Source organism: Talpa occidentalis, unplaced genomic scaffold (genome assembly GCF_014898055.3).
Source record: "Talpa occidentalis isolate TD23 unplaced genomic scaffold, MPIMG_talOcc4v2.1 talOcc4.12, whole genome shotgun sequence".
Classification (NCBI taxonomy): Eukaryota; Metazoa; Chordata; class Mammalia; order Eulipotyphla; family Talpidae; genus Talpa; species Talpa occidentalis.
The window spans coordinates 82,915,916-83,043,463 of NW_023601212.1; the positions used below are offsets into that span (position 1 = coordinate 82,915,916).

At 50.6% G+C, this 127,548-nt stretch overlaps 4 protein-coding genes across 12 annotated transcripts; 1 reads left to right on the plus strand and 3 right to left on the minus strand.

Moving 5' to 3' along the window:
• The first annotated feature begins 843 nt into the window (after positions 1 to 843).
• AP5Z1 (adaptor related protein complex 5 subunit zeta 1) lies at positions 844 to 13,568 on the plus strand. Its single transcript, XM_037507058.2, has 17 exons — positions 844 to 923; positions 3,848 to 3,985; positions 4,255 to 4,441; positions 6,455 to 6,596; positions 6,795 to 6,904; positions 7,354 to 7,522; positions 7,896 to 8,036; positions 8,351 to 8,388; positions 8,470 to 8,632; positions 9,331 to 9,509; positions 10,193 to 10,335; positions 10,719 to 10,862; positions 10,960 to 11,071; positions 11,342 to 11,439; positions 12,022 to 12,154; positions 12,228 to 12,442; positions 12,682 to 13,568. Exons 1-17 carry the CDS (start codon positions 883 to 885, stop codon positions 12,983 to 12,985), a joined length of 2,457 nt encoding a protein of 818 aa, XP_037362955.1. The 5' UTR covers positions 844 to 882; the 3' UTR covers positions 12,986 to 13,568.
• A 1,331-nt stretch (positions 13,569 to 14,899) lies between these two features.
• Positions 14,900 to 76,876, minus strand: RADIL (Rap associating with DIL domain). Of its 8 annotated transcripts, none has more exons than XM_037507059.1 (16): positions 76,836 to 76,876; positions 74,905 to 75,023; positions 72,217 to 72,814; positions 39,895 to 40,142; positions 38,163 to 38,792; positions 36,160 to 36,197; positions 29,922 to 30,082; positions 25,945 to 26,057; positions 24,400 to 24,637; positions 23,582 to 23,754; positions 18,763 to 18,913; positions 17,486 to 17,673; positions 16,975 to 17,272; positions 16,146 to 16,285; positions 15,660 to 15,799; positions 14,900 to 15,192 (listed from the first exon to the last, which is right to left on the minus strand). In XM_037507059.1, exons 3-16 carry the CDS (start codon positions 72,749 to 72,751, stop codon positions 15,087 to 15,089), a joined length of 3,159 nt encoding a protein of 1,052 aa, XP_037362956.1. In that variant the 5' UTR covers positions 72,752 to 72,814; positions 74,905 to 75,023; positions 76,836 to 76,876; the 3' UTR covers positions 14,900 to 15,086. The 8 variants fall into 8 exon arrangements, with proteins under 8 accessions (XP_037362956.1, XP_037362960.1, XP_037362959.1 ...); XM_037507063.1 differs by lacking the exon at positions 76,836 to 76,876 and adding an exon at positions 76,605 to 76,625; XM_037507062.1 differs by lacking the exon at positions 76,836 to 76,876 and adding an exon at positions 76,521 to 76,593.
• On the minus strand, positions 56,028 to 61,126 carry PAPOLB (poly(A) polymerase beta). The gene has a single exon (XM_037507066.2). The coding sequence runs from the start codon at positions 60,932 to 60,934 to the stop codon at positions 59,006 to 59,008; it is 1,929 nt and encodes a 642-aa protein (XP_037362963.1). The 5' UTR covers positions 60,935 to 61,126; the 3' UTR covers positions 56,028 to 59,005.
• A 9,112-nt stretch (positions 76,877 to 85,988) lies between the features above and the next one.
• MMD2 (monocyte to macrophage differentiation associated 2) lies at positions 85,989 to 117,309 on the minus strand. Of its 2 annotated transcripts, XM_037507067.2 has the most exons (7): positions 117,163 to 117,309; positions 99,653 to 99,734; positions 95,499 to 95,659; positions 93,927 to 94,001; positions 91,783 to 91,884; positions 91,011 to 91,080; positions 85,989 to 89,934 (listed from the first exon to the last, which is right to left on the minus strand). In XM_037507067.2, exons 1-7 carry the CDS (start codon positions 117,207 to 117,209, stop codon positions 89,731 to 89,733), a joined length of 741 nt encoding a protein of 246 aa, XP_037362964.1. In that variant the 5' UTR covers positions 117,210 to 117,309; the 3' UTR covers positions 85,989 to 89,730. The 2 variants fall into 2 exon arrangements, with proteins under 2 accessions (XP_037362964.1, XP_054549650.1); XM_054693675.1 differs by lacking the exon at positions 93,927 to 94,001.
• Positions 117,310 to 127,548: the final 10,239 nt, after the last annotated feature.

Sequence of the window (127,548 nt, forward strand, 5' to 3'; positions counted from 1 at the left end):
TTGTCCTGGGGGCACACACAGTCTGCAGGGTGAAATACCGTGGCCAGTCACAACCTGAGCACTAACACACCTTTCAGGATGAACAGAAACTGACTTCCCTCTCTGCTCGCGTTGCCCCAACTCTGCGATACCGTTAACCTGCAGTTAACCTGCCGCTTTGGAAGCAGCAAGCATAGCCTACAGCAGCCGGCGCTAATAAATGGGAGCTTTACCCATGTCAAGCAGAATAACCTTTAGCATAAAAGAAGAGAAAAAAGGGGGAAAATATTATATCAAAGGTTCTAAAATAAATATTTTTCAACTCGGAGTTAAAAAAAAAAAACAACCAACAAGCCACCTCGCAGCTATTCATTTGAAACTGGGGACGCGCGTGCAGCCCACAAGTCACAGGGCTGGACAGGGCTGGTGCAGTATTTTCGGGTCGTGCGGAGAACTGGACCCGCCCCGCACGGAGCGGACTGTGTTTCCGAAACGGAACCTGCCGAGCGGGGGCGAGGAGGCCGGGACGGGACCTCCGTCTCCCAGGGGCGCCAGCGCACAGCCGCAGCGCGGAGGTTCCGGGTTCGGGGCGCCGAGGCTCCGGGGTCCGGAGGTGCCGGGGTCGGCCTGGGGCCCGGGCCCGGAAGCCAAGGTGCCGGGGTGCCCAGGCTCGGCCGCCGAGGGCGACTCCGGCCCCGCCGGGATCCGCGGCCCCGCGCTGACGGCCCCGCCCCCGCCCCGCCCCGCCCCGCCCCCGCCCGGAGACGCTGTGCCGAAGCTCATTGGTCAGCGACCTGCCGCTCTGGTCACGTGACGCGGCCATGTGACGCCACCCGGAAGTCGGCGGGACTGTGGCCCTCGAGGGCGAGCGGCGGGAGCCCGCGGGCGTCGTCTCCCCGCGCGATGTTCTCGGCAGGAGCGGAGAGTCTGCTCCACCAGGCCAGGTCCTCCGCGCCTTTCCTTGGGGGCCCCGATGGGGGGCGTTTCTGAGCGGCACGCGGGGCGGCACGCGGGCCAGGTTTGGGGTTAGATGGTCCGGGGACGGTCGAACTGGTCCCCGGAGGAGGGGGCGCCTGAGCAGCGTTTTGAATGGGAATGACGTTGAGTGGAAGTGAAATGGGGTGGGAGCCCGCGCCTTGTTTCTCCCAAGAACCGCGTATCCGGCAGGGAGCGGGTGGACAGAAGCTGTGGGTTGCTCCAGGGTTTGAGCGCACAAAACCACAGAGAGGCGGGGGAGGCTGTTAGGGATGAAGTCATGGAGAGTTCATGGAGTGAGCCAAGCCCATGCAAAGGGCTTTGGGGAGCCAGGGGAGGATTTTGTGATTTAAAAAGTGGGGAGTACATTGGATTGAGAATTTACCCACTGTTTTCTGGCCCTCTGTTCTGGGTCTGAAGCCCCAGTAATTGGTAGCCCTTTCCTCACCAGCTAACCTATCAGGGAAGAAAGAAAAATGTAGGTTAGGACTAAATCCCTCAGTCCATAAGGCAGTCTAAGACTTGATGCTTCTTATTTAACAGAAGAAAATGCAGGGCCTCCCCGGTGGCGCAGCGGTTGAGCGCTGGGTTGCGAAGCTGCCCGCAGCCTCTGCGGCGCCGGTTCGATCCCCGGCTGCTCCCCGGCCACCAGAGGAGGGTCCCACGTGGCGCGCAGACCTCTCCTGCCGCCCGCTGCTCCCCTCAGCAGTGTACTTCAGTCCTTCTGCCTGCTCTGCTCCCTGCTCTGTCACTGGTGAATTCTCTCACCCTCCTGTGCTTCTGACTGTACCCAGTGCTTGTATAAATAAATAAATAAATCTTTAAAAAAAAAAAAAAAGAAGAAGAAGAAGAAGAAAATGCAGCCAGAACCACAAGTCTATGGCAAACTTAAAACGAAAAACAGTGAAGCAAGATTTTGCCTGCAGATTAGGTTCCCGAATTAGTGAACAGGGCAAGAAGCTTCTGTGGTCAAAACAATAATCCTTGGAAATCTGTAGGAATGTGCGCTGCGAATTTGTTGCACTGCATCCTAGTGAGTCTAGCACAGTTTGTCTTTCCTTCATTTGGGGCAGATAGACCAATGTTTGAGTTCTAATATTCCAATTTAAGTTCTCTTGAACTTGAGGACTGGATTGAATGAAAACACAGTATCTTTAAAAACTTGTCTCTCAACATGTGACAGGTTCACCCTAAGTTCTTCCCAAGAGACACTAAGACCCACTCAGAATTTCACTGCCTTGTACTTACGATCATAAATTCATGGAAGGAAAGGCAGAATGAACAACCCTTATTTCTGTCTTAGGTGGATGGGTGAATTTAGGGTAGCATATGGTTAAATATCCTTAAATAAAATGTGTGAGTTATACAATTCCTCTCTGTTAGGATTTAAAGAAATTTAATAACTATCAGTTCCTATTAGTTTTCACTGTACATTTCAATTTCATTATGCTTGTGATTTGGGGGAGCTCTTGGAAATAGATTTCTATGGTTTGGAAGTTAGTTTTTGGAGTAAGTTTTAGTTTTTCTAAATTTTTCAGAAGTTGAAAGCAAGGGTGGGAAAGTTATCAGAACTATCTCTTGTAAGCTGAAGAATAAAGGAAGAAAATAGGACATGAATAAGCAGGATGGGTGGAGCAAGGTTGGGGAGGTTTCCAGAAGGATGAGACAAATCAGAAGCCAGCCTTCTGCTAATCACTGTGGTTGTGGTGGGAGTTGAATAAGATGTTTTTAAGGCAACACATAAACCCTATGACAGGTGCTAAGTAAGTAGAAACATATGAAGGAACTTGCAGAAGAAAACAAGTGGCAAGCTAACCTTAGGGGGAGAAGTCAAGATAACTTGGGCAGTGGTTCTGGGTGAAGGGAAGGAGCAAGAGAAACAGGATTTGAAGGCTGTCAGGAAAGGAAGGAGGGTCAGGAGTCATGTTAGCAACTGTAGGAGTTTGGATTTGACGGGTGTGGGCAACTATTGAAGGGTTTGAGTGCATCGGCCTTTCAGAAAGAATCCTGTGATTTGGAGAATATATTGGAAAGGAATAATTGGGGGTGAGGGAAAAACCACCAGTCTGGGAAAGAGTCTCCATTAAAAGTGCTAGGCAATCTGGTCGCTTCTGGTTTGGCATGTATAGTTCAACGTCATCAGCCCAGTAGGATCCTGCATGGGGTTAGTGGACTGCGGCCATTGCTTGGGGGAGATGGGGAGGGACAGCCTATAGGGGGCTTTCTCCAAAACACCACCTCCCCGCAACCCCGAGTCATCCCTGGTACGGTAACTTGCTGGTATATTACCCTTTTTTTGCTGTTGGGACTGGAATAGACGCCTAAAAAAGGCTTCCATTTTCATACTTTACTCAATATCTTATCTATTATCAGTGCACAGTAGACATATTTTCCATTAAGCAAATTAACTTTTAGAGGAAGAAATTATAATAGGTTATCCTGCCAATGTGTCATAATATTTACCCTTTAATATATATGAGTTAACTCTTGTTTCCAGCAGTTAAAGGCTGATTGAAGGAATCTTTTGAATATCGACTTCTTTTAGATTGAATTTCCTGGCTTTTTAAATAGGACTCCTAGACTCAATCAGCTTTAGTTCTATGGCTCCCAGAACAAGAAAACTGGAATGCAGGGAGTGTCCATTGCTGAGTTTTGTTGTAGTAGATCACTGGAGTGATGGTCCCCCAACATCCCTGCCTTGTGGTCTCCGAGTCCCAGGGACAGGAGCCAGTTGGGGTGACTGGTCAGGAAGTTTATCCCAAGATGCATGTGGATGGTGGGGTCCTTTCCTTCAGCCACACTTGAGTCATTCTGTTGCTGCTCAGGGCAGCACTTCTGAGTCCTTGAGCAGGTCCCTCCATGCCAGAGTGCCCACTGTCTCTTCTTTGTTTAGGGAGATCCAGGATGAGGAGCTGAGGAAGTTCTCTTCCCGGATCAGTAAACTGCTGCAGAAGGAGGACTGGAGGCCCGAAGCCATTGATGGCCTGCGGAGGCTCTTCCTCATCATCTCTGCCACAAAATACCCCAGGAAGTAAGTGTCTTATCTTTGGGCACTGCAGCCTGGTCCTTGCTCCCAATTCAGGTGAACCCAATGTGTGCAGCAGCTGGCACCCATATTCCTTTGGCATTTGAGCCTTACACCCACCTAAACCAGTGCCAAAGGTTCTCAGTTAGCAAAATTTCTTGCCACCTGTCAAAGGGACTGGACAACTCCTTGGGGGTAACAGGGAACAACAGGGAGCTAGGCCCTCAGTTGGGGTGTGGTCCTGCCTACCTGCCCACCATGGTCTTGCCTGGCAGGCTGGAGAAGACGTGTGTGGACCTGCTGCAGGCTGGCCTCTGCTCACCCACCTGCCCTGAGCAGCACCAGGTTCTGTGCGCTGCCATCCTGAGAGAGATGTCGCCCTCCGGCAGCCTGAGCCTGTCCTGTGAAAACATCCGGAACACCCAGCAGCTGAGCCTCGTGGCCTCTGTGCTCCTGGCCCAGGTACCTGCGTGGGCAGCTCAGCTTGGGGTCCCCTCCAGTCAGCGATTTTAACACAGCTTCAGGTGCCAGTACCGCCAACACTTTGGTTATCTCTAGAACACCTGACTCCCCCCCCCCCAGCCACACACACACACACACACACACACACCTGCTTCTTCGCCTGGCGGGAGGGAGTCAGGGCTCTGGGAAGGCTGATTCAGGCTGCAGGGCCAGGGCCCATGTAACATCCTTGATGCCTGTAAGAGGAGGAATCATGGTATCAGCTAGGCATGTTGCAGCGACTCAGAACCTGACAGTCCCCTTTCCAGACGTTTCCAGATGTTTCAAACCACCTGTGAGGAGCTCGGTAGAGGAGTAGACTGGCTTACAAAAATGTTCTTGATAAAGTGAGCCAGAGAGAAAAGCTGGGCTTCTGGTGGGCGCTGCGCACTGTGTTGCAGGACGTTCTAGAAGCACTGGATGTCACTGACGATGCCAGGCCCAAGGATGTGCACATTGATGGCAGCAGCCATGTCATGGCCAGCAGCCACGTATCAGCCCCCACTGCATTCAGAAGTGCATGAAAGTAGAGAGTAGGGGACCCCTCATTTCTGTTTCCAACATAGCTAGGGCCAGTGTCATTTCGGCTCTGCTCCCTCCACTGGCTCCATCCCCTTTTATTTTGATACGAATTCCAGATATGGTGACATCTGTGCTGCTCAGTGTCCTCCTATGGGGAGGACTAGCCATCCTTCCTGCAGGGACTCAAAGAGACAGTGGCCTCTCCATATGGACCCAGTGAGCTGCTTCCCAGGTGGGGTCCTTCTGTCTCCCCAGGCTCCCCAGACTGCTAATCTCAGAAACTCAGTCAGGTCCTGGCTGGGGTTGTTGCCAAGCTGCCACCCAGGGGTCTACATCCTTCCGTGGGAGTCTTCACCCTCTCTCTGTGGCTCCAGAAGCTCTGAATGTGGGGTCCAGCTTGTGACCTCAGGAAGGGTTGGTCCAGTGGCCTTATTATTCCCTCACCTTCTCCGCTCACTGAAGCGATGCCTCTTTCAGAGAAGTGCCCCCATCACTGCTCTCCTGGTCCCCGCAGTGCCATGCATGCAGGAGGCACCAGATCCCTGGATTTTTGTCCCTCTGTTTCCAATTTTCAGAGAAATGCTGGTTCCCTGACACCCCTATGGGTGCTCAGAAACAGTGGTTGCCTCTTGGCAATAGGCAGGGATGGATGCAGACAGTTGGGGTGTCACGATCCACTGCCTTTATTGGAATCCACGTAGCACCTCCACCTTAATCAGTGATGCCTCCCAAGTCCCCCAAGCTCCCCCGGGAAAACTGTGATCGAGAGAGACTCAGGCTCCCTTGTTCTTGTCCTGTCCAGCCCCTTCTCTTTAGGGACTCCGGATGGTTCAGAACCACCCAGGCGCCAGCAGTGTGTTGCTACACGGATACTCGTCATTCCTGGAATGGTTTCTGTCCTTAGATGCAGCCCAGCCTGTGGCCACTGAGGCTTCAGAGTCAAATTCCTGATCAGCCAGCGTGCCCCTGCCCTCTGCCACCCCCACCACCGCCTTTATGTCCTTCCCCGCACCCGACTGGGTCACAGGCAGACCCCGCCCCGGGCGCCCAGCATCCTCCATCCCAACTTCGCTGGTGGTGCGGCTCCCGTGGGGGTTCCCTGAGGCTGCGAACGAAACCTTTAAGCACCTGGCTTCGTGGAGAAACAGGCAGCAGCGTCACGGCTGATGCGTCACCCTGTTGCTGGACTGCCAGTCACACTCAACTTTAAGAACCTGCCCCAGATGTAGAACTAAATTCCCCCGGCCACATGGCGCTGCCAGGCTGCTCTTGCTTTCAGCCACCCCTCTCTGCCGCGGTGGGCAGGGACTGCACTGGCCTGTGCTCGCCCACCCTGGTGTGCCTGCTGTGGCAGCCATCCTGGACCAGCCCAGGAGCTTTTTCAGACAAGACAGGAAGTGCTCAGAAGCCTGGGCAGGCAGTGCTTCACTGCCACCTGTGCTCGGCCTGCAGGGTGCCAGCGAGCAGGTCAGAGGCGTGGGCCAGCGCGTCTTCAAAGTCCTGGAGAGCCGGCAGCCCGAGGGCTCCAGTCTGAGGCACCTCCTCCCAGTCCTGTGGAAAGTCACCGGCCTGGCCCCAGGCACCTTCCATGAAGGTACCTGCACCCCTGCTTGAGAGACCTGTGCCGTGCACCGTCCCCCGGGCAGTGGGGGAGCTGGTGTCACGCAGGCCTGAGGGCGGGGGCCTCTGTAGGGGCAGCTGCTTGAGCTCTAGGACTTCAGGCCTGGGGCCAGTCCCCGCAGTCTCAGTCTGTGGAATTTGCAGGTTCCTCAGTGTTCTCCCTTCTCCCCAGACCAGGTCAACCTGCTCAACAAGAGGCTGGTGGACTGGCTCCGCTATGCCAGTGTCCAGCAGGGGGTGGCACACTCCTCTGGAGGCTTCTTCACACCCAGAGCGCGGCAGGTGAGGCTGGAGAGATTCTCGGAACCTCGCTGACCTCGGGTGTCCCTGAACCCCCCCCCCCCCACCACCACCACCAGCCTTGCCTGAAAGATTCCTTCTACTCCTCCTCTCTGTCCTTCCATCTGCCCTGGTTCCAGAATGATCCCTTTCCTGCCACCCCCTTTGTAGTGGGGCTTTGGGTCACAGCCCCCCCAGCCCATGGCGCTCGGTGGCCTCTTGAGGCCTGGGGCCTAAGGACAAGGAGCACGTGTCTGAAGGAGGCCCATATTCTTAACTCAAGTCCCAGCATTTGTGTGTCTCATAAAGGGTGGGTGCTCCTTGTTCTAGAAGCATAAACAACCACACTCGGTGTGGACAAGCAAGGCAGCGGCTCTTCATGAGAAGCTGTGAGCCCGCTGCCCCTCCCAGCCGGGGTCCTGCAGTGTGTCTGTCCTTCCTTGCCTCTGCAGCCTGGCCCCATCACTGAGGTGGATGGGGCGGTGGCCACAGATTTCTTCACGGTGCTGTCTACGGGCCAGCACTTCACGGAGGACCAGTGGCTGAACGTGCAGGCCTTCTCCATGCTGCGGGCCTGGCTTCTGCACAGCGACCCCGAGGGCCCTGGTGCCCCAGATGCAGGTAGGATGAGGGCACAAGGCAACGGGAGGGACCCCGTGTGCTCCCAGATGACACTGGCTGCTTGGCTGAGCCTGGTTGGTTCCAGGAGTTTCTTCCCAGACTCATTGGAGAAATCGATGGTCCGTTAGTGCAGATGTCAGCAGATACCCGACAGTTCCCCTGAACTCCTCTGCCCTCCAGCTAGAATTTAATGGTGGGGATGCACAGGAAAGAAACCACTCCACTGGGGCCTGGCGAGGGCAAGGGCAGCCGGGAGGGGCATCAGCCCCCACACCCTGCGCTCTGAGATGGCGGCTGTCCCTTCCCCTGCAAAAGAGCCGCTCTGCGTGTTGGAGCAGCGCCCGTCCCTGACCGCCGTCGGCTCTCTTCACAGACGACAGGTCGGAGCTGGAGGGCTCCACCCTGTCTGTGCTCTCTGCTGCCTCCACCGCCAGCAGCCTGCTCCCCCCCCAGGAGCGACTCCGGGAGAAGGCCCTCGAGTACTGCCAGCGCCTCATTGAGCAGAGCAACCGGCGTGAGTCTGCGCCTGCCCCTCGCAGAGGGTCACCTTGGGCTGGTCACAGGAGGCTGGAGGCCCCGCAGCACTTTGTCTTGGAGTGTTTTGTTTCCACACCTCTAGGCCAGGGAGCTGGTCGTGTCAGGGAGCCTGTCTGGGCAACCCAGGGCTGTGCCCCCCAGCCCAGCAGGCCTTAGCCCCACCTCACCTTGTCCCTGGGGGGTGACTCCGCCTTCCGGTCCCTCTGCTCCTGCTTCCAGAGCACAGCGTGCTCTCTGCTTTGTCAGCCGGATGCTGACACAGAGACAGTGCATTCTCTTCCTCTCCCCCAGGAGCCCTGAGGAAGGCGGACTCCGACCTGCAGAAGGCTGTGAGTCCCCCACGGGCGGTGGGCTGGGTGGAGCCGGCGGGCAGGCTGAGAGGCACCTTCTGAGGACCCCGTCCCCTGCAGTGCCTGGTGGAAGCCGTGCTGGTGCTGGACGTGCTCTGCAGGCAGGACCCCTCCCTCCTCTACCGCACCCTCCCCTGCCTGAAGGCCCTGCACACCCGGCTGTGTGGGGACCCTCCCTGCGTGCGGGCGCTGCTGCCTGTCGCCCAGTTCTTCCTGAACCACGGTGAGGCCCCTCCCCTGCCTGAGCTCCGGGGGCCGCCACTGCTCAGGGCAGAGGTGGCATTTCTCTGCAGGCCGGGCTCCTTCCCTACATTTAAAACTTTAGTGCTTTTGGTGGGCTGTGAGCACCAGATGGTGGTCTTTTTTTTTTTTTTTTAAATGCATTCATTCAATAGATCTTTTTTCTAAAAGATTTATTTATATATTTATACAAGCACTGGGTACAGTCAGAAGCGCGGGAGGGTGAGAGAATTCACCAGAGCCAGAGCGGGGAGCAGAGCAGGCAGAGGGACCGAAGTACACTGCTGAGGGGAGCAGCGGGCGGCAGGAGAGGTCTGCGCGCCATGTGGGACCCCCCTCCAGTGGCCGGGGAGCAGCCGGGGATCGAACCGGCGCTGCAGAGGCTGCGGGCAGCTTCGCAACCCAGCGCTCAACTGCTGCGCCACCGGGGAGGCCCGGTGGTCATTTTTAAACGGGTTTACGTAGCGAATTAAAACGTCATCGACTCAGTGTTGGTCTCAGGACTCTGCCATGGGTTTCATGAGCCTTGAAGGTGGGTGCCTTGAGACCAGGGCCTCAAAGGATGTTTCAGGTGGTTTCCACTTGGGTTGGCGAGGGCCCCTGACTGCCACAGAGATGCTCTGGTGCCTAGGTGAGGACGCCCTGTCTGGCGTCCCACCCTGATGTGCCTGCACCTTCCAGGGGAGGCCGCGGCCATGGACTCGGAAGCCATCTGCCAGCACCTGTTCACCAGGATACCTTCTGAACTCTTCCACAGCCCGGTGCTGGCCTTTGAATTCATCCAGTTCTGCAGGGACAACCTTCACCTGTTTGGCAGAAACCTGGGCATTCTCAGATCAAGCTTCCCCAACCTCTTTAAGGTACAGTCGGCTGTCCCCAGGCCAGAGAGGGTGCTGGGTGCTGGGGCAGGCTGCATTCCCCGGGGCCCCCTCCACTAGGGGGCTCTGCAGAAGTGCTGGCTGTGACCACAGGGCCTGGTCTCTCCCAGACTGGGGTCGGCAGGAGTAGAGGGGAAACCCAGGGAGACTGAGATGCCCTTATAGGACATATAACAGCATCACTGGCAGGGAAGACTCATGCCAGCCTCTTGGGAAGGCCTGACTTTGTAGTTTTGTTCTAGAATGTGTACAGATGTTATCACCTGGGGGCCTTGCCTGGCATGTTCGGTCCTTTGGTGGCATTGGCTTTTGATGTGTCTTTTGCGGCTTGTCTGGGCAGCCTGTTCAGTCAGCTGGAGATTAATTCCCTTCGTTAGAGGAAAAAACATCAGTGGCAGGTGGAAGTGACTGATTTAATTGTTGGTACAAAAGTGGACGTAGAAACCAAAAGAATTGTGAAAGAAAAAAGAAAAAACAGGAGTGATTTCAGACTCCCGGGCCCCAGCGAGGTGAGAGGCTAGGCAGAGAGCCCTGCCGGATGCGGGTCTCGGGCCATGACAGGGTGGCAGGCACCCGCCTGGGCGTTCTGTGGACGTTCTGCTTCCACACTGCCCGCTGCTGGGCTTCTCCTCCTGGGCCGCCTGAGCGCTGTCCTGTTACTGCAGTTCCTGGCCTGGAACAGTCCGCCCCTCACCTCCGAGTTTGTGGCCCTGCTGCCGTCACTGGTGGACGCGAGCACGGCCCTGGAGATGCTCCACGCGCTGTTGGACCTGCCCTGTCTGACTGCGGCCTTAGACCTGCAGCTCAGGTAAGCCTGAGTGCCCCCGCTGACCCCTCGCCCCAGTTCCAGCTTCGATCTACTCCTTCCCCTGCCCACCGGCCCACTATTCCCCTGGCTGTTCTGGGTCTGGAACACGATCCACCACCCCACAGAGGGCCTCCCTGTGGCTCATGCCAGCCTGCTGGTCACAGCCCTAGGTCGTGGGCCCCGCTCAGGCTCTGACCCACCTTGCAGGCCCAGGGCCTTCAGGCCCATGGCTGGGTCATGGTGCTGCAATGTTCAGGTGACATCAGCCCCTGGCTCTCTTTGACCCTTGTTGCACCTGTGAAGGCAGGAAGCCCAAGTCAGCCTCCCTGACCGGCGCCTGGAGCCTGCGCTTGAGCTGGCCTTAGGCAGCTGTCTGCTCACAGGTCGTTGCCAACTGTGTCGGCGGAGAGGCCGCTCTGGGACACCTCCCTTAGGGTCCCCAGCTGCCTGGAGGCCTTCCGGGACCCACAGTTCCAGGGTCTCTTCCAGCACCTGCTGCGAGCCAAGGCCAGTGGGACCACAGAGAGGTAGGGGCCACTGGGGCCTGGGACCGCCAGCATGGGCACCATGAGGTTGCATGTCTGGGTATGGCGGGGCACTCAGTGGGCTGTGCTGTGACCCCAGGTTGGCGCCCCTCCACCACCTGCTGCAGCCCATGGCCAGCTGTGCCCGAGTGGTCCAGTGCGCCGAGGCTGTGCCCATCCTGCTCCAGGTGTTCTTCTCGGCGGTTACGCAGGTGAGCCAGCTTCCAGGGCCTCACACACCCATGATAGTGGGGCCCTGGCACGGCCCTTGACCTTGGCAGGGCTTCAGTTTCCCGCTGGCAAAAGGGCCACCTCTTCAGGGGTCAGCGTAGTCACACACCAACCCCGGCCAAGGTCCTGGCCTTCCTGCCCGCCATCCTCACCCCAGAACAAGCACGTGAGTGGCCCCCAGGCCAGCAGAGACAACAGAAGGTGGTGCTCAGGAGGTGGGGCTGAACCTGTCTCTCGCTCTTGGCTCCCAGTTCGCTGACGGGGCCCTGATCAACCAGCTGGCACTGCTGCTACTAGAGAGAAGTGACTCGCTCTACCAGGTGCCCCAGTACGAGGCTCACGTGCACAGGTAGGTGCCCTGCCAGCCCCAGGAGGCTTCATTCCTCCTGTAGCTCAAGCGCCCCAGCACCCCACGTTCCATGACCCCTCACACGTGGCTGTCATGGCTTCAGTTACACACTTTGTCCTTTGTCACCATAGCGCCACCCTCCAGGCGGGGCCCTCAGCAGTTTACATCCTCCCACCCCCAAGGTCATTCCCCCCAGCCCAGCCTGGCACTTCTGGGTCACTCCTCAGACTCCAGCCCAGAATGTTCCATGTCCTTCCCTCCTCCCCTAAGTCTGTTGTCTTCAGCTCTGGCCCAGATCCCTCTTCCACAGAGCCTTCCAGACCATCTGCCCTCTTGCTGAAGGCCTGATACATAGGGACTTGCTGATCCGCTCTCACCCTTGGGTCCAGGACGGAGGGCAGTCCCAGCCCAGCCTCCTCCCCCGCGGGGCACTAGGTTCCTTTAGGGCCGGAACTATCTTTCCCTCCCTGAAGGGAGCAGCCTCTGCTGGTGCTTCCCACTCGCACCTGGGCCCTTGCCCCGGCCGAGGGGGCCGTGCTCTGACCCGGCCACAGGACCGAGCCCCACGTCTTCTCTGGGCAGGGTACTGAGCTCCCAATTCCTGGCCCTGTGTAAGCGGCAGCCCTCCCTGGTGGTGGAGCTGGCAAAAGAGCTGCTGGAGTTCGTGGGCAGTGCGAGCGGCGTCCGCAGCAGAGGGAGCATGCTCACCTGTGTGGTAAGGCCAGGCCCGTGCCCATCCCTCCCCTGGGAGGAGGCCTGGGCGTGGACTGAGGCCTGTCCCTGACCAGGTGTGGGCAATCGGCGAGTACCTGTCAGTGTCCTGGGACCGGCGATGTACCGTGGAGCAGATCAACAAGTTCTTTGAAGCCCTGGAGGCGCTGCTGTTTGAGGTCACCCAGTCCCGCCCCTCTGCCACCCTCCCCAAGTGTCCACCACAGGTCATCACCGTGCTCATGACCACACTGACCAAGCTGGCCTCCCGGAGTCAGGACCTAATCCCTCGGTACTGGTTAGGGGTGGGAAGAGGGAAGCAGCGGCGATTCCCCAGAGAAAAGGAAGAGGGGTCCCGTCCCAGGCGAGGGGACACCGTGTCAGCAGCACAGGGTCTGCTCGGGTGGCTGGGCTGTGCGGGCACCCCCGAGCCACTCTCCTCCCCACCAGGGCCACGCTAGCAGGGGCTCTGGGCAGCCGGGCCCTCCACGCAGAGAAGTGCGTCTCTGACTGCTCGTCCTTCTTCGCCAGGGTCTCTCTGTTCTTGTCCAAAATGAGGACCCTGGCCCAGAGCCCGGCCCTGAGCTCCATGCACAGTGAGGCGGACGCAGCGGCCATCTGCACGCGGGCCACCGAACTGCTGAACCTGCTGAAGATGCCCAGCGTGGCCCAGTTTGTGCTCACGCCCAGCGTGGAGGTGTCCCACCCCCGCTACCACCGTGACAGCAACACGGCGCTGCCCCTGGCCCTGCGCACCGTCAGCCGGTTGGTGGAGAAGGAGGCTGTCTCCTGCCAGGGCGAGGGGGTGGGGACGCCAGTGAGGGGCCTGGTGTGAGGGCCGTGCCAGCTCAGTGATGAGCGAAGGGGAAGCAGGAGCGTCGGGGCGGACCCAGCTCCCTCCGTGCTGGGAGTGCTGACAACTCTCACTCGCAACCTGCTGAGCTGTGTCCTGCGACAGCCCTGGTTTGTGGCCTTCGCCCCTCTGGGCGCTGGACTGGAGTTGCTTGGTCTGGCCTGTTCGCGTTCTGGAGAGAAGCAGAGGTCCATAGTGAAATGAAACCTCCCTTTTAAAGTAGCTGAACATGGCCTGTCTCTTCGCTTTCCTTCCCTCCACCCAGTGGCAGCTCCCATAGCTGCAGCAAGTCCAGGGGCGCCACCCGGTGCTGCCAGGCCCGGAGAGCCAACCCTGGGGACCAACAGCCAGGCACCTGGTGCTGTACCTCCCTTCTCAGTGCCGACGTGCAGGGGCTGAACCCACTCGACCCCTGTGTCCTAGATGTCCCACAAATAACATCATCAACACAGGCAGGCAGGCAGCAGTGTGAGCCCCCAGAGGTGATAACTGCCACTGGGCAGTGCCCGTCAGGGGCCACCTTCTTGTGCTTCTGAAGTCTGGGTTCCCGACTGCCTGGGCTGGAGGTGCTGTCCCTTTGCAGACCTGGAGCTTCCTGCGCTTGGGAGGAGGGCAGGGCTCCCAGCGGCCCAGACCCAGCCTCCTGCAGCCTTCTCTGAACAAACTCCCTTCACTTTGTTACTGGAGACAGCTGGGCGTGGTAGGGCAAGGAAGCCCCAATTCCACCCCGCCCCAGGGTGCCTGGGCAGCTTCCGCTGAGTTGGCTGCCGCTGGGTTTTGACTAAAGCCTGTGGCTGAGTCCAGGCTGCACCCTTGCTCCGCCTGGTGCGGGGATGGGCCTGGGCCAGCAGGTGGTGCTGTTGCCCTGCGAGCCTGGAGCCCAGCCCTCCCGCCTTAGGCCACGCCCCTGCTCGGGCTCCCCCGATCCCCCGCCACGCCCCGAGCCGTGCCAGGTGGTCAGGCTCCGGGCTCTGCCTTGACACCCCTTGCCAGCGCAGCCTTCACCCCATACCCCCCATCCTGCTTGTCCTCTGGCAATTCGTGTTCAGGGTTTGCTTCCAGCCGGTTTGATTTGTGCCCTCATTTCGATTTAGGGGTCTAAGGATTTCTTTTCGTTGGGTTCAATCATACATTTAAAATTACTTTTAAAAATAAATCTCAGCCAGCATTTTGGTAACGTGGCAGTGCACGGCAGGTGGAATCTGGTGCCGGCCCTTGGCCAGGTGCACAAGGATTGGGGCCACGGGTGCGCGCCCGCCTGAGCTCACCAGGGGGCAGCGCGGAGCTGCCAGGGGCCTGGAGCTTGAGGCACACCGAGGACCCCGCAAAACCTTCACACAGAGGGGTCCTTTTGCAGCTGACCCGTCGTCCCCAGGGTCTTTCTGTTAAAGAGAAGGACCCTGCCCAGGCCTGGACACAAGCTGGGTGCACGAGGAGGATATTATGTTCAAGTCCCGCGACCCAGCCCTGCCCCACCCCTCCATCTGTGTGGCCCCACGCAGGTCAGCCACTGTGGAGACGGAAGCAGGCCTCCTGCCAGGGTCAGGGGACCGTGGCCAAGTGGAAGAGGGCAGTGGTCACAGATGAGGGGCCTGGTGTGAGGGGCAGGTGCGGCTTCAGTGATCAGAGATCAGGAGGGCAGTTGGTCAACCTCCTGGGACTGTCTAGCATGTGGTTACCAAGAGCAAATGACAACGGGCTCTCTAACGATGGCCCTAACCCTTTTCCTGGATTGTCCCTGCTCCCTATTTGGGAGGGAGGCAAAAGAGAAGCAGTTGAAACCCACAGCCAGCACAATTATCCCATGTTCTCCCAGGCTCTCCTGCACCCACTGGGAGACCCTGTACAGCCCCACCCTGGCCCAGGCACCACACTCACTAAGATTATGAAAGACAGTTTATTGAATCTAGACTTCTCCAGTAAAGTCTTCAAACATAAAAGCTCTGTAACAAACATCACAACTTAGTGTTATCTGTCCTATAAATAAAATATACACTAAGATGTACATTATGCACAGGTGAGGGATGGACCCACATGGCACAGCCTGGTGGAAGGTGGCAGGCCCTGGGCATGGGTGTCCACCCTAGGGAGGGGGCGTGCGGAAGCGGATTTTCTTGGCTGTTTCCACATCAGACTTGGCGACCAGGAAGCGCATCTTCTTTCCCCCGTGTCGGATCAAATCCACGGCTCTGAAACCCAGGAATGGGAGGAGAATGGGGGACAGGAGTCCTCAGCGAGGATGGGCACAGCCTCCTGAGGTGCCTGGGTGGCCTCAGCTTTGACACAGGCAGGGCCCCAACCCCTCTACCCCCAGTCTGTGGTGGATGGGGCTGTGCGAGGGCCAGGCCATCAATGCCTGCCGGCCTCCCTCCCTCCCTCTAGGAAGGGGCACAGGCCACAGAATCGGGGTGGGAGTCAGCACCCGAGTACCTCATGCCGAGACAGCATGAGGGACAGAGCCAAGAGGTAGAGCCTGAGGGGGTTGGTTTGTCCACAGAAGCCGAATGGAGGGATGTGGGGGGCAGTTCAGGGCCTCCACTTTCTCCTCCCTGAAATGAGTCACTCACAGGAGGCTTGCCCTGCAGGTGCCCTGGCCGTGGGCCGACCCTGACAGCTTCCCCAGCATAGGCCGAGCGGGCGCTGGGAGGGGGCATACCTCAGGTAGCTGACGCCTGTCAGGCTGCTGCCGTTCACCTCCAGGATGCGGTCTCCCAGGGAGAGCCGGCCATCGGCTGCAGCCGGGCTGCCCGGAAGCAGGGTCTGGATGTAGAGCCCCGGGATGCCCAGGGGTGTGTGCTGGGGAGAGGCGGAGGCCTCAGCACCTGGGACATGGTGCTTAGCGAGGACCCCATCCCGAGACCTGGCCTGGCCCCGGCTGGGCTCATGGATATGGTCACCAAGAGATCTGCAATAACAGTGCTGCCCCCCACCACTGTCCCCACAGGCCCAGACACCCCGAGGTCTGAGGATGGAGCTGGAAGCAGCTGCCACACAGGGCCCTTCCCTCAAATTCCACAGAGAAGCCCCCGCCTCTCATCCTAAACCCTCAATAGGCCTCCTCCCCTCCCCGACCCCTCTCTCTTAACCCCACGAGCTGTGGGCCTCCCTGCACAGGAAGGCCAGGGGCAGCTTGCAGACTCACCATCCCATCGATCAGGCCCATCCCCAGCCCAGAGGGACCTCGCTGCAGCTCCACCGTGAAGACAGAGCAGAAGTCCTCAGTGTTGGAGGTGACACTGGAGGGGGCCAGAGGGGGCTCATCCATGGGGGCTGCACAGTCTCCTGGGGGGTGACAGAAGGGGGGAGCCGTCAGGGCTATGCCTTTGTCTTGATTCTGCCCATGAAGCTGGTGTCACACCTGTGCCCGGAGTCAAGCATCCAGGGAGCACCACCGCCTGCTTCTCCAGACGGCAAAATGCTCTGGAAGCTCCAGCAAGATGCCTACCCAGGACCAGAGCTGGGTGTGACACCGCTAAGTGCCTGAGCCCCTGGCCTGTGCTGCCCAGGATGCTGGGCCTCTCAGGGTGGCTGATTCCAGGGGGCTGAGAAGTGGGCTTTGCTCAGGCTTCCTCAACCGCCCCCACACGGCCTGTTCCCTCCCGGCCTGTCCCGGGCCCCTGGCCACCGCACTGAACCTCTGGCCCACCCCTGCTCATGGGTGGCCCCCCACCCTGGCCCCCAATCCGGCATGGAGCCGGCGGGGAGCAGGTGCTCACAGGCCACCTGAGACACCCCCCCCTCCCGCCCCATGCGGCCCATATTCAGAATGTCTCCAGGCTGCCAGGCCCCGGGCGGTTCAGGTGCCCAGCCGAGCCCCCGCCCTCCTTCCCGGTGTCCAGGGCCGCGAGCACTCCCCGCAGGGCTGACAGTCCAGGTCAAACATGTCACCAGGACCCTACGGGAACCCCCCTAAAGGACACCGGCAGGGGCCAGGGCAGGGGGGCCGGCGAGAGCCTGAGGTCTGTCCTCACCTTCTGGAGTGGTGCCCCGGGGGCTGCTCCTCCTGCCTTCTAGCAGGGCGTTCCCAAGGGTGCCGCTCGGTTCTGGCCAGTCAGCGCCACCTGGCTCGAGGTCAAGGGGGGTGCTGGGAGGCGTGAGCATGTATGAGGGGTCCAAGTGCAGGGGGCCAGCCTGGGAACCCCCACGGCACCCGCGGCCAGGCGGCTGTCCTGCGGGACCCTGTGCCCGGGGAGCCCCCAGAAGAGGAAGAGCCCTAGCCGGGGCAGCTTCCCGGGCCTCCAGGGGTCCTTCAGGGATGGAGGGTCGGCCCTGGGGAGGGAGGGGAGAAAGGTCAAGGCCAGTTCTCTGACAGGGCAGAGAACCCAGCCTGCTGCAGCCTCTGCCTGGGGTGCGAGAACCCCAGGGTGACAGGAGCTCTCCCTCCAGCTCCCCCCAGAAGCAGCAGGTGATGCCGTGTCTATGCCCACCCAGGCACCACCCAGGTATAACCACAGCCACAGGCATGGAGCTCGGCTCAGGTACCTCTTGGCACTCAGGCTGGGGCGGCCCGCAGGGGCTGGGCTTGCTCCGCAGGCTCCAGAGGAAGTGGCGGACATACAGGAGGTGCTGGTAGATGCCGTCGTCCAGGCAGTCCGCATCCAGGTCCACCTGGAAGCCCTCGCTCGGCAGCACGATGGGGGGCGGGTTCTCATAGGACTCCAGGACATCCTCTGCGGGCGGGGAAGAGCTGGCATGACTGGCCTGGCCAGGATGGGATCCAGGCCTGGGTGACTGACCCAAACCAGGCTCTGATTCCTTCTGACCCTCAGGATGAGGCCCAAGCATCCTCAGAGAACAAGGTCCTGTGTCTGAAGCTCTTTTTGCCCTCTTCTGCCCACTGCCTACCCACCACACTCAGCTTGAACGTCCGCACCTGAAGCCACACCTGTTCCTCCAGGGGCTCCTGTGGCCCAGGCCCTGTGCGCGCATGTATCACCCAGATCTGCCCACCAGGAACATGAGCACCGCCCAGGGACAGCAGGACAGACCGGCACGTTCTCCGCTCCAGGCACAGAGCCAGCCATGCTGAGGGCCCCAGAAATGGGCAAGTAAATGGGAAGAAGCAGGTGGCATCCCACGGCGGCGGGGGGACAAGAGACAGTGCAGGAAGCTCTACTGCTACCTGGATCTCTGTCATCCTTTAATTTCTGCGGGGTTGGTAGTATAACAGACCATACACTAGTGTAATGCAATGAAGAATGTGTCTGATTCATAAAGTATACACACATGTGTGTACATGCAGCCACATGCATGGACGAGTGTGCGCACATGTATCCATGTGGATGTACAGGATATACGTATGAATGTGTGTGCATGCGCGTTGGGCTTATATCCACATGTGCAGGTGCGTGTGTGTGTTTGCACACATATATCTGCGTGAGAGTGGGCGTGGCATGGTGTGGCGTGTTGTGCTCAGGAACGTTCCCAGTCAGGCTTCAAGATGGCACCCCACTGCAGACATTGCTCTCTTCCTGGTGGGTCCAGCACCAGGTGAGCCCAAGCCTGAGGCTCTGTGGGAGCTGAGGGGGACCTTCAATCTGAGCCTGGACCTTGGAAATTGGGCAGCATGAACTGTGGGCTCTTTGATCCCCAGATATGGAGGCCCCAGATCCCAGGTTGGGGGACAGGGCAGGGCAGGGCCCCCAAGAAGGAAGATGGCCCAGGGCAATACGCCTCCTCCAGGGAAGTCCTGGGGGGAGGGACCTCTGTCCCCACCAAGGTCCACTGGGCCTTTCCTCCTGCCCAAGGAGGGCTCTCACCTGACTTGAAGGCGTCGGGGCTGTCCTGAGCACCCGGCTCCCAGGCACTCATGGGGCCCATGGCCGAGGCCAGCTGGTACTGAGTCAGCAGTCGGTGCAGCTGCGCTGGGCTCAGGGCAGGGAATGTGGCCCGCAGGGTTGCCCAGCTCATCTGGGTGACAAGAAGGAGCTCGCGTCAGAGGTCCCCGCTGGCACCCCAGAAGGATGCCTCTGAGTGCTCTGGGCACAGCAGGGTGTCAGGACTTCCCAGCGACACCCCCAGCATCCACAACACACAGGGAGGTCAGTAAAGGGACTGCCCTGCCCCGGCCACAGGGCCACAGTCTGGCACCCAGGGCAGCGCTGCATGGGGCAACTGCTCCCGGGAGGTGCTCTGTCCTCGGAACCTCCCCATGGCACGGCCCTCTGTGCCAGTGCCTGGGAAGCGGGAAAGACTAACAGGCAAATGGGGGACAGGAAATTGTATTCCTGCCTCAAACCGTGAAGCGGGGTACAGGCACACCTGGCCTCCCTGAGGTGGCACCCGAGGCCAGCCCTCTGAGCTCTGCACGGGGGAGACTTCAGCCCGCGGCTAAGGAAAAGGGTGGACTCGGGCGCAACATGAAAGCTGTGTGTGGGCTCCCCCTGGGGCCTCCGCTCCTCATGCGGGGATCCCCACTCCTTTCCTGTTTTCTGGAAGCCCTTTCCCCAGCTCTCTGGGCTCAGTGCCTCATTCCTGAGAAGCCGAGCCTCCGGGAGCTCCCGGCAGCTGGGTGCGGGCGGCGGGCGCGGGGATGCTGCGTGGTTCCCCGAGAGCGGCTCCCTGGCCAGGCTCCGGCCTGGAGGCAGGCTCGGAATTTGGAAGGCGGCTCCTGTCTGTTTTGCGGGCTCGTCTGTTTTGCGGGCTCGTCTTCAGGATGTCTCGACTCACTCTCCGGAAGACTGTGCTGCCCTCCATGTCCTGGAATTCTCTGCTGCGCCGGGCAAGGCCTTCGGCTGCCGGGCTCACCCACGCTGCATTCCACACCAGAAGCTCAGGCGGTGCCGGTCGGGGGCGCTCGGCTCATCTTCACCGCGTGCGGGTCCTCCCCTCCCTGGACGCCTGCTGTTCGATGGACCTGTACATTTTCCTGTCCTTCTTCCTCTTTCTCTTTCCGTCTGGCTTGATATCATGGCCAGCACCAGGGCTGGGGCTGGGGCTTCAGTGTCCAAACGAAGGACCAAAACTCCTGTCTTAGGGCTCTGAGCGGGGCGGGAGAGGGGGGCGCTGTAGCAGCCCCAGCCCCAGAAGCCAACGCTGATTCAGGAGAGCTGTTGGTTCACCCAGAGGGGTGCTTTTTGTTTTTTCGGATCCTAGAAACCCTATTTCCCTCCCATTTCTATCGCTTTCTGGGCCTGGTGTCGGGAGGGAGCCAGCAGCGGGGCTCTGACCGTGCAGCCCAGGAGGGCCCTGCTCTGCTTTCTGGGATCTTCCTGACTTGATCTTCCCACCCAGCTAGCAGATTTTTCATCTCTGCAGCCAGGCTTTCAATTTCCAAGAATTCTTTTTGTTCTCTTATTTATAGAATCCTGTTATTTAATGGATACTATAGCCTCGCTTATCTTTATGATGAAATAAAGTCTTTTTAAAAGCTTCTTCTTCCTGAACGTCCCTTCCTGCACTTCCCGTTTCAAGGGGGTTGGCAAACTGTGGCTGAGGCCTGCTTGGATCGGCTCCTCGAGCTGAGAATGGTTTTCACATTTTTAAGAGTTTTTTTTTTTTTTAAAGAATTTGGGACAGAGACTATTTGTGGCCTTTTACAAAAAAAGTTTGCTGACCCCTGATCTGCATCCTCCAGCTTCACTCCCCCCATCCCGCTCTCTCGTGAGCTTCTTTTTTTTTTTTTTTAAGAGGCATGTTTTTATTTATTTATTTGTTTGTTTGTTTTTGTTTATACATGCACTGGGTACAGTCAGAAGCGCAGGAGGGTGAGAGAATTCACCAGAGCCAGAGCGGGGAGCAGAGCAGGCAGAAGGACCGAAGTACACTGCTGAGGGGAGCAGCGGGCGGCAGGAGAGGTCTGCGCGCCATGCGGGACCCTCCTCCGGTGGCCGGGGAGCAGCCGGGGATGCAGCCAGGAAGCAGCCGGGAGCAGCTTCGCAGCTTCGCAACCCAGCGCTCAACCGCTGCGCCACCGGGGAGGCCCTCTCGTGAGCTTCTTTAGGGCTGGCTGTTCACTCCTCCACAGCGGAGCTGGAAGTCTGCCGTGCAAAGCTGCTTGGCCCCACAGGGCTACCTGGCTGGTTCCCTGCAGAGCCCCAGTCAGCATCCCCCACACCACCCCACCCCCATCTCTGGCAGCCACCTCAGGGGCCTGGTGTCAGGTTGAGATTCTCCTCCCCTCGGAGACCCTTTGTTTTATATGGGCTCTAAAAATAACCCCAGCTGAGGCAGACAGAGAGGAGGGGTCACGGTGTGGGGTGGGGCTGGGGAGAGGCGGGCTGAGAACCCAGGGCTTCTTCCCTTTTGCACACTTTCAGGGCTGACATATGACAAACACAGAAAACCACACACGCCCCAGTACACAGCCGATCGCGTTCACCAAGTGCCCACATGCCGCCCTGGACAGACCCAAGTGCACACAGCAGCGCCTCAGAACCCCTCGGGTCCCGTGTGTCAGGGCAGCTGGGAGCCTGGGCGGGTCGTAGGGATCTAACACCTGCTCCCTGCACTGAGCTCAGCTTCCTCTGTGGCTGCCTGTGACAGTGGCGGGCTAGTCCCCCCCGCTGTGCCCACGGCCTGGTAATAAGCGGCCACGCTTTATCCAAGACTCCGTGGGTAAAATGGGGGCCATCCCTGCCTGCTGTTGCAAAACACACACTGCTCTTCTCCCTCGAGGTGCCCAGGGCAGAGGCCACCGCCCCCAACCCTCGGTGCTGGCTTCTCTCCTTTCCACCCGCCTCCCCCCCCCCCCCCCCCCCCCCCCCCCCCCCCGCGTCTGGTGCTGAAGACCACATCTCTCCGTGTAACCTTCATTCTTATCATCTCAAGCTAAATCCCAAGCTAAATCTCACATTTTGGTAACAAGGCTGAGCAGGCATTTTAAAACAAGATGAGGTTTGCGCCTATCAGTTTCTGAAAGAATCCGGGTGTTAATGGTATTTCTTCCTGTAACACAATTTCACCATCCGTCCATGTGGACCTTGAATCTTCTTTGTGGGAGGGTTTTTAAATACATTAGATTTCTTCAAAAGACATCGGACTATCCAGATTTTCTAAATACTCTTTTATCGGTTTTAGTAAGTTTAATTGTTTCATCTACATTATCCAAGTTATCAGCATAAAGCTGGCTCTAAGCTCCTCTCCTCTTAGTAGTTTTTGCCCTGAGAGCTGAGGTTACCCCTTCTCACGCTTCACACCGGCAATCTGTATTTTCCCACTCGTACTAAGCTGAGCAAAGACCCACTCCTGGCTCTGCTGCTGTAAATAAACTTGTATCCAGTTGTTCCGATCATTTTTTCAAAGAACCAACCCTTGACATTTTTCTTTCCCTTCCCATCTCTGTTTGTTCACTGTCTCACTGAGTTCTGCTCTTCGCAATGACTTCCTCCCACTTCCTCACTTTTATTTGCAATTCTTTTCCTTGCTTCCCAAACATCATTCCTAGTCTGTTTTATTTTTTAGTTTACTCATTTGCAGCGAGAACGTTTCCTCTTAGCACTACCTTCTGATGCATCTTCACGGTCACTGACCACCTTGACCGGAAGAGGCTGAGGAGAATGGGGAAGGGGTGTTTGGCTGTAAAACTAAGCAGAAAGCTCTGAAAGGCAGAGTAGAGTTGATGGTGGTCTCACAGCGCCTGGGAGACAAAGATCAGAGATCAGGACCCCTGAGGGGGTAGACAGAGGCTCTTGGTGGCAGGATCTCCACCCTTCCTATCCTGAAACTTCAGGGTTTTAGCAAATATCTTGATGGGAACAGCACCACGCATGGCAGGACCCTCATGTACCTCAAGTTTGTCTCTCTAGCCTTTGAAATGGCCAAAGTGGCTCTGGTTTCTCTTTCCCCAGCTCTGGCTGCTAGACGGAGTCTGGATTCTTGGCCTTGCTCCAGTCCTGCTCTCAAGTAATGCAAATGCCGCTGGAAAAGCAGACCAGCTCCATGGTTCTCCCTCTGCAGCTCGCAACCCTGGTCCGGGGTGTCTTTACACAGGTGACTTTCATGCTGTCGCTTTTGCAGCTGGGCTCCCCCAGAGCTATTGCAGCCACATGGGGCCCAAGCATAAGGGCTTTTCAAAGGATTTATCATGTTATTTCTCTGTCTTAACCCCCTCTTGGCCTTAACTTCCTGAAGTACCTGGAGTAGCAAGTCCTGAGCCTTTGGGAGGCTTCACAGAAACTGGGTGATCAGTCTCTTCCGGTCTGCAAGGCAGTCATTATTCACCCCTCTGCTCTTTGGCTTCCAAAATGTTGTTTTATCTCCTCTATAGTTCGTGTATCTTCATGTTATTAAAAAGCATTGCTTTGCTTTTGTTGAGTGATATTTTAGGAAAAAGCAAACTAAATTCATGTGCTTAATCTGCTATCCATACAGAAACCTCCCCCTTTTCTGAATTTTCTCTAGTGAATCCATGTTTCACTTTTATAATAAAAATAACTTTTTTTTAAAAGGCACATGAGTGAGACATAAGATTCCCGATGTATGACAGATTCTTACTGTCTTGGGAGGGGGCAGCTGTTAAGCAGAGCAGCTCTCATGTTCTCCGAGGCCTAGAAGCCAGGTCCACAGCTCGGGCCTGGCTTATAAGCAGGGGACCCAAGATCAACCACATGTAGGCCCCGCCCCCCTAGGCCCTCCTACCTGGACGAGCTGGGCACTAGGAGTGGCCAGCAGGTTGAGTGTACAGGAAAGTTTCTGGAAGAAGCACTCTGCAGCCTCCCCACAGCCAGCACTCCTTGTCCACTCGAGGAGCTGCTGCAGGCGGGCACAGGCCTGGACTCCTCTTGGCCAATGGAAGCAACTCAGAGAGGGGCCTGGCGGGAGAGAGGGGGAGCGGAGTGTGATGTTCAGGAAGCTCTTTGTCACCCAGGTGTGCTGCCCATCCCCCCCCCAGAGGGAGCCAGATCCCGGCTGTACCCAAGGCCGGCCCTCCCCCACTACTGGGTGCCTACCTGGGTGAGGTGGGGGGCACAAGAGGTGGAAGGTGGAGGTGGCAGGACAAGCGGCTGCGACAGTCACTGAACCCCAAGTGCAAAAGTACTGTTCCAGGTCTACAGTGACACCCCCTTGTTCCCACCCCTCCCTGTGAACCCCACCCCAGCCTGGGAAATCCATGAGTGAGATGTATGTGCTACGGGGCTGTCCCACTCTGATCTTACAGTCCTGAACCCCAGTAACACCCCTGGGCACCTGGGCAGATGGAAAAATTTGGCAGCGAAGAGGGCGGGCAACAGGATTGAAGGTCAGGTCGCTTTCCTAAGCCTGTTCCAACCACGGTACCAGTGCACTGTGGGCTGTGGCTGGATACAGCTCATCTCCATGATGTTCCCACAGGGACACCTCCTGGGCAGCTCTTCCTACCCGCCCCCCATGTGTTTGGACCCTCTTTGACCAGATGCCCTGCCAGGGCAGGAGCTGGCCATTTTCTGCAGAAGGGATTCTCAGCCCCAGGCCCTCACCTTTGTCCAGAAGCTGGTTGAAGAGCAGAGTGCTGGAGAAGAAGAAGAGGTAGGCCAGCACCTGGGAGGCGATCTCGGGGTGCACCTGGAACTGTTGCAAGAGGTCCAGAGCGACCTGGTAGACTGACACAACGCGGCGCAGCTCCTCAGGCAGCTGGAGGGATGAGCACCAGCTCCCCCGGAGCTCCATCTGGAAAGGGGGGCACTCCAGCAGGGCCGGGAGGCAGACGTACAGGGACTGTGGTAAGAGGAGACACTGGCCGTTGGCAGGCAGCCTCTTCAGCCGGACCACCCACGTGCCTGTCCACCGGGCCGCAGCCATTCCACATGAGCAGTGAGTCCTGGGGGCGGGGGCAGCTAAAGGTTGCTGCGGTGCACAGTGCACAGTGCAAGGCTCAGTGATGCTCCCCCCTTAAACGGCAGATAATACTGGGTGGGGGAGGAGAGAGGCTCCAGCAAAGTCTGAAAACACCCCAGTGGGTCTTGAAGGAGAAGGTTCATCCCTCTTGTTTTATCAGGAGAGCTTTACTGGACAGGGAGGGTGGTGGGAGGCTCCACCACCCAGAGTGAGCCTTTAAGCAGAGCTTAGCAGGCACAGCAACCTAAGGGCAGCGGCACCAATCTGGTGCCAAAGTCCCTAAAGGGTCTTTGCTGGTGGCAGAACAGCCATACCCAGAATCTTCTCAGGGTTCACAGGCATCAACAGTTGCTTTCTGGAAACAAGCAGAGGTGTCACCTCCAAGAGGAGTCCTGTGGCCACTGCACCTCGAGGTGACCCTAAGATGTCAGGTCAAGGGCAGTGTGTGCCTCCTTTGGGACCCCAGGGAATATGTGAGCACATGGGTGGTGCCAAGATCCTTTTTCAGCCAAGATCCAACCTCAGAATGGCTCTCCACACAGGACTCCAAGCAGCCAGGCTTAACTACCCACAGAGCTGCTGTCTCTAACCGACTGAACTCCGTGCAAAGCAAACAGGGAATCATTTTCTTTTTCTCCAATCATGGCCCCAAAAGTACCACCCCCAACCCTCTTCTTTCCCGATGGAGAGCAGCCCCAGAACAGCCCAGGGATTTCACAACCCCCGCAACATCCATGTGAGTTCACACCTAGTCTCAGCAAGTTCCCCAGCTCCTCGGGTGGGGTCTAGGCCTCGGGGCCCACCTCCCCTCCACCCTCCCTCCTGCCCCCCGCGCTGGGGGGAGTGTCTCTCCCCCTACCTGGCTGTTCTAACACCTTCTCTGGTCATCACAGTGGCCTCGGGGGCCTGTCCCTCAGGGCCACCTCTCCCCTCACCCCCACTTCCCGGAAATGGGTCACTGGTATGACTCTTCCCTGCTGACGAGAGAGTGAGGCTCAGGCGCTTCCTGGGAGCACCCGAGCACAGCCATACCACAGGCTGGAGGGGGTCCCAGCTCCTCTCACTCACTCGCACCCTGCCCGCCTCTATTCCAGGCCTGACCGCTGCTAAGTTCTGAGTCCTAAGACTCGATTTCCCCAAGGACTCCCGAAGGGAGCCGTAAGCACACACCTGACCCGCCGCCGTACCTTGGAGACGTAGTACACGCACTGCTGAAAGGCATACAGGATGACCTCCTCCAGCACCGCCATGGCCTCCTCGCTGGCCGTGAGGGTGCAGGAGAACAGGGACTCCTTCGAGCCTGCAGGAAACAGCAACGCAGCCAGTGACTGTGGGGCAGACCAGGCCTGGGCGTACAGGCATGAACCTTCCGGGCCAGCCGAGAGCTCAAACACCCCCAGCCTCAGTGCCACTGTGCAACTCTCCCATCTTGCATTTGGAAAATGTGATCATCCAAAGTCACAGAGCAGCCTGGGCACCCGCAGCCTGCCCACCACACCTCAGCCAGGGGTCCCAAGATGCTGGATGAAGTGCCCAGGGCAGGGAGCTTCCAGGCATTTCCAAGCACATGGGCTCTGGATATATGTTCTCAGAACCAGCTGCCCCAGACACAGCACATTCGGAGTCAGCTGCCCCAGCACTTCTCACTCAGGACCCAGGCCAAGGAGCCAGTCATTTGTGGCATCATGGCGTGTCTCCAAGAAGAGAGAAGCCAAATCACCTTTGCCCCATTCTCCTCCCAGCACTGTGTCAGCACGGGGCAGAAACCCAGCCTCCCAACAGCTGCATGGAGGAAGCCCTGCTCTGTGCGGGGGGCACTGGGAACAACATGCCTGGTGTGTGGCCTCCCCAGACTGGGGGTGGGGGTGCATCTGCTGAGGGGTGGGAAGGAGGGAGAGATGTCAGTGGACCCCAGGGGATTCCTTCCCTCTGGGAGTGTTTGCTGTAAAGACGACAGGCCAAACCAGCAACAGGGTTCCCAAGGCCAGAGGCCCCCAAAGGGGCACAACCATTGCCGGTGGGCATTCCAGAAAATGGGTGCATCTGCTGTCACAGTGATTGGGGGGGTCTAACCAGCACTTAGGGAAAGGGAAGGCACACAGGACACCCCGCCTTTGTCCTTTCCTCTCACAAATCCTCATTTCTCCATCACAAGGAGCTGGAGGCAGCTGGCCACGGCATGATGTGTCTAGCGTAGTCAGACATGGCCTTGGCCTGAGCTAAGTCTCAGACCCTCCCGCTGCAGTCTCTTGAAGGAGCCACTTGGGCCACACTGCTCAGGAATCTCCTTTCAGGGCTGGAGGGTGGCACGGGATGGGCTGAGACTTTCTGAGCACTAAGACGGCCCCGCAGGAGCACAGGGGCCCAGCGTGGCCGGCCTCCAGACAACCGGCAGGACGCACACCACATGTGAGCATCTGGGCACACTGTGCACCGCACCTCCATCTTGCTGCTCATCATGTGTCTCCTTCAAGGGCTCGGGGCTCTCCTGTCTCTCAGCCCAGAGCCTCCCAAGGGTTCACTCCCCAAGAACCCACCTACCCTGGGAGCCGGAGGCCTGCCCAACCTCCCTGGTATCCTCCCCAGGTCCATGGGTCTCATTTGGGTTGGGTGGGGGCCTGGCTGCTCCTTGCAGCCTCACTTTTGGGGGGAGGCAAGTCAGGCACCTGAGGGGCCCTGGGTCTGAGGGGAAGGAGGTGTCTAACAGGTTGCTGGGTGTGGGCTGGCTGTTCCCTTGCCAGCTGCAATACCCCTTTCTTCTGGAAGGCTCCAGGTCTACAGAGAAATCAAGGCTGGCCTCACAACCAAGGGAAGCCGGTGGGAAAGGGACAAGAAACTGGCTCCAAAGCCTTCAGTGGGCCAGGGCCAGGGGCAAGGCCCAGGCCTTCAGGCTGTCCATGTGCCGGCTTGTCTGAGCAAGCAGACCTGCACCCTCCTGTGTGTGTGTGTGTGTGTGTGGTGGGCGGGGGAGGAAGGGAGGTCGCAGGGATTCCACAAAGCAAAACCACACCAGGCTCCCTGCATATGCCACATGGGTCTCCAAGATACCATTTCAAAGCCACGTGGAATACTTTCACTGGCTGTCGAGCTCTACTGGGGCGCCCACTCAGGCCTCCCAGAGGGTTACAGGAGTGCAGCCACCCCTCCCGCATGCTCTGGGGCCTGAGGGGCTCGGGGCTGCCCCTGTGGCACCTGAGCACCCCTCCAGGCTGCCCCTGTGGCACCTTAGCACCCCTCCCTCAAATCTACAGGCACAGTGCAGAGCTGCCAAGACTCACAGGACAATCGTAAATGGGTTACCCCCACACACGCACCCACCACCGCCATGGGCCGAACGTCTGTCTGCCCGTGTGAATCAGGCCTCCTGGGTAAGAGCTTTGGATAAAAAAGATTGTTTGGGGAATGAAAATGGCAATTTTTCCAGCTTTCAGGACATGACATCTCTGCTTTTAGAATTCTTCCCACAGATATTTCCTGCTGAAGGTCAGGAGGCCGGAACACTGAAGTGACCTTGCCTTTGCCCTCTGCTTGATATTTTCCCTCCACGTCTCCAGTACTTGGGACATTATTTAGGACATTCAGATCGTGTGGCGTCCTGTCTGCATGGTCCCCGGCTGTGAGTGTGCTCTCGCTGCACCAGCACTGAGCAGTCAAACCACAAATGGGCCCCAGACCAAAACTAACTTCCTCCCAAGACCAGACAGCAGCTCCACTCACCCCCAGCCCCAACCCAAGCAGCCTGACCAGGTGCCCTCCCAGCCACAGCCAGCAGGCCAGGAGGCCGTGGGCCCAGGACTGCAGCCTCCCCCCATAGTAGTCTGAACAAGGTCAGAGCAGGAGGCCTCTGCAGGCCTCGGAAACGCTGTGTCCAGCGGCCATGCGGGGTCAGTCTCTAGCTGACTGCTGTCCTCTAAGCAGAAAAGTTTCCCACCATCACCCAACTCCTGACATCTCGCTCAGAAAGAAGACACGTGTTTGAGACAGGCAGAGACAGGAGCAGCTCCTCAACTCAGGACCTGCTGAGCTGGCTGCCAGGTCGGCCCCCAGCCTTGGGGAGCAAGTGGAGTTTGAGGCCTGGCAGGGAGGGAGAGTGGAGCCTTAGGTGCTGGACTCCAGGAGCTCCAGGCACAAGGCCCTGAGCTGCAGGAGCAAGGGGCCTTGGAGACTGACTCTGGAGCCAAAGTCTGTGCACATTCAGGGGAGACAGGGAACGGGACTGCCTCAGATCCGGCATCGGGGACAGTGAGTGGTGTTCCAACCTGGAAAATACAACCAATGCCTTTCACAAAGTCCACCCAGAGAACAAAGGATGGAGGGGACAGGCCAGCAGGCCCAGAATGCCCACTGGGCCACAGCAGATCCCAGCACCTCAGGCTGACTGCCCGCCTCCAGGGAGGTGAGACACTGGGCAGCCTCTGCAGACCTGGCACACAGGGGAGCCTCGGCTGCACCCTGTCCTGCCTGCCCAGCTCCCCTCCAGCTCTGAGTGGGACTCCCAGTGCCATCCGGACTTCCACTGGCAGGACGGCCAAGTCATGTTGCTCAGGATCCCCGATGGCTTCGGGGGCAGGCTGGGACGAAGCCGAAGTCCCACAGAAAGGAAGGAAATGAGTGGTTTTGTATCTGCCACATGGCAAGATTTTGAGGGGCCTGAACCAAGCTCACCCACCCAGCTTCGAGTACCCAGCTGTGACATCCTGACCCACCACAGGAGGGTTCTGCTGCTCCTACCTGGCTCAGTCCAGGACCGACCAGGCCTCTCCTACCCCGCGCAGCCCTCAGCAGAAACACACCAGCTAAAATCCCAGTGGGGCCTCAGGACCAGGAAAATGCCACTTTCTCCACAAAGTCCTCCCTCCCAGACTGCTCCAGTCAGAACCACTCTCTCCCGTAGAGTTTTCTGTGCACTGTGCACTGTATTTCATAATTCTAAGATGCTCATGGACACTGAAGTCACATGGATTGTACATATATGTTTAAATTTTTCCAGCTCTCAGCAACAGATCTCTGTGAAATAGTGGAGCATCTTGAGAGGGATGCTGGCCGACACACCCCTCTGTCTACTGTCCTCACATCCAGGCCTCCATCAAAACTTCACATCCCTGTTCCAGTGACCTCTCCCCAAGATGGCAAGGAGGCCCCCGCTCATGGGCACCAGCCATACCTGTGACGTCCAGCTCCTCTTCCAGGCTCTGCATGTAGAGTGGGCACTTCTGCTGGATGAAGTACAGCAGCTCCACAGAGTTGGACATCCAGAAGAGAATGTGCTGCAGGTCGGGCACCAGGCCAGCCATGTTGACGCTGGCCAGGGAGATGGGCTCCTGGCTACCAAGACAGAAAGACCAAGTGACATCCGGACCACTGCCCCGCTCATCTCCACGGCACACTGTCCAACCACACCCCTCCAGCCTACCGCCTCAGGCTGGGACATTAAATACAGGAACAGACCTGCCCCTGACACCTGCCAGCCTGCCAGCCAGGAGCGCATCTCCTGCAAAGCTCATTGGGAAGCTGCCACAGCCATCAGTGAGAGACTCAGGGAAATCAACTCTCTTCTTTGTGGAGATCAGAGTAAAGCAGCTATGAATGTTAAAGATAGAGTGTACCCTAATATGTATGCATGCATGGGAGGGAGAATACCTTGGTTGTTGGAACAAGAAACATGAATTTAATGTCTGTTTCAAAAGAACAGGAGATATGAGTTTCAGTGGATTCAGACATAATTAACAGAGGAACTAAACACCAACATAACTATTTGGGAGGAGCCCAGGCAAGATTAACTAAATGCTACCTCCTACAGCAGGAGGTCAGGAGATGATGTCTAAAGTCCATGAATCAAAGGATGGCCACCAAGGCCTTTTCTTTGAAGATTTAGAGGTAGTTCTAAGAAATGTCAAAAATAGAGCAATTGGAGGTTGCCTCTGAGGTCTGTATGGAGTCAGGGTTGGAAGATGGGTCAGTTTCCATCACAAATTCTGCACTGTTTGATTCATTCACCAAGGCAGTGTATGTGTCTCCTGGTTAGTGAGAAAGAGCCACCAGGGACCAGGCACAGAACTGGGTCCTTCCCCTCATCACACCCCTGAGGGTCGGCCCCCCCAGGTGGCGGTGGCCCGGTGCTGCTCCTCCCTCCCAGGCCAGCTCTCTTTCTAGGCACAATGGCGAAGTCAGGGTCCCCTGCTCCCTGAATGGCAGGCTCCAAGGTCAGACAGGCCTCCACTGAGAGGGGATCTCCCTGACCCCCTTCTCCTGTGCCTTTCATGCAGCGGTTCCTGGGGTCCAGGATCAAGTGTCTGAGTCACCGATGTACATGAAGCTCCCTGGTACTGTCCCACATCACCTCTTGAGAAGTTGTGGTGGATATGGTAGGACTGGCCAAGCTGCAGAAAATTCCTCCATTTAAAACACCATCATGCTTTTCTGGCCACCGCCACCCACTGGCAGTCAGCGCTGGAGCAGGCTGTGCTGGAGACAACCATGCTGAGAGTGTTTGGGCCCTGGGGCTCCAGCACCCCAGGTGCTGTCTTCAGAGTGGACACTTACGGCTGGTAAGCAGAGATCCGTTGTGAAGCAAATCAAACCACCCAGATGTGACTTGGGTATGCCTGGGGGTGCCATCCAGCCAGCTGTGGCCAGTACACAGTCCCAGGGAGCCCTCACTGCTTGTGCTTCTTACTGGGGGTTTCTTTTTTTTTTTTAAGATTTATTTATGCATACAAGAACTGGAGTACAGGCCAGAGGTGTGGGGGAGTGAAAGGATTCACTAGAGACAGAGCAGAGAACAGAACAGGCAGGCTGACTGAAATACACCACTGAGGGGAGCAGTGGGTGAGACAGGAGAGGTCTGCTGTGCCATGTGGGTAGCTCCATGGCCGGCCAGGGATCAAACTCATGCCGCAGTGGCTGCTGATAGCTTCACAGTGCTGAGACTTAACCCCTTGTACCACCAGGGAGGCCCCCTTGCAGGGGTTTCTGAGAGGCAGGCCAGGTGATTGCAAGGGCAGCACTCCCAGGCCAGCAAGAGCAGACTCTTTAATCCCTTCCAGCAGCTCAGGAAGCTGGTGTCAGTGACCTCACAGTGACATCATGCCAGGGCTCCTGGGGGGATCAGGCCCACTGGGGCCGTACAGGTGGGAGGCTTGTGAGGAAGCAACTGGGAGGGCTGAGGTCCCGCAGGCTCTCTTTCTCTTTTGGGACCTGTAGTTGTGTTGTTCTCAGTGATGTGACTTCACTTTTGCACACAGTGTGATCCCACTCTCTGCTCCTGGGGAGCAAAGGACTGTCGGGCCCTGCCTCCTTGTTTTATTGCGAAGCAGATCTGTAGCCCACCCACTCGTGTCACAGGGCTCAAAGTCCTGTTCTCCACACTGGCTTGAATTACACAGATATATGCACACAGCATAAATAGTTTATGTCATTAAAAAAGGATTAATCTGGCTCTTCGGAACTTAATTCTATTTTGTTTTCAACATGTATTGCCCTTCTCATTTCAGCCAGAACTCAAAGGGACAGAGACTTTTCCTGAAAAATAAACTGCCAGCTGGAGTTTCGGTGTCAAATCCAGTGAGGTCAGCAGCAAGTACAGACAGCTGCCAGCCCCCACCACACAGCGGGCCACAGACAAGATGCGGGGCCTGTCCCTCCCCCAGGCAAGCAGTGAGTGGGATGACAGTTTCATGGATCTGACACCAAAGGCACAAGCAAAAATAGACAAATGGGACAACCTCAAACGACAAAGTTTACACAGCAAGGAAACCATCAGTTGAGTGAAGAGGCAACTGACAGAACAGGAGGAAATATTTGCAAACCATTCATCAGATAAGGGATTAGTTCCAAAATATGTAAGGAACTCCTACAGCTCAAAAGCAAAAAACTAATAACCTAATTTTAAAAGAAGTTGAGGACCTGAAGACAGTTTTCCAAAGAAGACATACAAACGTCCGATACACATGAAAAGGTGTTCAACATCACTAGTCATCAGGGAGATGCAAACCCAAACCACGGTGAGTATCTTTCATGCCCTCAGGATGGCTATTATTAAAAAGATGAAAGTTAACAGGTGCTAGCAGGGATAGGGAAAAACTGGAACCCCAAATTGCACTACTGGGAATGCAAAATGGTACAGTCACTGTGGAAAACAGTACAGAGGGGCCTAAAAAATAAAAAGTAGAACTACCACATGATTTAGCCACTCCACTTCTGGGTATTTATCCTACAGAATTGAAAGCAGGATCACCAGGAGATGGCTGCACCCCCATATTCACCACAGCACTACTCACAATAGCCAGGAGAGGAAACAAACTAAATGCCCATCAACAGGTGAATGGTAAGAGATGAGTATTATTCAGCTTTTAAAAAGGAGCTTCTGCAGTATGCAGACGTTATGCTAAGTGAAATAGGCCAGTCTCACGGGACGTACGGTCCCGCTTATATGAGACCCTAACATAGTCACACTCAAGGAATCAGAGGTTGCCGTGGACTGGGGGGAGGGGATTGGGGAATTGTTAATCACTGAGCATAACATTTTAATTGTGCAAGATGAACAACTTCTAGAGATCTACTGTGTGATGTGCCTGCAGTTACACCACACTGTACACTTAACCCAAGGGTGGATCTCACGTTAAATGTTCTTACCACAGTAAAATACAGTAAAATAAAAGTAACTCAAATCAGTGAAGCCCTGATACAAAGTTCCTTTTATAAAAGTCCATTAAGGAAGCAATAGTACTGAAAACAAAATTAACGTGTTTTTAAAGCTAATGAAAATGAAAAGCAATTAAAAATATTTTCAGAATTCATGAATCAAAGAAGAAATTAAAATAGAAATTTTGCATGAATAAGGAAGTAGTAAAGAGGTAAGTGGAATAAAAATCAAAGAAAAAGTAAAAAGGAATAGTAAATCTTCTAAACAAGTAATAACCAACAAATCCCTGGGAAGGTTAGTCCACAGAGGGTGAAAGAGAAAAGAGAGAAGCACAACAGCAATTGAACAGGGGGTGTTACTGCAAATATCTTAGAGATGAAAAAAGCCGTAAGAGACTATAACAAATAACTTTAGTCCAGTAACTTTGCAACTATATGTAATCAATAATTTCCTAGAAGGCAAAAAGCACCAAAATCAACACAAGAGGAAACAGAAAGCTAAATAAACCAAAGATCATTCAAGAAATGGAAGCAGCCAAGGTCCCTGTCCCCACTTGCACTGGCCCAGGGGTTCCCACAGGTTACTGAGTGAGTCTCTGAGGTCCAGAGTCCAAGTGATTCAGAGAATGAACACGGACCAGGCTGCTCAGGTCCTTTTCTGTGAACCTTGTCATTTGAATCAGACAAAACAATTGATACCAAAAATATTAACACACAGCCAATTTTACTTAAGAATTCAGAGGGGGGCTTCCCTTTTGGCCTAGGGGTTAAGCCTCAGCACTATCACCACTACAGCCTGAGTTCAATCCCCGGCCGGGGAGCTGACCCACATGGCGCAGCAGACCTCACGTGTCTCCCCACCGTTCCCCTCAGCAGTGTACTTCAGTCAGTCTGCCTGTTCCGCTCCCAACCCTGACTCTGATGAATCCTCTCACCCCCCACATCTCTGGACTACACCCCAGTTCTTCTACTAAAAAAAAAAAGATTATTTAAAAAAAAAAAGAATTTGGATGGGAAAATCCTAATTAAAATGTCAACAAGCATGCCTTACCATGCTTTAAAAAAAAAAAAAACCACTAGCCACGGACGGCTTCATTTCAGGAATTCAATCATGGTCCAAAAGACCTACTAACATAGTACCCACATCCACAGATTCACAGAAAAAGAAATACATAATGATCACTGCTGCAGAAAAAGCATTTAGTCAAACTCATCGGCCACTGGAAATTTTAAAAGAGCCACAGAGCAGGAAGATCTGAAGTAAATGGGACAAAGTGTTAATGAAGTTAAATTCAGGTGTGCGTTCACGGGTGATTGATAGATTTTGTAATTTTCTGTATATTGGAAGTGATTCATACATTAAAACAAAAGTGCTTTCCCTGGGGAAGGGCATGCGGCTATTCTTAGGCCCCAACAATGCAAGTTCTGGAAAGCAGAACGCGCTTATAACTATTGAAGGGGGCCTGGGCTCTTCCTGTCACCGTGGGCTTGGGCTTCAAGGGGGCAGAGAGGCTGTCTGCACCTCACACTGAAGGAGCCAGGCTGGGCCTTCCTCATCAGCACAGTTCTCAGGTCTCTCTTGGCTTCCTGGAAGGAGCTGGGAGTCAGGGGCAGACGGCTGGGAGAGAGGGAACTCTACGGCCCACTTGCAGCCTGGTAGGACAATCGGAGATGCCCAGCCCCATGCTCCAGACCCAGGCTCCTGTCCTCTGGGCCTCTAGTTCCAGTCTTTAAAGCAGAAGAATAACAAAGCTTCCTCCTGTTTCCCTTACAGGGCAGTAGGGGAAGCAGCTATGATGACACACTTGATTGATGCGCGTCTGCATGAGGCGTGAACTGGAATGAAGGAGCCACTATGGGCCATGTGTGACTTAAGGCCGGGTGCCTCCCTGGCGCTGGGCAGTGACCACCGCCTTCAACTTGGAGCATCGCCACCTTTGGTGTGTACTTACACAGGATGGCTTAGCTGCATGCACTTGTCTCCTCCACTTCGCTGCCATTATGCCCTGATAAACCACCCCGCACACACACTGAAAACACCCTAAGTCAAATATGCAGTTAATACACCTAAGCTACGAATGCCACAATGGAGTCTTCTAGGAAGAGTGTATCATTTTCAAGCCACTGTGAGTCAAAGCATCCTAAGTGGAACCCCGTGAGCCGGGGCTGTCCATGCAGCTCATCAGATGGCTTTTCCGAGCACTCTTTTGGCTCAGTATTGCTTTGGATTCGGTGACATTGATGAACAGGTGGCTCATTCCCTGCCACTGGACACATGCGGTGGCCTCCAGCTTTTGCGTCGGGGGAGGTATTTCCCCACAGTGTCCACCCAAGTGGGAGGCGGTCACAGGATATGCGAGTCTTCACGGTTAAAGCCAGGGCTTCCAGGGCCCCTGCAGCAGCGCATTAAGAGTGGAAATGGTGCTGTCTATAAAACAGATGGCAGGGAGCAGGAATACCACACCCCCTCCACCAGGACCTGAATGTCTTCCTGAAGAAGTAGGAGCAGTTTCACAGGATTTGGGGGTGAGGGGACAAAAGGAGGAGGCTGTGGAGGAGCTCTCACCCTCACTCTCAAGGATGTTCTGGAGAGGTCGCCCCAACACCGAGCTTCCCAGAAAATTGACTACAGAAGAGGAAAAGGCCGCTCTGCGAGGAGAGGACAATTTGGTGGAACCCAGAGCTGCCCCGTCCCGGCCCCACGGGAAGGTCTAGAGGGAGCCACCGCCTAAGGGGCGGGTACAGTGACACATACTTACAGGTGCGCCTGCTTCTCCGCCAGTTCTTTGGTTTTCTCCTACAATCAGAAAGGGGGGGAGGGGGCAAACATGAGAAAAACAGGATACCACCAGGTATGTTCAGTGAGAACAGTGTCAAGTTCATGTCACACCATCCCCATAAAAACAAGGCCTGTGGCTGCTGACATCCTGTGCTCTCGGCTGTTTACTCTAAGCCGTGTTGGAAAGAACAGCTCTCCATGCGCTACAGCTATCTTCCCGCGCCATACTAAGGGTGAGCCACATACTTCCGACAACAGGGCTATTTCACAACCGTCTAGCTTACATAACAACCAACCATTTGAGATCCACTAGGGCAGGTCAAACATCTTACAAACGCCAGCACGAAGATTCCACTAGCACGCATTGTTATGCTTGACACCCACACGTTCAAAGGCCCCGGTGATAATGATGAGTTGAATATGTGCTTGAATATTTACAAATATATTTAAATGTCACAACAGAGAAGACGCAGGGTTAGCCAACATTTCCTGTCACTTTTAATCAAGAGGTGATTCCTGCTTTAGTAGCAAGGTGTTTTCTGGCTAAGCGCAGCCCTGACAGTGGCTCTGTTACTTGTTCTGAGATGCGCACAATTACCTAAACATTTGATGAGAAGTCCGAGGACAGGGGAGTGGAGAGAAAGCCCAGGATCACTTATGGGGGCTCTAGAGGGTCTGGCTGGGGGTTGTCAGTCCACCAAGAGGGAAGCACAGACTTGACCTTGGGGAAGGAAGTCAATGCTACGAGCATCAGTTTCCATGCCTGAGAATAGGGGACAAAGCTAATCCCGGGGGGCTTTGTGGGAAAGCTGCTCTGGCTGGAACCTGTTTCTCCACCTCCTACCCGACCCCCTCTACCACCATGCCCCTCAGTCCCTCTTTCCTCAGTTTCCTCAACTGTGATATGGGACATAATACCAACATCATGAGGGAGGTTGTGAGAATTAAATCAAACTGTGTGATTCACTGGTGTCTGGCACAGAGCCGACTTGGAAAAGGATGATTCCTGTGGAAAATCATGACCTCCAGCATCAGGTGGCCACTGGCCCGTGTCATCAGCGCGGACCTCACCTGCCTCACACATGCACAGACAGGAAGTGAGCACACTGGTGATGACACTAACATCCAAGTCCGCTCAGGGCCCATGCAAACCTTTACATGTGGCAGCCCATGGTGGCTTTTGCCTTTAAACTTTCAAACATTTTAAATGGCGATTGTGACTGATGCATCTATCCAGTTTCTACACAGCCAACAGGTTTCCTTTTCCCATGTCTGCCCCCTGGGAGGCATGACCAAGATGAATGGGGGTCTCTGAGGACTGGGTGACACCAGCCATCCCAGGGGCCCCTAGGGAGTGCAGTCAGTGGAGAGACAGGAAGGGACGGAGGCCCTGAGCACTGGCCCCGGGCAGCCTGCCTGGTGCTTGTCCAGGTCCTGGCCCTGGCCCTGCGAGACAGGCGGTCTGTACATGTCTGCCCTGTCCCAGGGGACAGCAGCCAGTGCCTGGAGCCATTTCTGTGAGGGGAAGGAGGGGAGCTTCTAGCATGGAGGCTGGGGTGCTGGTCAACACTCTTCCTTGCACAGGTCAGCCCCACAGCAGGGAATTTCACCCAATTGTTCATGGTGCCTCTGCCTGGAGACCCTGTCCTTGAGGAAAGTTCTCAATGCACAAATGTCACCCATCTGTGCCCCCACTACCAAGCTGACAAGGGCAGAGGTGCCCAGGGCAGACAGGGCCCAGGCTCTCCTTACTGGGCACATGACCCCATGAGGCTGAAGAGTGTCAGCGGGTGCCATGGACTCCCTGTGGTCCTGCTTCTCCTGTCTGCCCAACAGGCAGGGCAACAAGAGACAGGCAGGGGCAGCTGGCCCTCCGCTAGAGGAGGTGCCCAAGCATCCCCCACCAGTCAGAGCTCCCACCCAGCTCCTCCCACAGCCCACGGACAGACACAGGACAGCACAATGCCCCTGCCCACGACTAACCCAGACTCTCTCCCGGATCGCCTTGGCAATCTTGAGCAGGAGCTGCCCGAAGGAGCCTGGCTCGAGGCGGGTAGCTGAGTGCTGGATGCAGAGGCAGAGGAGGAAGGCAGGGGTCAGCTTGTGGTCATCGCCACTCGGCTCAATCAGCGTCATGATCCGCTGCAGCAGCACATCCTCCATGTCAGGCTCAAACTCCAGGTGCAGCTGCCGAGACCGCGGGAGGGCGGCCCTCGTGGAGGCAGAGGTGCCCCGGGCCCGCAGCACAGCCCCACACATCCTGCAGCTCTGCGGCACGGCCCGAAGGCGGGCCAAAGCCTGTGCAGGCAGGGAGGGGGCCTGTGCCGGGTCCTTGAACAGCAGCAGGTAGTAGAGGCCCAGGGACAGCAAGTCCCCATGATGCAGCGCCACGGCCCGTCCCCCCACCTCTGAGAAGTTAACAGAGACAGGTGCCCCAGGGATGGGCTCCAGGACCAGCCAGCCCCCTGAGTCTCTGCCTGCGGGCTGGCGCCTGCGGATGGTACAATGGAGGGGCAGGATGTCAGGGGCCGACAGGCTGATGCTGGGCTTGCTGGATGGGGTCCTCTGGCCCACTGTGTGCCGCTCCCGGTTGAGCACGTACACCAGGCTGTCCTGAAACAAAAACACGGATCTCAGGGCCAGGACGCCACCTCAAGCAACTCGATCCCCGGGAAGAGAGACAATGAGTCCTGGAGCCTGGTTACCCAGGCCCTGTCGTCCTAGGGCACCCACCCAGAGCCCTCTGTAACCTGCTGCATGCCCCCAGTCTGCCCAGAGTTGGGCATCCATCCTGTCTCTGGGGGAGCAGGAGACCCCCTGAGCAGCCTGGGTGTCCCCTCAGACACCGAAGGTTGACTCTGGAATGCACACATGAGAAACCAGACAAGGACTGCCCAGGGAGCAGACACTGGTTTATAGGCAAGGGTCAAGCACCCCAAATTCCACCCAGGTGACAGGTACGTGGACACACCCTCCCTAACGAGGGTGGGAAGGGCCTCCTGAGACCTGGGACCAGAGTCCTCACATCACAGTGTGCCAGACAGAGTGGGCAGGGCTCAGCGGGACACTGCGCGGGCAGCGGCACGTGAGGAGGGAGGAGCAGGCTTCTGCAGAACAGGCTCTCATGGAGTTCCTAAGGACTAGACTCTAAAAGCTGAGACACTTCCAACAAAAGTGGGAGTAAAGGTTGGCTCTTGGGGGAGTGCAGGGGGCCTCTTTCCTGTGCCCCTCAGAGAGGCGGTCCTGTAGTGCGCTGTGGGTAAGCTGTGCAGGACCTTCACTGAGCACCCTCCACATGTGGGCAAGAGAGCCAGCCTGTGCTCTGGTGCCCAGCCGAGCCCCTCCCCGCAACCCAGAGAGCCTGGAGGGTGGTGGATGCTCCGCTGTTGAGGGGCCTGGTACCCAACGAAGACCAATGCTGAGGTCAGGACAAGAGGAGGCCCTGGGGACATTGTCCTACCCTGAGGCCTTCTATGTGGCCTGGACATAGAGAATGCTCTGGAGGCAAAAGCTTGGAAGCCCCAACTCCTCCAGAGTCTAGGATGGGCCCAACCCATGTCCATTTCTATAGCCTCATCATCTCCAGAGCCACCATAGGCACATGAGCTCACGCTGCCTTAGTTAACAGCAACGGGCAGCTTCTGCCCCGAGAACTTTCTGCTGGCCCTCCTGGGCAGTCCTCCAGGGCAACAAGGGCTCAGGTAAGGCGGCTCACGTGCTGCTGGCTGTAGCCCTGCAGAAGGAGCAGGTGGGGCGACTCGTAGAGGGAGTAGCGCATGGTGTCCTGGATGGGTTCCTCGGGGCCCTGGGCAGCGTCGGGTAGGGCAGTGGCCGGGCTCAGGCTGGTCTCGCTGACGGTGCGTCGCAGCCGGGGCTGAGGAGAACTCTGGGCACCCCCTGAGGCCAGGGCTGGGGTTCCCTTGGCACGGCTCCGCTGCAGCCTCCGGGCTTGGGCGTTTATCCCTGAAGGGCAAGAAGCAACACGGGGGAAACAGTCAGAGCCTAACTGGGGCCACCGCTAGGCCTTCTGAATTCACACCTGATCTCAAGAAGTCATTTCTCCTAACTCCAGTCACTCTCGGTCAAGTAGGTATGCAGGAGGACGCAGGACTCCCAGATTGCATCCTCAAAAGGCGGGGGCATCTCTGGGCTCCCCATGAATGGCCAGGCAGCCTGGTGGGCCATCTCCCCAGTGGCCCTCCAGGAGCCTGCTGGCATACCCCGACCACCCGGACAAGCCCGCCACAGCCCTCCCCTCACCCCGGACACCAAACCCCCTGCAACATGGCCTTCTGCGGGTGACCATGCCAGGGGTTCCATGTGGGGCCACACCACCTCAAAGCCCTGCCCGGCGACCTGGCCTGGCCTGGCAGCTCACTTTTGTGTGTATAGGGCCACCTGTGAGTGCTGAGATTAGATGAGCCGGAACTGGTCATCTCCCTTCTCTCTGTTTTACAAGGAGGAAGAGGTCAGCTCGCTCACGTCACCCCAGCCCCTGAGCCAAGACTGCTCTCCTTCTAGGACAGTATGGCTGTCTCCTCCCAGAGGCTGCCACCAACGCCTGGGCAGCGTTGGGTCAGAGCACCACACACTTGAATGCTCATGCATGCACACACGTGTACATAAACCCATGCATGCACACATATGTACACACAAACACAAACACACCCATGAAAGACTCAGTCTTATATATCCAGGAAAGCAGAGAAAACACATGGGCCCCATGAGCGCCATCTCCCGTCTCACTGTTCCCCCAGGGCTTTCCTTCTGAGTCCTCAGCGAGCCCCCTCCGCAGCCTCCATCCGGCTCCATCTGCAGCGTCCCTTCCTACAATCATTTCAGACAAAGCCAGACAAAGCCAGAGGAAGCAAGGCGGGGCCGGGGTGCTACCTTACCAGGAGCTGGCGGCTAAGCCAGCGTGAAGACAGCCTGCCCTTCCAGAAGGAAGCTGCTCTTCCGCAGCCCACAGGGGGCCAGGCTGCAGGAGGCGAGGGGCCAGCCGCAGTGCTTTGGCGGCCCCACTGCTCCGCCTGCTGCAGAGTCAGGCTAGCGGCGGGCAGGCAGGGAGCAGACGGGGCAGGGGGGCAGCGGGGAGGGGGGTAGAGAGGAGCAGGCGGAGCAGGGAGAGCACAGATGGGAGAGGAGCAGGCGGGGATGGGAGGGGCAGGCAGGGCAAGGGGAGCAGGCAGGAGGGGAAGGCAGAGTAGCCCCACCCCCACACGCACCCCCACTTTCCCTATTTTACCTGCCACTCTTTTAAGAACGGCTGACCCCTCGGCTGTGGAATCATTTAACAAGGATGGGGCCATCCCTGAGAGAACAATTTAGAGCCCAGCCCAAAATGATGATCTAGCCCCCAAGCTCTTCTCTGCAGAGAGGGTGCCCCTTCAGGGAAGGATGCACCTCAGAACCACCTTCCAGAAGTCCTGGGGCGGAGAGCCCCAGAAGATGGTCCTTTTCTCTTAGGTTCCCAGGCACTCCCAGAGGCGCTGTCACAGTGGAGGCAGGTGGCACAGGATGTTCAGTGTCCCCTGGGCTGAACCCACAAGGGGGCTTACAGCAGACGCGACCCCACTCTTCCAGTGAGGGCCTCGCACCTCCGTGCAGATGACCTCTCCCGGCGGTGCCCTGGGCTGGTTCTCTGACCCCACCCTCTTCGGCGGTGGTTCTGGTTCCTGCCTGGCCTCAGAACCACCTGGAGCCGCCAGCTCCAGGCCCCCTTAATAGGTTGTGGGGTGGCCTGCCTAAGGCTGATGGGCCCAGCTGCGGGGTGCTGGCTCTGAGTACTGTCAGAGGTCACTAGGAGAGGTGACGCAGTTTTTAACGTACCGAGGCCCCCAGAGCTGAGTTCACCTAAAGGCAGGAGGAGGCAGGAAGCAGGTGCGGCTGCTGGACACCAACACCAGCAGCGTCTGCACAGCCAGCGTGCAGAGCAGTCACGGTGCCCAGCGGCCACCACCCTGCACATGCCTGTGTGGGCAGGGCAGGAGGACCTTGGCAGCCCCGTGACCACTGAACGGGCCACATGACCCCCACGGAGGACCAGCCTTTCACAGGACAAAGACCAGGAAGCAGGGGCCAGAGTGCCCGGGAGTGGGGTGGAGGCAAGGTGGAGATGTGTTCACAGGCTCGAGAAAGCACACGGACACCACTGTGCATTGCCCAGGTTGGCGGGTATGTGGATATAAAGCCATTTTTAAAAAAACAGGAAAGGCACCCAGCAAATTCAAGACGTGGCTGCTTCCAGGTCAGGAGGCATACGGTGGCCGCCCCGTCTCACAGACGCATGTAACTCCATCACCTACAGAGCAGAGAATGTATGTCTATACCTAACTTTACTTATATAATGTCTTACTCATTTTGTTTTTAAAAAACCCTCTAAATAAATACGATAAAAAAAATTATGTCTATTAGGGAGGTAGGTACCCAGGTGTCAGTTACATTAGCCTACACATTTTATTTTTGAAAACTTTTCTTAAAGTAAAAATCACAGACATTTTGAAGGCCCATCACTTGCATATGACTTTGTGGGTCCCCCACAGTGGGTGGAGATGGGCCCCATCCCAATGCAGCCACTGGAGATGAAGCCCCAGGACCAGGTTCCCAGAGGCGATCCTCGGAGGGTTTTGGCTTGCAGGGTGCGGATAGGGGCGTGGCAGTCCCTGCTGACAACTGATTTCACTTCAGGGGCACCATCAGGAGATCCTTGCAGATGAGCCTCATTTTCTGCTGTGGTCCCTGAAAATCACCTCCCTGGGCAGGCCTTAGGACACATGCTGCTCCGACGGCTTCTGGGGCACATTCTGTGAGTGCTTCTGCCCACACATCCACCTGCTGCCATCCTCTACCCAGGAGCTAACTGAGAAGGTTCTGGAATCCGCCAAGCATAGGAACCACCGCTCAGGTACCTTCCCTTTCCCCAAAGCCCTACTTGTCCAGAGAAATCTTTAGAAGGCTGGGATAACTTGCTCACATGCTTACTCTGTTTCTTTGCATTTTGGATAGCTAATCTTCCCTAGATAAAGAGAAGTTCCTAGAACTTCTACTTTCCAGAAAGCTAGTGGCTCCTCGTCCCCTGTTAGGCATTGTGGAAAAGCAGAAACACAACCCAGGAGAGGAATGAAAGGAGAGGTCCGGGTAACTTGATCCTTCGGCTACTGTACTTGCCCCACAACAGACCTGAGGACCCACCTCATTCTTGCCTAAGGACACACCTGGGCCCATCTCACCTCCCAACATCTGCAGATACACAGGGCCCCAGACTGAGAAGCAAAATGATCACTTTCCAGCGTTTTAAGAGGATAACACAAGGTCAGACCCTGAAACAACTCTTGCAGCCTCTTAAGGGAATCATGGGCGAATCTAACAGGCCCCGACCTGGGATGTTAAGGGCCTGCCCTGCAGCTCCTGAATTACATGTCTCTGACGTGAGAACTAGAGAAGTACAACTGTGATAGAGACGGTGAGAGAGTCAATGTTCCTTCACATGGACGAGTTTGAAGACAGGAGCCCTGAGCTTTTCTTTCCCTGGTGGCAGGTTCTAGAGAGATTCTTTACCTGCCAGAATCAAACCTGCCAAACAGGCAGCTCTGCAGGGCAGGGATCCATGGCTCCTTATCTCCTTGGATCAGACACTCCTGGCCTGGCAGCCATCTGGGCCAGGTTGGGGGAGGCGTGGGGGGGTGGGGGGGTGCAGAAGGGCTGGGTGGATGACATCTGGACCGATGGCTCTTAATATGCACCTTCTCTCTCCTCCAGAAGAGGTTGGTGCAGATGTACCCTCCGCTGGTGGGGAGAAGAGGACTCTGTATACCAGGGTGACAAAATTAAGTGTGAAAACAGCTGGTAGCTGTCATTAGAGCACAGTCATGGGCTCTAGGCTGGTTCCAGGTCAGCACTGGAAAGACAAATACAGTTCTTTTCCTGAACGTCACCAAGATCAGGACAACACAGTCAACCTGTAGGTCTCCCACTGGATCCTGTTTTCTCTTCTCTCCCTGGATTCCAAAGGTTTGAAACAATATATACAACTGGAGGTTTCTGTTGCTTACACCCTCTACAGGGCTGAAGAGGTCTCTGAGGTGTGATTATGGCTGATGATTGATGGGGCCATGAACTCGCCCTATGTTAGGGAATTTTACTAAAGTTGGGGAATGAGACCATTACAAAGTTATCCTCAGTAACAATAACACTGCTGAGATAAGCGCTGCAGTAGTGGCTGCCAAATGCAGAGGTCAGACTGGCCTTAAACAAGTTTTTGTTTTTTTTGTTTTATTAACTGGAATGCCCTTTCTAGGTTAGCAAGGGACATGCAGCTCTAAGTTAGCCAAGCAATCTGTGGAGCAAATTTGAAATATTTTATATTTGAGATGTAGCAAAAAAAGAATTATTTAAAGACAAGCTGGTGAGCACCTATCTACTACATGGTCAGACTTATTCTGAACATTTGCATTTAACTCCATTTTATTCTCATAAAAAATCTGATGATGGAAATAGGACACCCCACTGTGTTGAGTGGAAGAACTAGAAGGGAAACTCCTCATCCTGACAGAGGCCCTCCACGCAAACGCACAGCTAACACCAGGCTTCCTGGTCAAGGGCTGAGCCCATTCCTCCAAAGATGCAGAAAAGACAAGGAGATCTGCTCTTGTCACTTCTAATCCACATTGTGTTGGGTTTCTAGTCAGGACAATCAGGCTAAGAAAAAGAAAGAAACAGCAAGAAAATTAAAAAGGAGTAAGTAAAACTGTACTTGCAGATGATACAATTTCACATGTAAAGTTCAAAAGAATCCACTAATAAGAGAACTCAGCAAAGCTGCAAGATAAAAGGTCTACACTGAAAAATCAGTTGTTTTTCTACACGCTAGCAACAAATAACCCAAAAGCGAATTTAAGAAAATAATTCCATTATAACAGCATCAAAAAGAATAAAACATTTGGGAATAACTTTAACCAAGAAGGTGTACATAGGTTGATTTAAGTTATATAAGAAAATAAATGTAAGAAATTAAATACTAAGAAAGGACTATAATGAAAAGTACCAAAATATTGAAAATTACTTCTCTCAAGGAGGTGATTTTGCAGGTGATTCTCACTCTTTTCTTTATACTTTCCCGAATTTTCCAAAGTTTCAACAATGGATATCCCCCTTTTTTTAAGTGGGAAGAAATAACACTTCAAAATATAGAAGAGCAGTGTTTCTATGGTAAAACTTGGACCTTCTCAGGCCAATGAGGATCTCAATGAGGGAATAATACCCCCTCTCTAGGAGCAACTAATAACCTAATTAAGTTAATGGGTAACTGAGTAGATAAAATGCTTAAGCTATTTGTTAGCAATATCTCACAGATGGAAACAGAGCCTCCCAGAAGCGTGCCAAGGAAAGAGCAGTGCGGCAAAACAGGAATTTTCCTGTGTTGGGAAACTGAAAACTGAAAGCTGTGTCTGTGCCCCTTGTGAAGCCTGTGGTCCCTTCTCAGGGAGGACTGTGGCAAACACTGCAGCAGCCGCCATACAGCAGCCCCCTCAGGGGCCATTTATCTCCTACACTGCCAGATGTTTGCTCCTTGGGTCTACTTGGGACCTCAGGCCCCAAGCTGAATATGTCTTTTAGCTTCACAAGAGGGGACCCACCCCCACCCCCAGCGTGTGTACCCCACCAGGCTGACAGTGCAGCCCTGAGTGGGTCTGAGATGAGCACCCCATTCTCATTCCAAGTGGGAAGAGAGGGAGAGGAAACGGCTTTGACAGTGGAGCAAAAAGACAGAAGAAAAACAAGGAAAGAAAAAATAAGAAAAGCACATGTAGTTACAGGAGGCCCAGTCCCTGGAATATCAGAAGTCAGAAGAAATCGTGGAAGGAGTAATATCTCACAGGATGGAAAACAGGAGCATGAAGAAAAGGTTCCTCTAAAAGTTTAACACATAATAGAGGTAAAAAATGCACAAAGGGTTAAAAACATACAAATGACCTTAATAAAGTGATGAGAATTATGGAAGATATAAAAGAAACTTGATCATGGACATGACCATAATCAAAAGTAAATATATATAAGTCTGACACAAAGCATGAAAACACACCTTTCCCAAGACACACAAGGAATTTTCAGGATGAGGCTGGGAGAGGCCCTATCCTCCAAGGGGAAAAGGAGATCAAGCGCAATGGACGAAAAATCAGAATTGCTGCAACTTCTCACAGAGGCACTGGAAGTAAGTAAGAAGGAAATGGACCAAGGCCTTCAAAATTCTAGGAAAGGAAATGATTTTCATTCTAAAACTTGGCTTAACTATTAATCAAACATTAAAGTGGAATTCAGGATCTTTTCAGACATAAGAATATGCTAATCAATTTTAATACTTCCTCAGAAAGCCACTGGAGGAGACACCCCACTGAAACAAAGGGAACAGGAATGAAAACTGGGGGCTCTTTCTCCAGGGAGACCCCTGGGGACACAGCTAAGGGCAAGGACTGAAGCGAAGCAGGAGACTCAAAAATGCTGAAACTGATCAAATACACCACCCAGCTGAGCGTCTTGCAAACATATACGGTCACTGGCAGAAAGTTGGGAATACTAGTGAAAAGTACCCAAAAAGAGTGAGCAAACAACAGTGACAATAATTACTTCAAAGTTGTAAATACCAACCTTCAGTATAAGACAAATATATGTGAAAAACAATACAGTTATTAAAATGTAAACCCTCATTGCTAATCGAATCAAAACGAAGGTTCTATTGAGAGGCCACTGTGACTGGAAAGAGGGGGTCGAAAGAGCTGACTTCCATCTTCCCTGAAAGGAACACTAGATAGTGCCTGAAATTTATAATCAAATAGTAGAATAAATTTGTTATTCAAAGATGCAGAAGTAAGTGCCCAAAAAACAAATAGTTCACAGCTCAAAGTGGTTCCCTATGGGGAGCATAAATTGAGAGAGAGGGAGGCTGCTCTTTGTGTTTTGTTTTTAACTACCAGTAAGAATTATTTTAACGGGTGTGTCTCTCTGTGTGTGTGTGTATGTGTGTGTGTATGTGTGTGTGTGTAAAACTGGTGAATATAAGTAAAGGTTTTTAAATGTACATACTTTTCAACCTATTGAATGAAAATACATTCACCATATGTACTTCGCCAATTCTTAGATATGCTTTTCTTGACATTTTAACATCTCTGAAAGTGAACAGCAGCCCACATTCTTGTGGCATGTCTGCTAGATAACAGTGAGATGTAACAACCTGGTTGTTATTCCTGGGGGCTGAGATTCTACATTTCTGTCATTTAAGGACTATTTGAAGCATGAATATGAGTTCTGGTTGTTGTCTGCAAATGTGCAGAATAAGCACCAGTGGCGTGGAAGAAAACCCCCTGATAACACTGGAACACTCCTAAGACATGGGCATCACTGGCCTCCTTGGGGCACAGACAAGATGGGGTAAGAACAGTTGCACATGGACGTCCTCAGCTGATGAGTTAGACTGAACTCATTTGCTCCAACTAATCTCTGATGTATGCACAGAACTGATGCAGATCAAAGTCCATGTTGAAATAAACCTTCAGGTTTATTAGAGCTAAAACTAAGACTTCTAAGGAATAATTAAGCCTCATGTGTTAGTTTGACTTAGATTGCTTTTTTATTTTGGTGGCAGGTAAATATTGATGATCTTATGATAGAGAACATCTTTTATTTGGTGAATACAATATGTATGGGAATGTTTTGCATTGCAAAACTATTCATAATGATCCCCAAATACACAGAGTGGAGGCTCCATCCATACCATGGTATATTCCATAATCCCTAAAAACAAAGAAGAATGTGATCCCATTTAAAAAAGAAAAAACTTTGACAGAAAGCATGCATATGTGCGTGCTTAACAAATCTGTATAGGATGATATATGCACAGAAAAATCATGGTCACTGTGGAGGGCAGAATTCTAAGGTGATACCCCATGATCCCTGCCCCCTGGAATTACTCCTGTGATTATGTTTCTGGGCGAAAGAGATTTTGCAGAATGATTAAATGTGATCTTAAAATGCAGGGATTATCCAGTGGGCCCAACCTAATCTTGATCTTCAGAGCAGACTTTTCTCCAGCTGGTCACAGAAGACCACAGAAGTGTAGAGGGTCTGGTGCGAGGCACACTCTCCACTGCTAGCACAGCATGGGGTGGGGGGGAGATGCGTGAGAGGGCCACAGGGTAAAGAGCTGAGAATGGCCCCTGGTCAGCAGCTATGGGAAAAAGAAAGAAGTAAAGAAAAGATAGACACTTTAGTTCCACAATCCTGAGGAAACAAATTCTGCCGGCAACTGGTGAGCTTGAAAGAAGTCTTGAGCTCCAGTCAGGATGACTGGACCCCTTGTGAGGGTCCAGCCACCCCAGGGCCACAGTCCTGACTGGAAACTGTGTTTTGAGCTCCAGTCAGGATGATACTTCCTTGTATCTTGCTTTTCTTACCAACGCCCTTTGGGAATTCCCCACGTCATGTTAGAGTTCTTACCCAGTCAGGATGTCTTGAGCTCCAGTCAGGATGACTGGACCCCTTGTGAGGGCCCAGCCACCCCAGTGCCACAGTCCTGACCGGAAACTGTGAGGTGGTAAGAGGGTGCTGCTCCAAGCCCCTAAATGTGTAGTTGTTTCACAGCACCAGTGCGGGTTTTAGCCGGGGAAGTGAGGGTCTGCTATAACAGGCACCTAGAACATGGAAGGGGCTGCAGCCATGGTGGAGGCTGGACGAATTCTGAGAAGAATGGTAGGAAAAGCCTAGAATGTCTTGAACAGGCTATTAATAGAAATGTGAGCAGAGAAGACATTGCTGTAAATGTAAGTAAGGACTCAGAGGGCAGAGAGCAGCACTTTCCTGAGTTGCTTAGAAAAAAGTCAAAACTGCTGTGACCAGCGAGCTGGCAGAAATCCAGACTTCGAGAATGCTGCTGGGGAAGGCCCAGAAGGAAGCGAGGGGCATGTGATTGGAACCCGAAGGGAGGAGGGTCCTTGCAGTCACACAGGTGTGGAGGATACACCTGAATACACAGTGGAGGAGGTTCCCGAGCAGAGTATGGCAGGAGCTACCCGATGTCTTCATGCTGCTTACGGTGAGAGGAAGGGGGGAGAGGGAACTGACAGAGGAACTGGTAAACGAAAAAGGAACAGAGCCAGGACTGGATGACTGAAAATCCTCAGCTTCTCCAGATGATAAAAGATGCCCAAAGCCAGAAATGGCTGCAAAAAGCAGCATCATGAACGGTGTGCCTGAACAACCTTCCCTGAAAGCCGGATGGACCCCAAGGTCAGAGAGCTCAGCCACACGAAAGACTCAGGAGATTAAGGGGCTCTGCAGCCTCAGCAGAAATAGAAGGGTTGTCTCAGAAATACCCATGGTTTCATCTAATGGAATGAATTACCCTCAAATCCACCTGTAGCCCTAATATTCTTGAGAAAATCACATCAGCAGAAGCCATGAGCTGCTTAGACCAAGCAGAACAGACACAAGGTGGAAGGAGACCTCTGAGAGGAAGCAGGTTGATGACAGGCTCCCAAGCATGGACGCGTGCCACTTTTCATGAAAAGGGAGGAGCGCTCAGCACCCACCAGGCAGAGCTCCTAGATCATCTCCAGGCCGGGAAATGTAACCAAGGACCCAGTTGCGGCTGGCATGACTGAATTTCAAAACTGCTTTGGATCAACAACTCCTCACTGCCCGTATCCCCTTTGGACCCAAAGCCTATACAGCTGTCTACTGCCTGCCCCACACTGTTTGCAGGGAGCTGGAGCAAAGCCAGTTCTGGTGCTACAGGAGGAGGACCGTGCTGCCACCTGGGGAGAGGATGCTGCCCTCCCCAGAGAGAATGGTGATACTGAATGGTGATACTCAGGAGCCTCCTCTACCCTGGCTTAGATTGCTTAAGTAAGATTTTGGACTTGAGGGCCTCCCTGGTGGCACGGCGGGTTGAGCATAGCGCCGTGAAGCTGTCTGCAGCCTCCCCAGCACCGGTTCGATTCCCGGCCGGCCAGGGGGATTCCCACATGGCATGGCAGACCTCTCCTGTCTTGCCCACTGCTCCCGTCAGCAGCATATTTCGGTCGTCTGCCTGTTCTGCTCCCTGCTCTATCTCTGATGGATCCTCTCCCCCTCCCACGCCTCTGGCCTGTACCCCATTGCTTATATAAATAAATAAATCTTTAATATATATATTTTTAAAAAACTGCACTATTAATTTAAAGAAAGGAATTTGGGCTTGAGCTGATATTATAATGGATGAGACTTCAGGTGACCTGCAGACAAGATGAATGTATTTTGCATATGAATGTAGGTCAGCATAATGGGGTCAGAGGGCAGACTGTGGTCACCAGAACTCTAGGATGACCCCCTTATGTAATCATCCCTAAATTTGGGTGGGAGCTGGTAGTGATTATGTCTTGTTATATAGCAAGAGGTTTTTGCAGATGTAATTAATTTTACTCATCAGTTCACTTTGGGTTCATCAACAGAGAGATCCAGGTGGGCCTAACCTAAACACACGAACCTTTAAAAGCGGAGAGGTCAAAGATTCGAAGGAGGAGGGCTGGGGCGGCACTGCTGGCCTGAAGGTGCAGGGGCCTGGTGGGAGGGAGGAGCAGCAGCCCAGGGGAGCAGGCAAGGAAATGGGAGCCGAAGGCCTGTAACCACCAGGAACAGGATCCTCCCTAGGGCCTCCTGACAAACAGCCTGGCCGACATCTCCATTTCCAGCTTGTGATGCTGAGATTCAGTCACAGCACACCAGACTTCTGACCTACAGAACCGTGAGTTAATAAACAGAGGTTGTTTTCAGTTGCTAAGTTTACAGTAATTTGTTATATAATTTCAGCAATATAAAATCAATACAGGTACATATAAGGTTGTTAATATATCAAGAGGAATCGAAATAAGGGAGGCACTAGCCAGAGGAAGCAGATTTCGTGGTTTAAAACATTTTGTCCTTTATGTAAAATTCAATATCAATGTGTTAACATTAGAGAGGTGTTCATCTCCTACAATACAGCAGACTCATCAGGAGTAATCAGTTGATTTTGGACAAGGACATTACCACTGAGACAACTAAAGCCAGTGAGGGTGGGGCACAAACAGCAGAGAAAGAGTGCTGGGCCCAAGCTGGAGGCAGATTGAGAACCCAGAGATCGGCAGGCAGTGAGCACTTGTGTCCTGAAAACACGCCAGTTTCCGGGGAAGAGAAAGAGTAGTGCTGACAGGAATCAAAGCCCTGGGCTCATCCCTTGGGAGAGCCTAAAAGAGACCCTCCCCATTTAGGATGGAGAGAAAGTGAGTCAGCTGCAAGTCCCCAAGGACCCCAGGGGATTGTGGGAAGAGCTGCCTGGCACTAATCAAAATGGGCAGGAAGGGAGAAGAAAAAGGAAAGGAGTCCTTGAAAAGCTGTAATCAAATTTATATGTGACCTGGGCAGTCTACAAAACCTCAAACTTAGTTTCAGTTTAAAAACCTTGAATTTTTCAAGGGCATTTAGTAGGACTAACCCTGAGAACACTCAGTTAAAAGAACGGAGCAGCCCACAAGAAACAGAGCCCTAAGAACCAGCGGGGACAAACTAGTCAACACTGTAATGAGTAGACACAGATTACACAACAACACATGCACCCCCAAAACTGGACAGCCCAAGACTTGAAACAACCAAAATATCCAACAGTAGAGAGGAAGCAGGGATATAGTCATGTCATGTGATAGGCCCCAGCAATGAAAGAACGTGATAGGGACAAGCAACAACATGAATGAACCACAAATAAATTGAGAGAGAAAAGGCACACACACACACACACACAAATACATAGCATTTGATGTGTTTCATTCATGTGAAGTTCAAAATTGGGCAAAATTGTTCTGACTGTATACATACATGGTATGTAGAAAAGCAAGGCATTGTTGTTACCAAGAGAGTATATCAGCTTATATAGATATAAGAAAGAGACCGCGGAGGCTGAAGAGGGATTCATGGAAAGCGTAAACACCGCTGTTTGTGATCTATTTCGTGACCCAGTGAGGTTATCGGGTGTTTGCTTTCTAACTCTGTTACAGTGTTGTATGTTTTGTGCAACGGGAGCCAGGACTTCAGTAACCTTTCTTTTCTCTTTCTATGTGTAGTTCAAATCCTTCATGATGAACATAAATTATGTCTATATTCGGGGGAGGGCGAGAAACATGCTCCCTGAGTAGGTGGGCCCCCTCTCCCTGACTTCCCAGTGCAGTGGAGCTCCCCAAAGGCATCCCAGCGAGCTCTGGTTTTCCCCAGTCATGCCTCCCCCACAGCCATGAGCTTACAAGCCTCTCCTTCCCCTCCACTCGATAGCCAAAAACTCATTTATACACATGCTTCCTACTCTCTTTTCTGCTCTCATCCTCCTATACAACTAGGAAACATTTCAGGCATACTTTCAAAAAAAAAGGGCAAAATAATGAGCAAGAATGTACTCAATACCTAGAGTAAAGACGAGTAAACATATGAGTGAACATTTGTCTCTCCTATCCAGAAATAAGTGTGCAGATTTGGGGCATAATTCCCATGTATGTATCTCTATTTTTATCATATATTAAATATGGCAGAGATATTAAGCTTCTGTGAAACACATTTTTCATTTCTCATTTTTTTTAAACTTTGAAGAAACAGTATCATGTGGTATGTGGCCTTACCCAGTTTTTTCTTCCACTCAGCATCATGTTAATAGAATACATCCATTTGCCACGTGTATCTCCAGTTTGTTCCTTTACATTGCAAGATGGCATCCCACTGTAATACATTAAAATATGCCCCTTTGTCCTGTTGATCAAAGGGGAAGTCATTCTCCAAGATGGTCCCTAATAATCCCTGAATGCTGGTATTCAGGCCCTTTGGTAGTTCCCTCCCACAATAGAGGTGGGAATGTGACTTGCTTGGGGAGATCATGTAAGACACTGGTCTGCGCCTTGCACGCTCAGGACGCTAAGAAACTGCTGGTTAACTGGCTGCCATGTTGTGAGGACAGTCAACCAGCAGGAGAGGAGCTGAGGCCCCCTGCCAACTGCCAGCATTTCAGATGTTAAATCATCTAGCACACCAGATTCATCCAACTGGGCCATGATGTCTTTTTATATACATTTTTGGTTTAAGTTTGATTTTCATATCCATATTCATACGTGTATCTGGCTGATCATTTTTATGCTTCTCTGTTTTTGATGTTTTAGTTTCAAAAAATGTTTCTTTTTCTCTTCTCTGGGATAACCTGATGTATAATACTGGAGTGATCTTGTCCTTGAATATTTGGAAGGATTGGTCTGTATAGCCTTCTGGGTCTTATGTTTTTACAGAGGTATTTTGTTTTGTTTTGATGAGCACATTTTCAAATAACTCATGCAATTTCTTTCAAAATTATAAGTCTGTTCAGGTTTTCTATTTCTCTTAGGTGAGTTTTGGTAGATTATCTTTTACTACTTCATCTAAGTTTTCAAATTTACTGGTTTAAGGACAAGATCTTTTTTTCCCTTAATATGTACTGTCATTGTAGCGATACCTACCTTTTAAAGTTCCCAAGATTACTTAAGTGTACCATCTTGATTTTGCTTCTCAATCTTTTCAGTTTTGACTATTTTATTAGTCTTTTCAGAGTCTACTTTTGAGTTTATTGATCCTCTCCACAGCATGTTTATTTTCTATTTCTTTACTTTCTGTTCTATGTCTTCTCTCATTGGATTTATTATATTTTTTTACCTAATTATGTGAGAAGGAAACTCATCAATTTCATTCTTTATTATTTTCTATTATGATGTTAAATATTCATGGATATGACCCTCCTTTTAAATACTACAGTAGTTGCATCTCACAAATTGCACTTTTCATTTCTTTAGATCTGATTCACATTCATAACATGTGAACACGTGAACTTTTTTATAAACATGTATCCCATATAAGACTCTACCACTGCCTTTCAATATCCATCCTCCCCTTCTTCCTTATAGTGTAGTGGTGAGAAATGATACAGCAATGTGTCCAGCTACTAAAAACAACATTTCCCAGTCTCCCTTGCAGGTGGACATAGCTAGCCATATGACTAATAGTCAGTGAAAGATGACGGAATGTTACTGTTGGGACTTGTAGGAAAGCTCCATAAAAAGAGGATACAGTTTGCCTCTCCTTTTCTCCCTGCCCTGCCCTCCTTGCCTTAAATGAAGATGTGATGGCAGTGCCCTGCCATCACCCTGCACACTGAGGTGACTTTAGGATGCAAAGTATGAACTACAATGGTGAGGCTGAGAGTGGAGAGCCACCCTATCAGCCCTGAATTTCCTGTTATGTGAAAGAAAATAAGCCTGAATTGTCTTTAGCTACCATTATCTGGACAAATGCAGTTTCTAACTGGTAAGGAAATTTTTGGTATTGGTGTTTTAAATATAAAATATTTCACACAGAGGAAATTACTTACAACTTTAACAGTAAACACCAATTCATCATCCACCTGACCTAGTAGTGGAACATCACCTGTCTCACTGGGTACTTTGCTCAGCTGCACCGTCCTACCTTCTCCCACTTCTCACCCACCTCTTACCCACACTCTTAGGAATTTTTAATCCCAGCCATGTTTCTGAATCCTGTGTTTAACAACCCTTATTTTTCTTTGTAATTATAGCACACATTTTTGTAAGCCTAAATTATACTGCCCTCTTTTGCTTGTTTTCTACTCTGATATAAATTATCACTCTGTATTTCTCTGCAATTTTCTTTTTTTCCTCAACACAGTGACACATCTACATCAATGCATGTGGCTGTTTCATTTAATCTCATTGCTGTATATTGTTCATTGCATGGATATACCACCGTTGATTCATTCCCCCATTTGTGGATGTGAGTTAGTTCAAACTTTAGGCTATTACAAAATACTGCAATATTCCTAAACTCACCTTCTGGTTACCCAGGCGGCAGAGTCCTTAGGGGTGTGCTTCCCGACTTTTCTGACACCACAGCATATATAGAACATTTACATGGCCCACTAGAGGCAATCTAGTGGCTATGCAGAATTGTGGACATAGTGGCAGAGATGGCCAACAGACCGACTACCTTGAGATCTGAGGGGACCGGTATGATGAAAATATCAGTGTCCCACAGTATGGTGTATAGACTGGTGAGCTATAAAAGAAATACAGCGTATGGGTATGTCAACCATATTGTATGTATGCTATGATCAAACTGTCTCCCAACAGGACCAAAACAAGTGGCTCTCTCGTGAGCACTGTATTCGAGTTCCCAAAGCTCCTCATCCTTACCAAGCTTGAGTGTTTAGACTTTATTTTTGTAAAAATTATCTCTGGTCTTAATTCATATTCCTTACTACTAAAAAGGTTGCACAGATTTTCATGTTTGTTGGCAATTCCTGTTCCTCTGCTGTAAATGCTATGCATTCCTTTTGTCTGTTTATTAGATTGTTTGACTTTTTAAGACTTTTTTTGGCATCCTTAATATATTCTGGATAGCAATCATTTGTCAGCTTTATTATGAAATCTTCTCGCTTATGGCCTGTTTTCCACTGTTTATTATTTGGTATGATTAAGAGATTTTATTAATCAGTATCTTTTATGGTTTGAGTTTTGTGTTTTCTTTAGGAAATTCCTCCCAAGCTATCTGTTACTGATTTCTTGCAGTTCTTTAGTTGGAACATGTTCTACGAAATGTTATCTTTCTGACATAGCTTGAGGCTAATGTTTGTATATGCCCAATGCTTATTTGGGAATATGCGTTTTATAAATATTGGGTGGCAGGTGCTATAATAAATGTCCAGTAGATCACCAATGATGAACAATGGCTGCAGGGGATGGGTGACAAATCCAGCCTGGCCATCTGTTAACTTACTGTCTAAGGCTGCTTTTACTCCTTAAATGCAGAGCTAAGTAAAGGCTGAGACACAGACCGTATGGCCTCACCAAACTGAAGATACTCTGGCCCAACCTCTGTTGTATTCAAACTGTTTTCCTTCTATTTTCTGTCTGCTTGACATTGCATAAGTGCCGTTTTAAAATCTACGACAATGATACTTCTGGCAATTTCTGCTATTTTATGCTGACACCAATTTATTAGGTGCAAAAAAGTGTTACATTGTTCGTTTTCTGGCACATTATTTCTCCTATCATTAATGCAATGTCCCTTTTGTTCTTGGTAATTATTTTTGTTTTGAATTGTTTGGATGATATTGTTACTATAACACCTTCTGTTTGTCAGCGTATCTTTTCTCCATTTTTTTGTCTTACATTTTGGGCGTGTGTCTCATAAATAAAATAGCAAACAGCTACACTTAATTTTTCCATGGAATCTGACCATCTCAGTCAGGAAGTTTGGTCCATTATATATAGTGAGATATGTATTTGGTTTCATTTTTGCCAACTTTTTGTACTTTCTTATTCAATTTTTCTTTGTTTCCCCTTTCTTTCCTGTCTTTTCAGATTATGAATATTTAACTCCATTTTTTACACTTATTGTTTTATTTTTAACCTTTTCACATTTCACAATGATTATAACGTGAATTCTAGACTTAATAAAGTCAAAGCACATCAGGATCTTTATCCTCTCCAAACAATGTGAGAATACCTGAACTCTCATCAGATTTAAACCCTTTTGCTTACATCTTTGCTGTTTATTGTGTATTTAATGGAGAAATACATCATCTGTTTTCCAAACAGCATTTGAAAAATACAGGGAGTACAGACACTATGAAACAAAGCAAACTTCAGTCACAAAACTCTACATACAGCACATGAAAAAAAGTCTAATATTCAGGTAATGAAAACTAGAACTAAAAAGGCCCAAGTTTCCAGCTTGGAAAAGCAAGTAGTTACACAAAACATTTAATAAACTAATTTTTCCAATGGGTAAAAAAATGACAAGACTAAGTTTGTGCCTGGCAATTTCAATCTGACACCACAGCTATTCAAAATACATGGGTACCGTGCACACTTCAGCTATTTATGATTGTGGTGGAAGGGCAAGGTGACTGCATAAGGCAAAGATGTGGGCAATGTGAACTTGTGTACTAGACATCAGAAAGTAATGGTGAAAAGAAAGCCCAATTGCTGTATGGCCTAAAAGGAAAAAGACTATATTCCAACTTCAGAAAATTAATCTAGAAAGATTGGGATAAAGTTTAAGGAATCACAGCTAAACATGGAAAAACACACATGGTAGAAAGGAACCACACTGGGGCGGCGGGGGGGGGGGCGTGGCAGGGAGGAATCAAAACCAGGCTAAATGGAAAGCCTGCTGGGTTCACTGTGTCTAGATTAAGACAATTTTCATTCATCTAAAACTGTTGTCACTTGTGTTTCCTAAACATGGATGTTCTGCTTAATTATGAGCAGTCTTTTTTTTTTTTTAACTTAAAGAAAGGTATTCCTAATCTCTCTGTAGGCCAAAAGGTGACTAAAGATAGCAAATGCTTGCTAGAAATTTTTTCTTTCTCTATGTAAATTTTGGTAATTTCCTCATCTAAATGTCATTTAAAAATAAATTTGGCTTAAAATTCTTAGAGAAAATATCTTTTTTTAAGATGTTTACATTGGAAATTCACTTTACAATACAAGCATACTGTGCAGAATACAAAATTTCTCTAAGTGGAGATCCAAGACTGGTAACATATTTCACAACCATTAATTTTAGTAAATTTTTACTAAAATATTAGCCATGGAAGCAAAATGTAGTGTTTCATGCCATGTGGCCACAGGATTGCTGGTGTCACATCATGGTTAAGAAAACACTAGAATTCTGGGGTTCTTGCTTTTTTTTTATCAAAACTACATCTAAGCATACTGTGTGCACACAAGCAAAAAGAACAGGGGGCAGCAAGATGCTTTTTGTTTCACAACGATTGATTGAAGACAAGAGAATATGAAGCCTTGCATGTAGTTCGACAGCTGACTGTATGCACGCTAAGACAATTTTACAGATAAAACCAGTATCACTTCCTGATCATGTCCCTCTAAACCAAAGACTTACTAATTTTTTTTCAACATCAAATATATACCCTCAGACTTGACGTGTCATTTTAAAGGGTTACAACTACCTCACAGGGACTGTCAGATGTACTTTCATGCTTTCTCTGAGTACCACTGCACAACAGTATCCAATTTAAAGGTTAAAAATGAAAAAATTCTAGAAAAAACTAAAATTCATCAAGCTGAGAAACCTAAAATTAGCTCTACTGTCTAAGAAAAATCTACATAAAGTGCATCATCAGTGTGAGGAATTCTTACACCAGTTTGATTGCAAATTTTTCTCAACAATGCAGCAAACATAAGTCTATTGTAGATGTCAGTCATGGGTACAACTTAGCTGGAGGGCTTTGCCCTTTTTTCTCTTTAAGGGCAGTAGTTCTTTGAAATAGTTAATAAACTGTTGATGACACCTCAATAATCTGATGTTAATAAAAAATACTTCTAACTTCACATACTAACCTGGACTTCTGGTCAAGACTAGCCCAGTAAAGGAAGTTAGCAAATAAGCCTAAAAATCTCCTTTGACTCTCCTAGTCTGGTACCCTTCATTCTCCTCCTTCAGCATCTGAAGACAATAGGCTGAGTTGGCAGACATTGTTTATGGACCCTTGAGGATGGTTTATCGGTTCAATCTTTTATTGAATTCTTGATAACAGGAATAGGATTTTCAGGGAGAGCAGGGATACTGGAAAGGTCTGCCCTGGATGTTTCCTGTGAGGCCAACAGAGAAGTCTCCATCTGAATAGTTCCTAATTGAGCCGTACTTTGTTTCTGAGACTGTTTCTCTTCTGTTTGGTTTCCTCCGTCCCCTCTTCTTTATGAGGTTAAGAATGTCCTCTAGACGCCTACTATAGTATTAGCTACGTTTGTTGCTGTGCTCCCTGAAGGCCTGGGTGGATGGTTTACCAGACGCGTTGAAGAAACAACTCTGGTGACTGTGGGCTTTGGTGGTGGAGAAATGACCAGTTGTGAGGCAGTTTGAGGAATGCTTTCACTCAGTGTATCCCCAGAGATCTCACAGGGATTCGCTTGTTGCAAGGAAATTTCAGTAGATTTTATGTTGGTCACAGATGCTTCCATTAAGGCAGGGGCAGGACTGTTTCTGCCCAGAGAGCTTTCAGTCATTGGGCTGGCCTTCATAGTGCCAGAAGGTGAAGGTACAGACATGCTGTTTCCACTGTCTACAGACAAGTCAAGGCTGCTGTCATTCAAAGCTGTCAATCTGACACCTTCCATTAAATGTGTTTTCTTTTTCTGAAGCACATGATTGGGTAGTAATTGATGAAGTTCTTTTCTTTTTAAATGCATTGCAGCAATTTTCATATCCATCTCAAACATCTTACTATTTATCGCTTGCCTATAAACTGTATCTGTGAAAGACTGGATATCATAGGTGAGATCAATACTGAGAACTTCTGAGTTCTCTGGCTTTTTTAACACTAAACCAATCACCCACATTGTACGAAACTCTTCCTTGTCAGGACTTTCCTTGGGTGCTGGAAATGACTGAGGATTCACATGTGCCAATGTGATAAATTCATTCTTCTCCAAGCTTCCAACTAGTATTCGGATTTTTGATTCCACCAAGCCCACCCATTCCAGATGCTGTTTCTCTGTTGGTGCACTTGCTAGAAGTACAATATAATGCTTGTACTTTTGAAAAAAGCTTGGAGCTTCAAAAAGCTTGGACCACTCTGCCTTACTCAGCAAAATTTCATGTGTAATCGCAAGCCCTTGTTTAAACTCCTCAATCATGACCATCCTCGTTGAAACAGACACATTGTATGTGGAATTCTGCTGCGGGTATGCTGGCGTGATTATAGGCATAAGATGGTACCTATCACTGGGATTTACTCTTGGGTCCCATACAGGCAAGTTGAGATTCCTTTCTTCAGGTTCTTTCAGTAGTACTGGGTTTGGCCACTCCCATTCAGAAAACACCAAGAAAAATTTACGTACAAGAGTTGCTGCTACTGCATTTGGGTAAAGCTGGCAAGTTCTTGCTACGAGCATAGCCCAGGAAACACCTCCTAGGAAACCTAATATATTGGAATAGATGTTGTGGCACTTGGCCCACAGTTTGATCGCTCTCAGAGTTAATCTGAAGTTGTCAATGTTTGGTACTAGATGTAAAATTTCATCAGTTACTCGGCAACCATTAAGGCTTCTTATGCATCTAATATCTAAATTTTTAAGCAGACTGTCATCTCTTAGGTCCAAATCTTCTGGAATAGTCTGCAGTGCTAATCTTGCAAACAAAATATCAATCTCTATCCCATCAAAACACAGTTTGATAACTGGTACAAATGCCTCCTCAACAGCCCTTAAATCTTTCACTTGCTCATGTAGTTTTAATTTATCATAGAACGAGGTGAAAAAGTCGTTTCGATCAACATGTCTTGGTGCAACACACAACGCATCGATATCAGCACCTTTTGTATGTACTCCTAATCTGTAAGAACCAAATGTAAAGATTTTCCCTCCAACATTTTCAATCACGGCTTGTGGAAGACTCTTGCTTTCACTGATTTCTCGTATCCATTCCTTTACCAGATTATTTAATTTTTCCAAAATTAAAATCCTGCGCTGCAGTTCCTCTTCCTCTTCAAAAACCCCAAAGGGTTTCAGGGTTTCAATTAATTTCTGGGTAAGTATGCAGTCAGTCTCCTTGGGGGGTGCTAAACTGATAGGGGAGGAGATGCCATAGTGCTTGGGCGGCGGCGGGGTCTGTTGTGGTCCCTGGGGTGTCACCGGAAACGGCATCATCTCTAGCGCCGGCCCCGCCACGCCACGTCCCCCGCCGCCGTGACCTCCGTGGCCTCTGCCCAGGTCATGATCCACTGAGGCGGGAGGGGCGGGTCTCCTACCAGCCCAGGTCCGACCCGCTCCAGCTCCGTTCCCGCCGCTTCAAGCGCTCCTTTGCCGTCCCTTCGGCCCCAACATGGCGCCAGACCTCTCGCCGCGGTGTTCTAGAACTGCCACGCACGGCACGCACGGCACGCACACGGGGGGGGGGCCTGCGTGTCGCGCAAGGCCTCACGGGAGTTGTAGTTTCCAGAGGTTGCTGCTGTCTCCTGACGGGTGGGAATGAATGGAGGAGCGATTGGGTTTGTAATCTGCCGGATTCTGTCTTGTAATTACTGTTTTTATAAGTTTATCGAGATCCACCTATTTACTTCTCTGCTCCCTCCACTTCTTACATCTCAGATCTACTTCCCTTCCAGTAGCATCTTTAATTGGCCTTCGCCCTAAGGCACAACCTTTAGAAACCTGGGTGAGATTTAGCTAGGACTGCATTCTGGGTGACTGGGCCTTAAAGCATGGAAAGAACATGTCTGCTGTGGTCTAGTGTCTATGTTCCCTATTAAGAAGTCTGTAGTCAGGCTAAGCTGCTGCTCAGCTAACTTCTTTTTGCCAGCTGCAAAAATCTTCTGTCCTTGGTGTCCTGAAATTCCACCACTAGGTGTCAAGAGGTAAATAAATTATTTATCTTACACAGGATTCACTGTGATTCCTAAATTGGAATATTTGTGCTTTTCATTCCATGACTTTCAGAAGATTCTCGGGCCTGTCATTGGAATATGTTCTCTCCACCAGCTTCTTGATTCTCTTCATGTAGACACGTAATAGACTTTCTGATTTCCATGTCTGCCAACCCATGGTTCTTTTTGGATTATGTTAGGTCTCTCTCCATTCTATAGTTAGCTCTTCAGCTGTGTTCAGTCTGCTAGTTAAGCTATAGTTTGAGTATCTACTTACATTTTTATTACTAGAAGCATTATCTTGTCCTTTTCCAAATCTGATAAGCACTGTTTCTTCATGCTTTCTTTCTACCATTTATTTTATTAAACATTTTAAACATACTTATTCTATAACAAATGGTTCTAATTCCTAATATTCTGAGAATCTGGTTCTATAGTTTGTTGCTTTCTACTGACTCATTCATTTTCTTTTTCTTTTTTTAAAGATTTATTTATTTATGCATACAAGAACTGGGGTATAGGCCAGAGGTGCAGGGAGTGAGAGGATTCACCAAAGACAGAGTGGGGAACAGAACTGGCAGACTGACTGAAATACACCGCTGAGGCTGCTGCGGGTGAGACAGAGAGGTCTGCTGCACCATGTGCGTCAGCTCCCTGACTGGCTGGGGATCAACTCATGTTGCAGAGGCTGCGGATAGCTTCACAGTGCTGTGCTTAACCTCTTGCGCCACCAGGGAGGCCCTCTATTGACTTATTCAAACTGGTATTATCTGATGTGTAATTCTGGATTGTGAACTCATCTCTGGTGATGCTTGGGATGACTCTCCAAAGAGGATTTACTTTGTTTCAACCCATTGTCTTTATATACTACCAATTTGTGTCCACTATAATTTCTTATCCAGGGATTATCCAAGCAATAGGACCCCAAACACATGTGTTTGAATCCCAAACACATGTGAGAGGAATTGTGGTTTTCAGTTCTAGAGAAGAGTCTATCTTCCTACTTGGGGCCCAAGTTGAGAATAATGTTGTCATCTCCTTTTATTGGGCATCAGATTCTTTCTATTCCATTTTTCACTCAAGGTATCACTCTTTGTGGGTTCCAAATTTATTTGGGAATTTTACTCCCAACTCCCTAACTCTTCAGGTCCCAAGGTTCAGGTTCTATGTCTCTTTCTGGGGCAGTTTAAACTTAAATTCCATGGTTGTGAAAATAGCTAATACCTCCAGGGCAATTATAGCTCCAGAATCAGCTAAGATTCTGAGGTTTCAAGGTACATCTTTTGGTGGTGCTTTTGTTTCCCTAAGAACTTACTCTGGTTCCCCCTTCCCCACACCCAAGGATTTCCTTTATTTTCTAAGCTATGCATCTTAAAAGATTTGTTAAATTTCATCTAGCACTTATGAGTGCTTTATATAAAAAGATTTTCCAGGATAGTTAATCCCACATATTGCAAGAAACAGAAGTACCTATTTCCAACCCATTTTAATATAGCTTGTGTGCTTACCATCCCAGCCACACAGCCATCAATAGATTTTTGGTGACCTCCATTGTTGTTCAATCCAAAGGATCCAATGGTCTACATCTTTTTGACCTATAAAATAGCCTCCTCTTGGGCTCCATGATACCACACTCTGTGTTGTTTTGATATATCTGGCCTTTCTTTAGATTGCTATAAGTTTTTTTATATCCTAGTCTCTTCTGAGCTTCAAATCCCTAGCAGATAGGAAGTCAGATGTTATCTCCATTTGGATGCCTCACACTTAACATGATCTTTCTAAAGAGAAACCTTACTCTTCCCCTCCATAACTTGTTTCTTTCTTAATAGTCCCCATTTTAGTAAATGGCATCTCAATCTGCCCACTCACTCATATCAGAAACCTGTGGGTGATTCTTGATAATTCCCACTTTCTCTTCCTTAACATCCAATTCATTTACAAATACTGTTTGCTCCACCTACAGAATATATTTTCATCCACTTCTCTCCACTTGTTCTCTATAACTCCAGTTTAAGCCACCATTAACTCTATCTACATTCCTACAATAGCGTAATTAATCTCCTATTATTGACCTTTCTGATGTATTCTCTACCTGGTAACCTAAAGAGTCTTTTAATCCCTGCGTGGTCTCCCATTAAACTTAGTCTAAAATACCTAACTAACCAAATTGATCTTTCCCTGATATCTTCAGCCTCACTTCCCACAACCTCCCCTCACCTCGCTACTATGCTCCAGCTAAAATGGTTTCTCTCAGTGCCTTGCATTTGTTTGATTCTCTATCCCTGGGTTTTGCACAGTATTCTTCTCCCGGCTCAGAAAACTGTCCCATTATTTGCTACTCTTCACCTAGTTGTTTTTATCATCTTTGAGATTGGTTTAAATTCATCTCTTCAGAGAGCTCTTCCCTAACTCTCATGCTAAATTAGTACCTGTAATTTTTTCTCATAGCACATGTCACAATTTTTAATTGTGATTACAATTAAACTCTTAGCTCCATGAGCACATAACCTATTTGTTTTGTCAACTGATATATATCCAGCACCTAGCCAAGTACTAACATACAGCACTCAACAAATGTGTGCTACAAGTAAATAAATGAATGAGAAAAAGAAAATTCTCTCTCCTTCAAGTCACTGACAAATCAATATCCAGAAGACCCATTTCTTAGTGTTGATGACATAAAGGGGCAGTTTCAAACCTATAGATCATTACCTTTGGGAATGAGTCATGTCCGTTCACAGTTACTAGCTCCATTGGCTACAGAGCATTTCTACAGCTATTGTGACTCTAGTACTCCCTCACACTGTCACATCTTTTGATTTTAAAGTGTTTCCAAGGGAGATTTTCACAGGATGAGGGACTCATACTTAGTGCCTAAGGAGGTAGAAGGGCCACACTAGAAAGCACAGCACTGTCATGCAGCCCTCCGGAGGGGCTTCTGTCTGGCAGTGCTTATCAGGAAGTAAAACAGTCACAGCTATAATTCAGCAATTCTTTTCCTGGGAGAAAACACCAGAGAACTCTGCCATCAAGAGGGTCATGGTATCCCTGTTCGTAGTAAAGAGAAGCTCTGCTACCTGAGTGCCCATGAATAGGGATAATGTGGTATATATATATATATTTTCCACTATATATAGTGGAAAACTGCCTCAAATAAAAGCAATGATCTGTATTTATATACAGCATTATGGGTAGATCTTAAAAACATAATGTGAGTTACCATACATAGAAAACAACACTATCTATGTCAAGGATACATATATACCCACATATATAAGAGGTAAACTGGGATTCATGAATACACTTAAGTTGGTGCCTGGGCAGAAAAGGGCAATGGAACAGAGGAAATGATGCCTCTCACCCACCAGGGCATGTGCCAAAAATTTTTTAAAAACAAAAACAAAGCAGAAATAAGCTTGTGTCGAGCTTTCTCTGCTCTAACCTCTTACCCATATTGATGAGATGGTTGGTACAATTAGGTCAAAGAATCCAGTGAAACTGGCTCTTATAACCTTGACTTTGACATTAGTCTTCTACTCTGGGCAAATGCACCATGGCCCTTTAAGTAATGTATAGGTGCTGGAGTGTAGATTGGCCAACCCAGACTGTTCACAACTCCTTCTTTGCCTTCTAGGGTGGCTGGAGAGCCAAAATATCTGATACCCCAACTTCCACAACAGCTAGAGTTGGCACATAGTTGGTTATTAGTGAGGCCAAGGCCCTTTTTGCTCACTGGCCCCTTGGCCTCACCGTGTGCAAATTGCCCACTTGTGTCAGGTTCATTTTTTCTCTTGGGTGTTTTGAATTTGTCTTGCTGATCTTTGAACATTTATTACTTTATATTAGCTATTCATCATGTCCGCTTTAGCTATTACAAACATTTTCTTCATTTTTCAGTCTTATCTATATAGTTTCCTCCTTGGTTAAACAGAAAGTTTACATTTTGATATAGTCAAAAATATCTACCTCTCCCCCTTATCATTTGTGATTTTTAAGCCTTCTTTATGAGATCTTTCTTTTAGTTCTATTATTTTACCTTGAGTCTTTAACGCACTGGGAGTAGGGACCCAATTTTATTTTTCTCAATATAGCTGAAGCCAATTATTCCAACACCTTCACAAAATTCTGACCCCATGATTTGTGATCTGCTCTTTATTTCACCAAATTTCCATCAACACATGTTCGCTTCTGCCCCTCTATGGTTCCTTCCATCTACTAGGATGTTCCTGACCCCTGACCGCATGGCCCCAAAACCATGACTCCGTAACATGTCTCTGAGATCAAAGGGCCAAACCCCAATCCCTTGATTAAACCTATCTTTGGCAGTGGAGGGTCAGTATCCTTTCACAGAATTGAATTTGATCTGTGCAAGGAAAGCACAGTAAATAAAGAAGGTGGACTTGGGCCTCACTTACTACTTTTACTCTATACATATTTGAAGGTATGTTCAGGACCTCTGGAATCCTCTGGAAACATTGCTGTTGCTTCTACCTTGAGGGAAAAGAAAGATACTTGGCTAGCATTTGCTACTTGAGTATATTATCTAAAGCCATGAGAGACCCTACTCCCCGTGATTTAAACACACTGCCCAAAATCCTTTAATCAACATTATAAGTCACTGCTGGTATCAACAGATACCAGATATCATCATTAATAACATAATGATTTTTGGAAATGCTTCAGATTTTCATTTAACCAAATTTAAAATCTTGCATTTATGGCTGCCTATTTCAAGACAACTTTGACAAGGTTGATTCATTTTACTGAAATTTGGTACCACACAAAAAGGCCTTAAGAGTCAATTTGTTGTACTAGCTAGGCAGCAAGTGCTGGTAAATAATTTTTTAAAATATACTTCTAGAATGTTAAGTTGATCTCAGTAAAACTGAAAAGTTTTAGAAAATATGACTTAAAAATGCTACATAGTTTATAAAATCACTTGTTATTCATGACAACCATAAATGTGCTAGCTCATATTTTGATCCTCCTAGTTTGGGGCTAAATGCTAAAGAAAATTGAGAATTGTTAACTTGGGGTCATAGAACTTGAATGTTTAGAGTCATCTTGTATTCTTGCTCTTCCCTGCAACCCAACACCCAGCCCCTTCTGTGACAGTCTCCCCAACACCAGCACTCAAACACCCAGGAAAGACCTGCACCCCTGTAGGCACCCACTTCCTTTGATGGCTAGTCCTTCACTCCAGTGTCCGTCCACGCTGGCCTCTTCACTCCAATGTCCATCCACCCTGGCCGTACTTCTGCCAACTCCTCTTTCAATTCATGTCTTAGAAATATTTTCTGCCAGTTACACTCTCCTCCTGCTCTTTCTGTTAAGCACTGAGCACCTCCCTTAAACAATGTGGCTGAAGTCTGAGGGAGGAGGGGGTGGAGCAGGGGAGAGGGAGGCTGTTGCCAGGCCCCAGCTGGCCACCACCTGGCTGGGGATGGGGCTGTTAAGGCCTCCTTCTGACACTAAGCGTCCCTTTGAAACTGAAGGTTATGATTTTTTTTTTTTTTAATCTAAACAGTAAACAGAATTGTGGGCAACTAATCATTCAACTTTAGGTTTTCTTTGAGTTAAACTTCCCCTAAAATGTCTTCAATTTTTTTATCACTTTTCTAGTTTTAGACTGGTGAAAAAAGTTTAGTTGCTTTGCTTTTCACCAAACCACATAAAATAAACAGTTGCCACAATGATCCCTATCTTTGAAAATATACTCAAAAGGAAGTCTCACTCAAGGGGCAGTCACTCCTAAATAAAAGGAGGAAAAAATCCAGATAGCCTCCTTCATCCTGAGATAAGAGTTATTAAAAATCAGATTCACAGCAGAAGAAAAAAATTTCAAAGGAAAATGACTTAAGAGAAATCAGGGGATGTGTGAAGACAATTCATGGAACACATTTAGTATGAGGACAGCAGAGATTTCACGAGAGTCTGAACATCCCTGTCCATCACCAGGGGTAGTCTCAGGATGACAAAGGCACACCCAGAAGTAGCACTCAGGGACAATTCATCTGCCACCTCTGGCCATTCTGGGTGGAAGTGGAGGAGGGCAGAGGTTGGCAGGCCATGCTGGCAGATGCCAAAGCAGTCAGTTCTCCTGTCTCAACCACAAAGTACACCAGTGGGGCCTCCCTGGTGGCCCAGGGGTTAAGTCTCAGCACTACCACTGCGATGGCCTGAGTTTGATCCCCAGCCAGGGAGCTGAACCACATGGCACAGCAGACCTCTCCTGTCTTGCCTGCTGCTCCCCTCAGCAGTGTATTTCAGTAGGTCCGCCTGTTATGCTCCCCACTCTGTCTCTGGTGAATCCTCTCACTCCACACCTCTGGCTGCACCCCAGTTCTTCTATGCAAAAATAAAAACAGAAAACAGAAAGTGCACCGATGGACAACCACTCCGTCTGCATACCACCTACCCACCCATCAGTCCCTCATCCTCTAGAAGAAAACAGATTCTAACTCTTAAGTTATGGAAGCTGGACTTACAGGACAGCCTGCTCTTCAAATCTGCATCAAGCCTTCAATAGGCATTTAACAAGCATCTACTGTATTCTGGATGGACATCTGAAGGACAAACGGTCGGAGCCCAATTACTGACGCAGAGTGGTCCCTGGAGGTGTGTATCTACAGTGATCACCTCAAGTCATAGTGGCTTTAGAAATATTCAAAACTGCCTCTACCAAGAAAGACCCCAAAGCAAAGAAGGAAGAATGAAACAGTTCAAACTTCGGGGTCAAAAAGCCCACACAGAAAGGTGCTGAAAGGCACAGAAGCTCCTCAAGTCACCCTTCTGAAAACAGTGGACTTCCAAGACACCCCATGTTCCCCAGAGTAGCCCAGGAGAGACCGGCTGGCCTGATGGTCATAGGAGGGCACACGGCCACCCAGCCCCACGGTGTGGCCAACAAACAGTCCATCCGTGCCAAGTGCGGTTCCGAACCAGTGGTTGGCCACTGAGCGCAAGCTTGCTCCATGGGACACCTGGAGGGGCTCCACTGGCATCTAGTTGGTAGAGGACAGGGACACTTCTAAACAGTCTGCAATGCACAGGCAAGCCCCCTCAGCAGAGAACTATCTGGCCCCAAATGCCAGTGGGACAGAGGCTGAGAAATCCAATCTACGTACACTCTGGGGGGCGTGGAGAGTGGGGCAGGAGAGCGCTGAGGAGAGGGAGGGAGAGACAGACGGAAGAGGAGAAAGGCAGGCGGGGAGGGCAGGGCGGGAGGGGAGGAGGGCTGGAGGGGAGAAGGAAGGGAGCCGGGAAGGAAGGCGAGGAGAGGAAGACCTCCCTCAGCTTTGGCGCGTTTCAGGCCAGCTTCTCCTGGGAACGCAAACAAACCTTTCTCTCTCACCCCTCCCAAGTCACTGACAAAAACCACATGGCCAGCCTCGCCCCTCCCCAGAGTGAATGCAAGCGATTATTGTCTTTATCTCGGTGACGGGTCCCAGAGCCCTCTCCGCATGGCACGGTCCTAACTACTAAAGACCTGCCTCTGGGAAAAGGCAGGGAGCGTGCTCTGCAGCCAGCTCTCCCCCCAGAACTGCTGCACGCAGTGTTTTCACACTCTGGAAATCCGAGGGAAACTGGCAGCTATGGAAAGGCAATATTTATGGGGAAAAAACCCGAGAGCATTACAGGGTGCATAACAATGGCCAAATGATTGAAAAGTGGGGTTCTTATTTCAGCACTCTGGGGAAGTGTCTGGCAGACACTCACCCTGGATTCCGCTGGACCCCAGCTAACCTGCAAGAACACAGCTTGTGGTGAGCAGCCCCCCACCACCCAAACACCCACACACGGCTTCCGCCCTCCCCCGCCCACACTCTGCTCCCAGGCACTTCTCAGTTGTAGAGCAAGGAAGAGGTGTGTGCAGCGGACTCTGGCTAAAGGGTTCCCCTGAAACCCGCACAGCCAGTGAGCCCCAACCCCTGAACCACCAGGGTGAATCTTTGACTGCGGAGACAAGAACTGGAATTACTGTGATAGTGTTCAGTAGCCTGATGCCCAGGGAGGGCGTCAGTTCACACACACACACAAACTCATGCATGCAAAGACCTGCACACACGCACACACGTGAGCATACAAACACTTGTGCACGTGCCCAGGCGGTCCCTTCCCGTTGCCACCACCTTTTCCGGGTGAGGTAAGCTACTGGCTCACTGGGTGAGTAAGATGTGCCCCATGTGTCCCCAGGTGACCAGATCCCTGCTTCACAGTGATATACACCACCCTTTCAAACACCACAGCCACCTCTGCGGGTGCAGCTGTCACCACAGCAAAGACCACAGCTAAGCCTCACAGCAACACACAGGCCCCACTCTGCAGGGGATGGCAGATGCTGTGCCCCAACAGCACCTTGGGGCTCATCACGACCAGCACCCAGGAGGTAGGAAACTCCCTTCCCCAGAGGCAAGTCAGGCAGAGGACCAGCCAGGTGCTGGGAATGCTGGGAAAAGCCCCCCCTTCTTTCTTGTGACCAAACCGAACACACAATTGCCACCAGGTCACAGAACTGAACATGCCTCTTGAGCCCCACCAGCTGTCACCAGGCCCACATCCACCCTCTACTCTTCCCACCTTTGAAGACTGCACCAGATTCTTCAACAGGGAACAATTTTGAGTGTGTACTCAACAGGGAACAATTCTGGGCACACTTTCATGTCTATATATCCCTGTGCATCAGAAAACCAGAGGAAGACTAAGTCAGAAGATGCCGGAGTTTGGGTTCAGTCCCACCTGCCAGGCCTAATGTGGAGGAGGGCCTTGACCCTAGAGGTGTCTCCAGGTCCTCAGCAACCCTGAGGGGCTGCATGGCAGTTTCTAGCTAGGACCACCTCAGCCTTCTCAGGCCCCACTGTCACTGGCCAGGAGAGACCTGGCTGGGGCAGAGCAGTGCCCGAAGCAGCAGGTTCTAGAGAAGGCTGACTCCCCGGGGTCTGTGAGGCCTGCGCAGCAGGTAAAACAACCTGCTCTTGGCCTGGAGAAGTGTGTCAGTGAAAGCAGCCCAGGTCAATGGACTCTTTCTTTGAAAGCTTCTGACAGCCTGTGGGCATGGGTGCTCCCTGCCTCAACTGCAGGAAAAGCAACAGGTAAAAGTGGCTGGGGAACCAAAGCAAATGATGTCTTGCTTCCCACGGTGGTGTCAGGCTCCGAGTCCCCCCTAGCAATCACCAGTGAGGCACAGAGGGCTTTCCGAGGTCCAGGGCACTGTGCCCTCAGGACAGGCAGGGCTGGCAGAAGAAACACCAGGCAGGGAATGACCGAGAGCTGACATGGAGCCCTTGACCAGACCGCAGCATCCCCTCAGCAGGTATTTTAGTTGAAAGAGGGGAAGGGGCCAGTCAAGGCAGGGTCAGGACAGAAATCCCACCACTGAGGCCAGGGCTGTGGAGTTGGGGAGGGTCCAGGGAGGCACTTAACATCCTGATATGAGGAGACTGAAAACAAAATTAATTGCAAGTTGCCTGTTTTTTATACCATCCCATGCCAGCAACTCTGAATGTCAGAGTTGGTCCTTGCCTACAGTGCCGTTGGTCCTTGCCTACAGTGCCCGGGTGCCTGCACGCACACAACCACCCAAGGCAGCTGAGGAACATGGCTGCCCAGTGCCTACCACGGTGCTCCAGAGCCCATGATATCCCCAGAGCTTCGTAACACCCTGGCTGTGCCATGGTGGGTCCCTGGTCAGGCCCAAGTGCCTCTAACTGCTGGGACTCCGACTGCCCATCTTCACAAACCAAAGGCACAGGGCAGACTCCACAGCGGAAGGAGAACTAGACAAGGAGCATTGTAACACCTCAGGGACATGCAAAGCCATCATCCGGGGTTCAAGGCCCTGAAATCCAGTGACCAGTCTCAGGAGGCCATTAAAGGTCTCTCCACTCAGAACTACTTAAGACAAGTCTACTGCATCATGGACACGTTTTTCTATGGAAACTAAGGCATGATCTGAGCCATATCCAACAATCTTTTGGCATTTAAAAATTATTTTTATGGCACTTACCTATTATGATAACTGACTTCCAATTGGATAAGGATAATAGCTAAACACAGGTCAGTGGCCCCTAGGCCACAGGACACCTTAGCTCTGCAACTGGGACACCTCAGGTGACCAGTAACCACCTGCTCCCTGGCTGGCCTTCCTCCAGCACACTGCCCACTGCCCACAGGACCGTGCATACCCAGATGTACCAAGTCATCTCTCAGACCTGGATTCCTTCATATTTTCATTGAATTGTCCCAAAGGTTCACCAATGCCTCTGGCACTAAAGGACTTTCTCTAACACTTCTGCCACCAGCGTGACACCAGACACGCGTGTTTCTCTGCAGCTAATGATGTGACTGCCAGAGACCTGGACAACATTTAAAGAAAAGGAGGAGTCTGCCTAGAATACTGCTAGACAATAGCAGCAGCCAAGTCCTGTGGTATCAACGAACTACAACCCCCAAGAGCACATGGTAAAAAGGGCGAGTGTCAGAGGGAGTGTTCAAACGCCAGGGGTTCTAGTTGTCCTCCAGACATACCTTGCTACCTCCCTCTGTTTCTGAATCTCCCCGCCTTACCTGCTGTCATGGTGTCCACATCCTTGGCTGCCAGCTTTTCCACATCTGACCTCTTTCTCAGCTCAAACCTCCGGGACAAGCCTTCTCGGGGTTTCCATAATTCTTGGATCAAGAGGGGCTTCTCATTATCCCCAAAGACCCGGAAGCACTCAGCCCGCCACTGGCGCCCAGAGTCACCAGCCTGGCCCACCACATCGCACAGCACATACTGGCTGGCACAGTCAGAGCTCAAGGAATAACGTTCTAGGGCCTCTTTTACCAGCTCCTGGGCACTGGACATGCCAGTGGCCAGGACACTCTTGTAGTGGGTGCCTGTGCAGACGCTGTCCCCAAACACCTTCAGGACCCCAGGAGCTGAGAGCTGGGTAGACAGCTCTGCTGGGTCGTCACTGGCTCCCAGGCTGCAGAAGGTGGCATCAAGGTCACGATACTTGTAGCTCAGTGTCCGGGACAGCACGCTGGACAGCAGCTGGCTCTGCCGCTTAAGCTTGCTCTTGGTGGGTGGAGACATGATGAAGTGGGTCCCATAGAACATGGTGGGCCAGTCTCCGTGGGCCAGATCTTAGGGTTCCAGCCAATCGTGGGGAAAAGCCGTGTCCTGAGAGGAAAACATAAGGTAGGTTAGCAACAGCAAATGGGGCTTGGGTGAGCTTTAATGGACTTGAGAGACCATCCAGGGCCTGCGTCCCAGCAGAAGCAGCAGGCATGCCACCCTCTGCCAAGTTCCCGCAGGGCACCTGAGGAAGGATGTGGCTGAATCCTGTGGGGCCACAGGGACAAAGGGACAAAGCAGGTGTGAATGGGCTGAAGCGCCCTTCAAGGAATGCTGCTACTAGGAAGCAGGATGTGGTCACCGAAAGGTTAGACTCGTTCTACTGCAGGATTCTGACTTCTGCAAAGTGCTGGATACAATACACACCTTGAGATAGGCAGCCAAGAAGCACGTGGGGCCATAGGCACTCTCTGTGCCTGCAGCGTGGCCCATCTCATCTGTCACCACAGCACCCAAAGAAAAGTCATGAACGATTGATTATAAATGCCTTATCTCCGTGAATTCAGCTTCTCTTACCCCATAGTCTATAATACAGAAAACTCAAACACAAACAGAACTAGAAAAACAGTCGCAGCCACATTCCCAGAGTAATAAGAGATCAGAATTTCAAAATATAAACCCCCAAACACTGGTCCTCCATGGCCAGCCCTGGCTTGGAGGAGCAGCTACTCTGGAATGGCAGCACTAGAATGTCACACAACCACAGTGGACACAAAAGGGCTCTTCCAGAATGGTGGAGGAATGGCTGGAATGTGTGCGTTCCACCCACCGTATCCAGCCCAGAGTTCTGGCCTGTCCAGGCCAGAGACTCAGTCTTGCTGGAGAAATTAGAAGACAGCTCTGGGAAGCTTTGGTGTGTCATAAAGTCGTAATTCTAACACAATTAGTGCTCCAAGGGCCTAGAGTTCTAAAGAGAGAGTTGCTCAGGCCCCACCAAAGCTCAGTGGACGCAAGAGGGCATGATACAAGGAAGATGGTCTCTGTTTCATAAGAGTAAGGCTTTGCCACAAGTCGGGGGAACACAAACATTGCCCACATCTGCTGACTACTGTACCCCACTTCTGTGCTTGGGTCCCCACCAAAGACAAAAGCAGACAGGCTAAGAAGAAAAGTCTATGTTCTAGAAGGCTGTGGAAACACTGGCCCAGGTCCCAGTGAAAGCAGCAACTGGAACCTGCCACTGTGACCAACATCGGTCTTTAGTCCTGACTCACTCTCATGGCTCCTGGGTGTGGAAAGGGGCTTTTAAAACTTAAGGTGACGGCTTAGGGCAGGAGAAAGTAAACGGGAAAGTAAACGGGAAAGTAAACGGGAAACCCTCCCCTCCCCATAAAGAACTCCTGCAGATTCTGAGGGAACTAAACAGTGAAAATGCAGCCTCCAACCCCTCAGGCCCTGGGGACTGGGTTTCTGTCCACTGTCCGCCTAGGCTTCCACCAGATTCTCTGAAGCCTCTCATGCCCAGCCGCGCTGTCATAAACGAACTTTGAAAAGCAGACCCTCCCCCATTCAACTCCTCTAGAACCAGTCCCCCGCCTGTCAACCACCATACATCCCTGGAGGACCCTGAACTCTTTAAAATGGTTCTCATAGCTCCACCAACCAGACTGGGCTCCAACTATCCTGGCAGGGGGGGTTGGGGGAGGGAGGTATTTACGCTCCTATAGCTTACTGCTTGTTACTGTAAATCCTTTGATTACGTGCTGGCTTCCTGAAAACCTGAACTTACTTAAAACAGTCTAGTGTCCTAAGCAGAATGAGTACCTTTGGCCTCAGTGAGTCAAACTATAGGGGAGTAAATGAGTCAAATGCTTGTTGGTTCCTCCTTCCCTGAGGAATGTGCTGGGCTCCTAGTCAAATCCTAAGGTGCCCAGAGCTGGCCACGGCATCCCCTCAGGGACCGGCCAATGTCCTCAAACTTAATTTACAACAAAAGCAGTTCAGATGACACACACGCAACAAGCATATGGCTTTGCCCTTGCATACCACACCCGCCCGCAGCTTTAAAACCCAGCCAAGTCCAACCCAAACCTTGAGCAAATCACACAACCCTGCCTCTGAAATTTCCAACACTTGTCTCTCGAGACTGCCGCACATTCTCAGAGGACCTGACCCTCCCCGAACACTGCCCTTACCTGGCCTCCTTCAAGCATAGTCTGCATCTCTGACGGGTTCCCCAGGGTCCAGACCCAAGCTCGGAGTGGCCCAGGGTGGCCTCTGCCACCAGGCAGTTTGCAGCCTTTAGAGATGATGTCTGAATGTAAAGTTAAACACAATGTCAAAAACTGTGGAAACCATGTCTAACCAGAAAAAGCCCATGTCTCAGAAAATTCATGAAGTAAACCCAGGAATTAAAAAGCCCAGGAGAAGCGGATATTTTGTGTCCCAGGGTGGATCCAGGTTCAGTGAGCCCTGGAGCTTATACAATCGTTTCATAAAACAGAAACAGATGATAGAAATGCACAGCAGCTAGGTCCCCTCCCAGAGCCTTGGAAGAGGGACCCCACCCTTTGCATCAGTCTCTTGTGCTGGCTTCTAAGGCAAAGTTGTTAATATCATGAAGAGAATGAGAAAATGTGACACCCTTTTAAGTCCCAAGAAATCCCAGTAAACACAGACCCTGATCTACTTGACCTCTTTTCTCAGGAAGGCTTTTCTCCTCAGAGTCATTCTCTCTGTGGCCATTTTCAGCAAATACCTACTGGCATAGCCACTTGTCCCCACCCCCAGCCCCCCCTTCAGAATCAGAATGCAGAGCACAACCTTTTGTCCAAATGTAATGGCTCATTTTAAAAAAGGGCAGGAGAGCAGGAAAATCCCACTGAGTGGAGACGCCCAGGGTAACCAGATCTGCTTTTTGGAAGCAATGACCTGTCTTTTCCTCTTCTGCTCAATTCACTCCTCTCACACAAACACTTGGGAAACCCGGGCCCAGGCTGTAGGGCGCTTGCTCCTGCTTCCCTTAGAGAATGTTTTTCTCTTGTTCTCAAGGAAAAGCCCGATTTCTGATGAAAACAAGCCCACGTCACACTAGCGAGTACAGTGAGCGAGGTCAGTGCGGGGCCGACAGAATGGGTGGAGGGAAGTGGCCGGTCCAGCCCTGCAAATGTGGAATCCATTAGAGTTTCCACCAGGACAGTAAGCGAGAGGAGAGACAGCCGTCTGTAAATCCTCTCTGACAGCTCCCAGCCTCAGCAGTGCTTTTAAATACAAAAATAATTTAATCAGATTTAATTCTGACATGCTAGCCTGCCTCTTGAAAGGGGACTGACTTTTTCCACCAATGGGAGTGAGCACTGGCTCCTCTCTGGAATGCGTGAGTGGCCAGGCTATCTGGAGACACCTGTAATCATGGTGACTTGGAAAATTCTTTTTGGCAATTCAGATTAACCAAACACTTGATAGGGTGCTGGGAGCTAGCAAGTGGGTGGGTCTGCAGCTCCTCCAAGGCCCCACTAACCCGGTCTCTGACAGGAAATAAATGGGTTTCTTCTGCCGGGCGCCAAGGAGCTCCAGCTCAGCATCTGTTTTCTTAGATGCGGTATTAGTGGAGGGGCTGGGATGGTACAGAAATAGCTGGCAGACAATGCTTTCAGCTGGCACAGGAGTGGGAAACGTGCTGCTGTGTGAACAGGAAAGCCAGCACGGGCTGCGGGTGGGGGTGTCAAGCAGACCCTGGAGGGAGGGTGCGGGCGCGGGAGTGCCCCCTCCCTCGAGAGGCCCGCCAGGGAGACTGAGGACCGGGGATGACCTGTGGTGGTGGGGGGACAGGCTTCAGGGGTGGCACGGGGTGGGGGCACACAGTCCCCTGGAATCCCGCAGTCTCGGCCCTCACCCGCTCTAGCCAGTATTTGGGTCCCGCCCCCCCCTCCCCGGACTGCGCCGGAGCCCCGAGAGCAGCCGTTTCCATGGTAACTGAACAAGCCTAGCCGTCCCGGAATAAGCCCCGTGCGGGTCCCACCGCCCAGAGCGCGCGCCCGGCGGGCGCCCCTCCGACCTCGGCGCCCCCATCCCCGGCCACCGCCGAGAGGCCCCCACCAACTCCCCTCGTGCACCCCGGACTCACCTCCAGCCCAGTCCACCGCCCTCGCCGCCGCGCCGCGCGCGGCTCCCACACCCGCGGTTGGCCGGAGCTCGCGCCCCCAGCCCGCGAGCGTCGCGGCGCCTCCTGCCGGCCGCCCAACGGCCGGGGCGGGACCTCCAGTGGGCGGGGCCCTGGAGGGCGGGGGGCTTGTGGGCGGGGCTAGCATGAGGAGACCGGCTGAGCGCGGGTTCCTCCCGGGCCACCCAAAGGGCCGGGAAGCGGCCTCTGGGGGCGTGGCCTAGCGTCGGGGGCGTGGCCTCAAGGACAGGGGCGGAGCTGACTGCGGAGAGGCGGGGCTGTGCTACACTTAGTCTGCGGGGCGGGTGCTGGGCTGGGGTGCCACGTGCTGGTTCAAGCTCTAGAGGACAGGTGTCTAGTCCACAGCTTCTAGTTCTCCAGTGGACGGGCCCAAGAAAAGGAGAGGGCAAGCTAAATAAAGCTTGTGGGAAGGGAGAGTGGCCCTATATACAAGCATCTAAGGTATTCGAAGTGAACATGGGTGATGGTTCCATCTCCCCTACATTTTTTTTTGTATATCGAATAAATTTTATTGTGATTGGCATTTAGTAGGTTTTTATTTGACTATTGTAAGCTATTTAAAAATAAGAATTATTTTACTTTCCACTTTCTTCTACCTCTTTTTCTCTGAACTTATTATTTTATATATTTTTTTTACACCATTTTTCCACAATGTATGTATTTTCATCTGGGTTATATTCCCCATACAATTCCCACCCCCCTTATTTTGACCCTAATCCTCCCTCCTCCCCTACATTTTATCCCCCACCCAGCAGCCAGTTTTAAATGACAAATCAGATCGTGGTACTCTTCTTAAAACAATGCAAAGCGGGTCAGGTCAGCTTGAGGGCTCTGACCCAACAGTCCTCCTTGGAGTCCTCCTCAGAGTTCACTCTGCCACCAGTACTCCTGCCCCCGAGTTTCACCTTGGAGAAAGGATTCTCATAGACAAGTTCTTTTCTACCACACTGCTATGGTCTAGACCTGGAGACTCACATGACCTTGGACATTAAGATGCAGAATCCTGATTCTGCAAGTGAACCTTTACAAGCTCAGATCAGGCAGCTAAAGGGAAAGACAGAACAGAGCTCAGGACTAGTGGTTAAATAACATCCTTTATAGGACTTCCCACATACACACAGGAACCTTCCCAGGGCTCCCCATACACATACACGACCTCCCCCCACCAACACTGAAGGGGCAAATATCAGGATTGGAAGGAGAACCTGGGTTAAGGCCTGAGTTTTCCTCCTAGGATATTCTCACTGCCAGCCTGGCCCACCTCCCACTCCTCCCCACACCCCTGTTCAGCAGGACTTGGCAAACTATAGCCTGTGGGCCAATCTAGGCTGCTATTTTTGTAAATGAAGTTTTATTGGAACACAATTGCACTCAATTGTTCAATTATCTGTAATTGCTTTCATACCACAGACTTTAGTCCAAACACCTAAAATATTTACTACCCAGCTTTTACAGAAAAAGTCTGCTACTCTCTCCTCTTCAAGATCTAGTAATGTCTGCTGCTGCTGCTGCTGCTGCTGCTACTACTCTGTCTCACACCTCTCTCTTTGCTTGGCCTTGGGACACCTTTCCCAATTGTGTTAATCTGCTCAGACTGTCCTAACCAAATATCACAGACCGGACACTTTAAACAGTGGGAATTAACTTTTCTCATAGTCCTAGAGTTAGAAGTTGAAGACTGGGGTGTCAGCAGGGCTGGTGTCTCCCAAAACCGCTCTCCTTGGCTTGTAGAAGGTCTCCCTGTGTCCCCACATGTCGTCCCTCTGCGCATGCCTGTGTCCAAATCTCCTTATAAGGACTCTGTCAGATTAGGGCCCACCCTAATAACCTTATCAATCACCTCTTTAAATATCCTATCTCCAAATATAGTCACATTCTGAGGTTTGGGATTTAAGACTAAACATATGAATTTTAAGAGGATACAGTTCAGTTCATAACATCAACTTCCTCATCTGGCCAAATTTACTCATTAAGACTCGGAGAAGGTGTTACTTTTGTAGTAGACAGCTCCAAAGTACCCTGTCTACCTCCTCTGATTTCCATGCCCCTGTGTAGTTCCCTCCTACGTTGAGTATGTCTGACCTATATAATCAATGTTTCCAGAATGGCAGTCTGTCTTTTGGAGCTAGATGATAAAAGATGTGGATTCCACACTTGCTCTCTCAGAGCATCACTCTCTCTGGGGGAAGATGGTTGCCATGTGGGGAAGACACTTAAGTAGCCCTAGAGAGGTTCACATGGCAGGAAACCCGAGACATCCCACCAATGCCGCACCAACTTGCCCTTCATGCAAGTGAATCATCTCATGGTTGGGTCACATTTTCCCCAGAAGCTTTCTGATAATGAGGTCCTGATCAACATCCTTCCTGTATTTGATGAGGGACCCCAAGCTGGACCAGCAAAATTGCTCCCAAATTCCCACCACACTGAAACCAAGTGAGGTGATAAACATTTATTATTAATTTAAGTCTCTAAGTTTGGGAGCAGTGTGTTACACATCAACAGATAACCAAAATCCCTTATCCAGAAACGCCTTCCTGACACCCAGGCTGGTTACATACCCCTCCTCTGTGCCCCCACAGCCTTTTATCTTTTACTATCTTATTGACCAAGTCCACATCATGGCAAGCTATGTTCCTTAAATGCAAATCAGACTTTGTTACTCCCCAGCCTATAATCTTCTAATAATTTCCTTTTGCATTTAGAATAAAGTAGGGCTTATAAAACCCTATTCCAACTGGCCCCTGCTGACCATTCCAGCTGCTCTCTCTCTTGGTCGGACTCCAGCCCCACAGAACTGTTTTCAAACCTCCTAAGCACATTTCCTCCTCTGAAACCTTTCCCCTTACTTTCTCCTCCTCCTAAAATGTTCTTCCTGTTGTCTGCATGCTGGCACCTTCTTGTTCTCAAAACTCAACTCCACTTAACCCCACCATTGTCTGAATGGTCATCCCTTGTGGCCATCCTCTAGCTCACTGCCTATTGTATTCCATTCTTAGGCCTGTGCCATTATTTACATTTATTTGTTGGCATATTTAGCTCACAGTGAGATTGGTGGTTTGTGGAGTCAAGTGCTTCATCTGTCTGCTGATTGTTATACTTGAAGGTGCTTGATAAATATTTGTAAAATGAATAAACACAGGAATGACTAGATTTCCAACTATCTCATCTCTTACCCCCTCCCTCAAGTGGAAGCTTCTCAAGAGTAAGAACTGAGTTTTATTTCTATTTGTATCCTAGCCTCAGGTTCATAAGCAGTAGGCAAAACAAGTTTTTGAACTGTAGGTTCGAATATATGCAAATTCACTAGCAGACAGGAGTGTCGAGTGGCCCTCCCTGGCCACAAGGGGGAGGCAGAATCCTAGGACTCAGCCAAGGAAAGGACCAAAGAGCCCAAAGGAAAAGCAACCAGTTAAGGTCAAAGTGCAGGTTCCCAAGGGCCATCTGGCCCAAGGGCAGAGAAACTGTGCTCTTAGGGAGGAGCAGGAAGTGAGGAAGGGCAGCTGGCAGCAGGCACAGGATAAATGTTCGATCTGCCTTTCTTTCAAAGACTGTTTCGTCTACATCATTGGATGGGAGGGGTGGCAAAACAAGTGATTTAAGCCTCAGATTCCATCCTTGATGAACTCAGTGCCACACCCTATAAATAGCAGTCCTTGTAGACTCAGCCAAAAACTTAGCAATTGTTATTTTTCTTCCCACATCATATGCTGAGCAATTTTGATTCAACAATTTAATACCGCCCAGCACTGGTAACACATGGGACTAGAGAGAAACATGGGGTCTGGGACCACAGAGTGACATGTAGGGTACCCAGACTGCAGGTGAGGGGCTACCGCAAAGCACCCTCAAGGAACTTACCCACCAGTGCACAGTAAACACAACACTGTGGCATAGCAATTGTATATTAACCCGTCACTGCTGAGATAATACCACATAACAACTCCAACACTCAGAGACTTTATAAGAAACATTTATTGTTCTTGTGTGTGGACCTGCAAATGGCCTGTGGCTTCATGGAGCTTGAGTAGAATTGAGCTCAGATCTGTTCTACAGGCCTCCTTATTCTTGGAGCAACACTCACCAGGGGCATGTTCTTCTCAGTGTAGAGGGCAGAGTTGCAAGAGGCCAAACCAAACCACATGAGCTCATTTAAAGCACCCGTGGATGTCACATTCACCAACATTCCATTGGCCAGAACAAATGACAAGGCTTAGCCTGGCATCAATAGGAAAGGACAGTGTTCTCTTCCCATGGTGGTGAGTGTCCATGTCAAGGGTGGGGCACAAGGGAGAAATGTGGACAAGTCACACAATCCACCAGTCAGAACTAATATTTCTCAAAACTACCCCTTCTACTGCATGGAACTAAATACATGTGGGAAATCAGGAGACCAGAGCAGTCACCTAGGAGAAAGATGATGTGAGGTGTGGACAGAAGTGCAGTGATGATGGAGAGAAAGACGCAAGCACAGATGGCAATCAAGAGGCAAGACTGACAAGATTTGACAGCGAATGTCATAGGGTGTACCGTGTCCTCTTAAAAACAAATATGTTGCTGTCCTAACCCCTGGAGCTTATTTGAAATGTGACTTTATTTGAAAACAGGGTCTTTACAGAGGTGACTGTTAAAGTGACACTTGGGTGGGCTCTACTCCAACCCGGTATCTTTACACAAGAGGAAGTCTTTACAGACTCGGGAAGAGGCACAGAGGGAAAGCCAGGTGGAGATGGAGGCAGAAAGCAGGATGACCCATCTGGAAGCCAAGGAATGTCAAAAATGGCCAGCAAACCACCAGAAATTCAGAGAGACGTGGAACAGTTTCTCCCTCAGCCCTCAGAAAGCATCAGCCCTGACGATATTTTGATCCTAGACTTTCAACCTTCTGAACTGTGAAAGGTTAAAATTTCTATTGTGTAAGTCAGCCTGTGGTTGCCCAAGCTGACTGATACGCAGAATAATGTGAAGGAATCTGAGATGGCACCCAGGCTTCCACTGTAGTCAGTAGGCAGATAGTGGGGAAGTCACCAAGATATGGAAGAGAAATAATTGATGGGGAGAAAAAGATCCTATTTTAATATCATTCAGTTTGATGTTTATATGCATCTTCTGGTGTAGACATGCAAGAGGGAATCGGCTCTATGGATCTGTAGGCCAAGTGAGATACTTAATTGGAAAATACTGATTCAAAGCCATTAGCATGTACATAGTAAGTGAAGCCAAGGTGTAGTGAACGTGTTCGATTAAACAAGTAAGCAATGCCTTCAATACCATTAAAATAGAACAAACATTCAGTTTGGTCTGTTCTAAAGAATCTTTAACCACATTTACCTAACTATCAAAAATTTTAGGCCAGGTGGGCTTAAGAAATCATCTACACCAGTGGGGATAAACTATTCATGTGATGAAGCCTCTGGAAATCCTAGTGCTCTTAAGAAAAGCATTTCAATCCATATAGGAGTTAGGATTGATTTCATTAGCCAAAAATATGACCATGTGATGCGGTCACAACATAAAATCAGGAAACATGAGCACATGTGTCTTCAAGCAGACATGTTGTTGAACCAGAAATGCGTGAGTGTGGTAAGTCCACTAATATTGACTTTTTTATTTCTTGGTTGCTTGTGAGCATTTGTTAGAAGATACTGTTGGACTCATGATATAATTGAAGGATAATTAATTCAGATTGAAAATATTGCGTATTAATTTTTTAACAGAGAATTGGGGAAAGTTGCCTTTTTTTTTTTAAAGGGGTGAGAGTACTTGGTCCAGTTAGAAATTTTCCTTCTAGTATCCAAGAGGAAAAAAGGATAGGAGTTCCTGATTTAATGTGATCCATTGTCTGCCGTGAACAGAAGTCAAGGGAGCCTAAGGGACTTGCCCAAGATCAAAACATTTCATTGATATTAAATCATTCTCCTTTGTGAAGTCACATGCAGAAAGATGTACAAGCAAGACAGGAGGGACAGTAACATGACTATCTCTGGGTGATGCAGTCTGTGGCAGAAAACAGTCCCTGAAGACAGCCACTTTACTACACATTCCACCCACTCACACTATAGCAAGGATTCTCCCCCATGGGTGGTGGGGAGGAGGTCTACGTGGCTTTCCCTTCAAATTGTGTCAAATGGTAGAATGTGGCAGAAGTGATTGTGCAGGACTTCCAAGGCTAGGTCATGAAAGACCTGACCTCTCCTGCCTGGCTTGTTCTTTCTCTTGGGCCCCAGCCAGCATGTTGTAAGGAAGCCCAGGTCACATGGAGAAGTCACCTGTGGGTACACATTGGCATGCCTTCTCTTTTCCCCTGATGTTTTCATATCCAGGGCCTCAATGACCATGGAGAGACTGCCCCTCTGAGGGTTAACCAATCCCTAGAGGCAGCAAACAATCCCCAGCGGTCGTAGCACACCATCAGGCACAAACCAACTGAGAGACTGTATCTCCTCATCTCCTCTATGGGTCCCACACTCCAGGACAATATTCCCCCTGTCCTCATGACCTCAGGACCAGGTACCAGACAACTGGGGATAGCCATCCCTATATCCACAGGCCTGCTGAAATTATCCAGACTAGCCAATTCTAAGCCTGTATACCTTACCTTGCCGATACCTCCCCATCAAAACCATGATAGAGACTCTTATTCCTATTCCTCTTGCTCCCTCTACAAGACAGGACCCCAGCTATCCCCCACATGGCCCTGCATGGACTGGAGTATCCCCTCCTCTTGAGAGCTGAGTAACAGCTATCTTTTGCAATAGTAATCCTCTCCTGATCTGTCAGGCTCACCAAACCTGAATAATTTTAAAACCCCCATTTTAAATGAGGGTATTCAGCCAACCTCCACAGTGAGGGCCCTGGCCAACTGCCCGCATCAACCGCCAGAAGTGAGTGAACCAACAGATGATTCTGGCCTCCAGCCTTCACTTCCTCCAGCTGAGCCCAGACTGAATTTCTGACCCAGAGAAACCACAACAGACACTGATGATTATGGTTGTGTTAACCACTATATTTTAGCATAATTTTGTAAATAGCAATACAAAGCTAATCCAGAGTTTTCCATTTACTACTCTTCTAAACATTCCAAGTTTTCTACAATGAACAGAGTTTATTTTTATAAAAATAATTGACAAGTGTTATTTTTAAAAAGACAACTGGGCAAGAATGAGGCATCTTGAATTTTTATTGATTTATATTCTTCCTATGCCACTGGAAACAATAACATTCCCCAGCAGGATTATTCTTCTTAATATAAATGTTTATCAAATACTGTGTTAATACAAAATAGCAATTTCACAAACACAGAAAGCATCCAAGAATACTAGCAGAACAAGTTAAAAGTCATGCCACAAATACCACCCTCAAACATTGTAGACATGACATGTCTATAAAACCAAGTATGAAAGACACTCAGAACTCCTGACCACCGCCCCCCACCCCGGAAGAAAGACCTTAGAAGCATCAGGACCACACTCTACATAGGAGCAGACAGGTCCTAGGGACACCTGGCTATGTAGACAGGACAGCAGGAGATTCATTCAGCAGTGTCAGAGTCTGGAATCTGAATTGCTTGCAGAGGCTGAGCAGCAATCCCCAAACTGGATCTTCTTCTTTCTTGAATGGATTTCTCTGTTTCTGCCTCCCCAACCCTGCCAGAACTAATCCTGACACATATTCAGGAGTGCTACCCACCTGAGGTCTCTGACCACCCAGCCCCACGGCCCCCCAGAACATGGAACCATTACAAGGACAAGAGACCCCAAAACTTGGTGTTAGGGTTCTGAGTAGTCAGATTCTCAGAAGCTCCTAATATAGTTCTTCTGACTGTCCCCATATGACCTTGAGGCACCCAGGCTCCTGAGGCATAGCACCATGCTGACCCCCACCAATCAAAGTAAACAGGCACTACATACCTGGTACCAATACCCATGGCTCACAGAGAGAACCACCAAAAGTAGTTTCCAGAACTGAAGGTTCAGACCCACTTGTGGGTCATAAAATCAATTTAGTCAGTTGTAACCAGCAACTTGGAAGAATGACATAGGGCAGGGTAGGGTAGAGCAGGGCAGGGCAGGGCAGGGTTGAGTAGGATGGAAAGGTTAGAGTAAGAAATATCCCAGTGCATCATACAGTAAGGCCTATGCCAGTGATGGCTATATAAACTGGAATCACAGTGTATTTCTTATTGTGGGTATTAAAAGTCTTGAAAAACACTGATGTCTGGGAAAAAAAACAGAGTAGCTAACCCATACAATCTGTAGCCAGATCCCAGATGGTGGACAGGGCAAATCCTATGGTGCACAGGTAACCCTCCTCTCAATGTGGCTGGACCTCAGCTGGGATGTGGCACTTGCCCTCCTGATACCATGAAGATAAACATCAGGTTGAGAGCCCATCATGAAGCCAGGTTCGCAAAGAGAAGGCCTCCAGGACATGAAGGACATGTGTTGCAGTGAAACTGTGTGACCTGTGATGACCCATCACAGCTGGATCTGCTTTTTTGGGAGAAAAATAGCACAGGGCAGAGGTAAGATGCAGGATGTGACACCCAAGGACTGTGACTTGGATTCTGGGCCCTGCCTGTACCAGCTGGACCACCGTGGACAAGTCACTTAGCTTCTCTGAGTAGCTTCAGTCTCCCCAATGTAATATGGAAACCATTATCTATCTTGCCAGGCTTGGGGGAAGAATATATAAGAACATGGATGTGAGTGTGCACATGTTCACAACTGGGCATCTATATAAGCTATTGTACTGATGAAGAGGAGGACAGAATGCAGAAAAGCATACTCGGGCTCGGGCAGTGCCATGCCTGGAAATCTGCTCTCAAAAATATTTAGCTCTGATATGCCAATTTCCATGAGATAGGTATTCCTACCAGGGCCGATCGCACAGTACCAGTGGTTTGGCAACTTTCCCAGTTTCTGACTATTTAACCATCAGTGTCCAGGTACCACAGCATGGAAAGCACACCTGTACCCTGGCTGACATGCCGTCTCCCACCAGCAGTGGACAGCATCACGCAGGCTAAGGTCCCCTGGCCTCGTAAAGCCCCGGGGCTCGGGTTCTGGGAATGTCCCCTCCACAACCCACACCTCCCTCTCCTGCACTGGCCCCCCTCCCTTTCTCCTCCATAGCTCAGGCTGCAGGCTGCAGTTGACTTTTTGAAATCTTCCAGATAGACCAGCCCCTTGGCAGCACCCAGGTAGCAATGCGCCAACTCTCCTGGCACAAGGGCCACTTATAGGGGACAATCAGTCCAGTGGCAGCAGGTAGAATGGCAAGTTTCACCTAACTTCTTAGTGTGACCTAATGTATTAAAACTGGGGGGAAACTCATGTCGAGAGATCCTCATCACCAATATGCACTCAAAGTAAAATGATGGTTAAAGAAATTGTGGTATGTCCACTCAATGGAGACTTGTACAATAATGTTTACAAAGCATCCGGAATAACAAAAAAAAAATACTTTTTAAAAAAGGTAAGACATAAAAATGTCAAGAGAAAAAAAAACACAAAAACAAACCCACAAAGGATTAAAAGCAGTCACCTGAGAGGTAGGGCGACTAAAACCCTTCCTACCTTCCTAGTATCTTATAAGATGTTTATAATAACAAATTATTTTATTGAAAATAATCTTTATGTTTAAGAAAACAAATGCCCACCCAGTCACTAGGATATAGACTCACTCTCTGAACCTACAGTGAGCCTGGGCAAGACTTGGGGTTCCTCCTCAAGGACCCCCGCCCCCAACACTCACACCCTCTACCACGTCTGCTTCCCCGGGGGCTCTGGCCCCTTCATCCTGCAATCTCAGGCTGGCCACAGCCACCGGGCTTCCAAACTGCAGACCCACTCCTCACAGAGGCACAGCTCACTGCAAACTCGATTTGGGAAAAACCAGCCCAGGAGCCTCCCACTACCATTTATGTTTGTCTTCCCATGTTCAAAGCCACCAAGAGTCAAGACCAGAGAGGTGTCACAAGACCATGGCTATGAATTTGCCTCTTCTTAACCCCAGTGTACCAGGGTCAACACTTACAGGAGGCCCCCGAGCCATGCCACCAACCTCAGAAGATGAGGAAACAAAGACCAAGTTCACCCTTCTCCACTCATTGCCAAACCTGTCTAAGTGCAGAGCTTGGTGCTGGACCAACAGAGACACAGTCCTGCCCTTAAATATCCGAGAAAGGCTCCAAACCGTTGCTCGCACTCCAACAAAGCCCAGGCTTGGGCTCTGGACTCATCCCTAGTATACACAGCCTGGAGATGAACCACCAGCTTATAATCCGCTAAGTAAGAATACTATCTCCCTTTATAGCTGATCAGATGAAAGCCCAGAGAAGATAAATAATTTGCCCAAAGTCACACCATAAGCACAAAGCAGAGAAGCAGGACCCAGATGTCCTGGCTGCTACCATGAGTCTCTTCCAAGACGCCCCAAAGCTTCCTACTGGCTTACCAACCAAACTTGGCCATATGGAAATATGGGAGTAGAATCACATTGGGCTGAAAGTCAGGCAGGGTTCTGGCCTAGTTCCACTGAACTCTCTGGCTCTACGCCCGGGCATGCCACTCCACTGCTCCCATGCCCATTTGCTTTAAGATGGGTGCTCTCAGCTTGCTCTTCCACTCCTTCCAGCTCAGATTTGAGGTCAAGGTAGATCAGGCTGCAGTCTTGCACATCAAACCTCAGGGAAGACAACAGAGAGGCCAATGGGCCTCCTGCTGGCCAGGTGTGCACAGGAGGCACGTACTGCTGGGGTCTGTGGACCAGAGTCTTTTAAAGGGGCATCCCGAGTACTGCAGTGAGCATCAGCAGAGAAGGCCTCAGAGTAAACATAGGGGTGGAGGCAGCCTGGGGCCTCCGGGCAGGTTATGCTGGGGGAAATGCAAGATCAAATACCCAGGAGGAGGGGATACCAGGAGATGCAGGCATCAGATCGAGTTCCTCAGCCAGGCCTACAGGGCCACTAATGAGGCCCAAGGTCAGGGAACCAAGCACCCAGCATGGCCCTTTAGCAGGGCTCTGGGCTCCCCAATGACAGGATTTTCATACAGTCGGCATGGCACCATACCTTGGGAGGTTCACTAAACAGCATCCTAGAACCCACATGACCCCTCCCCAACCCTGTCCCCAGTTAGGGGTAGGCAACTCCAACCTGCCTTTCCCCATAAAGCTTCCCTTCCCCACTGAACTTCAACCCTGAGCCCAACTGATGGGAAACACCTGAAGTGTGCAGGGTGTGCACACTGTCTGAAGGCTATTTCCAAGGCCTAGGAGTGCCAGTGTAGAGGCACACACATGCACACACATGCACACCCACATGCACACATGCACGTACACATGCACACACCCAAACACACACACACAAACAAGAGGACAAAACATCCCTAATTCATCAGCCAGCTCAGCACCCACCTCTCTGAGGAAGGTGTCAAGGTGATCTAATAGTGGCTTGGACACACAGGATTCCAGATGTCAGAGCCCTGAAATACCCTGGAATGTACTAAAAATAAACATAAGGCATCCTGTCTTTACCCATCCTTGCCCACTCAACTCTGGCTAGGAGTTGTAGAAAAAGGACAGTCTGAGTTGAGACAAATCCTTGATCCAACATTCTGAGATTCCCATTCAGATCCTGGAGCTGGGCCTGCTACCTCATCCCCAGTAAAGTGTCCATGAGCCTGGTACCAAGCAGCTGGCCCAGCCAGGCAGTAGGCTGTGAGGAAAGGCCCCTGAAAGCCTTGTCACTGGGACAACAGGGATTCACAGGTTGGAGGTATCCAGACACCTTGCCCAGATCCACATCAAACTAACTGAGGCCTGCCCTCTGGGGTCCATCTGAGGAGCCTGGAAGGGCCACTGCTTGGCACCAAGTGAGAATCTGAATTTGGCATTAGGTGAGCAAGTTTCTAGGATCTGCCTGTCCTTCCTGATGAGCAGCACCCATAATTTCTCTGCACTTGTCAGCGCAAGAAGTGACCAAGTAACAGTTTCCCATCCTACTTGCTAACTCCTCCTCTGTCCTGAGAACCAGTGACGGCGGAGCAGTTAGGGCTACCCCAGGTGTATGCCTTGATCTCCCCCTACTGCCCCTGGACTGCCCAAGTGGAATTCCCCAAAAATGGCAAAAGGGAAGGGTGCAGGCATAGTGTCAGGAGACAGGCATGCTCCCCCACAAGGAGATATAACTAGTTAGGCCTTGGTCCCACTGCCTAGCACTCTGGACAGGAAAGGCAAAGAGGTGACTTCATGAGTGCTGAAGTGATTGGGAGTGACTATCCAGAGCACTGACTTGAGAAGTCTGATGCCACCATGCTACAGTTGATTGGTAATATCTGCCATGGTCATAGATATTCACCATTCTTGATCCACAAGCTGGTTGATGTTCCCTGAACAGGACAATTCCCCAAGCCAGGACTTTGGTAGCAGGGAAGGAGGCTCTGGTCATCCAGGTATTACAAGACACACCCTGATAGACTTCTCAGGGTCTTAAGAAGCACATATTGGCTCATTGTTTCCCAGTTTTCCAGGACACAGTCCACTCCCTTTTCTGAAGATGTTAATGTCGATTATATTAGGAATCAGTTGTGTAGAATAGAAGCACATTACAGGGTTAATTTCTCCTCTGTAAAAATGACTAAATGCTTTCTTTCTCACCTGGGACTAAAGGATGGTCTGGTTGTCACCAGAAGTAACCTTGGACCCATCAAAAGCTCGCTCTACCCACGGAAGGGCAGACAGGCCCCAGCATTGTGATCTGGGCTAAGGTTCACAGAAACACTTCCCAAGATGCTCTGCTCCAAAAGCCCACATGCTTCGTGACGTCTGGGCCATCTCATTTGGATACCTTGGCCTGCAGGGTGCTGGGCAGATAGAGATACCTCCAGATGGCATAGTAGTGAGTACCAGCACCAAATGCCACAAAGAGATGCCAGATGGCGTGGGCAAAGGGCACCCTCCCGTCGCTCTTGAAGAACACCATGCCCATGCAGTAGAAGACGCCTCCAGTCATCAGCTCCCAGATGCCCTCAGTGTTGGGCTGTCGGCAAACAGGGACGAGCACAGGTCAGAGGAGCAGTTAACAAAACTGGCAGAGCCCAGTCAATCCCCCCCAAAATGAAATGGCACACAGATGGTGAGCCAGCCCAGATTCCCCGTGAGGCATTAGAACTTCTTGTGCTTCATCATCCCTGTGCCCAACCATTATTCATGCCATCTCAAGAGAGTATCACTGAATAGCCGTGGCATGATATTAATAATACCGCTTACCTGAGTTACACGCATTATCTATTGCCACGGTCACAACAACCTACAAGGCAGGAATGACCTGATGCCACAGAGTCAGAAACATACCCACAGCCTCACGCAGTGCTGCAGGCTCAGAGAAGGGTGGCTGGCAACCCCCCAATGGCCATGCAGCTTCTTCTCTCTCTCTGAGAGGTCTTCCCACTCACTCCCAGGTGAGCTGGTATGACTGAGACCCCAATACTCACAGTGGGAATTATGGGGCCAAATCCAGCTTAGCCACTCAAGGACTGCATGGCCCTAGGTGGGTCACCCCCCATCCCTGAGCCTGAGTATCCACATTCATGAAATGGGGCTGGGCATGTCCATCTCCAATGATGCCTGGGACAAAGAGTAGGACCCTGTGGGCAAGTTTCCTGCACTTGGTAAGGGCTTGTAAGTGTGTGGTACAGAGAGAGACCTGGTTGCCCCTTCTGCACTTGATTTTCTATGCCAAGAAGCAGTTAGAATGTGGACATACCCAAGGGAGAAGTCAGGAGACCTGAGATGTGGCTCTGCTCCTGGTGGTCACGTCACTGTTACTGATTTAACAATGGGGTCCTTACTCTGTTCCCACACCATTCTAATCACTTTCCCATCCTTAAACAGACTGGAAAACTGGGGTATAGTGAGTTAATGAGCCCAATGAGGGGCTGTGTAGGTGCTCAAGCCCACAGGAATAGCCTGTTTGTAAGACTGCCTCTATCAGCAGTTCATGCTAACTGGGCCTCAGTTTCTCTGTCTGCTAGAGGAGAGGGTTTGACTTGACAATCTCACTCGGGGCCCCTTGCAGCCAGATGTCAGGCCCCATACCAGGTGGGTGGGACTTACCATTGAAAGGATAACCAGGGCAGGGAAGAAGCCCATGATGACATAGCAGAGCAGTTCCACAAGCTTGTACCTGGCAGAAAGACAAACCACCGTAGCCTGGGCAGATGGTGGAAGAGGGAGAGGAAGGGTCTCTGCTCTCAGCCCTGCATTGCTGGGCTCACTTTTCACCCAGCATCCCCCAACAGGTGCTGGTAGAGTTTGGTCACCTTGGGCAGGTCTCTTTCTTTCTCTCAGACTCAGTTTCCACATCCATGAAATGACAGGTGCAGATGGCAAATTCTGGGTATAGCATGGTGTGGGGGCTACTTCTCATGCTCACCCACAGGGCAGACATTACTATGTGATCCCAGCACCTTGCCCACATGACCCAAGCAGCCATTCTCAATCGATCTAAGTGGCTGCATCAACTGATAATTATCCCTGGAGATTCCAGAAATCTGTTACCCCCTTTGGCTTCTGGAGCTCTGTTTCTCTCTCACCTAATTATTCTTATCACTCATCAAGATGGAGGAAAAGGGAGCCAGGTGTTCAGAGCGTCTCCCCTTATCTGCTAACAAGGTTTAGGAAGTTGGGTAGGATGTGACAAGGTCCTGCGGGACTAGGAACCTGCCAGGTCTTTCTTCAGAACGACCTTCCAGGTTGTGCCCCGGAGGCCACCCCAGGGCCTGACCACTGGGCCCTCACGCTTCCAGGATCATCCTGGGGTCTCGTCTCCCCCTCAGCAGGGCAGGGGTCCTGCTGGAGCACCGAGAAGACCCCAGTGCTGGCTTACCGCTCATGAAAGAAGAAGACATAGATGGTGCCAACAGAGGCCATGATCCAGACCAGCCAGCGCATGTGGGAGGCCCAAGGCCCCAGTTCCCGAAGGTTTAGCCTGAGAGAGGGAGAGACAGAGACAGACAGAGAGGGCTGAGAGCACAGCCTGAGGGGCCACTGGGACCTCATCCTCCATGGCCTGCCTGTCACAGGGAAAACTGACCCTGAGCAGACCCCGCCCGCTGTGGCCCAGTGGTGGGACATGGCCCGCCATGGGAAGACATGTGGAGAGACAGAACACTAGGGAGCTGATCAATGAGCAAGTACTAGGGGGAAATTAGCACAACGAACCAGGCCCCAGCATGAAGGGAAAGGGCACTTCAAACGAATGAGACCATTAGTGAGGGAAGCCAGTTTGGAGGGTCGTCTGGCAGAGCCCAGCAAACTCTGGAGCGCACACTCCAGTGACCAGTCTGACCAGTTCAGGGGGGACAGCCTCAGAAGCAGACACACAGAAAAGGTCATTCATCACAACGTTGGCCCAAAGGGACATACATTAAAATCACTCAAAAACAAATGGGAAGGGAAAATCAAGAGGGTCCTCCTTTGTAGCAGGCATGATGGTGAGCTCTGTCGGTGGAGGGCGACAGAGAGACTTTCGGGAGGGAAGGCTCTTCCTGGTTCCTGAAGTTCTGCCCAGGCTCCGGAACAGAGGCTTTTCTCTCTGTTGCTCCCCCAGGCAGTCTCTCTAGTGCCAAATGCCTGCAGGTGCAGCTTTCTCCAGCATTCCACCAGCTGTTTTCTCCAGACATTGACTTAGGTGGTGGTAGCACACTACAAGCCCAGACAGCACAGGCCCAGGTCCCCGCCCTGGAAGCTGCCCTCTCCTCAGCCCCACACGCAGGTGTCCAACATGAAAACTAGCCACTGCTCTCTCCTCTCTCCCCCACCTCCAACGGATCCCCAAGTTCTGCTGGTTTGTCCTCCCAAGTAGCTCACAAACCAGGGCATAGCTCCCCATCTCAGCTCCTGTACCCCAGCTTCATGGCACTCCTCACATGCAGTTCATATCTAGAGTCAGTGTCGGTACATCCCCTGTGTCCCCTGGGAGGCCCGAAGTCCATGAGGAGGGCGGCCTGTGGCCCTGCCTCAGACACCAGAGCGGCACAAAGCCAGCACCCAGGCCATCACTGACAAGCATTAAGTCAGCAAAGGGCGTGGTTGTTCTAGAAAGCTATGTCAAGAGCAGTCACTGAAGCTGCACTTCAATCTTAGCTTTGCCCTCCTCAGCAACATTCAGGAAGAGAGCTGACGCTACATGGCTCCTGCCAGGTGCAGGTGTGCACAGATGTGCCCAGTGAACCCAGCCGGCACATGGGGTGGTGGAACATGAGCTGCTCTCCACTTCTGCTCTTGGCATGTCCCATGAGCCACCCACCTACCCACTCAAACTGCAGCTCCTCATCCAGGATCTGCGTTTACTCCGGAAGTTTCCGTGCAACCCCCTATCTGGCATCTGACAGCCTAAGCATACAAGCTTCCAGGAGAAAAGCAAGCCCCTCTCTCAGTGGCTTGTCTCGAAGCAGACAGCAGTAGAGGCGATTTCACAACACTCCCAAAGTTTGCTGATTTTCAAGAAAAGCCACCCTGAAAGCCCTGGCATTCACCCCTACATCTCCCTGCTCCCCACTGTCAGTCAGCTAGTCTACTCAGTTTCCTATAAAAATCTTTTCCATACATCCATCCTCTCCTCTCCACCTCCACAGCCACTGGTGGGGACCAGGCCCCGACTGTCTGTCTCCCAGAGCACCAGCGCGCTGCACCTCTCTGCTCCCAAGACACACACCCTTTGGCCCATAAAATAAAACCTCATCAACACTCTTTTCAAGCCCCTTCCTTCCACCCAGACCCAACAGCTTCCCAGCTGAACACCCACTTTCTTCCTCCAGGGACCACTAACCCATAACCACCCAAATCACTGGGAAGCCACACATGTTATTGGAGCATATGGTTACCCAGAAAAGAAGGGGCCGGGGCGGGGGCATCTTTGCCATAAGCTCCTCTGTGCATAGTCAATAAATTACCCAGCCAAATATATAGATTAATTCACACCAAAGGATGAGAGGAAGCAGTTCCCTCCCGCCCCGCCGGGGTACTCACCAGGGCGCATAGGAGGCCGCTATGAAGAAGTAGATGACCATGCGGTCGAACATGTGCAGGCAGTGCTCCACCATCCTGGGGCAGAGAGGGTGGTCACTGGGCAGCGGGGCATGGCCCGACCTGCTTCCCCCAGGTGGGGAGGGCCTGGGCTGGGGCAGGCTTGCCGCCATCCAGCGCCACCCCGCGCATCTCGCTCTCCCTATCTACACATGACCTAGAAGGTCATTTTCAAACCAGTCTCTCCGTCACCCTCTGGGGCCCAATTGCAGACCCTCCTCTTGCCAAAAGGTGAAGGTCCAATGCCCTCCTCCATCCATTTAATCAGAGAAACCCTGCATTTCTGGTTTTTTTGTTCTATAAATTTTTATTGAATTAACCTTGGATTATAACATTATATCGGTTCCAGGGGGACAGCAGGTGTTCCCCTGGAGATGGGGGACAGGTAAATGGAAGGGGATCGCTTGGCTGGTGGTAGATGGAAACTGGACTTTCAGTTGTGTGCAATTCTGTTTCATATACGGGGTCTTTCAAAAGATTTCAAAGGTGAAAGAATGTTCTAGCTAAAATTTCCAAGTGCAGAAACTGCTGATCTGTGTGCCCCTGAAGACCCTCTGTTTCTGGCCAGTGGAGTCAGAAGACCTGGAGTTGAATCCCAAGCTCACCTCTAAATGACCTTGAACAAGTCACTGACCTCTCTAGGTCTGTTTTCACAAATGTAAACAGGACGACGTCAGCCACCTGCAAGGGCCGCTGTGAGGGGAAAGTGAGTGGGCACTAAGCGCTGCATGTAACAGACGTGCTCAACAGGAGAGCTGTTTTTGTTGTGACCTCGCCTTGAACAGCAACTGTAGCCCTCAACACATTTGTTGGATGTGGAAGTCAGCCTCCAAAATGGCACCCGAAGAGCCCCACCTTCTGGTATTCACACCCTGCGCAGCTGCCTCTCACAGTGAAGAAGGCAAACCCATGCAAGCAATGAAAGATGGCAGAAATGATGGTGTGTGGTTGCTGGGGCTGGATGATAAAGAGATGATCCTTTTAATCTTGGAACCCTAACTTAGGGAGAAATGAGCCATGATGTGTCCCTAGAGAGGTCCCTGTGGGAAGGACTAAACACCCACCCCAAATACCCAGTACTGACTTGCCAGCCATATGAGAGGCATCTTTGAAGTAGCTTCTCCAGCCCCAGTCAAGCCTCCCTATAGATGGCAGCCACACAGCAACTTGACCACACCAGACACTGGGAACCCATACCACACAGCTAAATTCCTGATTCCCTGACTTTCTGAAGCCTTGAGAACTGACAGCACTTTATTATTTTAAGCCTCCATGGTATAGAACAATTTGTCACACAGCAGTAGCTAACTAACACAAACTGACCCTGTCTAGCAAACTGTAACCCTCGATAAATTTGACCAGCGATTGAAGGTATGGTTTAAGTATATCACCCATCTTAGTCCCTTCTGGCTCAGGCAAGCACATCCCGAATCAAACTCCATATCCTGTCTCATCCCTCAACCCTGGTCACCCCATCCATGATGCACCCCCTCCTGTGGGCTGGACAGTGGGTACCTGAGGTGGCTCTTTTTCCAGGAGATCGTGTGGAAGACAGTGGATACCACAAAGAGCCCACAGAGGCCAAGGCCGTAGATCCAGGCAGAAATGGTCTCCCAGTCATCATCTGACAGGAAGTAGAGGTTGGAGCTGCCGAGGATGCTGGGAATGATCCAGAGCTGGAAGCAGGAGTGAGAACAGATGCTTCAAGGAAGTATAGCTTCTCCAAGCACACCTCCCTCCCTTTTCTCCAGACCTGTGCTGTCCCACGGAATTCCCAGCGTTCTAGCCCTGCGCTGTCCCACAGAGCTCTCCTTGATGATGTAGATGTTCTAGACCTGTGATGTCCAACAGAACTTCCTGTATATAAACATCCTGGAGCTGCCTGAGCTGTCTCAAAGAACTTCCTGTGGTGATGGGAATGTTCTAGAACTGTGCTGTCCCACGGAACTTCATGATGTGTGAAATGGCCTAGACCTGCACTGTCCTACAGAATTTCTCTTGATAGTGGAAATGCCCCAGGCCTGCTTGGTCCCACGGAATTGCCCAGCCTGAGGGCCCTGGGCACAGCTGCTGCTTCATGCCTGTGAGCGGCACAGCGCTTCCCTCTGAAGAAATAACCCTCTCTGTCGTGTCCACCAGACCTCCCCATTCTCTAAATCTTGGTTTATCCATTCCTCTGAGAAGTCTCAAAAATCTTCAGAGAGGGCCTCCCCGGTGGCGCAGCGGTTGAGTGCTGGGTTGCGAAGCTGCCCGCAGCCTCTGCAGCACCAGTTCGATCCCCGGCTGCTCCCCGGCCACTGGAGGAGGGTCCCACATGGCACGCAGACCTCTCCTGCTGCCCGCTGCTCCCCTCAGCAGTGTACTTCGGTCCTTCTGCCTGCTCTGCTCCCCGCTCTGGCTCTGGTGAATTCTCTCACCCTCCCGCGCTTCTGACTGTACCCAGTGCTTGTATAAATAAATAAACAAACAAACAAATAAATAAATAAATCTTTAAAAAAAAAAATCTCCAGAGAGAGGGTCCCTGAAAGCTTCTGCCCTTTTGTGTTGGGGACACTTTTTCTGAAGAAAGAACCTACAGCAGCACCAGCCAAAAGAATGATAAGAGAGATAATTTTAAAATTATGCTTAGGTAATTTTAGTTTTTCTGAAGCCCTGATTTAAAAGAGATTAACAAATAGGTGAAATTAATATTAATTATATATTTGGTTTAACCCAATAGATCTAAAATATTCTCTTTTTAACATGTAACTATTATTAAGGAGGTATTCACATTATTTTTTTATGTTGTCTTCCAAAACTGGTATGTATTTCACACTTACTGTACATCTCAATTCTGGTAAGTTACATCTCAAGTGTTCAATGGCCACCAGGGACCAGTGGCCATCCAATTGGACAACATAGGTCTGGATCAGCATTAGAGTCTCAAAGGGGTCTGTGCACTGAAGGGTTAAGAACCACTGCCCAGGGGGCAGCCAACTCCCCCACACTCCAGAACCATTCTGGGTCACACACCGAGAGGTCTGATGTGCTACATGCACACATAATTGTCACTGAAGTCCCTGCTCACTCACCCTGAGCATTTTGAAAGTAGGGCCAGGCTAGCTGCCCGGCACCATTCTACTTGTAAGCAGGTTTAAATAGCAAACAACCGGTCATGGTTGGCTATAGAAGGCAGAATCCCCAAATCCTGTCTTTATAGGAATATGATCTGACCCCTGCCCATCCCTCCAACCTTACCTCTCCCCATGTCCACCTACCTCCCCTTTTGCCTCTGGGTAACCAGGCTCTGGCCTTTCATCCATACTTCCACTGTGATACACTCTTTTCTGTCTAAGGGTATCTGTACATGCTTTTCCCTCTTCCTGCACATGCTGTTCCTGCCACACCTGAGGTGGCTGGCTCTTTGTCCTTCGGTGTCAGTTGCAACATCACTACTGCAGAAGCAAACCTCTGGCCACCTGTCTAAGACTACATGCTCTCACAGCACGCTGCTCTTTCTCCCCATGGCAGGTACCACAACTTACACCAGAGACTTGCTTGTCCAACGCCTGCCTCCCACCACGTTACTAGCAAGCTGAGCATGGAGCTCTGTGCCCAGTACGGCAGGCACTGAGTGGATGGATGAATGGTTGCATGCACATGACAAAGCCTACGGAGGAAAGAAGCAGCGTGAGGGGGAGCCAACCCCAACAGCATGCATCTTCTAGGGCTCGCTGAGAAGTATTTTGTCTGTGAAATCAGCCCAAGTCAGTTCCAAACAGAAGGAGGTATCCTGCTGGGCTCATGGACATTCTGACTTGTAGATGAAGTCACGTGATGGAAAGGGAAGAGTCAACGGCAGCATTCAGCAGAAGGGATTGTTCTAAGGAAAGGCCATTAGCCATCACGTGCACATTGGCACATGGCGGACAGAACAGCAACAGGCAAGGTGAGGGGATGGAACTTTGAACTTTTAAAGACTACTCCCATTGATCTTATTATACCACCTTAAAACATAAATCATGCTACTTACTAATTATCACATGCTACTTACTAACTCCAGGATTTAGGTGTCATTCAGCTGAGGATCCTTACTATGTGTTGGGCTATTTTATCATCACCTACAGAATCAACTATTCATTCACTGACTCATTCATTCCTTCCTCCAAGTCTATGAGCACATGCTTGGGAAGGACACTAAACAAAACACACCTGCCATGCCCTGCCCTCACCTGTGTACCTGCAGATGCCGAAACGAATGAATGAGTCTGGTGCAAGTAGCTTGGCGCCCCCTACTGGATCACATTAGAAAAAGGGGACACCTATGCTGCCGCCACCACTGCTGGGGAGGTGGGAAGAGAGGTTTGCTCTCAGGCTCAGTTTCCCCCAAGGATGGTAGCAGGGTCAGGTCAGTGCCTGTTTCCTCAGGAGTGTGGGGAGGAAGCAGACACTTGCCAAGATGCCACACTGTACACAGGTGCTTTGAGTATGCGCACAGCCTCCTTGAGAGCTACTCAATGCCCATTCTGCAGATAAGGAAACAGGTTCAGAGCCACAGAATGAAGGAGCTGGAATTCAACAGTAGGACTTCAGTGTCCACCTGTGACAGTGGGGACTTTGGCAGAGTCCGCTGGCCTGAGTCCTCAGTCACCTCCTCAATGAAACAGGGAGCTGGTGTGTTTTGAGCCTCACTATGTAGCTGTCATTGCTCAGTAGAGCTCCTGCTCTAACACAACAGATTGAGAAAATGGGAGCAGGACCGAGCGTAGTGCCGGGTACACACTAAGTGCTGACTAGCACCAGCTAATCCTCCCCTGTGATACCCGATGCCCACTGTGTAGACCTAGGCTCAGACAGGCACAGCAGGGATCTCAGAGGAGGAGGGTTAAAAACTAGTTCAGTTTGCGTCCACACATGCTTCCACTGCACCAGGCACACTGCCACATCCCAGACACCAAGGGGTCCGCGACCCACAGATACCTGGTTTAAACTCACATCTGCATCGCCAGGGACTGCCATGGAGCCTGGTACCTTAAGGGCACACAGGAACACCCAGTGAATAAATGAGCGGACGAACTGGTCCATTCTAGCTAGACAGGAACAGAGTGATGAGGGCTACAACACTTGGCAGATGGGAAGGCGCGGGGGAAACGTTTCAGCAAGGCCATGAAAGGTGGAAAGAGGAGGCTGAGGAGGAGACAGTCGGTATTCCAGAGGCAAAAGCATGTGCAGAGGCATGGAGTCCTACCTTCCATTTAGAAACTGTGTGCAGGTGCCAGAGCCTGGAGCAGAGCGTAGCTTTGGGAGGTGGGCTGACAAACACACTAAGACCTGGCTGGGGCTTGCTGCAGAGCCCCGATGCTGCACCAGATACTAGGGAGCCAGTGAAGGTTCTTAGAATAAAAGAGAGGCAGGCGTCTGCAGCGCCGGTTTGTTCCCTGGCAGCCTGCGAGGGTCCCACAAAAAAAAAAAAGAGAGAGAGGCATGCGTAGCACCACAGTGCAATCTACAGACATGCTCTTCCCTCAAGACCCCACTCTCTCTTTCAAGGGTCACAGAAGACTTAGCAGGTCTTGGGAAATGGCCAAAAATGGGAACATTGAATTTCTCCAAGAGTGGAAGCCAGCTTTTTCTCCTCCCACCTGGAAGTGAGGCCCTCTGAGTTCTCAGCCTCCCAAGAGTCAACTCACAGCATGGGTGGCACAGTTGGCAGCATGTTCATACTCCGTGGGCTGGTACCTCTTGTGGGCGGGGACTCGGTGGTTCATGAACCTGGAACGAGAGGCAGAATTCCAGGAGGCTCTGCTGGAAGCTGGGGGCAGCTCTGCTCAGAATCCCCAGTCGGAAGACCTCAGCTCCTCTCAGTGGGAAGAAAGAGGTCCCACCACACCTCAACCTCTTCCGCCCTCCCTACCTCCCTCTTACATTTTTTTGGACCTAATCCTCAAAGTGGTATTTGGTACAGAATTTTGCTACCCCCAGACGTGGGGAGCTGTCTCCCACAGGATCAGAGCTCCTGGAGTGAGGCAGATGAAGGGCTGAGCTCAGGGTCCCAGAGAAGATGGACAACCTGGCCCTGGAGTCGAGCCCCACAGAAGCTCAGCTTTCCCGGGAGCTCAAAACAACCCCTTAGCAGCCCACCTGGTTCCTGGGGGGGCCCAGGAGGACGCGGTCGGCAGCTGAGACCAGCTTATTAAATGAGAGGTAATAACAATAAAAGCAGCGCTTTGGGTTGAATCACGTCCTCCCCAAATTCCTATGTGGAGTCCTAACCCCAGGACCTCAGAATGGGACACTATTTGGAAATCGGATTGCTGGAGATGTCATTAGGTAAGCAGAGGTCCTCCTGGGGGGACCGAGCCCTTCATCAGGTATGAGACCTTTACAGAGGAGAGAGTGATGTGACATGGGGCGGAGCCTGGAATGCTGCAGCTGCAAGCCAAGGAGGCCAAGGACAGAGGCAACCTCCAGAAGCTGGAGAGAGTCACGGAGCGAACCCTCCTCGGAGCCTCCAGATGTCTGGCCTCCAGAACGGTGAATACTCATTTCTGGCCTGTTGAGCCACCCAAGTGCAGCCACTTGCTATTACAGCCCCAGAGACACTGATATGGGTATACACCTGTTAACTTTGATAGATTATGTCCCAAAGCCCCCAAGGAGGCTGGACCCCCCTGCAGCTGTGCTGGGGGCAGAGGCCCAGCTATAACGCCTTCTGCAAGGTGGAGACCAAGTCTCCAGCTCCGGGGGTTCTCCTTCACCTGTCACCAGGCAGCAGCCCGGCTGCCCTTCTTTCTTCTGTTCTTTTAACAAACACCAATGGTGCCAGTCGCAAGGGTGTAGGGTGCAAGGGTGATGTCACGGTTGCCATGACGACCCAGGATGGGCAGTTATTGATTCTTTTCTGGGCACCACAGAACTTTCCTTGTCTCTTACCGAGCTGCAGCTACTGAATGCTGGCAAGAGAGAAAAGCAGAGGGAAACAAGAGAGGCCAGGAGACAGGCCCTGGGGCCAGGGCCCAACAGCCAAGAAACAGTTCCCACAAACCCTCAGGAACCACAGACACTTTCTTTAACTACTCATGGCCTCATTTTTTCCTTCCTAAACCTCTAGGAAGTCATTTTAAGAAGACAGTGGATTGTTTAATTTGCATTTTAGTTTATATACAGTAAAATTTCCCTCTCTGCTATGCATTTTTATGAGTTTAGGCAAATGTAGGGAGCCACACAACCACCTCCACAATAAAGCTGAATAACAGATCCCTCGAAAATTCCCTCGTGCCCCTGGGTACCAGCACTCCCCACCCCAGGTGGGCTGCTTTGTTCTCCCCAATAGCTTTGCCTTTCCCATAATGTCATGTAAGTGGAGTATGGACCAGCACTACAGCCTTTCCTTTAATGTCTAAAGAGAATTTATTGCCTAAAGTCAAAGTGGGTTCTTAGATGAAAAGAAACTGTGCTCTGATTACCAAACAGGGATTTCCTTATTTTCTATGTCAAATATATCTAAGACAAACTGGCTTTATAGGAGAAGAAATCAGACCTTCCTAAAGGTAACATTACCGTTCTTGGCAACTATTCTCAACTCTTCCATCCTTTCTTTCTTTCTTTTTCTAGACAGCTTTTGAGTTTGGCTTTTTCACTCAGCATAATGCGCTGGGAGTCACCCATGATGCCGCCTCTCCAGGGGTCCCTGCCCTCTTACTGCTGAGCACTACTCCATTGTATGGACATATAATGGCGAGCTTATCTGTTCTCCCAGTGGCAGGACAATGGGGTCATTTTTAACAGAGATAAAATTTAGACGGGCTTGGAACACAGCAGGCAGATAGAAAGGCAACCTTCAAGACTGTGAGAAATTTTTTTTCAAATAATTGACATTTCTAGCAGGCCATCTGGTTAAACTAAAGGTAGGAAGTAGGTCTTTCTCCCTTCTCTCTGGAGAACAGGATTCCCATTCTCTGGTCTGTTCTTGCTTCTTAGATCACCAGTGGGGCTGTGGCATTTGATGGGGGTGGGGAGGGTAAATCCATGTGAAGGGCTCCCAAACTATGCCAGGATCCAGAGCCCGGCACTAGCAGGGAGACAGGGACAGAAGTTTGAATTCCCACACTGAACTGGAGTGAGCGGGGCCTTTAGAGGTAGGCACAGCTGAGTGGAAAATCCCTAAAATGATCATTTAGCTGCTGTGTGACCTAGCAGAGATGGCCTCTTCCAGGAGAGCTCCCCCAAAGAGCCCAGCCTCAAAACTCCTGAACTTCCCAGCTTCCAAAACTGTGGGAAATAATTATTTTTTGTTTCAGTCATTCAGTTCATGGTGCCTTGCTATGGCGGCCCTCGCATCCATTAAATAAATCATATGTATAACCATGGTGGAATATTATACAGCCATTAAAAATATAACTACCACATGAAAATACATTCAGTATTATTATCCATTAGGGATATACAAATTAAAACTATGATGAGTACCAGTATTCTTTCATTAGAACAGCTAAAATTAAAAATACCAAGTGCTGGCATGGATATAGAGAAACTGGAGGTCTATTACATCATTGGGGATAATATAAGTATAAAATAGCTTGCCTGTTTCTTTAAAAATTAAACATATACTTAGAGTGTGACCCAGCAACTGCACTGTTATGTACTTATCCCAGAAAATGAAGTCTGCATAAGAATGTTCATAGCAGTTTTATTTGAAACCTGTATAAGAATGTTCACAGCAGTTCATAGCAGCTAAAAACTGGGAAAAACCCAAATGTCTTTCAATGGGTAAAGGGTTAAACAAACTGTGATACATCCATACCATGGAATTCTGCTCAGTAATAAAATAGAAGGCAATGACTTTGGCCTTCACACAGGCAACAACTTGGATGGATCTCAAGGAAATTTTGCTGAGTGAAAAAGTCAATCTCTAAAGGTTACACACTGTATGAGTCCATTTACATATTATTCTTGAAATGACAATAAAGAACATATTACAGGGGTAGCATAAAGAATCTGGGAAGTAATGAAACAGTTCTGTTTCATCGGTGGCAAGTGGTATGATTCATTCTTTCATGACATTTTTTTTCTTAAAAAATCTTTTCTAAGGGTATTAAGGGAAGATTAAGATGGATGCATTTAGATCACAGCGTCTTATCAAGTGCTGGATTCCTGGAGTGGTCAGTATACTGGGGTCAGATAGAAGAATGTCCGTCCTTTAGAAGAGAAAGCTGTCTTTAAGGATGAAGAGTCCAGATGTCTGCAGCTTAACCTCAAATGGTTCAAAAAGAAGAAAAAGTGATAAAGCCAGCAAGGTTCCTCTCTAGCAACTCTAAGTGAATGGCACTTGGGTGTTCATTGAACTTTTCTATAAAAGTTTAAAATTTTTCTAAATAAATGGTTAAGGGGATTCATTTACTGTCATTACATGAATGCTTGCATAATATAAAAATTTAAATAGCAAAAAGCTGGTCCTCTGCCAGGATGTGGCTCTTCCCAGGAGAAAAGGCAAAAAGGAAGACCAAGGCCCCGGAGGAGCCAGCTCTGCAAGATCCCTGCAGGAGGCGCACGCCTCACACTCACTGAGGACAGGAGAGGCCATTTCTGATGGCAGAAGCTCAGGGGCTGAGCAGACATCCGGCAGGATGGGGCTTGGAGAAGAGGCAGGGTGTCAGGAGGCACTTCCTGCTTCCTGTCCCAACATCCTGGCCTTTCCTGCATGGCCGGTAACATGGGCCTCTCCCAGTACCCAGTCACCCCTCATTCCTGGGAATCCTGACTTTTAATTCAGCATGTGGCTGCCAGAATAGAGGAATCAGCTGAAGGAAAAAAATGTGGATTATCATCCTACTGTTAGGGGGAAAAGGATGTCCCAAAGCAAATTCCATATAGGCTTTGTGGACTCCACCCCCACCCCAGGTCAAAGCCAAAGACACTGGGAACTCCAAATCCCATCACCACCAAAGGGAAGGTGGCTGGGACCTGAGGGTGGGGTTAAGCAGCCAGGTGGATACAAAAGGCAGACACGTGGGCTTTGGGGATCCCCCATTTTTGGCTCTCCACCAGCTCGCAGCGTCCGGCCAGCTCTGAGAGTGACTTTGGGTTTCCACACTACTACCGTCATCAACTATCGTAGGGACAAAGAGCCTTCTGGCAGCCAGGAAACAGTGCCTGTTATGCCCATCCTTCCTGAGGACGACGCCGGTGAGCCTCGGTTTTACAGATCACACAATTGGAACGTTTTGAACGTTTTGATTGATCATGGAAAGTTAAAAATAATATGATTTCATGATCTATTAAAATTTTTCAGGGGCCTCCCCAGTGGCGCAGCAGTTGAGCGCTGGGTTGCGAAGCTGCCCGCAGCCTCTGCGGCGCCGGTTCGATCCCCGGCTGCTCCCCAGCCACCAGAGGAGGGTCCCACATGGCGCGCAGACCTCTCCTGCCGCCCGCTGCTCCCCTCAGCAGTGTACTTCGGTCCTTCTGCCTGCTCTGCTCCCCGCTCTGGCTCTAGTGAATTCTCTCACCTTCCCGCGCTTCTGACTGTGCCCAGTGCTTGTATAAATAAATAAATAAATAAATCTTTGAAAAAAAGAAAGATTATACCTTTAAAAAAAACTTTTTTTTCATTGGTTCTCCAATGAGAAGTATGTCCACAGGACAATGGACATACTTTCCAATATGTTTCCAATTTGTTGAGAGTGGTGCAAGACGGATGGGTCACTGGGCAGGTAATTTGGACAGGAAAGACAGAAAAGTTTCGTGGACCGAGGAAGAGCTCAAGCACCAGGAGGAGGAGGAGGAAAACAGGATTGGTTTCTATTCCTGTGCGGCTTCACTGGCTACCTGTTCATTTACTACTTTAGACATTTTTTTTGTAATCCGGTAAAAACATTTGCAATATGAAAGTCTCCATTTTAAATCAATATTTGAACCCAGACGTTCTCAAGCTGCTGATCAGAGTTGGGAAAGAGAGAGAGCTGGTCGCTGGAGAGTCCTGGAGGCCACCAAATGCAATCCTGGGTGGGACGGAAATAAACTGCAGAGCATCCACACGCTGGACCCCAGGCCGAAAGAAAGACCCAGCACACCTGCACGCAGAACAATGAATGCGTCCAGACAACGCCAAGTGAGACACACTTCGAGACTAGTTATATGAACTTTGAGAACCGACCACAGAAGCTTTGAGGATAAAAGCCAGGAGAGAGGTTACACTTCGGACTGCGGGGCATAGGGAGGTGTGGCTGGCGAGGTGGGAAGGGATTTCTGCCACATCAAGTGTCTTGACGCAGGAACTGGCTGCACCTGTGTGTTTGGTCTGCAGCCATATCCTGATTGCTATCCTTCAACGAGAGGCTGAAAAATGGGGTGACCCCAGCCCCTATCAGCTAGGCCTGGGTGGGGTCTGTAAAAGGCACACTTTCTAAACGACTGCCCTGAGGGCTCGGCTCTGCAGGCCTCCAGGCTGTTCTGCCCTAAGTACAGCTGAACCTGCTGACCTGCCTGCCCAGGTCCCCAGCACCCTGACCTGGGCTGAGTACACCCTGGTTGCACATCCCTCCTGCTCCCTCTTCTCTACCTGAAGGAGACAGGCCCAGCCTAAAAGCTCAGCTTCCGCAACTCCTCCCTCTCCTTCTGACCTGGATCTGACCCACGCAGAAGCAGAACTCCTCTCCCACAGGAACCCAGTCCGGAGACTGCCATGGCCACCCCTCTGGGCTGGTGCCTGGCAGTGGCGGCCCTGGATCCCCACAACAGAGAACTGAAGAGATTTGTCCAGGCTCCCAGACAAAGAGGGTCTGTCTGTCTGTCCCATAGAGGCAAAGGGCAGACCAGGGCCAAGCTGGCAAGCCTCTCCCCTTTCTCCAGCCTGGCCCCGGGCAACTTCTTTGTGTCCATTCATGAATTCACAGCTCCTCCTGGAAGGCAGACAGCATCTTGGCTCAGTCTTTGGGAAAGAGAGGGCGGGAAACAGTCCTTGGATTGATGCCACCTCGGAAAGGCCATGAGATCAAAATCTCAAGGGAAAGAAAGCTGGGAACAAGAAAGGGAAACTGAGGAAGAGGTGGGAATTGGGAGACTCAACTGAGTGCCAGTTCCCAGGAAATCTGGAGAGGTCTACAGGAGGGTACACAGCCTCGGTCATGTGAACAGTGCCCCCTGGAGGTGTGCACTTACAGTACTGACCAGCACCACTCCCACGGTTCCCTGGGGACTCGCTTCCCCCTTGAATAGGTGGTCCCCATTTCTAAAGCAGGGACCATTGCCATCCTTGCCTCATTGGAAGTGAGGCGGTGCAGGGAAACCCAGACCTTCTAAACCAGGGAACCCACCTTTGCAATCTCTGGACAAGGGGCTGAAGCAAGCCCCCTGCCCAACCCTGTGTGGATGCCCAACCCCCTCCTCAGCCTGAGGGCTTAGTGCTGGCTGCAAGCAGGAGCTTGGGGTCAGCTTCCATCAGACTCAGAAGTAGCTGATGAGTATCCCAGCCTGCTTGCTCTCTGTGGGAATGACCCCAAGGCATGCTCCTCTCTCTCCAGAGCCCACAGCAGCCATTTGCTTCTTAATCTTCCCTTTAGTGGCTGTCTGCCCTTCCCTGCTCTCACTCCTCATCTGCTCTTCATGTCCCCTGGGATCACCTCCCAAACACTGTGTGCCCTTGAATCCTGTCTCAAGACTGCTTCTGTGGAAACCTAACTAAGCCAGATTCCCTGTAGCTAAAAAACGGCCCCAGAAAGTGCCGGCCACTGTGCTCTGGGCAAGGAAGCAATATTGTTCCTGATTTCCCCAGCCCCAGTGAGGGTACTGCTGACACCAGGAGGCCTGTTTGTACAGCACTTCATAGTTTGCGAGGCTCCCTCACACCCCTAGGCTCCAGCTGCGAGAGGGGATCCCACCTGCTTTGTTCGCCAGTGTGTTCCCTGTGGCCAGCACTGAAGTGAAACGGGCCCCCTCACTCCCCTGCTCCTCTGCAAAACCCCTAGACTTTTGCAAGGCAGGGTTATCAAAGCCCATTTTTCAGATGAGAAAAATGGGGCTCAGCAAAGCGGCCAGCAGAGCAGAGCCAGACCCTGACTCTGGGAACCAGGTTGCAGGGTTCCTCAGGAGCCACCACTCTTAGGTTCTGCCACCAAAATGCACTGGCACACCCACCCAGGGCCCTGGGTGGGACAGACCACTGCTCCAACTGCCTGTGCCCACTGCTCCAACTGCCTAAGCCCAGAGCCCAGTGGCCCCCCACACCTCAGTATATGGTTTTCCCTGATGTCATGATGGGATTACAATCCAGAACATTCCCAGTGAGCTCATACAACAGCACCCACCCTCCTCCTCAAAGGGACGGCACCCAGAGCACACCTAAGAGCTGGGTCTCCCACTGGGAGGAAATCAGCACAGCACCCCCCAACTTTTAGCCTGTGGGGGGAAGGCAAAAGCAGTTCTAACTCCAGAGATGAGGGGACTACGTTCCTGTGGAACAATGGGCACCCTGGAGCAGCAGTTCTCTCATGAGATACAGCTTTCTCAATGTTCACTCCCTGAGAAAGGAGTGCAAGATGGCAGAGGCCTGGAAGGGCCGAGGTTTCAGGGAGCTATGCCAGGACAAGTGGAGCTGTGTTAACTCCAGGGCAGAAACCCCTGGGATACATCGACTTGAGTTTTCGGTCCAACTCCATCCCCTATTCCGGGAACAAGATGTCCATTCCCGAGCAGGGCAGCTGCCTACAGGGAGAAACAGAGACCCCAGAGACGGGCATCCTTCTGGGCGAAATGCATGCAGGCACACGAGCATGCACATGAGCATGTACACACATGCACGCGTGCACACACACACACACATGCACACACAACCCTAGGGTTTCACGGAGTCCAAAATTCCATCCACACAGCCTAGGAATATCTATGCTACAAACAGGGACTGAACTATTCCTTCCCCCTGAGGCATCTCTTTGAAAGAAACAAACCCTTGTTTTTATCTTGGTTAATGAAGAGCCAACCACTTTGGTGTACTGAGTGCAGACTTTGGAGTGTGGGTCTTCATTAACAGAGGATCATGAAAGCCACAAAACTGCAATGCCCAATGAAATCATTGATTCAGACAATGTAATGGATGGATGCTAAGACCCTTGGTGAGGGGTTGCCAAGCAACGGGATATTCAAAAGGAGTGGAGTGTCCCCTGAGGATTATGTTGGAGGCCCTGAAATTGATTTTAGCATCACCGGAAATGGGACAGTCAGATGTCTCCTGCCTCCTGGAGAGATGGGATGCCAGCTTTCTTACCAAGAACGTAGATCCTGAGCAGAATCTTTAACGGCTATCTAAAATGGCAGCCACAGCCCATGAGTGGCTAAGTGTAAATGCACTAAAATGAAGGAAAATATACAACTCAGTTTCTCTGCCCATTAGCACTTTCCAGAGCTCTACGGCACTAGGAATTATAAGCAATGCAGGCCAGGGGGATAGGGGCTTTGTGATCAGGGAAGCAACTGTCTCACCGGTTAGAGATCTGGATGGAGTAATATTATCTGGGATCTGTCCTTACATACTTTCGCAGAGCAAAAGCAAAGAGATGAAGCAAATATGGCAAAATGTTGGTAACTGTTAAATTCAGGCTACGGGTGTCAGGGGTCTTAAGGGTAAGCTTAAGGGTAAGCTCATCTCTGCTCTTATGAATAAGTTTTCATACTGTGGGAAATGGAATATTCACATAATTTCAAAACACTCCTCCCATGCTCTTAATTTCCAAAGGAAATGGAAACTTTACAGAGAAAAACCTAATGGACACCAACTTAAATAAGTGTTTGGGGTTATCACCTAGGTAATGATTCAGACTCCCGGTACCAGCACCAGGAAGGACCCACATGGCTTCTGCCTCCATCAGATAGTGAGAAACCACAGAGGAGCCCATGCTGGGGTACAGTCCACAAAACCATGGGCCTGGAGACCCCTAGGAAATGTGACTGCTTGAGAGACCTAGGAGGCTGGGGATGAATTCTAGATTAGAGGAGGCAAAGATGCAGGATAGTGAGCTCTCCCCTGCTCAGATTCTGGGACTTGGGACAAACCCAGAAAGGGAAATCTGTGTCCAGATGAATCTGAAGGGAATTTCTGTTCTGCCACCCAAGCAGGGTTTCTGGATAAGTCTCACTTTGTTTTTCCCTGCTCATCTGTCAGCTCAGGTTTGCAGTCCAGAAGGAGAGCAACAATTTGAGACCTGCTGGTGCTGAAAGGACAGCTCCCCAGGGCCTCCTCAGGCAGCAAGCATCCCAATCCCGTGCCACATCAGCTTATCATTTATTTTTTTTTAAGATTTATTTATTTATACAAGAACTGGGGTACAGGCCAGATGCGCAGGAGGGTGAGAGGACTCACCAGAGACAGAGTGGGGAACAGAACAGGCAGACCGACGAAATACACTGCTGAGGGGAGCAGCAGGCAAGACAGGAGAGGTCTGCCACACCATGTGGGACCCTCGCCGGCCGGCCAGGATCGAACAAGCATTGCAGAGGCTGTGGATAGCTTCACAGCGCTGTGCTCAACCACTTGCATCACCAGGAGGCCCATCAGTTTATCATTTAATTGGCACCCACTGTATGCCACTTTGCATGCATTTCCTTACATCTTTCAAATAATCCTACAATGAAAGCATCCTTTCCCCTGACTTGCCCATGCCTGCACCTCACACCCTCACCTGGTCACATTGCCACACCATACAGTTTATGTTTGTTGTCTGTTTCTCACTAGACTATGAGCGCCATCAAGACAATCTTGGTCAGTCCTGTATTCAACCTTCCTCCCCTCCCACTCCTGTCCTTCCCAGTCGAAGACTTCAACCAAAGCAGTAATCAATAAAATTGGGGCCACAGCATCCCAGGAGCCCCATTCCCCTAAGCACTTCTTGGTCTAGTGTCCCTGAAATCTGGCTGTAAGTTCTGCCCACTTGACAGAGTCAGAGCTGGGGGCAGGTCCAGAGAACCCCAGTCCTGACACTCTCGTGCCCTTGGTGATTGCTTGTGCTGGACATTTTGGGAGGAGGTGAACATCACTGTCCACAGGAAGACAGGAGCTCAAGAAAAGACACATCCTTCTAGGCTTGGTGTTCATAGTCTTACAGATCAGGTTCCCTGAAAAGCAGGACGTGAGGGTGCAAGTACTGATCCCCAAGGTAGGTCTTTCTCCTGGCCTAATCCTCAGGACAGTGGGTCCGTGATAACTCCACTTCATTCGGAGTTAGCCACTGTCCCTCTGTGACCACAAGGGCCCCCGATGCCGCACACTCTGGTCCAACCCTCATGCAGAGATGGAGGACCTAAGTCTGGGGGAGCCAAGTAATGATCAGGGGTGAGCAACAAGGCAGGACCAACAATACACAGTTAAGCCACTCGCTCTGCACCAGGCTCTGGCGAAGCACTTACATCAGTCCCCAAACAACTCTACCACAGGAGTCTACTACTTTGTTCATTTTACAGATGAGGATGCTGAGGCCAAGAGACTCAGTCAACCATGAGAGGTTGGTATCATTCTTATTTCTCATTTTTCAGAAGAGGAAACCAAGGTGCAGAGAGGCCAAGTAACGTGCCAAAGATCACATAGCCAATAAGGGGGGAACCTGAGCAAATCCAAGTGGCCTGACCCCCAAAGTCTCCGTGGTGTAATTCTATTTCCCATACTTCACATATTTACATTGTGACATATGCACGTGTAGGGCCACACTTAACTTGCATAACATGTAATTTCTGTTCTTTATGTTGGCAACCAGATGGACACTGAACTAGAGAGGCCAATGGCTTCATTTTTATAAAGTAAGAATCATAACTTTAGAATGAAAATCTAAAATTCTCCATTTTCCACATTTGCTTACATTTTTACGTGTGTGGGTTTTTTAATTACATTTTTCATTTTGCTCCTTTAGACTAGTGTTCTCCAAGAGAAGTTTCTGTAGTAATGGGAATTACATCTTCTTCTCCAATCTGGTAGCCACTGGCCCCATGTAGCTATTGAATATTTGGCTCATGTGACTGAGGAGGTAGCTTTTTAATTTAATTTTGATGAATTTCAATTTATATGTAAACAGCCATAGGAGACTAGTACTATGGTCCTGGGCAACACGACTTTTAAATTATTAGTGTTAATAGAATCTGCATATAAATGAACCTCTTAAACATCAATAGCAGAATTAATGATTTTGCTGCAGTGAGATCAAGAAAAAATTAATCATACGAAATAATAAACAAATGATATGTCTTTATTTTACTACTCATCCAGCTGTTGCTGGCCCAGCAACAAATGCCAAGAAGAGTGTAAAAATAACGACACTCTGTGGTCTCTGGTGCATCCATCAAACCATGGCCACCAGTTCCAGAGTTCCATTTGACTGCTAGAGCAGTATATAGAGGACAGAACCCATTTTGTTGAAAAGCTTGTTAGCTTGCCTGATACCTTTGAATCTCAGACATACGGTGTGTGGGCTTCCGCCGGGACTCTTGCTTCGGTCCCACAACTGTTGGGGCCTGTTGGTGAATGAGGGGAGGAGGCTGAGCCCAGATGGTGTGTTCTGAGAGCCCTGCCAGTCCCTGCACGGGTGTGGGCAGCTACGGACTCAGCATCCTCACCGCTGCTCATGGTGGCTGGGGAGCCAACAGCTGAAGACTCTGAGCGCCAAGGGACTGCCTCTGCAGCGCCAGGCAATTATGATGATTAGCCCTGTGCCCTGCGCTCCCCCACTTCGGGCAGAACAAATGGATGAAAACTACCTCCTCCAGATCTGAAGGTGAGTGAGATGATGGATGGAGGCGCCTGGCACCAGGCCTCGCCCAGGCTTAGGGCTCGTCTTCCCTTCTCCCTGAAGCCCAGTATAGGCCTACCCCACAGACACCCCACAAGACAGAGTACTTGTGAAGCCCGTTCCTCACACACACACACACACACACACACACACACACACACTATACCCTCTCCACCCTCAGGAGACTTGCTAAGAGTCAGAGAACACCCAACATGAAAAGGGATTTCTCGGGGAGCCCCAAAGATCTTGAGAAACCTCTAAAACTTCCCCAAATCCCTTCTGGCAAGAGACAAACTATAAATACTAACAATTACCATGACCCAGATAACCACACTTTAGAGCACCAGCTATACCAGGCGCTGCATTAGATGCCTCATATATACATCTTAATCATCTTAACAGTAAAAACCATGTATGATGCCGTGACCTTCAGAACTCAGGACTGATTCTAAGTGGCTCTGAAGGGATGTCAGGTAGCAGGTGAGGGGCAAAACCTAGGGAAGGCCTCCCAGGGTCACCACATCCCCCACCACCCCCGTTAGCCTCATGAGCCAGGAGGGAAGCAAGGCCTGGTGAAGAAGTCCCTTACCCAAGAAACCCAGTGGAGAGAAGGCAGAGTCAGAAGGCAGCTCCAAGCCCCTCCCGCTTCCCAAGGACACCACTGTGCACCCAGCTGGGGCCTCAGCTTTTGTGGGGCTGTAGGAGTCACTCTGAGTCCACAGCCTAGTGGGGCCATTGCCAGTGGGGGCCCTCGACTGGTCACTGGTCACGGACTGGCCATTGGTGAGCACCACACAGCCCTGTGGCCGAAGGGACTTGGCTAATACCCAGAATTGACAATGGGGCAGGTGTCCACACACAGAATTCTCCTGAACACTGCTGAAGAAACATCCTGGGCAGCGTTATTTAAAGAAACAGAATTTGGGAAACAATCTAAGTGTCCAAACGTGGGAAATAACAATATAAAGCAGGACACGATGCTGGAGCCTTAGGCACATGTTAAACCAAGGTTGCAGGTCACTATTAGAGACTGGGGGTTGGGATTACAGCCGCTTAAGGTTCCTGAATTGGGATACAATGCTCTATGGGGGGAAAAAAATGGAAATGAGTAAGTTAGACTATTTAACAGATGAATCTGGGGTGGTGGGAATAAGGTGACTGTTGCCCTCATTTTTATACCTACTTCCCATTATTTAAAATTTTTCTCCAGGGTGCACAGGCAGTGTTTATGACCATAAAGTTGCTTTGTATGACCCCTCCCCACTTAAAGTCACACTGCTTTGAACAGAAGAGGGGACCAATGTCTTCAGAGGTGAATTTGCTTATCTAAGTCACACAGCCAGTATTCATTTGATTTTGACTGGTACCTACTCAGATGCCAGGCGCTGGTGTGACTGGGGGAGGCAGCATGGGTAGACATAACCGGACCACACTTCCCAGCCTCCCTTGTGGCAAGATGTGGCCATGATAGTCTTGCCCAGAGAACGTGGTCCATGTGCTATCTTCTAGGATGCATAGAATCCAGCCTGTGTGTCCTTCATGCCCCTTCTTTAGAGGAAACCACTGACCTGACTGTTATAATCATTTTCTGGCTTTTAACACGCTTTCCTCTATATTCTAAACAACATAGTTGTGGGACTGGTTTTGGGTGGTAAGGGAGTAGGTTCAGATTTTCTTTTGTGTTTTGCTATCCCTCAACATGTCTATGAGATTTTTCCATAGTGTTGCCTGGAACTGGAGTTTATTTTCACTGTAGGATGCTATTCTGTTGTATGAACATGCACCATTCCATCCACGACAGATGTTGGGGTTGTCCCCAGGTCTTGCTCACCACAGACAACACTGTGGAGAAAATTCTTCTCCATTGCCCTTGGCGCACACTTGTGCAAGTTTCTCTAGTGTAGACACCCAGAAAAGAATGGCTGTGTCTTGGATACATGTGTCCAAGTTTAAGGGATAATTTCTGTTTTCCAGAGGAGTTGTAATAATACTACCAGACTTATTATATATTGACCATCAGAACAGTGTCTCATTGTGTTCTTATTTTGCATTTCCTTGATGACCAATGAGAGGCAACTTTTCACATGCCATGGCTCATTTGTGTTCTCTGTTCCTCAAAACAACTCTCTTGGCATTTTCTATTAGGTTGTCTTTTTGTATTGTAGTTCTAACAATGTATTCTGGTTATTAACTTCTTGCTGGCTAAATATGTTGCACATATTCAAGTTTGTGACTTGTCTTCTATTTTCTTCATGGTATTATTTTTCCTAAATAGAAATTCATCATTTTAATGTAGTCTGGTTTAGCAATCTCTTTTTTTAGGATTTTAACTTTTTGGGCTTCTAGAAATATTTACCAACTCTGAAGACTATATTCTTTTATATTTTCTAAAAGTTTTTAAGTTATTGTGTTTTATTTCACTTTAACATTTTTAATCCCCCATTTACAGCAAAATGAAAGGAGCATAAGGGAAGTATGCCTAGCAAAGCAAGTCAGGAAGATAAAGACAAATACTGGACAATTTCATACAAATGAGTAGATATGGGCTACTGAGCACCTGAAATACAGCTAGTCCAAATTAAGATGGGCTGTAAATAAAATATGCACTATATTTCAAACACCTATGGTACAAAAATGTAAAATAGTTCAAGAATATTTTGTTTCTACTGATTACATGTTGAAATGCTAACGCTTTGGATGTAAAGGGTTAACTATATTCTTAAATTTAATTTCATCTATTTCTTTTTACCTTTTTTATGGCAAAGAGATGGAATATTAGCTACACATTAAACTGAATGGCTACTGGAAATTTTAGTAGTTTCTTCCTAGAAAGTTCAGTTAATGATTTTGTGAAAGTTAAGGTCAAGTTTGCTGGTATAATATTACATTAAATATAACCAAGAATGTTCATTTATAAATACATGTGATGTAGTTGTAGTCTATATATGTATACATATAATCTATATGATCATCTGTTTGTGTCAAAGAAAAACATGCAAAGATTGTGGAAGACTTAAGTCACCAAAAGGTCAGCATCTATGTATATTTTATTAGAATTCTATACTTTTCAGACCTGGTGTGATATATAAGTTGTGTCTGCTGATAACTGATAAATATATAAAGTATTCTGTGTAGTTTTTGAAAATAAGTTGTTGTCCTTGAAAAATATAAGCATAGTTACCATGTGCATAAAAGAAAATTTAAAACCACATCTGTGGCTTGTATGGTAGTTCCATTGGATAGCACTGGGTTATACTATTAAATTTACTCAATCAAGAAGGCTTTATTAAGGACCTAATTTGTGGCTTGAACACTAGTAAGGGCCTCACGATGTGGAAAGGAACAGAAATAGTTCTAATCAATGTGCTCCATTTCCTCACTGGACTCATCACCCACAGATGCTGCATAAGCACAAAAATGAAAGAAGAAACTCACAGTCCAGCCCCCAGCCCAGCTGGAGAACTCTATTCCAGTTACAGTGAGGGTAGCACCAGTGTCTAAACCTAGAGATCATTTATACCATTGCCTCTGTCTTTATAGATGAACCAGCTGAAGCCCAGAGAGGTCGAGACAACTACCCAAGATCACACAGCAGGCGTGGGACAAAGGCCTATTTTGTGCAAAGGCTTCAGAATTCCTTCCCCTGTGTCTGCAGCTATAGCCTCAAACCCTGGACTCTCCCTTCCCTTCCAGGAGAACACTCTACCAACCTACATCTCTAAAGCTTGAGAACAAGCCTCAGAAAGTCCAAGTGCCACACCAGGAAAGACCCTGTGGATTTGCATCCCCTTCCAGTGGGACTCCCCAGCTTGGTGAGACACTCCTCCCTGGGAGGAGATGGTGAGGGAAAGACCCCACGCTCAGCCCAGCACCTCTTTTGGTCAAGTGTGCTCTGTTTGACCACTACCTGCCCAGATTTCATGGAACTGGGGCACCTCAACAACTTCCCAAAGTCAATAAGCCACACGGATGTGGACATCAAAAATGTTATCTTCTCATTAAACCCTTCTCAAATTCACCACCGGCTCCCCTTACCGGTGGAGGCAAGTGATTTGAGCAGGGAGGGTCAGAAAGAATTGGGGCAGAGTAGGCTGGTGCCCCCCTCCATCAACTGCCCTCTGTGAAGCAGGTGCAGGAGGGAGAGACTCAGGAGACTGTACTCCCAGAACCTCCAGCCTCCCCCAAATCCCCGGGAGGCTGGGGGACAACTTCAGGAAGGATTTCCACACCAGCTTTCAGGCATACCCTCCCCCCAAAACCTTAGAGAAATTTAGTAATTGTGAGCCACTCCCCCCTCCCCCTTCCCTTAATTGGGAACCAAGCCACAGGAGCTGGCCTTCTGCTCAGCAGTCTGGCACCACTGTGTCATCACCATATTAGGAGAACTGAGTCTGGGGTGGGGGAGGGGACGGGACCAAGGACCTCACACTGTGCAAAAGCAGCTCTTCCAGGGTCCTGAGCCTCAGTTTCACTTCCTAAAAAGAGCATTGCTCATTCTTCCTGCCTTGCTATGGGGATGGTGGAGGGTGTTACAGAGACAGGGGCATAGGTGTTGCAGGGGGAACAGAGGAAGGGGTAGGCAAAGATGTTGAAGGGACACAGGGTGGTGGAGGCAAAGTTGAGGTGACAGTGGTGGGGCCGGGGGTATGCATCTGTGTGGTAGGAGGGGGTGTTGAGGGTGGGAGACAGGGGCTGTGTGGAAGGGGAAACAGGGTGGGGTCAAACAAGGATGTTTTGGGGACCACGGATGATACCCAGAACAGGGGTGTTGTGAGGGATGGTTCTGTGGGGGGCAGGGATGCTGGAAGAGAACAGGGAGGGTACAGGGGTGAGGGGGCTGAAGCGGGGAGAGGGGGTGCCAAGGGTGGTGTGTGCCAATGCCTTTCATCACTACCAAGCTAACAGAGACTGAGCCACATTCCCGGCACCTAGCAGTGCTGTCCAGGACCATCTCAGTCCTCTTGGGCACTCTCATTATCCCCATTTTGCAGACCTGGACACTGAGGTTCAGAGATGGGAGGCGACTCGCCTAAGGGCACCCCGCTTAGAGGAGGCTCTGGGAATAAGCGCGACACCCGAGTATGGGCGCAAAGCTGGGCGCATACTTCTGGTTTCTTCTGGTCAAGGTTGGGGTCCTCTTATCAACTGGAATTCTCCAGGCGGCCGGAGAAGCGAGCAGGCAGTGCAGACCCGAGGAAGCCTTGACTGCTCCTCCCAGAGCACTCAGGCTCCGCGCCCCCAGCGCCCCCAGCGCCCACCCCGCGCCCACCCCGCGCCCACCCTGCGCGCACCCTGCCGCTCTCCTAGCACATCCCCCAGTTCCCCTGCGCCCCCCGCCCGGTTCACCTAGGGTTCACCCACCCCTCTCTCCCCCAACCCGCCTACCCCCCCTCCTCTCCCCTCCCCTCCCCTGGCAAGCCCAGCGCCCCGAGGCTCACCTCGCGTACTTCGTCTTCTGGAAATCCAGCAGCCTGGGAGCGAACATCTTGGCGGTTCCATCAGCCTCGAGCCCCGGGCTCAGACAGCGGGAACTTGGAGAGACGGGCTGGCTGGGGCGCCCGGCGCGGGAGCAGCAGGTAGGCGGGCGCGGGGTGGGGGCGCGCGGGGTGGGCGCGGCGCGAAGCCGGAGCGGGAGGGGAGCCTGGAGCCGCGAGCAGCCGCCGCCAGATTCCGAGCAGATGGTGGCGGGGGCGGGGCGGGAGGGGGACTCGGGCCAATCGCCTTAGTCCGGCGCCCCGGCCCGCTCTCCCGGCTGGGCGGACACCGCGGCCCTCGCTGCGGGGAGGGGAGAAAGGAGGAGAGGGGTTTGGAGGCGGGCTGGGGGCTTCTGAGCGCAGCCCCTTCTTTCTGTCTTCCCGTGTCCACTCTGCTCGCAGGTTTTAGAGCAGCAGAGCCGTCGTAGCCCGCCCAGACTGGGCTGGAAGGGGAGGGGACACTGCCCGCCCGTTGCCCCTCAGCCCCCTGGCATTGGCCATCCCCTGAGTATACTTGCAGCTGGTGCTTACCCCCAGCCAGCGCCTCCAGCCTTTGAGTTCCTGCGAGGCAAGCTGGCCCCAGGGGATCCACCGGATGTCTGGGGAATACACCCACTCCCAGAGGCTGTGACTCTGGGGACTCTCATGTCAGAGTCTAGGGTCTGGGGCACATGCATCTGGCTGTAGGATTCAGTGTACCCAGTATCTGCCAACCAGACTCCGTCTACAACACTCAGCTTTCCACTCCTGGAGACCATGGCCAGGATTCTGGGCCCTGCAGGAGGTGACAGCCTTGGGGACTTCTGGAGGCAAGACAGCCTTCAACTGGACCTGTCTCCAAATTGAAGGGTGGGCCCCTCCTTCTCACACAAACACTTCCCCCTCCTGGCTTCCCACCATCCCTTCCCAAGCTCCAGCTCCCTGCTACTTTTTATAACAATGCTTTATTTGAGATCCTACAGCACATTCAGAAAATAATCCCACCCACACCCTCTGCCCAAGGTAGCTGGAACAAGGTAATGGAGAAAAGCAAGGGGAAATCCATCTAAATTCACTTCTGCCTTTCAAATGCCAGGCACACACATCTGTTATTGGAGAGCACGGAATTACACCTAGATGCACTTGGAGGCCACCCCAGGACTGGGGTGCGGGGTTGGAGTGTGGCTGGGGGAAGGGAGAGCTGGAGGTGGGTATAGGAGAGAAGCTCCAGGGGTGCCTAAGAAGTAAAATCTATCAGACTCTGTTGATGGACCAGAAGTGGAAGCTGACAGGGACAGAGCAGTCAGGAATGATGCCCGGGTTTCTGGCTGGTCCTGCTGAATGGGTACTGGTGCCCCTTGGGTGGCACCAGGAGAAGCATAGAGAGGGGAGATAAGACTGTAATTGGGTTTTGCCCAGGTGAGCTAGAGATGACTTGAGTGGACCACCAAGGGACAGACTGTTGTGGGCCCAAGGGACCCCTGGGCAGGAAGCCCACCAGTGAGACGTCTGCCTAGTGGCAAGAGCGGGAGCTGGGAGGCCTGAGCTGGGAGGATGCCTTTTAGCCATGGGTTTCAAATTGCTCCTCCGTGCCTACTGCAGCTTGGGCTTTCAATATAGTAGCACCAGTCTCGTGATACCATTTACCTCCAGGGTAAGTAAAATGAAATGAAATTTTAAATGCAGTTCCTCCGTTACAGGAGCCGCATTTCAAGTGCTCAACAAGCTCAGCGGCCAGCAGATACCTTTTGGGACCGTTTCCAACATCCCAGAAAGTTTTGTGAGACAGTGCTCTATGAGGAGATCTCTCTGAGAAGATCCTGAAGTCAGCCAAGTGGTAGGCTGATTTAAAAAGAAATGAAATTTTTTGACGGAGTGCATTGTGCACTGTGAAAACAAGTCATGTTCAGAAGATTTTTGTCCCAGTTTGTGTACCTTTGTGTGTGCTGGTTGGGTGGAAAATATATTTCTTACTGGGAGTCATAGTTAAATATGGGCAAGGTTCATGGCTGTAATGACCTTGGCTCCTGTCCCCTGGGATGGAGTAGAAAAATGAAGCTGGAACTGACTAGGAGGCCCTCTCAGGTCACAGCCTGCCAGATCTGTCCTGGAACCCAGTTCTCAGGGCTCTGAGTTCTTGCCCTGCATATAACTCTCATTCTAATGATTTCTGAGACTCCTAGAGCTGGAAGTCAAGGCTAAGCCAAGCCCCCACCACAGCCCCCACCAAGGCCTCACTAACAACAGTAACAGGACACACCTGTCCCCAGGGGCCAGCAACACGTTCTCTTCCACTCTCACCTGCAACTCCCAGAAAGGGCCCTGTGGACTTTGCAAAGGTGAAAGCCCCAGTCCCTGGGGCCCCCTCTTGGCCTTCTCTTCCAGGGAGTCCAGGCCAGGCTTTGGTGTCCTGCAGGCTGAGGGGAGAGGCAGGTTTAAGACTAGACCTCTTCCGGCTCTGGGCTCCATAGCCTCCTCCCAGCCCCAGCCTGCTGTTGACTTCAGTCTGGTCTTGGCAGCAGGCTTAGCAGAGCCTTAGAGGAGACCCCCCAAATGGAAATACAAGCCTAGAAATGGATTTCTTTTTCTCCAAGAACAAAGAAGTTGAATAAAAAATAAGTTACTATTTTTACTGCCAGGATCCAGTTGTTATGGCAACAGAGGGCCTGACTCCTGCACCACCATCACTGAAGTCTGGCTGGATTGCACGTGAGGGAGGAGACTGGGCACAGGGGCAGCAGCAGCTGGCAGGTAAGCCTCGGGCCTTCTGGCCATGGAGCCTCCTCAAAGCCCCAGGCTGTCCTCCAGTGGACACTCCCCCTCTGCTCACCCCTGACCCACCTTGGCATGGTGGGTGGTTCCTGACAAGAGCTTCCATTGGTGCAAGCCCACCTCCTATTAGGTGTGTGGTCTCAGGCTCAGTCCAGCCTTGTCGCCATAGCCAGCCTTTCTCCATTCCTGGAGGTGCGTGATCATACCAGATGGAACCTGTGCCCCCTACTCAAATAAGTGTATCAGCCCCTCAACCCCACCTGGCCAAACCCAGCTCAGGCTTCCCTTCCCCAGTCTCCCCTCCAGTCTCCCCTCCACTGAAGGTGGCACCAGCAGCATCCCACTGGCCCGAGTTGGAGGGTGGTTGAAATCTCTGCAGGTGATTTCCGGGACTCAAGGCCTAGCTCCATGGCCACCCGGCTTTGTGCTCAGGGCCAGGGGCTTAACAGTCAGGCCTCAGTCCCTCCACTTGGAAAATAGAGGTAACAGTGCCTGCCTTGTAGGATTACTAAAGGAGCAAAGACGGCCCTGCCTGGCTTTATCACCAAAAGTTTATGATTCCCTTTGATCCTCCAGGTAACTCTACATGGGAGACACTAATTTCCTAATTTACAGATAAGAAAACTGAGGCTCAGTCAGGCTACATCATGCTGCAGGCCACAACTGGACTGGAAATCCGAACCACATCTGTCTAACCAGGAAGCCCCTGAACTACTGAACAAACTTTGATTAAGCACTCATCATGTTCTCTGCAGAGGGACCGAGTAGGACTCAGGTCGGTCAGATAAAGTCCTCCCAGCACCCAAGCTTCTCTCTCCTCCCCTGGGGCCTGCCACTTTACCAACTTCCTCCCCTCGGGGCCAGTTCTGCCATGACTTCCCATTGCTGGGACTCCCCATGGGGTCCCCTGGCACCCTCTGACTTGATTCTTCTCCCCCTCCCTACTGGTAACTTGAACTCCCAATCAGTTCACATGAGTGGGCACCTCTAATGTGCCTAGCAGGGCCTGGGAGCTAGAAGGGACATCGGAGGCACCGTCCTGGCCTCCTCAAACTTAGAGTCTTGCATGAGAGAAGGCACTTGAGACAATTGCAAACCATTTGATCATCCAATCAGGGAATCTGAGTACATGCCACGTGCCTAACTCTTCACATGCATCATCTCACAAATACTGTCAGACACCAGGCTGTGAATACCGGTCCACCAAAGAGCAGGCTGAGGCTTGGTGAGGTGGCAATGACAGGTGGAAAGGGGTACAAATGGGTCTCAAATCCAGGTGGAACTCACTCCAAACCCCCTGTTCTTTTCCACATTTTTTCTTTCATTGTCCCAGCCTCCTTGCTCCAGGCAAAGCTTTGGGCTGTGCACCTCTCCTTGGGGCTCACAGGAGGATGAAAGGCAGATCTGATAACAGTAACTGCCCAGGGGCAGTCAAGATCTTGAGGGTTGGCCCCAGGAAGGGGAACTTGGCCTGGAAAGTGAAGAGGCACAGGATGTCAGGAAAGCCCTCCCAGCTGAGGCTTGTAAGATGGCTAGAAGGTGAGCAGAACAAGAGGCAGCCGGTGAGGAAGTACCTTCCAGGCAGAGGGGAGAGCAGCAGAAAAGGTGTGGCAGCATGGAGCTGCGCAGTGAGACTGGGTCCATCTATGTCCTGGAGCCTGAGTGAGTGCCTGGACACCCTCCTCTAGACTTTGACTGGAGAAGCAAACTGGTTTAAGCAAGGGCTGGAGTGAGTTGCTCTCCTGTGGGAAGGTGTGGCTTTGGTCCTCACAGAAAAGGGTGCTTTCTTTAAGACCTAAGCTGAGAAATAAGCCAGAAAGAAAAATATTGGATGGTTTCACTTATAGGAGGAATGTAGAGAAACTAAATAAGGGATCAGGAAGAAAAAATAACTATAATAAAGTCAAAATCAAAATCAACAGGCAAACATAGACGAGAGACATTCTGTAGGGGTGGAGGAGGGATAGGGATCAGGACAGGGGTGGGAAGAGCTCAAGGGACTATGGTGATGGTGCGCGGGTGAATGGTGGTGGGAATTCCATGGGGAAATCATACATTGTACATAAATGAAGGATGATGTTATAAATATATATATAAACAAAAATGGAGGCTATTCTGCCTGGGGTGGGGGAGAACCTCAAGCTGAGCTGAGGAGAACAGAGATTCCAGGAGGCAGAACCACATTCCTTCAAGAAGAAATGAAGTGAGAGCTGTCATGGGGGGCGGTGCCTCAATTTCTGACTGATTCCCAACTTCTAAACAATAATGCAGCATTTTATCAAACCTAAGTCACCATCCACTATGAGATGCATGTCACCAAGAAAGATAAATCACTCCCAATTAATTTTGTTGTTATGGATGCCATGACGCTAGGGATGTTTTCAAGCATACAAAGAGTTCAGAAATTGTACAGTGAACACACACATACCCATCACCCCAATCCTGCCACTGACACCTTGTCTGTCACATGTCTGTCCTTCCATCTATCCATCAATCTTTTTTTTATGCAAATGGGTTTTGATGCATTTTCAAGGAGTTAGCAGACATTATGATGATGCCTCAGCATGCCTACTCTTACCTGCAGTTGAACTGGTATCTGTGATCCTTTTTTTTTAAGATTTATTTTATTTATTTATATAAGAACCAGGGTACAGGCCAGATTAGTGGGGGGGTGAGAGGATTCACCAGCGACAGGGTGGGGAACAGAACAGGCAGATTGAAATACACTGCTGAGGGGAGCAGTGGGTGAGACAGGAGAGGTCTGCTCGCCATGTGGGACCCTCGCCGACTGGCAGGGATCGAACCGGCACTGCAGAGGTTGTGGACAGCTTCACAGCGCTACGCTCAACCACCTGCACCAGCAAGGGAGGCCTGTGTGGTCCTTTTTCTGAGAGGGAAATTTATAGAGTAAAATGCACAAATCTTGAGCAAACATTTGCTGATGTTTGACAAATGCATGTGTAAATCAAACTGTTTTCAAGATACGGAGCCCCAGAAAGTTCCTTCATGCCATGTGCCAGTCAATATGCACCCTCACTCAGAGGTAAGTTCTGTGCTGATTAGTTTTGCCTGGTCTAGAACTTTATATAGATGGAATCATACATTCCATATTGAGCATAATGCCTTTCATATCTTTTAATATTCTTTGAGAGTCAGCATAATACCTTTACAATCCAGCCTAGTAGTTGGGTGTATCATTGCTCTTTCTTGCTGAGTCTTTTTCCTGGGTCTGGGTAGATTGTGGTTTATGAGCTGTTCTGCTGTTGATTGACAACTGAATTGTTTGGCTACTAATGCCAATAGAGGTCATCAGTGTTGAGGGACATCCTGGTTTGAGGAATGTTAAGATAGCAAATACAGTCCAAGCGAATGAGAATTGAGCACTTACTACCTGCAAGGTGTGTGCTTTGCACATAATCACTTAACCTTTCCAGTGTCCCTGGGTAAGTTTATCCCATTTACTAAGGAGAAATTAGGTTTAAAGGTGGTCAAATCATGTGTGTAAAGTCAAACATCAAATAGAGGAGGAATCAGAAGTCAATCCCAGGACAGCTGGCTCCAGGGACAAGGTCGGCACCTGGTCTGACTGTGTTCCCTCAAACAACCTATGCTCTCTCGGGTTTTTCACATCTAAAAGGAAGTTATTCCACTTCTAAAATTGGAAAATAACAATACCAAAAGAAAAATAAAGTTGACGTAATGATGCCATGTAATTTCAAGATTTACTAATTAGAAATCTACCGTAATTTGATACTATATGATTTCATTTATGACATCCTGGGAAACGCAAAACTATAAACAGAAAACACATCATTGGTTGCCAGGAGCTGTGGGGAGCGGCAAAAGGGGGCAAAAGTTGACAATTAAGGGACGCAAAGGAATTTGGGGAGGTGAGGGAGCTATGCTAGATCTTACTCATGAGAGTGTTTCACTGTGTATCTGTCAAAACGCCTAGTGCTGTGCACTACAAACAGGAGTGATTTTTGCTGGATGTAAATTATACTTCAGAAAGGCCTAGACTATATATAACAATACCAAATAATAAAAAGACTACATTGTTGTACCTGGTTGGGGGTCATAGGGGGGAGAGGCAGGGGGCCAGTGTGTGGTGCCTGTGGGTAGAGCCTGGTCACCCCTGAAACTGATGGTGATGGTGTCAACTCACACTCGTGTTAAATCACAGGCATGCTCAGTGCTGGCAGCAGTTCTCATAGTCAGCACTCTCTTATCGGGGCCCTCTCACATGCCAGCCTCTTACCCTCCTTCTGGATACTGGATGCCCCTGTCCTTGGGCATCCCTTGGGGGCCCATGTGCTGGGCCTTACTGGCCTCTTGTGGCCAGAAGTAGAATTATCCACGTTAAAAATGATTACCATGCAGGAGCTAACAAAGGTCATGGTGGGGAATAAGACATGGGGGAGGAGGGGAAAGCAGGCGGGTGGTGGGGAGGGTGGGGGGGCTGGGGGGTTGGGGGGAAATAACTCTGGAGTAAATTAGCATAATCTTTCTCTCAGTCCCTGTCAAAATTTTAAATGCACAAACCTTTGACCCCACGCCAACTCTGGGTGAAGTCATCTCTCCAGAATACATTTCCTCTAGTTTGTTTGAATCCTGGTTCAAAGGAATCCGCTCAAAACATACAACATACTAGATGATTAAGGGATAATTGACTGTTCATTCTCGGAGGCAAGATAATGGCATCATGGCATCTTAAAGAGGAAAAGGGCTTTCTGAACTGTGGGTGGAATGAAATGGTGACTGGGATGTGCTTCTGCAGCTATTCCTGCCAGATGTCAGGGAGTGAGTGAGCTGAAGAAGAGCAAAATGTTGGTCGTGGTTGAAACTGGTGATGGGTGTAGGGAAATGCACATGCTTTTCTTGCTACTTTTGGCATATGTGAAAATATTTATAGCTTTAAAAAGCTTAGATGATAAAAGGGGAACCAAGAAGATAGCTGAGTGGGGGCTCAGCTGCCTGGGATGGTGGGGGAGTTCCTGGGGGAGGTAAGCTGGTCAGCCTTGGTCCCAGGGGTTCCATTCAAGCCAAGACCTGAAAGATGGGAGGTGGGCATGGGGGCAGATTCTAAACAATGGGAAGTCTTCAAGGTGGGAAAGAAGAGAGAGACTGTGAGAGAGATGGGGCTGGAGAGCAGTGGTGGAGGGAAGGTGGCCCCGGGTGAGATGAAGAGGTGAGTAGACAGAACAGGAAAGACGTGGCTTTACAGACCATCGTGAGGAACTTGAGTTCTTTTAGGAGGTAGCGTGGGGAAGGCCTCCTTCATCCCATTGCCTTGTAGGGTTCCTCTGAGCCATTTTCCAAGAGGTTGGAAGGAGGTAAGGATAGAAATGTGGAAACCATCTGGGAGCCCTTTTCTCACCCCGAGAATAGTGATGATCATGCCCAGAACACTGGTGGGACACATGGGGGAGGGGTTGGAGTCTAACCATATTTGGAAAGTAGAGTCTGCACTGTTTGCTGAGGATGTGAATATACAAACACACAATGGCCAGACCACACATCAGATAGAATTCTGACTCCCACCTGCAAGAAGCAGTCCAAGATGCTCAAAACCTCTCCCACAGCATCTGCCCAAAGGTCAAGACTTGATAGGTAACTGATAGCTTCCTACATTTTGTCCCCACTTTCAGCTGAAGATCAGCCAAAGAAAACCAAATCATATCGACTATTCCACCACCAGTGAATTGGCCTCCAGCCTCCCCAGGCCATCAGCCTCCAATGAAGCCTTCCCTTTTCCACTCTAAAGCCTTGCCATCCCTTGCCTGCCGAACACAGTGACAGTGGCCAATTCCCTTGCCACAGCAAGCAAGAGTGCATAGCTCTTGCTTGTTCTCATCTGGGTGGTTTTGTTCATTCCCACAGGTGTGAGGAAGGGAAAAGGCCACTGACAGGTGCAGGTTAGAGCAAGGGTGGTTTCAGGGAAACCCAGATCCCTTTGGCTCTTTAAGTTAGAGTTGCCTTAGAGGGCCCCAGGTAGACTTCCTGTCAAGGGAAGCGTTAGCAGTGACATTCTGGAGCTCAGGGGAGAGGTCTGGATGCAAGGGTTATAGCTGGGAGTCAAAAATATGATCGTACAAAAGAAGGTAAGGCATTGCCTCCAGTAGTGAAAACGTTATAGATCCCCCTCCATTGGTGAATGCTATTGTGAATATGGTAGGACCGCCGTAGGGGCGAATTCCCTACAACTGGTAGAAAAGAATGTTCTGTCTGAAGTGGCCTAGAGGTGCTCCCCGCTGCAGTGCTTAGTGAAAAGCCAGGTACAGAGACAGAACTTGCATAATGACGACCTGCTCCGCAGCAAAACCCCAGCTCACTTGTGAAAATATTCAAAACCAGTCATTCAAAGTCTGGAAATGATTACGACATGCAACAAAGAGAGAAACATTCATTCAAGAAACTCTACTAAGCCTCTGTAAAAGCAAGAGTCAACCCCCCCACCCCATCCCCGCATCACCCACCCCAGTGCCATGCTGTGGACACTCTACCCAGGACTGGCACAGCTGAGAAATGGGGTACCCCCAACTCAGCGTGGGGCTAGGGTTTCACTCTGGGAGGGGTGTGTGTGCCCAGGGTGGCATCCTCTCAGGAGAAAGGATAGAGGGAGCTCCAAGCTACTAGGCTTTGGCTGAACATGGTGCAAAAGCAAATAAACTTTCTGCACTCCTGAAGCCTGTCTGACTTCAGTGTCTGCATGCCCAGCCTCTCTCCCACTGTCTGGCCTCCTGCAAGGCACACCCTGCCGCCTTTGTAGGGCAGTCCTTAGGTCCCTCCTCCCCAGGCCAGCTGTTTAGCTCATGAGTTTATTTAGGGACTTGCCTGTGGGCAGATCGTTCCTCTCTGAATGTTGCACATAAGGATACTTGAGGAATATTCTAAACATTTTTAGATGATGGTTCTGCTTAAGGTTGAAAGGAAGAAGATCTTCTCTCTGGGACTGGCATCAGGCCAGTCACCTGGAGGAATCCTGACACAATGATAGAAGCCCCTGAGCACTCTTCCTGCTCTACCTGTCATCAGGAATGTTAGCCTGTTGTCCCCAGGTGAGCTGGGACATGAGGGCACATTATTGAATCACATCAGGTCAAGCTCTCTGGCAGAAATCCAGCCTTCTCTCTAACAACACTTATGAGCAGTTCCCAATAGCACCCAGATAATAAAGCAGTGAAACAAAAACGGGAAGAGTAGGCAGTAGGTCTCAGCTCCACCAGAAATGGAGGCCAGAGGTTAGTTCTTAGCGACTAAGTTCCCATTATTCTAGGTTATAGAAACCGAGGGAACAACACAGACAAAAATTCTGCCTTTGTTGTTCTTATGTCCTAGTTGGGAGGGTGAAGTATATGGTCTATTGGAAGGGGATAAGTGCTATATAAAAATAAAAAGCAAGAAAAGGAGTAGGGAATGTGTAAAAAGGGTGGAGGTTAACATCTATACCACATCTCTTCTGATGAAGGAATCTACATTAAGGAGAAGAAAGTTTGACAATGGGCACCTGCTCTAGAAATGCATCCTTTTCATGTGACCCTACGAAGAAGGTTGAATCACTGACTAAAGACTTGATACTGGTATCAACCATATCCCATG

Excerpts from the sequence above, each read along its gene's own strand:
- AP5Z1 (XM_037507058.2), top strand. The coding sequence starts at position 883 with ATGTTCTCGGCAGGAGCGGAGAGTCTGCTCCACCAGGCCAG. Across the intron at positions 10,336-10,718 it reads GCCTTAGACCTGCAGCTCAG|GTCGTTGCCAACTGTGTCGG; the intron begins GTAAGCCTGAGT and ends GTCTGCTCACAG. Across the intron at positions 11,072-11,341 it reads TCTTCTCGGCGGTTACGCAG|TTCGCTGACGGGGCCCTGAT; the intron begins GTGAGCCAGCTT and ends CTTGGCTCCCAG.
- PAPOLB (XM_037507066.2), bottom strand. The coding sequence starts at position 60,934 with ATGATGCCGTTTCCGGTGACACCCCAGGGACCACAACAGACCCCGCCG.
- RADIL (XM_037507059.1), bottom strand. The coding sequence starts at position 72,751 with ATGTTCTATGGGACCCACTTCATCATGTCTCCACCCACCAAGAGCAAG. Across the intron at positions 38,793-39,894 it reads AGGGCTACAGCCAGCAGCAC|GACAGCCTGGTGTACGTGCT; the intron begins GTGAGCCGCCTT and ends TTTTTGTTTCAG. Across the intron at positions 24,638-25,944 it reads GCGTGTACTACGTCTCCAAG|TCCCTGTACGTCTGCCTCCC; the intron begins GTACGGCGGCGG and ends CTCTTACCACAG.
- MMD2 (XM_037507067.2), bottom strand. The coding sequence starts at position 117,209 with ATGTTCGCTCCCAGGCTGCTGGATTTCCAGAAGACGAAGTACGCGAG. Across the intron at positions 95,660-99,652 it reads CCAACTGTGCCACCCATGCT|CTCTGGATCATTCCCAGCAT; the intron begins GTGAGTTGACTC and ends TCCTGCTTCCAG. Across the intron at positions 91,081-91,782 it reads GTCTTCTTCTTTCATGAGCG|GTACAAGCTTGTGGAACTGC; the intron begins GTAAGCCAGCAC and ends TCTTTCTGCCAG.